At 49.8% G+C, this 115,406-nt stretch overlaps 1 protein-coding gene across 2 annotated transcripts; it reads right to left on the reverse strand.

Annotated features, from left to right (window-relative positions):
* Positions 1-7,362: 7,362 nt before the first annotated feature.
* Positions 7,363-97,978, reverse strand: PRPF18 (pre-mRNA processing factor 18). Of its 2 annotated transcripts, XM_029615575.1 has the most exons (11): positions 97,792-97,978; positions 94,999-95,076; positions 94,837-94,863; positions 76,804-76,905; positions 68,712-68,825; positions 61,744-61,890; positions 31,678-31,746; positions 30,701-30,841; positions 30,114-30,185; positions 24,521-24,676; positions 7,363-8,141 (listed from the first exon to the last, which is right to left on the reverse strand). In XM_029615575.1, the coding sequence occupies exons 1-11, from the start codon at positions 97,855-97,857 to the stop codon at positions 8,061-8,063; spliced, it is 1,053 nt and encodes a 350-aa protein (XP_029471435.1). In that variant the 5' UTR covers positions 97,858-97,978; the 3' UTR covers positions 7,363-8,060. The 2 variants fall into 2 exon arrangements, with proteins under 2 accessions (XP_029471435.1, XP_029471436.1); XM_029615576.1 differs by lacking the exon at positions 94,837-94,863 and having other exon boundaries at positions 8,006-8,141; positions 97,792-97,975.
* Positions 97,979-115,406: the final 17,428 nt, after the last annotated feature.

Raw genomic sequence — 115,406 nt, forward strand, 5'->3', positions numbered from 1 at the left:
CTCCCCGCTCCTTCCAGAAGAGTCATAGCCCATTCCTGATGCACATTCACCCATGGCTCCCTGATAGCAACAACGGCGAGGTCCACCTCCACCAGCGGGGCTAGCGGATTGGAAATTTTACTGCCTAGACTGAGTATTTGTGCAAATAGTCCTTCAACTACTTCTTTTCTCCATAGCACCAGGCTGCATCTTATCAAACCTCCGCCCCTGCTTTATCCTCAGCCTCACATTTCTGGTTTTCCATGGGAGTTTACATTTTTCCTTAGGGGGGGGTGAGCACTTCCATTCACCCCTGCTCTCCCGTTGGTTGAAACAACCATCAATGGAGAAACTGAAGTTCCCTGTACGTACCCGGATCAGTCCAGACCACTGGGTTGTGTCTCCCTTCCAGCAGATGGAGTCAGAGAAAAAACTGAAAAGGGGGCCCATCCTTACGCCAGGTTTTCAGTCATGCACTGAAGAAAGCAACCCGCAGCTTACGCTTCCAGTGCTTGTCTTACCAGGAGTCAAAAACAGATTGTAAATACTAAAGAGGAAGTGCCGGGAGCTGGTGCGATGTTCTCTCACTCCCAGCCTGGTTTCGGGGGGGATTAGGACACTGGCCCACACCGTTCTGTTTTGCTGTTCTCTTTCAGTGCTACTTATCCAGATAGGCAAGTAGAAAGTTATCCGGCCACACAACTTAAAAACCTAGCCAGCTATAGTCAAACACAATGGGTCAGGTTTTTCAATTATCCGGCTACATGTAACCGCATAACTTTAAGCAGGAATAGTCAGCAGGCTATTTATCCCCCTGAATATATGGGACAAGTTAACCCAGGTGTCCTGGCCTGATCCTGGTACGTACAGGGAAACAGGCCTGGATAAAGAGTAGCATCTTCCAGGTACTCCTGCTCGATGGCTGGCAGCTGGAATATATCCCTTTTAGAGTGGGCAGGAATAGCTGGGCCCGCTAGTCGTCTTCTGTCACTAGGTGAGCCTTAACATGATATCGTTGGCATTTGAGGTGCTTGGAAACTAAGATGGCTCCATTTCATTCTTGTATAAATTGTAATTCTTTGCTTAGTCAAGACCTCAGAAAATAGGGGTAGATTTTATAAATTTACACACGCGCAAACAAAAGTACGCTGGATTTTATAAGATACGCGCGTAGCTTATAAAATCCGGGGTCTGCATGCGCAAGGGGGATGCACATTTGTGCAACCGGCACACGCCGAGCCCAGCGCGCGCTGCCTGTTCCCTCGAGGCCGCTCCGAAATCGGAGCGGCCTCGAGGGAACTTTCCTTCCACTTCCCCTCACCTTCCCCTCCCTAACCGACCCCACCCCACCTTTGTTGGCAGATTTACGCCTGCCAAAAGCAGGCGTAAATCTGCATGCACCAGCGGGCTGCTGGCGCGCCATCACGCAACCCAGGGGCTGGTCCGGAGGCTTTTATTTGATCACAATGGCTTCCAGGGGTATTGTCTGCAGCCCAGAAAGCTCAATTGCAATTATTTCTCATTAAATTACAGTGGCACAGTCTATGCCTCAATTAAATATACGAGTACCGTGCAAGAGGATGAAACATTTAAAGAAAAATATTTGGGCAACGTGCCCAAGTGAAAAGGAAATGAAGAATGCATTGGGTAGGCAACTTGCCCTAAGCATGAACAGCAGTTGATTGGGTCATGCCCCATCTCTTGGCGACGGTATGGAAGGGACGCACACTTTCCCACGTTACCTTATTAGTGAAAGATAGAAAGGTAATGCAGTATTTACGTGGAAAATGGGGGCAGATAAGGACGCCCTTGGCCCACCCTGTCTATCCCTTTCTGCCTGCTTACTGAACTGTCGCAGCTCTTACGGTTCGGTCTTCTCTCTCCCTTCACATGTCCGTCCCATGCATGCATGACATCTGCCCCAGTCTGGGCTCCTACATCTCCCCTGCAAGCCTGCTGCAGGTGTCCTTTCTTTCATTGAACTTACAGGGCGCACGAGAAGGAGGGATTAGGTGCAAATCCTCACTCTGCCATTGCCTCTACGAGCAAGTTAACCCTTAATTATCTTTTTTTTAAGCCCCCATTTTCACCCAACAATTTACCCCGTTGACACAGGATCCCTTGCAGGACAAGGACTGGAAAGCCATCTCCAAGAAAGACCCTTAGTTCCACTCCTCCACCAGCAGGGGTCACTGCAACAGCAATAACTGCCTGGAGCTTGTGACCCCTGCGGTGCTCGGAGCTCTTTTGGCTCCATCAAACAGGCAACTGTCGTAAACTTTATTTTCCTGCACCACACAGCACAGTACAGTCAAGCCCAGGGTCAATCCAGAAAATATATTCAAAGGATCAAAGTTTATATTTAGGAGAACTAATGTTAAAAAAAACACACATGCACATCAATAACCCTGTAACTTTAGCACCGTAAAATAAAAATAATTTGTAAGGTTGAGTAGACTTCTTCAGTCTGTCATTGGTGCTATGTCCACATCCTCACTGTTTTAATGGCAGTTGCAGTCTCTGGGAGGGAGGGCGTCCCAGTCTCTGCTCAACAGTGATATCTACTGGTCAGGCTGGGGGTCTGCATCACCACAGTCTGGAAGAAGCCTCAGGCTCATGGGCGAAGGGAGTTCCACCCCTCAGGGACTTCTGAATGAAAGTCCACGGCCCCGTAGCTCAAGAGAGGTCGGCTCTAATGGAGGTGGAAGCCCACGGAAGCAGAAAGAAACTATTAGACTGAAAACGGACCTCCACAGACTATAAAAGTCAACATCAACCCATTATTCAGCAACTGTAACTGTGAGAGGCCTTCATCTGTGATAAAAACCAGAGCGACACTCCAGGGACCCAGGCTGGCTCTCCCACCAGCTGCAAACTCTTACAGAACGAGGCCGTGAGAAAGTATTTTCTGCTTCTTCTGTTTCCGTGCAGTGCTTTTCCATGCATGCTGATGGAACGGAGCGGTTTTGACATGCGATACAGAGGACAAGATGGACTTTAGCTGTGATGGCAGGGTGGAAGGGGAGACACTCCCAGAATCAAGTCTTTACACGCAATCACTGGCCGTCCCGGTGTATTTACACTAGAATACTGCTCCCACATCTACCAGTCATAGCAAGATGCCTGTCAGAGTTTTACCTCAAGCCCTCACGTTTGCTCGCATTGCTGTTTAAAGAGCAACTTCAGCTGGAGGTCCGCACACATCCACCTTTAGGTGAGACACAACTATGTACAGAGGTGCCTATCAGGCCCTGTATCCTGTTTCCAACACTGGCCAAGCCAGGTCACAAGTACCCGACAGGATCCCAAGGCATAGAGAGATTCCAAGCTGCTCATCCCATGACTAAGCAGTGAATTGCTGCAGCTCCACCTTAATAATGGTTAATGGACTTTTCCTCCAGGAACTTGTCTAAACCTTTTTTTTTTTTTTTTAACACGGCTACACAGGAAAATTGGTTCTTTCCTGCTAATTTTCGCTCCTGTAGTACCATGGAGCAGTCCAGACTGGGTTATGCCTCCCTTCCAGCAGATGGAGACAGAGAAAAACTTGAATGGCACCCCCCTCCCCCCATCTCAAAACAAGAATGATAACGGATCAAGCAAGGACAAAACAAAACTTTGAACTACAACTGGTATAAAGAACATATGCCAAAACCATAAAGAGAAGAAACCTGTAGCCTTCTGCAATAACATTGAATATCAAAGCGGACACTCATGAAAATCTCCTTAAAACCCCCACAAAGTGCGGGCATCTGGACTGATCCGTGGTACTTCAGAAACGAAAACTAGCAGGTAAGAACCAATTTTCCTTTCCCTGTACGTACCCGGGATGTAGCAAAGCTTCCCTATACAGGGTGGGATGTTGAGAGTCCCGCTCCAATGACCCCACTCCCAAAATTGCTAACATCCAGAGCCTATACGTCCAAGCGGTAGTGGCGAGCCATATGTAACATCTCCCAGGTTGCCGCCCTACAAATTTCTTGTGGCGATACCAGCTGGCACGCCGCCCAAGAAGCCACCCGGAAGCGAATAGAGTGGGCTTTCAAGCCCTCGGGAACCAGCTGGTCCCTACAAATGTAAGCCAACAAAATAGCTTCTTTTAACCATTGCGCAACTGTTGCCTTAGACGCTTTATGGCCCTTCTTCTTACCGCTCCACAAGACAAACAAATTATTTGAAATCCGGAATGGATTGGTGACCTCCAAATAGCACAAAAGAACTCTTCTAACATCCAGGCGCCTCAGCTCCCTCACATGTGGAACATCTAGAGAGATATGTGAAAAAGCCGGGAGCTCCACTGATTGACTTAAATGAAAGGCTGAGACCACCTTTGGCAAAAAGGAAGGAACAATTCTAAGAGAAACTCCCGAATCCGTAATGCGCAAGAAAGGCTCCCTGCAAGAGAGGGCCTGTATCTCGGAGATCCTTCAAGCTGAGCAGATTGCTACCAAAAATACAGTTTTCAAAGTGAGGTCCTTTAATGTGGCACGTTTAATAGGCTCGAAAGGCAGATCACACAAGACTCTAAGCACCAAGTTAAGGCTCCATGAGGGAGACACAGGATGGATTTAGATGTTTCAACCCCCCTTGAGGAAATGCACCACATCCGGATGTGAAGCTAGCGGCCCACCCTGAACCTTGCCTACGAGAGAGGCCCGCCCTGAACCTTGCCTACGAGAGAGAATTTTATAACATGCGCGCGCAGCCGCGCGCATGTTATAAAATTGCAAGGGGGTGCACCTTGCGCGCGCCGAGCCCTCAGGGAGACAAGCTGGCTTTCCCCATCCCCTCCTCCTACCTTCCCCTCCCTGTCCCGCTCCCCAGCCCGAAAAAAAAAACAAACCCTCGTACCTTTATCTCTCAAGTTATGCCTGCCGGCCAACTGCTAGCACGGGGTCACCAACCCCAGCTCCTCAAACCTGCTAACCAGGAGGGATGGTCCTAGCAGGACCTGCCTACCCCCTGGGAGGTTATACTTTGTCCTGCTTTTGTTTTTTTGTTTGTTTGCTTGTTTTAAAGAAGAGACTGCTTAAACCCCAAGATCAGGGCAAGACTGCAGAGCTTGCACCACCTCCATCTGCTGGAGACAGATAAATACTGGAGAGATGCAGGAGGCACACCAGGTTAAGAGGGGGTGCCCTTCAAGCTTTTCTCTGACTCCATCTGCTGGAAGGGAGGCATAACCCACAGTCTGGACTGATCCAGGTACATACAGGGAATAAGAGCTTTCCCCATATCCCCTGGCAATGAATTCCAGAGCTTATGTGTTCAGCGGGTGGGGCTCCGGCGCTGCGGCGCTGGAGGAGGACAGCGGGCGGGGCTGCGGCGCTGGAGGGCAGCGGGCGGGGCTGCGGCACTGGAGGAGGGTAGCGGGCGGGGCTGCGGCACTGGAGGAGGACAGCGGGCGGGGCTGCGGCACTGGAGGAGGACAGCGGGCGGGGCTGCGGCACTGGAGGAGGACAGCGGGCGGGGCTGCGGCGCTGGAGGAGGACAGCGGGCGGGGCTGCGGCGCTGGAGGATCGCTAGTTACAGCGGAGGAAGTTCCTGGCCCCATCTGCATTTCTCGTGGAGGCCTTTTGGTCAGGAGAGGAAACAGCACGCATTGGTTTAGCCAGAAAAAGCAGGTGCCAATCTTTTGGAAAATGAGTACAGAAGCCGAGGGTAGGAACTTTGTTCGCTCCTCCGCTTTTCTAATTACACCCTTCAAGTCAATCCATGAACATCCTCGGGTGGGCAGGGGGTGCTTGCATTTACAAAAGGTGTCATGGATGCACGGCCTAGATAACATTCCCAACGTCCATCGGCCATGAGAAGGAGTCTAGAGACTTCCGAACAGCATCCACACTCTTGCCTCCTTAAATCCATGGCGCAGCAATATTCATGCATCTCTTACGGGTTCTCTCCTCCCACAAGACCCAAATCAGGGAACTCCTTATAAATCATTCTTCATGGCTGCCGCACTTCTCTCAAAGAGCAGAAACCTTTAAATAAAAGACAGTAGTACCCACCAAATCCGGCAGTCTTCAAAGTACTGAGCTCCTGCTAGTCAGCACCTTCCAGGGGGCGTAGACCTGCTTCAGAATCACCAAGTTTCCAATTCTGCCCTTCTCCTGCTTCCCTCTCTCAGCTCAACTCAGGATCCAGTTCTCTAAAGGATTTCTCCACATTCTGCCTCTAAATTTCATCTGCTTTTCCTATTCCTCAGCCTGAAGGATAATTCAGGATCAGAGATCCACAGTGGCTCTCTAGGAAGTCCTGTGGATGATTTAAAAAGTTCTGCAATTTTTCAAGCAATCCAAACAGTTGTAAAAGAAGGAATACGGGAGTCAGTTTTGAGATCCCAAGAACTGACAACTGATCCAGGTTCACAAAATTAAGAGGAAGGGGGAAGGGTTTGGTTTAGTACCGTGACCACATAGATCCTCTCTCAGACCTGTAAAAGTCAATCCTAGAGTCCATCAACAAGGAAGACTGAAAAACCCAAAGAACCAAGAACAGGTTAATCATCCCAGCAGCGCTGATAGTATTTGCTCCTTTTGCTTTGCATCAAGGTCTTTCGGAGACAAATTGCTGCAGGATACTGCAGCTGGACTTCCGGTGCATTCTTTCACCGAATGCCAATAGAAATGAGATTCAGATTTAAGGTTTTCATGTGCTTACAAAGGCATTTTCAGAGACTCTTCAGCAGTTCTGGACCTTAGCCAGTCGCAAGCTTTGCTGGTGTTGCCATTTCCGGAAGCGATCAGGCTGACATCTTCATGATGGCTGTCATTTAGTTATTACGGCAAAGCCACAAGACGGTTAAGTCGTGGTAGATAGGGAGATAGCAACCTTGATGTTTAAGGCATTACAAGGGGTGGGAGCCAAATAGTTACAGGAAAGCATTCGAAGCTATGCTCCTGCCCACAACCTCCGCACCATGAATAAAGCTTTCTGCCAGGTTCCATCGAGGCAAGAGATACACAAAATGGTACTGAGGAGAAAGGAGGGCTGCAGTCATAGGTCCAGAACGCTCGAATGCAGCACCCCGGGAAGTGAGATTGGAAAGACATTATTTAGCTTTTAGAGAAAAAAAAAGCAAAGGTCTGGTTATTTTTTATTCTAGTTTGGTGGCAACTGATGGGTTCCTGACCATTATCGTAGTCCTGATACTTTGTATTGTTTTATTTATTGCATTTTTTTTTTTATATTATCCTATGTTTTTATCTTTGCATTTCAATGACTTACACTGCGGACCAGATCTGCTTTCTAAATTAGCAGTTTAAAAAAAACTGAGATAAATACTGATAAGGTAATACGTTTGGAAAGCAGATACCAGAATAAGGAACTGAATGTTGAAATGGAGAGGGCAGCGAGGTTATCAAAGAGGTAAAAGTGGCAGACTTATTCTTTAGGAAATGTTTTATTTTTTTAAATTTGAACATTATAAAATGTCTGACAAAGTTTTACAATAAATCGTGGTAGTATTGCAATAGGGTGGGATATGAATAAACAGGCCCAGACCAGGGGCCTGGCAGCACATGACCCCTTGTAGTACAATTACAGACACAGAGTTAGAAGTTCTTTATATTTACATCACTCAAACCTATTTACCCTTCGCAGCACAAGAATTCACAAAAGATGCATTAAAAGGAAAAAGGCGCATACTTGGAAAACCTGGGAGCTGAGAACGGCAATAAAGAGTTCCAAACTGCATGAGAATGGAAAACTCAGATAAAGTCAAAATTATAAATATAAAATTATAAACTATTTATATAGTTCTAGACTGACATCAGATATTCCAGACTGCAAGTTCAAAAGCTCTACCCAATTTTGCTATAATCCTTATGTTAAAAAAATATTGCCAGCTTCTAAATCTTTCTTCCCCATCTGTCCAAGAGGAACGAGGACGTTCTTTCCATGAATGACTGAGAGCGGGCATTCCTCCAGGCAGCAGTCAACGCCAGGTTTCTTTAAGCCAGCGGGACAGAGAGCTGGGGTTTGGCAGGGGCACCGCACTCCCGGCCCCACTTCCAGTGCTAGTGACGGTGCGGCCTGGGTCGTCTCAGTTTCGGCCGCCTCCCGTTTCCCCACTGCAGACCTCACAATGCGTTGTACTCCACACACTTTGATGGATCTGTTGGAAAATGCTTCTGACATATCGTCATTAACCTCTTCAACCCCTGGGAGAGAAAAAGAAAAAAAGAAATATTGTAGAGAGTTCATAATCTGAGCAATGCTGGGCAGAAGCACAAATATGGATTCACCAAATTGTCTTTACACTAAAACTGCAGTGCCCTACACAAAGTCCAGCTGTGGGGACAAAATGGCACAAAAGCAGGGGAGCACAATAAGTGACTTCATACAAATGTGCTGCTGACTCCATGATCCAGATGGCTACTGATCACTTGATTTTAATTTTTAGACAGGAGCGATAAAAGCAGCGCCATGGGGATTATCATTCCTTTCCTTCTCTCGGAGTGGAAGATCACTCTCTCTCATTAGTGAAAAGCTGCAGCTGACACACATTTCCTCTGGAGCAGAGACCAGAAACAACAAAGTGCCAAGCATCATGGGAAATGTAGTTCAGAAGCTCATTTCTTACTATGGTACTAATGGCTCTGAACAACATGCTCCAAAAATACACATTTTCTGTTGGAGGCATGCTCACTGCATTTATTCAAAATGAATGGGTAAAAGAACACCAGCCAGCACCTAAGGACATAAGTTGCCATGCTGAGTCAGACTGAGGGTCCACCAAGCCCAGCATCCTGTTTCCAATAGTGGCCAATCCAGGTTGCAAGTTCCTGGCAATTACCCAAACATTAACATAGTCACATAGTAATGACGGCAGAAAAAGACCAAAATGGTCCATCTTGTCTGCCCAGCAAACTTCCCAAGGTAGTGACTGCCGCTCCGTGCAGGTTACCCCCACATTTCTGTTAAAGCCAATAATAGCAGTGGCTACTCCCTAAGGGGTAGATTTTTAAAGACACGCGCACGCGTTCATGTATGCGTGGGACCCAGCACGCACTCATGGACGCATGTATTTTATAACATGCGCGTATTATAAAATACGAATGGCGCATACCCATGCACGGTGGATTTTGTGATCCGCATGCGGCATGCGCAAGGGGGGTAGAGAATTGCAGTTTCTGTGCGGTGATGCATCAAGGCCTTCCTCAGTTCCCTCCCAGTCCGCTCCAATTAAGGAGCGGACTGGGAGGGATCTTCTCTACCGCCTACCCTAACCTCCCTTCCCCTCTAAACTCTTTCTCCTACCTGTCAATGTTTTTATTTTGTTGCTTACTGCAGTACCAACTAGTGCGTGCCAAATGGCCGCTGTACCGGCCGCCTCTAGCCCCCACCCCGCCCTTCCCCCCGGACCACCCCTTTAACTGGGCCCAGCACTTCGGCGCGCAACAGGGGTTACGCGCGTGGCTGGGCCCCTTTGAAGATGCGCGCAAGGCCCAGCCATGTGCGTAACCTCCGTTTTTTTGCAAGCCAAGGGATTTAAAATTTTGCTGTATGACAACTTGATTAATAGCAGTTTATGGACTTCTCCAGGAACTTATCCAATCCTTTTTTGAACCCAGCTACACTAACTGCACTAACCACATCCTCTGGCAATAAATTCCAGAGTTTAATTGTGCACTGACGGCTCGATCCAGTAAGGCCGCGGTAAAAACAGTGAGGTAGTGTCAGGCGCACCCTTCCTCCCCGCACGCACAGTTCTCTTCACTAACTCCCCAATACTCTCCTCTAATCGCATGCAAATGCATGCCGCGGCTGTGAAGCGTTAGGGAAGGGTTATGCCCGCGCAACCCATTTTACTGTATAGGCGCTGTAACAGCGCCTATACAGTAACCTGGGTGCGCTGGTACCTGTCATTTCAAATGACATTTGAAATGACAGGCACCAGGAAGTGTAAAAAAGTTTAAAAAGTGTAAAAAACAAAAAACCTGTGTGTTATATAAAAAAATAAAACAATTTTAAATACCTGTCGGAGGGCCGTGGGTCCAGGCGGCCGGTGGGCGGCGGGCAGCCATCAGCGGCATCCGGTAGTCCCTTCTCCCTTCCTCCCTCCCTCCCCTGCCTGGATGAGCGCCAAAATCGCACGGGCGGGTCGGCAGCGGGGGGGGGGGGGGCGGCAGCAGGATCCGGGAGCGGCGGGTAGGCAGCAGCGGGGTCCGGGGGGGCAGGGGCAGCGGCAGCGGGGGGGGCAGCAGCAGGGGGGCGGCAGCAGGATCCGGGAGCGGCGGGTAGGCAGCAGCGGGGTCCGGGGGTGGCAGCGAGATCCGGGGAGCCAGCAGCGGCAGCATGTTCGATCGCGCAGGCAGGTAGGTGGCAAAGTAAAGATGGCCGCCAGCACGGGAAAATCGTGCAATTGGCCGCTGAAGACGTGACGTCACACCCCGTGACGCCAAACGTCGTGACGTCACGTCTTCAGCGGCCAATTGCACGATTTTCCCGTGCAGGCGGCCATCTTTACTTTGCCACCTACCTGCCTGCGCGATCGAACATGCTGCCGCTGCTGGCTCCCCGGATCTCGCTGCCACCCCCGGACCCCGCTGCTGCCTACCCGCCGCTCCCGGATCCTGCTGCCGCCCCCCCGCTGCCGCCCCCCCCCCCCGCTGCCGCTGCCCCGGACCCCGCTGCTGCCTACCCGCCGCTCCCGGATCCTGCTGCCGCCCCCCCCCCCCCCCCCCCGCTGCCGACCCGCCCGTGCGATTTTGGCGCTCATCCAGGCAGGGGAGGAAGGGAGAAGGGACTACCGGATGCCGCTGATGGCTGCCCGCCGCCCACCGGCCGCCCACCGGCCGCCTGGACCCACGGCCCTCCGACAGGTATTTAAAATTGTTTTATTTTTTTATATAACACACAGGTTTTTTGTTTTTTACACTTTTTACACTTACCATAGCAGGCCCGAGCCTTGCTACTTTTTCGTTTGTTTTTTTTTGCCCTGGTCCCGTCCGGTCTCCTGCAGCCCCGTCCGGACCGGACGGGGCTGCAGGAGACCTGACGGGACCAGGGCGGGTAAGCAATGTTTTTACCCTACACTACACTACACTAACTCCTACTAGGGGGAGGCGGTAAACTAGCAGGTTAAGGCCGCGGCAGAACAGCGGGTTACGGAGGAGATAATATCAGCGCCCGTTACAGTATCGCAGGGGAATAGCTAATTCCTTCATTATACAGCTTTTTCGTTCATTTACATGCCGGGTGCGGAAAGGGTTATGCGTCTGTTTTCAGAAGCGATACGGACGCGTGAAACTGGACACTGTATCGCCGAACTGCCTTGCGCGCCCGAATTGTGCGCTACGAGCACGTTACAGACGGGCAATCCTCGAGCGGACGATACTGGATCGAGCTGTGAGTGAGAGAGATACTGCCTGGGCCCTATTAGAATGAGCCTTAACCTGCAGTGGTAAAGGCTTTCCTGCCTCTATGCAGGCTGCCTTGATGGTTGCCCGCAAGGCCGCTTCTCCTTGTTTCTTCCCGCTGTGAAGAAGGAACAGGCGATCCATTTTGCGCACAGGTTCCAATCTTTCCAAGTATTGCCGACTATTTAGATGGCGAAGAAGGCGCAAGTCTTCCGAGTCCCTATGTTCATCCGGAGATGGTAGGGAGATGGCCTGGTTCAAATGAAACTCGGAAACCACTTTTGGTAGGAAGGAGGGGACGGTGCACAGCTGCATGGTTCCAGGGGTGAACCTAAGGAATGGTTCCTGACAGGATAATGCCTGTAGTTCAGAGATGCAACGAGCTGAACATAATGCCACCAGGAATACCGTCTTCAATGTTAAGAGGCGTAGTGACAGATCGCGCGTTGGTCTGAAGGAAGACCCTGCTAGGAAGTCCATAGGGGCCGGTGCCCCTATGGAACCAGATTGAGGTTCCATAGGGGCACCAGCCACTTTAAGGGTGGCCACAATTGCTTAACCCCTTTTAGGAAGTGGGTCAAATCCAGATGAGCTGAAAGACGGATTCCGTTCACTTCGGCTCTGAAGCAGGAGAGGGCTGCCACTTGGATCTTGAGAGAGTTGAGCGACAACCCCTTCTTCATATCGTCCTGTAAGAACTCCAGAATCATGGGAATCTTGGCCGTTCATGGGGATACCCCGCGGTCTTCGCACCAGGCTTCGAATATTCTCCAGATCCGAATGTATGCCAGAAATGTTGAGAACTTCTGCGTGCTGAGCAGGGTGTCAATCACGGCCTTCGAGTAACCAAGCTTCTTCAGGCGAGTCCTCTCAAGGGCCAGACCGTAAGAGAGAATTCTTTGTGAAGAATCGGGCCCTGCTAGAGAAGGTCCCTGTGTGGAGGTAGGCACAGAGAGCTCCCCGCAAGGAGTCTTTGCATATCTGCGTACCATGGGCATCTTGGCCAATCCGGGGCCACTAGTAGAACTAGTCAGCTGTGGTGTTCTATCTGGCGGATGACCTTGCCCAGTAGTGGCCATGGGGAAAGGTGTAAGGTAAGTCTTCCTCTGGCCAGGTCTAGACGAGAGTGTTGATCCCTTAGGAGTGTGGCTCTCATCTGCAGCTGAAGAACCTGGGGACTTGGGCACTGAGAGAAGTGGCCAGTAGGTCCATGGCTGGGAGGCCCCAGCAATTTACTATCATTTGGAAGGCTGTGGTCGACAGCGTCCATTCCCCCGGGTCCAGGCTCTCTCTGCTGAGGAAGTCTGCTGAGACGACGTCTTTTCCTGTGATGTGGGAGGCCAAGATCCCTTGTAGGTTTATCTCCGCCCATGCCATGAGAGGATCTATCTCCAGAGACACCTGCTGGCTCCTAGTTCCTCTCTGGCAATTGATGTAGGCAACGGTTGTAGCGTTGTCCGACATTACTCGAATCGCTTTGCCTCGAAGTCTGTGGCTGAATCGCAGGCACACTAGTCTGACTGCTCAAGCTTCCAGGCGGTTTATGTTCCATCCCGCCACTTCCTTGCTCCATTATCCCTGGGCCATCAGATCCTGACAATGGACTCCCCCACCCTCGAAGGCTCGCATTAGTGGTGAGCACGATACAGTTCAGTGGGGATAGGCTTTCTCCTCTGCTTAAGTGGTCTTCCTGCAGCTACCACTGAAGCTGAGAACATAGAAACATACATAGAAACATAGAAATGACGGCAGAAGAAGACCAAACGGCCCATCAAGTCTGCCCAGCAAGCTACGCACTTTATCCATTTTTTTTCCCTTTTTCTCTCTCCCACCTGTTACTATTGGCTTCCAGTACCCTCCAGCCCTAATTCCCCTCCACCCAATTTAGAGAGCAGATCTGTATCTGCATCCAAGTGACATCCAGCTCAATTAGGGGTAGCAACCGCTGCAACAAGCAGGCCACCCCCTTGCCCCATACTCTTACCCACCCCTGTTTTTATTTTTTGTTTTGTTTTATTTATTTATTTATTTTTTTGGAAATAGCAGCCCTCCATCCTTCCGCTCCTTGAAGGTGGAACACCAACTACTGGCCACTGGCATCCCACTCCGTGAATGCCTCTGTGGCTACTGCCGCTCCATGCAGTGTTTGAATGCCTCTGTGGCTACTGCCGCTCCGTGCAGTGTTTGAATGCCTCCACTTTATTCACGCCCTCTAGACTTGATGGATCCACAGTGTTTATCCCACGCCCCTTTGAAGTCGTTCACAGTTTTAGACTTCACCACTTCCTCCGGAAGGGCATTCCAGGCATCCACCACCCTTTCCGTGAAGAAATACTTCCTGACATTGGTTCTTAGTCTTCCTCCCTGGAGCCTCAGCTCGTGACCTCTGGTTCTGCTGATTTCCTTCTGACGGAAAAGGTTTGTCATTGTCTTTGGATCATTAAAGTTTTTCAAGTATCTGAAAGTCTGAATCATATCACCCCTGCTCCTCCTTTCCTCCAGGGAGTACATATTTAGATTCTTCAATCTCTCCTCGTATGTCATCCTATGAAGACCCTCCACCTTCCTGGTCGCCCTTCTCTGTACCGCTTCCATCTTGTCCTTGTCTCTTTGTAGATACGGTCTCCAGAACTGAACACAGTACTCCAGGTGTGGCCTCACCAAGTACCTCTGCTGGTAGTTGGAGGCGAACGTACCTCTGCTGGAAGTTGGAGGCGAATTGAGTAGTCCTGGGACAGTGGGTTCCAGCATGTCAGTAAGGAGCATTGGCGTGGTCGCATGTGAGCCCTTGCCCAAGGAACGACCTCCAGGGTTGATGCGATGAGCCAGAGGACTTGAAGATAGTCCCATACCTTGGGACATGCATTGGTCATCAATCGTCGTAATTGTTCCATTAGCTTCCTTCTCCTCGGGGGAGGGAAGAAGACTATGTTCTGTTTGGTGTCGAAACAGGCCCCCAGGTACTCTAGAGACTGAGAAGGCTGCAGACTGCTCTTGATCCCGACCCAACCGAGATCCTGCAGTAGGTTCTTGACTCTGCTGGTCACCTGCCGGCTCTCTTCCAAAGACTTTGCCCTGATCAGCTAGTCGTCCAAGTAAGGGTGTACCAGGATCCCTTCCTTTCTCAGTGTTGCCGCCATGACCACCATAATTTTGGAGAAAGTTCTGGAGGCAGTTGCTAGGCCGAAGGGTAGCGCTCTAAACTGGTAATGGTGACCCAGTATCGCAAAGCGTAAAAAACGCTGGTGATCTTGATGTACTGGAATGTGAAGGTAGGCTTCGGAGAGGTCCAGGGAGGTTAAGAACTCTCCTCGTTGTACTACCATTATTATGGAGCGAAGAGTCTCCATGCGGAAGTGTAGTATCCGCAGATGACTGTTGACGTTCTTGAGATCCAAGATGGGTCAGAATTATCCCTCTTTCTTGGGAACAATAAAATAGATGGAATAGTGACCCGTATTTTGTTGGGGCGTAGGAACCAGAATTATTGCCTTCAGACTGAGTAATCTTGTCAGAATGGCTTCTACTGCCAGTCTCTTGGTGTGGAAGTGACAGGGTGACATCATAAGAACATAAGAAATTGCCATGCTGGGTCAGACCAAGGGTCCATCATGCCCAGCATCCTATTTCCAACAGAGGCCAAACCAGGCCACAAGAACCTGACAATTACCCAAACACTAAATTTGTCCCAAGGGATGCTGCGGAACTCCAGAAAGTAACCTTCTCGAATGATGTTTAGAACCCATTTGTCCGATGTGATCTCGACCCATCATTGAAAGAAGAGGGAAAGTCGACCCCTTATTTCCACTTCCTGTGGATGGGTCGTCCCATTCACATTAGGGAGTATGGCCGGAGACTGCCCCCGGGCCTGTTCCTCTTTTAGTTTGTCAGTTCCAAAATGGCTGAGACCTTCCTGAGGGATGAGGTGCTTGGAACTGCGAAGTCCTGTAGGGGCAAAATCGTTGAGAGCCTCCGCCCCTAGTTCTTCTGGGGGAGGGGTGCTGGGATCTTTTACCCCTGTCCGCCGGTAGCCGAGGCACTGAAGATTCGCCCCACTTGCTGGCTAACTTCTCCAGTTTGCATCCGAATAAGAGAAATCCTTTAGAGGGCATCCTTTTGAGATTCGCTTTAGAGGTCGCGTCAGCAGACCAATTCCACAACCATAACTGTCTTCTAGCCACCACTACTGAGGCTACTCCTCTGGCTGAGGAACGCACCAGATCTGAGCTTGCGTCCATCAGGAAGGCTGCTGCAGGTTCAATCGTTTCACTGGTATATGTTCCTGCATTGTTTGCCTCTCTCGAGGGGAGCAAACAGGAACGTGCCATCAGTGCGCAGCAGGACGCAATCTGGAGTGTCATTGCTGTTGTGTCGAAGGCCTGCTTAAGGATGGATTCTAATAGTCTATCCTGAGTATCCTTCAATGCAGCCCCTCCCTCAACGGGAATGGTTGTTCACTTTGAGACGGCACAGACTATGGTGTCCACTTTCGGAAAACGCAGGCGTTCCTTGGTTGCTGGTCCAGAGGGTACAAGGCTTCCAAGGCCTGACCTCCTTTAAAGCTGGCCTCTGGGGCATCCCACTCCAGGTCAATCAGTTCCTGGATGGCTTCCATCATTGGGAAGTAGCATGAGGCTTTAAGAAGGGACACCAAGATGGGGTTCTTCTTTGGTTCTGCCAGATCCTTCCCCAGAGTCTTCAGAGTCTGGGAAACAAGTGTTCGTAATTCATCCCTGTGGAAGAAGCGAAGCATGGTTTCTTTATGGTTCCAGGCTTGGAGGGATTTCTCCTTTTTCCAGAGAGCCACCATCATCATCTGAGGTATCCGGGTCCCCGTCCGGGAAATTCTTGGTTAGGCGAGACATATCTCGAGGCATCCGAACAGGGCCGGGAGGATCTTGTGCTTCCGGCAGGGGTTGAACCCGAGTCACAGCCGGGGCTGATTGTGCCTGAACGAAGGCTTGCAGGCCCTGGAAAAATTCTAGCCAGGAGAAGGTCCCTGGGTCCATGTTAACCCCAGGGGGAGTCGGAGTAGCGGCCCCTGAGGTGCCCTCTTGTGGAGATGCCATTTCGGAGCTGATTAGATCCGGGGTGCTATCGTATGTAGTAGTTCCGGACCCATTCTCAGACAGTGAGGGACCAGGCTTTGGTCCCTCCTGGGCTTCTTCGCAATGATGACACAGGCAAGATTCCAGTTCAGGCTGTGCAAAGAGAGTGCCTTCTGGGCTTCTTGGATACTGGTGCCATTGTCTCTATATCTAGGCACACAGGTAATGTGCTTCAATGTGAGCGTAGTTATGCGCGAGAACACAATGCGCATGTGCAGCTGTAAGCGTGGCTGCACCCGGTTGTGTGCGCACATCTATATTGGATACGCCCAAGTTGGGCGCATCGGCCGTCCAGCCTGCCCTGCGCGTACCACCAGTTGAGAAGGAAAAATGGCGCAGACACCCACCACGCTTAAGATGGCGCCCGAGGGTCTCCACGTGTGTGGACCCCTGCACCGGTTTGGGGCCTAGCCCAGTCAGGGCTGCTCAACCCGATCTGTGCTCCCTTTTTACCTCGCCGGAAGAAAAAATGGAATCAGTACGGCAATCCAAGCCCCGGAGACCGGATTCCTGAATTTAAAGATTTCTGCTTACCTGGTCTCGGCGTTTACCGATCGAGTGCCAGGACGGTCTGCACCTGCAGGGAGAGAGGGCTTTACCTTCACCGCTGCCTTTCAGCCACTCTGGGGGCTAGGTGAGATACTGAAGAGCTGAGCTCACTGCAGGGCTATATCTAGGGTGACGTCAGCTTTGAAATCTGACTCCGTCTCCCATCTGCTAGCAGAGGAACACATAACCCACTGGTCCTGAGTCCATCTGGCTACACGCTAGGAAACTTTGCTTTCTCCATGGACAAGTAGCACCAGAATCCACCACACAAACAGAGACTCCCAAGCTTAGGGCTGCATGGACATTTGTTTATATGAGGAAATGTGTTATGTTATCTGAGGACCATGCAACCCATACTTATGCCAGAGTAAATTTTAAGAAATTTGTTAAATAGACTTTTTAAAATTGCTTGGTCAAAGTTACTCTTGACTTGAAGCATTTTCTAGGCAGTAATGAGCAATAGAAGTAGACCAAGTGACCGCGCTGCATTTGTCCTCTAATGATGCAAAGAAGTACTAAGGGAGCTGCCATAGCTCTGACATGATGGGCTTGCAGTAAGAGATGCAATCAGATATCCAAGCTGAAAGAGTTCTCTTTGCAACCGAGAAACCCTGCCTGACTTTCATTCCTAAAACAGAATAAAAGTATGAAGAGCCTTTTCGCCTTTGTCAACATGCAATCTTGCTAAAAAATATTGGCAAGACAATGGATTGATTGAAATAAAACCGAGAGAGCAGTTTTGGAAGAAAATTTAGTACGAGTTTTCAAAATTGCTATATTGTGGAAAATGTGAGTACAGGGAGAGAATGATACCAAGGCCTGTAGCACGGTTACAATTCAGGCAGACATAACAGCTATTAAAAATAACATTTTCCAAGAAAGCAACTGAGGCTCTGCCTTCACCAAAGGTTCAAATAGCGGTTTCATGAGCTGAGGCACAGCTGCACCGGGAGGAGGTTAGAGCAAGGGACTGAGAATCAGGGAAGCCAGATGTCAAATCCTGCTTCTTGCACAAGTCGCTTTATCTTCCATTCTTAGATGATAAGCTCTTTAGGGCAGGGACTTATTATACCTGAATACTTATCACCATTATACAGCGCTGCATGTGTCCAGTACTGCTACAAAAATAAGCAGCTAAGCATTACATTTACATCCCAGGATATAGAAGATTTTATTTTATTTTTTAATCAGAGATTTAAGATGATTTAGTCCTTTCATTAATCTGACAACTATAGGCTGATGAGAAATATGAGGAACCTTGAAATGTCCATGGTATATACGAAACCTGTCTCAGAAAGACAGGACACATAATGGGATCTTGGTGCAGGGTTGCGCACCAATTCAACTTATATCTTCCTGCTGAGCATTTTCTAGATCGGAGGTAAGCAACCTGCGGCACAGGAGAGGATTTTCAGCTGCACAGCAGTGGGAGTGCGACGCTGAATGCTACGGAGCACAAGGTGTGTGCTGCTGCCGCCAACATCTTCCAGTCTTTGGCCTCCTCTCTGTCCGTCTCCTGATCCAGACCCCATCAAACTTCTAACTATGGGAGTAGCTCTGCAGGGCCAGAGAGAGAGAGAGTCAGAGAGAAAGAGAGAGAGTCAGAGAGAGAGAGAGAGAGAGAGTGTGTCAGAGAGTGTCAGAGAGTGAGAGTCAGAGAGTGAGAGTGAGTGAGAGTGTGAGTATTTCCAAATTGGAATCTTCGTATCTATTTGTATCTTTTGACAAAGAGAGAGAGAGAGAGATTCCTTCATGTATACGATGTAATACATTTAAATCACATCATATTAGATACACAAACATTTTTGTAAAAGTGTGTGATGAGTGAGGTTTGTGATTATAATGTATTTATTTTAGACTAATAATTGACTTGAAAAGACTGGTTGTTTGCACAACATGGCAGCGTTGGGAAAGGACTGAATGGACAGTCATTTTTCAATAACATAGGTCAGAAAGGAGGTATTTTGGGGGCGCTGACGTCACGCGCCAAGATGGCAGCTTAATTCCTGAGCTCCCGCTGATTCCCATTAAATCCACCTGCATCTAACCTCATCTAGCCCTTCAACCACCGCTGGACATCTCGAAGCAGCAGCGCAAACACTGGACATGGCGGCTAAAAAGAAAATTCTGACCTACATTATGACCTACAATCCCCCTTTACAAATATAAGCCAAAACTATTGCCTCCTTCAATCACTGAGTAATCGTACTCTTAGTCACTTTGCAACCTCTCTTTGGTCCAGTAAATAACACAAAAAGATGGTCCAAGCACCAAAATCCATTAGTCATCTTGAGATATCTTAGGAGAACCCGATGCACATCGAAAAGATGAAGCTCCCTTGCATGGGGAGAATCAGACTTCAGGTGTGAAAACCCTGGCAACTCCACTATCTGGCTAACGAGACACCATCATTGGAAATTCTCAAAAGGCTCTCTGCATGATAAGGCTTGGAGCTCAGTAACTCGTCTCGCCAAGCAAGTCGCCACCAGGAACACAGTCTTCAGGGTAAGGTCCTTCAAAGAAGCCCTTCTTAAAGGCTCAAAAGGAGGACCACACATCACTCAAAGAACCAAATTAAGATTCCAGGATGGACAAATCCTATGGCCTGAAGGACTCAAATGCTTCGCTCCCTTAAGAAAACGTACTACTTTTGGGTGAGACCCTAAAGGTCGTCCCTGCAACCTTCCCGTGAAGCAATCCAAGGCTGCCACCTGAACCCGGAGCAAATTATAAGATAAACCCTTAGACAAGCCCTCTTGCAAAATAGCCAAGACTTGAGCAACTCTCGCCAGTAAGGGATCTTCACCATGCACCCACACCAGGACTCACTCTCTAAACTCTGATATATGCCAAAGAAGTGGAGGATCTTCTAGCCTGAAGAGTAGAAATCACTGGCTCGAAATACCCCTTCAAGCGGAAACATCACCTCTCAAAAGCCAAGCTGCTAGACAGAAGCAATCCTCCTGTTCCAACAAGATGGGTCCTCAACATAGTACTCCCCCCTTAGGTAGCTTAACCAAACGGGCCCATCTACCGCTACCTGAACAGATCCACAAACCACGGATGGTGCGGCCACTCTGGCGCTACCAGGATCACTCATCCTTGATGCTGCTTGATGCGTCACAACACCCGACCTACAAGCGGCCACAGGGGAAAGACTTAGCAGGAGCCTCTCTGGCCACATCTGAACTACGGTGTTGATCCCTATGGAGCCGAACTCCCTCTGGCGGATGAAGAACTTGGCCACCTTGGCCATGAGATCGAACTGGCCAAACAAGCGCAAAGGCCTCCGCTAACAGCTCCAATTCTCCCGAGTCTAGCTGTTGTCTGCTGAGATAATCCACCTGCACATCGTCCACATCTGCCACGTGAGAGGCTGCAAGAGTTTCTAGATGAAGTTCCGCCCAGTAAAAGAGTTTGTGAAACTCCTGAGCCACCAATCAACTCTTCATTCCGCCCTGCTGATTGATATAAGCCACCAAAGCATTGTCCGAGAACATGTACCACCCGTCCTGAGTCTGAGGAAGAAAGAATAACAGTGCCCTCTTAACTGCCCTTGTTTCCAGATGGTTGATTGATCAGGATGCTTCCATTGGAGACCACTCCCCTTGGGTTGCAGATCCTTGACCGCTGAGACTGGCATCCTTGGTTACTACTACCCAATCCAGAACCTCCAGATCCACTCCCTTTTCTAAACTGGACCTGGATTCCTCCTGGAGTGGCAACGGCAGCTGAAAGTTCTCCAATGACAGATTCCAAAGGGACAGGAGTGCTCGCCTGGATTCCTACTGGAGTGGCAGCAAACGGCAGCTGAAATTCCTCAGACAACAGATTCCAACAGGACAGGAGTGCGCAAAAGCCCATGGCACCAAATTCAGTATGGATGTCATGGACCCTAGCACCTGCAGGTAATCACAGACCTTGGGGACCAGCAGGTCCTCAGTCAAACCACTTGCAACTGCAACTTGAGCACCCTTTCTGGAATAAGGAAACACCCTGCCGAACTGGGATGGCTCCAGAAGGCTCTTTGCCCAGTTTATCACCCAGCCCAGGGACTCCGGACGCTCTGTTACTCGTTGAATGGAACAGTGACACTCCACCTCTGACGTCACCCGAATGAGCCAATCGCCCAGGTATGGATGCGCCAGTATCCCTTCTCTTCTAAGGGTCGCCAACACTACCTCATCACCTTCGTGAACATTCTTGGAGCAGTAGCCAGCCCAAAGGGAAGAGCTTGAAACTGAAAATGCTCTCCTAGCACCATGAAGCTAAGAAACCTTTAATGGTCTGATCTGATGGGAATATGGAGATATGCCTCCATAAGATCCAAGGAGGCCAGAAACTCTCCCTTGCGCACCACTGCAATCACCATCCGAAACGTTTCCATCCAAAAGTGTGGCACTCGCAAGGCCACATTGACCCTCTGCAGAGCCAGAATGGGCCAAAATGAGTCCTCCTTCTTGGGAACCACGAAGTACTTGGAATACCTTCCCCGACCGTGCTCCTCTTGCGGCACCAGGATGATGGTCTCCAATTGCTGCAGTGGCAGAAGAGTGTCCCATGCCACCACCTGCTTGACGAGCGAAGCACAATGGGACACCACAAAGGCCTCTTGGAGGGATCGAGAAAATTCTAAAACGCAGCCATCCCTTATTACTTCCAGCACCCACTGGTCTGAAGTGATTCTGGTCCACTCCTCGTAAAACTGGGACAACTTCCTCAGACAGCCACCAGGGAGGAGTTGACCAGCCTGCCTTCACTGGACGGGCTTCGCATCTCTGGAACCCTGTCCGGAACACTCTGGCCGGCCTACGGGTGCCTCGAAAGGACTGTTGACTTCCTGAACCCTGCTTCTGCGTAGAACCGGAAGAACATTTGGAGCGAAATCTCATCTCACGGAAGCGAGTGCAAGGCGGGAAGGTCTTCTTATTTCCCTTATCCTAGGGCAGTCTATTCCCTTTAGAATCTGCCAAATGCTTCATCAGCTTCTCCAGGTCCTCCCCAAACAACTTTCCTTTGAAGGGGAGATTACAAAGTTGTGCCTGTGACCAAATATCTACCGACCAATTATGTAACCTCAGGAGCCTTTGTGTGGCTACCGCGGACCCCATATTCCTAGCCGAAGTGTGAAGCATATTAGAGAGCATCTGCCACATAGGCCACCCCCACTTCCAACCGAGCATCCTGGCCAGAATCTGTAGAGGTCCCCTTGGCCTTCTCCTGCGCCTTTTGCACCTAGCACAAACAAGCCCTCTGCATTAGACTAGTGCAGATCACAACTAAGGCTCAGAGCCAAGACCTCAAACAGTCTCTAACAGGAACTCCAGCTCCCGGTCCTGGACATCCTTCAAGGCTGCCGACCCTGCTGCGGAAAATCTGTCACGGTTTCCCTGCTCCGTGGGTGCCGGGTCCTCCCCTGTGTCCGCTGACATGTCTCCCCCTTCTTCAGACTCTTGGTGCACAGGAAAAAGCGAGGGAGGGGAGATCCTACCTTCCCCATCCATGGCAGGACTCCTGCCACGTGGAGCTAAGATGGCCGCCATCTCTCCCCCCCGCCCCCCCCCCCCGGGGCCTCCTGCACAGGGCCTGCAGCATGGGTGTAGCTGCCCCCTGATCCCTGTGCTGAGGGCTCCCTTGCCTCCAGAGGCACAGCCAGGGCAGAGAAGGGCCACAATGAGGCGAAAGCACCTCCCCTCACAGGCCAGACAGGCTTTCCCGCACTCAGCGGGAGACGGCATCACAATCAAAAGCAGCCGGTGGCTAAAAATAAACCTGAGCAGAAGAGAAGAAACACCGCCACCACTGCCCCAGCTCCAGGGGCTGAACACAGCTCGAGCCATGCAGTTCCTTACTCACCCCCTCACCGAGCCGGCAAATTACCCCCGATCAGCAACAGAGAACAGGCCTGAAAATTACTTTACACAAAATGCACCTCTTAAAGAGACATCCTCCTAAGCAAGCCAGAACCACCAAAAGAAAGGTATACTTTCCTGATTCTGTATGCTCCTGGAAGCTGCAACCGGCTGGCCTGGGTGAGAGGGCCTCAGGGGGAGTGAGGGAACCAGGACCCCTGGAATCAAGGGTAGAGTCTGGCCAGGGATTTCCAACCCAGACAGATGGACCTTGAAGGAACCTAACACCTCTGGGAGCACCGTCTTCAACTCTTCTGTCTTCTTACTAACACTAAGCTAAATCTTTTTTAACCATCAGACTGCAGGTCTGCACCTCTACCATCTGCTGGAGACAGAGAAATACTGAGGGACTGCAGGTGGCATTCTCAGCTATGCAGCAGTGCCTCAAAGTTTGTTTTCTGCCTCCATCTGCTGTTAGGGATGAATAAACCCACTCGTCTGGACTGATCTGGGGTATGAACAGATGTACAGGGCCAGGTACCCAAGGAGTTTCAAAGCCAACTTACAAGCAACATTCGCTTTGAAAACACTTGTACACGCACGCAGGCTGTTTGAAAATATCCCCCAGGTAAACTGGGTAACCCTCACGCTGCTGCTAATCCAAATGTTCCTCTTCAGTAAGGTGCTCCCCTCAAACTATCCAAGTCCCAAGAGCAACCACACGTTAGATACGAGTCCCTAGGAAGCCTCACGTGCACACTGCACACACCAATCCAATTCCACCGTGTGCAATACAACCTGACTTTCTGAGAAGGTGGAGCACCTTCAAACTTCTCCTAAACCTCCACCATGAAAGCAACCCTAGAGTGCTTGCTGCTTCTTACAATATTACATTGTGGGTGGTTATCTTTTACGTGCATTCATAAGGAAAAGGAGTTTCTCAATGCCTCCGACAGCTTCAGCTCTAACCACAGCAGTTAAGTTTAAATAGTGAGGTTGAGTGAAGCAATTCCCATTCTACCTGACAGATGCCGATCCTAGCCTTGGCTCTGGTCACTTATCTGACCAGATACATTATTACTCAGACAAAAAAAAGCTTGCTCAAGTTTCACTACATTTTGCTGGTCCCTACCAGAGAAAATAATGCGCCAAAATTGTGTGGAAACTCTCTGGTCCATCAGTGTTGATGCCGATGGACAGATTTTCCAGTTCATAAGATCCAAGACAGACCAGTATCTTTAAGGGGTCATCTGTGTATGCTTGCAACAAGCCCGGACATCATGCAATGCTCCCAAGCAGAAGACAATAGCATGAGGATCAGTGATAGGCACGGTGTGCAATGCCACCAAGGGCTCCATCGCCTGGAGGAAAGACCACAAAATGAAACAGACAAAATGCCAAAAACCCTTAACTATGAGGGAACCCCACGACATACAGCCAAAACAAGAGGGAAAAAAAAAAGCACAACACTCCGGAAAAAAAAAAAAGAGGTAGAAAGGCTCAGATCACGACCTACGGGCTCCGCGCAGAGACAGTGAAGAAACCCCATGTGGACGCATGGTATAACGCAAGTCAACGTTCTGAAAACTCTGACACAAGATTTCCGTGCCGGGCTCCATCGGATGGGGACTGCCATCCCGCCACACCACACCAGGAACGGGCCACTTACCTGAATATACTTCCGCTGGGTTTCGTCATTCAGAACGTGAGCCACGTGCTTGGAGAAAATCTTTTCACGACCAGTACGGGCGTGAATACCGACCATAGTGACGCCAATGGGCCAGGGGGCATTGCCAATGGCCATCTGGAGATAGGCGTCATTAGCCTGCAGAAAGAAAGAACCAATCCTAAGATGTGCATAACAGCAAACAAGGGAAGGAGACACTAAAGCAATGAATACAGTGGGAGGAGTTCCAACTGAAACAGGGACCCCCATCGCACACCCCTTTGGCTTGTCCTGGTCTCCCACAGAAGCACGTTCAAGTCAGTTTATTTATAGGTTTTTCTATTCAGACGTTCGCAGAGCATCACATCGGTTTACATGTAACATGTGAGGAAACAGTATATCAAAGTCGTGACTATGCAGTACATAAAACGAAGGAAAAAACAAACAAACAATAAATATACCATAAAACAATAAAAATAACACAATATAGTATATGAGATAACATAAAACAGTATAACATTATGGGGCTAGGAGGAGGTATTAAAGCATGAAGACGTTATAACATATAACATATGATATAGTATATAATGTAACAAAGCAAAATAACATTGTAAGAACTGGAGAAGGGGGGATTAGGGCATAAAAGCATTATAATATAAAACTTATAATATAATATATAATATAAAGTATTAAAGCATAAATACGTTGTAACATCGTGCGACTGGAATTGGAACCGGGAGGAAGGAAGATAGGGGTTTTATGAGAAGTTCATGGAACATCCAAAAATATGACAAGAAAGGATGCTGTAAATAAAAGCCAGGGAGTGCTACCAGAGCTCTCTGCGCTGCAAAAGGACTTTAGGAAGGGAGATTGGGAGTGGTTTTTAGCAGCTGGCAAATAATCAAAGCCAAAACAAACGTTTCCATTGTTCAAAGCTGCAACAGACTGAAATGAAAGCCTGCGAGGGGCTCAGCTTTTGTGCCAGCAGCTGGATTTCCCCAGGGTTGCAAAACCACCAAGCACCAAGGAGTCAGGATGTGGTTCCAAAACTCCAGCAGCATAACACACAGTCAGGAGTTAAAAAGAAAAGTTGTGTGTGTGTGTGTGGCAGTGTGCGCACATGCAGCAGAGCCACTTCGGGGTCTACTCTCATATACACAATAGGTTTGACTCAGTTTCCGACAGTCATCGGTGACGAGAGAGATTAGGAGCCTAGGCCAAATGATTCAGGATGTGCTGATTCACAGCCCAAACATGCCAAGATTGTTCCGTCCAGAGGGGAGAACACCTGCGCACACACAGCAGGAGGTAAGTGACTACCCACACATCTGCCCTCAGAAATGGGGGGTGCTATCTCCTGCCAGCTGACACCATTTGGAACGGAAATCCCTATCCCCCACGTGTACTTTCATGATGCAGGTTTAACTTGGAGACTCAGACTGTCAGCTAGATGGGAAAATGATTCTCACAGACCCACTTTGTTGTATGAATTTGGATCCTCCTGCATCCTCGAGGTTTGCTGTTCTGGAGATTACTTCAGGTTATTCTGGTAGGCGCACTCATACACTCTTGGGAGAAATACAGGGGTTTATAAAAACGGAAGGTATCTTCCCTGACAGAAGATGAGGAGAAGTTGTGGGCACTGGTGCACAGGAATAGCCCCCTATCCGGACCACAGCAAGAGCAGGCGAGGAAGATCCAGCTCCTTGCACCCCAAGGTGTGATTCCAGTCTGAGGTAGCGTGGACTGATCTGTGGTACTACAGGATCGAAAATCAGCGGGAGACAGAGAAAGGTTCACTGACGCTGTACATAACCCAGTGTGCCACCTGCAGTCCCTCAGTACTAAACTGTACCCAAGCCAAGATGACAGCAACAATCAAATTTCTAAGCAAACTCGCTCCCTTCCAACGAGCCAGAAGAAGGTGAAGTTGCCCAAAAAGACAATGGAAAACTTGTTTCCCAAATTTAGCATAAGCGATCAGCACTGAAAACCTCCAACAATGCCGCACTATACACAAAGCAACAGTACGAGCGGCGGACTTTCCTCCCCAGTAAATGGGTGGGTCTCTGGACTGATCTGGAATACTACAGAGAAAGGAAAATTGGTTCTTACCTGCTAACATTTGTTCGTTTAGTACAACAGATCATTCCAAACTTCCGGGATGTACCTAAGCTCCCCTTAACTCGGGTGGGATGTGGAGAGTTCCACTCATAGAACACTCTCACTAAAGCAATTGGAAGCCGGAGCCCCGACATCCAGGCGATATTGCCTAGCAAAACTGGGCAATGACTTCCCAGTATCCACTCAGCAAATTTCGTGGAGACACCTGATGTGTTTCAGCACAGGAAGTCCTCTGAGAACGAGTCAAGTGTGCCCCTAAACCCCCCTGGCAGCAGGCACCCTTTAGAAATGCAAGTAGAATCGATCGCTTCCTTCAGCCACCGCACAATTATAGCCTTAGACTTATTTCCCTTCTCATGACCACTCCACAATACAAAGAGGAGATGCGATCTATGGAAATCATAAGTGACCTTTAGATATCTCAATAAAGCAAGCCTCCAATCTAAGAGCCTAAACTCCTCTGCATGAGGCAAAGAAGAATCAAAATCCATAAAAGTAGGAAGCTGTACTGTCTAACTAAAATGGAACGCCAAGACTACCTCAGCAGATAAGAAGGCATCATGCATAAAGATACCCCTGAATCAGAGATCTGTAGCAAGGGATCTCATCACAACAGCACCTGGAGCCCCGAAATTCTCCTGGCTGAACTAATAGCAACTGAGAAAACCACTTTAAGAATCTAGTCTTTAACCGTAGCTCTCTTTAGTGGTTCAAACAGAGCCTCACACAATCCTCTAAAGACTAGATTCAGATTCCCAGATGGACAAATGTTCCACATCTGAGGACACACGTTCTTAGCTCCCTGAAGGAACCAAACAACACCTTACCCTGGAGACAACCCAATGTCGCTACCTGGACACTCACAGAATTAAAGGCCAGTCCCTTGACCAGAACCTTTCTGTAGGAAAGCCAAAATATGCGATAGCGTAGCCTGAACAGACTGAGGCTGCCCTCCATCAGCAGCAGACCAGGATTCGAAGATCCTCCAAATTCACACATACGTCAAGGATATAGTTGGAAATAACCGCTTTGGAATAACCCCTCCATTTCAGTTGACTCCTCTCACAAGTGAAGTCGCGAGACAGAAGTGAGCCACCTGACCCAAAAATATTGGGCCCTAGTGGAAAATAATCAACCAATGTCGAACCTCAGGGGCCCATCTATGACCAAGTTGATCAGATCTGGGAAGCATGGTCAATGTGGTCACTTTGGAGCTACCAGAATCACGTTGACTGGATGTTTCTCTATCCGCCATAATGCTTGTCCATCAGAGGCCACGGGAGGGAAGACAAAGAAGAATTCCTTGGGTTCTCGGCAGCACCAGAGCTCAGATTCCTTTGTATAGTGGGGATTTACTACTCTTCAGTTTGTCAATAAGGCCTACCACATCTTCTAGGTTCACCGTGATTTGGTTCAGTCCATCTGAACCATTACCCATGAAAACCTTCTCCAATACAGGTACCTCCCCAACATCCTCTTCAGTAAACACCGAAGCAAAGAAATCATTTAATCTTTCTGTGATGGTCATATCTTCTCTATGTGCCCCTTTAACCCCTCGATCATCTAACGGTCCAACTGACTCCCTCACAGGCTTTCTGCTTCGGATATATTTAAAGAAATTTTTACTGTGAGTTTTTGCCTCTACAGCCAACTTCTTTTCAAATTCTCTCTTCGCCTGTCTTATCAATGTCTTACATTTAACTTACAACCCAAGAAAGAGATCTAGGTGTCATAGTGGATAACACATTGAAATCGTCGGTACAGTGTGCTGCGGCAGTCAAAAAAGCAAACAGAATGTTGGGAATTATTAAAAAGGGAATGGTGAATAAAACGGAAAATGTCATAATGCCTCTGTATCGCTCCATGGTGAGACCGCACCTTGAATACTGTGTACAATTCTGGTCACCGCATCTCAAAAAAGATATAATTGCGAGGGAGAAGGTACAGAGAAGGGCGACCAAAATGATAAGGGGAATGGAACAGCTCCCCTATGAGGAAAGACTAAAGAGGTTAGGACTTTTCAGCTTGGAGAAGAGACAGCTGAGGGGGGATATGATAGAGGTGTCATCGGGGGGGCGTGTCGGGGAGGGCGTGATGCAGCCGGCGCGTCATCCGGGGGCGTGGCCGAGGCCTCCGGACCAGCCCCGGGACCGGAACATGGCGCGCGGCAGCCGGCCAGGCGCGCGCAAAGTTACGCCTGCTCAAGCAGGCGTAACTTGTTCAACAAAGGTGGGGGGGGTGTAGATAGGGCCTGGGGGGTGGGTTAGGTAGGGGAAGGTGGGGGGGGGAGGTCGAAGGAACGTTCCTCCGAGGCCGCTGCGATTTCGGAGTGGCCTCGGAGGGAACGGAGGCAGGCTGCGCAGCTCGGTGTGTGCAGGCTGCCGATTTTGGGCAGCCTTGCGCGCGCCGACCCCGGATTTTAATGGATATGTGCGGCTATGCGTATCTATTGAAATCCCGCGTGCTCTTGTTCGCGCCTGGTGCGCGAACAAGAGTACGAGTGTGCGCAAATTTATAAAATCTACCCCCAAATGACTACACAGAATCGCTCTGTACTGCAGACAAAGAGCCTAACTTACCAACAGTTTTCTCCCAGTCTGTGTGAGAAAAGTCAGTCCATACCCACAAAAATATATTACAGACATAAGCGGGGGGGGGGGGGGGGGGAACGACTGTGTGTCTGGGTTGGGGGATTTGCTGCACCGGTAGTGCGATGTTACTTATCACTGCTGGCAGGCCGGAGATCGCTTTCCAAAACACCAGTATATCTAGGGGGTGCTTTCAGTTTTCTCTCTGACTCCATCTGCTGGAGGGGAGGCATAACCCAGCGGTCTGGACTGATCCTGGTACGTACAGGGAAATAAAATATTGTGCAAAAGCGCAACGACGCTGAAAAAATGTTCCGGCCTTGTTAAAGAATTGTCCTCCTTAACAAGGGGGGGGGGGATGGGCTGGACGATACTTGCACAGAAAGGAACACAAAAACCTCTTTCCTCCTCCTTTTTCTGACTTCCCACAGGACTGCATTCTCCCAGCCCTGGCATCCTGCTTGCACGTGGGATTCACCGCAGCTCAAGCCCTCTCTTCGTGGCAGCCACACCCCGTGGTCTCCCCCGTCCGCCCTGTCCTGAAGCCGGTCAGACACACAGCTGCTGAATATTAGCTCTGAGATTTCGGCTCACAGCTCCCGTTACCAAGAGAGGCCCCTGCTGGCAAGGGGATGGCTAATGAGCAAACTCCGCTGCCAGCTCCCTCCCAGGATGGCCAAAGACGCTGCTCAGAATATCGGGCTTTCCTTCCATCCACATCCCTCTATCTGCTGCCAAATCTAACCCTCTTCTTCCCTGTGTTTGCGTTTAACACTATTTTTCTATAACTCCTACTAGTCTCCCCTTGGGAACCCGAAGGCCGCACATGCCGCTCTCAGCACATGCGCTTCCAGCCCAACGTGGACTTTCATTCGTGCACGTACCTTCACGTATTCCCTCTGCAACATGAATTTAATGATATCAGTTATGGATTCTTTAATGTCCGCTGGCAGGGTCTGCAAACAAGAATGAGGTTTAGAGGAGGGCGTCTGTGTGCACACTCCCATTCCCCCCCCCCCCCCCGTGCTGTGGTCTGTCCTCAACGATGCCCCTCCCCCGTGTGCATACAACTCAACCTGCCCACCAGTGCAGTAATCCATGTACGCGGATGCCCACCTGCCCTGCCCACCCCAGGTCAGGCAGATAAATCAATCCCTCTGACATATAAACGGAGAGGTGCAAAATCACATTACATAGGCTTAGCATAACTAGGATTTTTTTCCTGCTTTGATTCTGAAACTCTAGTGCTCTTAACTCTGGCCTTTTGTGCACCAACTTTTTGATATTAAAAGAAAAAAAAAAAAAAAAGCTTACTTTAAAAGCCCCGTTTCTACCTTTTGTTAAGAATGAAAAACCCCGAGCCGGACACCCCTGCACTCATGAACTAACAGCATTTGGAAAAGGGACTTCCGAGAACATGTTTAACACAAACGGCTCACGAGACAAACCAAAAGCCGCCCGAGGCACTCACCCTTTTGCGCAGTTTTCTAAAGAGAGTCCGCAGGTAGGATTCAGTCTGTTTCTGGGTGGCGCTGGCTAACTTCCCTTGCACACTACGCTTCACGTAATCTTCTCTCCCATTCAAGTCTTTGGCCCAGACGCCCAGCAGGAACTGTGAAAGGGAGGAAGAACGTTACAGCCCAGCACCATCTGGTGGCCCCTTAGGAGAAAGCCGACTCGAGGAAAGCCAGAAAATAAAAAGCTGCTAACGTGTCTTTTCATGCAGGTCCCCAATATATCCCCGAAAAGTAAACAAGCAGAGTGGGCTGATTTTTCTGCATTCAAAGGAGAAAAACATATCAGATTGCGTGTGTTTTCAAGATGATTCAAAGGCAATGTGCCGTTCATTGGGTTTACAATGCAGGGGTGGACTGGACTGTCGGGAGGGCGCAGGCTTTGGCAGCAATGGGAGAGCCTTAGCTGGTTCAAGCCCAGCTCGTTAGCCTTATAAACTACAAGCCAAGGGCAAGCCAAGCCAGCCACTTCCCCTTCCACAGCTCCACCCAACCAAGAGGAGGATGAGTGCCTGTGGCCTGGCAGAGTCCATGCCCGCAGGCCACAGAGAAAAGGAGAAAGGTCTTCAGGCTGTGGATGGGATGGGATCTGCCCTCCAAAACGAGAGAGGGAGAAGCAGCCTTGGGTGAGGGGAAGAAAAGAACAGTGCTGTGTAAATGAGGACAGGGACAACGTGGAAGATGGCAGCAGACAAAACAAGGGGTCAGGAAAGTAAAGAACAAAGCAGCTGTGAGTGAGTGCAGCCGCTGCTGGAGGAAAGCTTTCTTGGTGCATGCTGTGGGGTGCGGCACAGAAAACAGAGGGAAGGGAACTAGGGAGCGAATGAAAGGAGAGAAGAACAGGAGAGGGAACCCGTGGGGTCGTTTTACATCCTCATGAAACAGCCGCTGGACTCTGCCACGCAGCCGGGCGGCCAGCTCCAGCCTTCCTCACCTTCAGCACTTTGGTGATGATGTCCATGTCTTCATCATCAGCACCTTGTCCCAAGGATTCGCCCAGAGCCTGAAAGAAAAGCCCAAAAAGCATCTTACGCACTTAACAGTAACCCGGAAAAATATAACTGCCTACGGGAGCAGGAGTTACCAGAGGGGGAATAACTGGTGCTATACAGATCTTATACCAGGACGCCGCGTAATAGACTGGGAGTGCTGTGCCCAAGAGCTGCTTTTTTAACCTCACACACAGTACGAGGAAGAGCCTGAAGCAGCAGATCCCACCAGCCTCTTCACATAACCGTCTCCCTTTTTTCCCCGCTGAAACGTTTCTCATGTTTTTACCCTGATTTTGTTTTTTTGGACTGCCCTGCCAGTTCTCTGCAGCCTCCATTGGAGTACGGCACCCTGAGCCTTCCTTTACTGCGGCTCAGGGATTTCTCCCCTCCCACCTCACTTAGAGTAGCCACTGCCATGACAGAACCTCGGCCTAGGGGCCATGCACCCGAGCTCCTTCCAAAACCCTGCAATCACAAGCCCTATGGCCACAGGGCATCGCCACTGGGTGATAAAAGAAAACTGGTTCTTACTTGCTAATTTTTGTTCCTGTACTACCACAGTTCAGTCCAGACTCCTTGGTTTTGCCTTCCTGCCAGCAGATGGAGACAGAGAAAGTTTCACTGACGCTGTATATAACCCATGGTGCCACCTGCAGTCTCTCCGTATTGACCTGTACCCAAGCCATGATAACAACCACCTTAAATTTCGAAGCAAACTTCTAAGCAAACTCACTCCCTTCCAATGAGCCAGAAGAAGGTGAAGTTGACCAAAAAGACAATGGAAAACTCGTCTCCCAAATATAATGTAAGCAATCAGCATTAAAAAAAAAACTCCAGTAACTCATACTATTTATAAAGCAACGATATGAGTGATGGACTCTCCCCCCCCCAGAAAACGGGTGGGTCTCTGGACTGATCTGTGGTACTACAGGAATGAAAATTAGCAGGTAAGAACCAGTTTTCCTTTCACTGTACGTACCCATTTCAGTCCAGACTCCTGGGATGTGCCTAAGCTCCCCTTAACTCAGGTGGGACGCAGAGAGTTCTGCTCATAGAACATTCTCACCAAAGCACATGGAAGCCGGAGCCCCAACATCCAAACGATAATGCCTCGCAAAAATGTGCAACGACTTCCCAGTAGCCACCCAGCAAATTTCATGTGGAGACACCGGTTGTGACTCAGTCTAGGAAGTTGCCTAAGTACACATCAAGTGTGTCTCTAAACCCCCCAGCAGTTGGCACCCTTTAGAAATGTAAGTAGACTCGATTGCTTCCTTCAGTCACCACACAATTGTAGTCTTAGACGACTTATTCCCTTCTTTGGACCACTCCACAGTACAAAGAGGTGATCCGATCTACAAAGAGGTGATGCAATCTATGGAAATAAGTGACCTTTAGATATCTCAATAATGCATGCCTCCAATCTAAGAGCCTAAGCTCCCCTGCATGAGGCATAAAGGAATCCAAATCTACTGTCTAAGATGGAACACCGAGACTACTTCAGCCAGAAAAGAAGGCACCATGCATAACAATATCCCCAAATCAGACATCTGTAGGAGGGGATCTTGACACGACAGCACCTGGAGCTCCAAAATTCTCCTGGCTGAACAAATAGCCACCAAGAAAACCACTTTAAGAGTCAAGTCCTTAACGGTAGCTCTCTTTAGTGGTTCAAACCAAGACTCATACAATTCTCTAAGGACTAGATTCAGATTCCAAGATGATCAAAATGTTCTGCACCTGAGAACACAAGATCTTAGCTCCCTGAAGGAACCGTATAACATCTGGATGTGCTGACAGAGGATACCATTCACCTTACCCCAGAGACAACCCAGTGTCACTACCTGGATTCTCAGAGAGGTAAAGGCCGGTCCCTTGACCAAAACCTGTCTGTAGAAAAGCCAAATATGTGACACCATAGCCTGAAAGGATTGAAGCTGCACTCCGTCAACAGCAGACCAGGACTCGAAGATCCTCCAAAGTCACACATATGTCAAAGATGTAGGTGGTCGCCTAGCCTGCAATAAAATGGAAATAACTGCTACAGAATATCCTCTCCATCTCAGTCGTCTCCTCTCAGAAGTGAATCCACAAGACAGAAGTGAGCTGCCGAACCCCAAAATATTGGGCCCTGGTGAAAACAGTCAACCGAACCTCAGGGGCTAGTCTATGGCCATGTTGCTCAGATCTGGGAAGCATGGTCGATGTGGCCACTCTGGAGCTACCAGCATCACGTTGCCCAGATGTTTCTCTATCCACCATAATCCCTTGACCACCAGAGGCCACGGAAGTTAAGGCAAAGAAGAATCTCTAGAGTCCACGGCAGCACCAGGGCTCCGATTCCTTTGTACCGTATTCTGCTCAGAGGCTGTAAAACCACAATGCCTTGGTGTTCTCTTTGGTCAAGATACACTCATCTTCCTTGAATGAGACTCATTGCTGCCTCCAACAGCTCCAATTCCCTGGTATCTAACTTTCTCTGACTGATAAAATTTGCCTGAATGTTGTTCACTCCGGTGTTGTGAGATACTGCCAGGCACTCCAAGTATCAACTCCCGGGCCTCTTGAGCCACTGCCTGATTCTTGGTTCTGCCTTGACAGTTGATGTAGTCCACAGTCGTCATGTTGTCTGATAGGATCCATGGAAGGCCACGTAACCTTGGCAGACAGGTAAGCAATGCAAAATGCACTGCTCTCATGTCTAATCGACTGATAGGCCATGAGGCCTCCTGTTTCAATCGCTGGCCCTGTACTGACTGATCTTGCCACACCGCCCTCCATCCGGAGAGGCTTGCATCGGTGGTGACTATTATCCAATTCAGAATCTCCAATTCCACACCATGCTCGAGATTGGTGCGAGTAAGCCACCACAAAAAGCTTCCCCCTATAATGAAGAGGAAGATGACACTCTTCCAATAACAGATTCCAGCTGGAGAGAAGAGACCCCTGCAGAGGCCATATATATGTGAATGCCCAATGCATTAATTCCAATGTCGATGTGGTAGAACCCAGGACCTATATATAGTCCCAGACCCTGGGCATTGAAAGCTCTCTAGCAGATCCCTAATCTGACTCTGCAATTTCACCACTCTCTCTCTGGGAGAAACATTCTCTCCGCCAGTGGTCAAACTGAGTTTCCAGATACTCTAGAGTTTGTAAGAGGACTAAATGGCTCGTTGCTAAGTTCACCACCCATCCTAGTGACTTCGAGCGCATCAGTACCTTTTGTACTGATTGTTGACAGAGGTCATCTGATTTCGCCTGAATGAGCCAGTCATCCAAATACAGATATACCAACACACCCTCCTTTTGCAATGCAGCTGCCCCCACCACCATCACCTTGGTGAAGGTACATGGAGCCGTCGCCAGCCGAAGGGAAGGGCTCGAAACTGAAAATATTCCCTTAGGACCATGAATCTCCAGAATCTGTGGTGCTATGACCTGATATGCCTCTATCAAGCGAGAGATGCCAAGAAGTCTCCATTCTGTACTGCTGCTATGATGGAGTTCAAAGTTGGACCTCAGAGTTTCCATGCGGAAACGGGGAACTTTGAAAGCCGCATTTACTTTCTTTAACGCCAATATCTCTTGAATTGGATACGTGAGGAAAAGACACAGGATATTTAACTTAAAATTGACCTCCAGCCACACTAAGCATGTTCAGGGTCTGAGCCAACAAACTCAGCAAGACATCTCTGTGAAAAACAAAATCTGAGCGGAGTCCGAAGCAGCTCTCAGTCATATGCAATTTCTCCCTCTTCTAGAGGTGAGAAAGTTAATTCCCCATTAGAATCCTCCAATGTCTCATGATCTACACCCCCTTGAACATTACCAGGACAGCCTCCCTGCAGCTTTTGCCCACTGTAACTGACAAAAATGAGGCCTGATCACTTGATCCCTACATAATAAGTTGCTTCGCCATTGCTAGGCACCCCTGCAGAAAGGTCTGCAGGCCCTGGAAACATTTCATCCAGGAGGATGATAAATCTATAACCAGAGCCCATAGGTCCAAACTTGCTCTCCCCAACCTCTCTCTCTCAGGAAAGCTTCTGCCCTTGGAATCAAGGGAGGAGGAGAACTGACCATTGCCTAACTTTACACTCCACTCCCCTCCAGAGACATCATAGGCAGAAGGGTTGTTCCAACATGGGCAAAGCCGTAGTAGTCAAATCACTTGAGCTTCTTAACAGCTCTGATATAAATGGAGAGAGAGTGAGGACTGAATTGCTAGTAAATGGCAAGCCTCACAGATAGCAAGGCGCTTGAGCCTGTTCGACTCTGGCACCTAGCTCTCCTGAATTTCAGCTCTAGGTGGCCTCGTGTGCACACACCAATGCCATCCAGGCATACATGCACACCCCTCTAGGATGTGTGCAAATACACGCTCAAGTCTAGGTCACAGCCTTATGCACACAGGTCTCTGCGCATGCAACCGCCACGCGACGAGAATGTGCACACGCCTATGCACGAGGGAAAAGAACCGCTACTGCGGCCTACTTCACAGCTAAGCAAAGCCTGCCTGCAACTTCAGTGCATTTAGGCATCCGTTAACATCTGGCATTGAAAATCATTGGCCTGAAGAGCTTCTCAACAGCTTAGGCCTCTTGACCGGATGAGAATCCATAGAGACTGGGGCCAAGAGCCAGCATCCCACTAAACACGCTTTGAATATAAGCAAATTAAAACCGGCAGAAGACCTCTACGAGAACAGGTCTCCTCCTCAGTGCCTCTCTGCGGGACAGGGCACTACCAGCGACAGTTGAGGAGGGGATTCCCTTTCCTCTCCCGCAGATGCTGCTAGGGAATAAAAAATGGCCACCGTTTCCGCGCTGACAGGGAAGGCCTCAGCGCTAGACCCCATCACCCGCAAGGCTTGCTCTACCAGTGCAGTCATGCTCTATGCAGACCCCCAAACGCCATGCCGCTTTGGCTGCATGCATATACTGTTTCTCCCCGCACCTGCAGCAGCACCTCAACTGCAAGCAGGGGAACAGTCCCTCAGCGCCCCAGAGCCAACCCCCGGTATCCTCTGCAGGCAGAGAAGATGCTGAAAAACCTCATCGCTGAGCTCCCTGAGCTGCTGAGGTAGTTTCCCCCACCCTGGTACCTCGCTGCTGCACAGATTCCTCTAACTCGTTCCTTGTTCTCTCTTTTTTTTTTTTACTCTCTGAGAACAAATAAAGATCCATAGAAACCAATACTTTCCCTTTGGTGCAGAGGTTACGGTTCCAGGAGTGCAGGCTGCATGACAGATCAGAAAAGAGCCAAACCACTGGCAATATCAGTCTCCTTTCACCGAACTTTAGCGACCCAGCCCAGGACAAACAGTATAAAAGGAAGACTTTCCTGCTCCACTGGGCTTGCAGTGCAGAACTGCCAGCAGGTTCCACCGCTGTCTCATGGGGGATGAGGGATCTGGACCACCAGATTGTCCACCCCACGGACCTCCGGACCAAGCTATCAGAAGGGTCACCAACCCCCTTGCTTGTCCGCCTCAAACCAGGGGGAATGGCCCCACCAGGACCTCACAATCCCCTGGGAGGATCCAGAAATTTTGTCTTTTAATCTTTTTTTCTCTCTCTCTCCAGACTGCAGGTTTTGCACCATCTGCTGGAGACCGAGAAATACTGAGGGACTGCAGGTGGCACACTGGGTTATGTACAGTGACAGTGAGACTCTCTGTCTCCATCTGCTGGCAGGGAGGCAAAACCCAGGAATCTGGACTGATCTGGGTACGTACAGGGAACTGGGACTCCCCCCACCCCCAAGGCTGTTAACACAAAAGGTCAGATTTTGGGGTGGGCAAGCTGGGTGGTTGCCCGGGATGGCATGAGTTTGGGGACGTGCTGCGCACTGGCAGCATCACCCACCTCATGGTGGCATGGCCGTAGCAGATCCCATCCCACCACAGCCGAAGAGAGGCCGGGGTGGGAGGGGGCACTTTTCACCTAGGGCACCATTTGCCCAAACTCCGGTCCTGTGAATGCAGCCTTGGCAGCATCTCTAGCCCTCACTGACCCAGGAAACAGACACTTTTTAAGAATAGAAAAGCATGCTCTCAATTTTATCCCAATTTTCCCCACACCCTCTCTGTGTGGTTTCAGCTATACTCATGTTTTAAGGGTATCACTAGCAACTGCTTCCTCCCCGCTGGGCAGTGTAGACCGTGGCCTCCATGGTGACCCCAGGCCAGGGTAGCCAGCTGGAATTACACAGCCGTGCTTACTGCCGGTCCCCGAAAGACCTATGCATATTAAATAAATGCGATTATGTTAGTTACTTTAGACCCAATATTCGCTAATACCAGTAATTGCCTAATCAATACTTCACACACGATATTGCCCTGGTCTGATCACCAATTAATAAAAGCGGAAATAGCCATCACCAACCAACTAAATCCATAATAGTATAGATAATAAGCATGCATTTTTATTATCTTCAGAAGAAAGAAAGAAGGAAGTACTTGCTGAAGCAAACGAAAATAAGCTCCAAGAACTAAATCAAACCAACTCCACATCAGCATTTGGTTTGTGGGATAAGATGGTCAATGACATAGCTGAAAACCTGAGTCCTGCCCAGACAAAAACTATTAACAAAGAAAAGAATAACCCCAAACATAAGTAGTCCTGGTACAATGAGGAATTAAAAAGCACTAAACGGAGCCTTAGAAAATTAGAGAAACAATGGTGGAAATGCCCATCTGCTGAATCCCTAGGAAAATTAAAATCTTTCCTTACAAAATATCATACACTAACCAAAAAAAGCAAAAAAAGATGACGCTAAACAGATTCCCAGGATTATATTCAATTCTAAACCGCTCTTTGAGGTTGTTAAACATTTAATTAAAGACCCAACTTCTTCCATCTTGAGAAACTACAACTTCACAAAGGCCTCTTGCAATGAATAAGTCACCTCATTCTTCGACAGAAATAAATAAGTTGAAAGCACAATTCCCTATCTGTTCTCAACAAAAGCACCTGAAGACCCAAAGGGCATGGTTAAGTGGTCAACATTTGATAGAGAATCGAAGCTAGAAATTAGTCAAATCATTACTAAAATTAATCCTGCCATTCACCCACATGACCCAATTCCAGCCCATTCCTTGAAACAAGTACACGGAGTTATCATGCCGACAATCACAACCTTATTCATTCACTATCAGAAGGAATTATTCCACATGGATTAAAACAAATGGTGATAAAGCCGATGCTAAAAAATAAGAATGGTAGAACTGATGATTGGGACAACTATTGCCCAATATCCAATTTGGTTTTTCTAGCAAAAGTTCTTGAGAAAGCAGCATTATCCCAACTTGCAAATTTATTTAAAGTCTTTTATATACCGAAGTATAGCTAGCTGCCTTCACTCCGGTTTACAGGTAAAACAACATGTTACAGCTTAGAACAGTTAACAGTAATAACACCATGTAGCTTTTGAATAACAGATACAATATAAACTTTGACCTTTAAAGAACAAGATAATATGATATGTTAAACACACATTTGCGTAAATGTAACAACGAGTCTATTATGGGACGTTGAGGGAGGATGGTACATCTGAAATGGTTGTAGTATGACATTGCTGTCTGCCAGTTTTGTGACCGTCTGAGTGTCATCTTTGAGCAAATCACCTCGAAGATTAAAATATTCTCCCCCCAAATCAATTTGATTTAGGAAACATCATTCAACAGAGACATTACTCCTCATTAATGGACTTGATGCAGATGAATCTTACTGTCTTGTGCTAATTGACTTAACGGCCGCCTTTGACACTGTGGACCATAACTTGTTATACAATCAAATGAGAAACATTGGGATTGACGGCAGGGTTTCTCAGATGGTTCGCTTCATTTCTATCTAACAGAACAGTCCAAGTCAAACGGAGCACCCATGTATCTGATAGTTTCCAGTGTGACACAGGTGTCCCTCAAGGCTCAACCCTCTCAGAAACACTATTCAACATTTACACAGATGTGTAAATTACTGAGGAATCTAGGAATAACGACATACAGTTTCACATTGCATTCACCAGATCATTTGAAAATACAGCTTTGATACTCTCTACCTTCAACACTAAACCCTAAAAAGACTGAAATCATATGGCTGAGTAGAAACTCATCAATAGTGAAACCACCTGCCCTAAACCCAGGTAACTTTCAAATGAATCCCTCAAATCAAGTAGGGGAATTCAGGAGAACAGATAGATGAGAACCTCACAGTGAAAATGCACATCAGTAAATTAAGACAGGTTACGCCAAGTTGTATATAGTACATCGATTGAAACCATTCACTTTTCAGGACTTCCGTACTGTATTGCAAACTCTAATCTTCTCAAATCTTGACTACTGTAACTCCTTACTACTAGGTCTTCCAGCAAATCACCTAAAACCACTGCAACAATTACAAAATGCTGAAGCAAGACTATTAATAGGATCTAGGAAGTATGATCTCATTACTCCCTCGCTGATGTCACTGCATTTGTTACCAGTACAATCCAGAATGTATTATAAAGTACTAATGATAATATTTATCATCATTCATTCCAATAACACCAGCTTATTAGGGGGAGACACTACAACCATACAACTCTCAGCGAACACTAAGATCTCAAAATAAATTGACTATTCCCACAATATGGAGCACACATCTGAAGCAAATAAGAGATCGCGTGTTTTTCATATCGGGTCCAAAGCTCTGGAATTCTTTGCGAGACGTTACGGATTTTACCAGGATAGAAAGATTTAAATGCGAATTATAAACATAGCTATTCAAAAATGCATATAATTTAACTTAAAAACATCAGACTATATAGAGCCACAAAGTCAAGCACAAAGGATAATAATTGAATCATGAAGAATAAATCAAATGAGAGAATGAAAGATTCTCAAAACAACCCACTGACTAAGATGTGAAAACTATCATTTCGATTTAATTACACTTGGCCTTATGTACTAGAAAAATTTCACTTGACAGATACTGCCTGCCTATGAATACCACCTCAAAAACCAATCTTTGTCTGTTGCGTTATAATTATGAATGTGATCTATTCATGGAATGACGGTATATAAAATGTCTAAAGAAATAAATATGTACTGGTATTGCAGCTTTACTTTTCTGTAGTCCTGAATCCAGTCCTCAGCAGGACCAGGACTCACATGAAACCTGAAGGAACCCAGAGACCTGCTGGCCAGACACGAGGCTCACGATCACAGGGTCCTAGGAGTCCTGGCGTGTGACGCATGGTGCGCAGCACCCAGAAGAGAACCTTCGATGCAGGGACTGGGATAGAGATTAGGAGAAAAATCCCCAGGTGGTTGCGAATCAAGGCTCATGGCGGCAGACAGCAGCCCTGGTCATGACTGAGCTGGAAGCACAAAGGAGCAGGAAGATACTGTCGGGCCCAAAAAATGTAAAATACTCTTTGTACTCAGCATTCTCTGACCGGTACTACGGAGTTCAACCAACCGAAAGCAAGTACAGAACCCGCACGCAGCGCCTGCAAATGCGTATCACCTGCAACCCAGTGCTCCACCCAGGTAATGCTGGGCCCTACACGAGCAATAGCAGGCTCGCTCCTTTCCTGGCCAGATGTTTCCTTAGAATAAAACCAGCACTGCCCAAAAAAGCAGGTGGTCTGCGGGCCCTTTCCAACAGAGGAGGTGCGACTCAGAACGCAAGGCTTCCATACTCTTCCACACTCATACGCTGCAATCTCAAAATGCTCTTAATTTGAGGATACAAACCAATTATCCTTCAGGATCTGACTAGGAAATTGATAGAGCTCTCTCCATAGCGGGGCCAAAACTCTGGAACGCCCTACCATGCTACCTCACCACTATCATCGAACACAAATCATTCAAAAAAGAACTGAAAACCTGGATCTTCAGCCAGACTTTCATTGATAATTTAAGCAATCCACAATTGTGATGCCTTAAGCCTCCCATCCTTCTCCCCTCTTCTCTTCTCCATACCTACCCCTTCCTCCTTCCATTGCCTACCCCATCCCCCCCTTTTTTCCTTCTTTTCCCATTCATACTTTCTTGTATTCAGAGCACGAGTTTGTATATACCTTCCTCGTTTTTCGTTTCTATTTTCATTTTCGTTATTTGACTTAAGTTATTTTTAGTTATTTCCTGTTACAACCTACTCCATATGCTATTTGCATATACTTTTGTTTCTCAAATTGTTCTATGTATCATTGTTTCGTTTCAATGTAAACCGGGGTGAAGGCATGTGCTAAACCTCGGTATATAAAAGCTTCAAATAAATAAATAAATAAATAAATAAATAAATAAATAGTGCAATTTAAGCTTTGCCCTGCCACATTCATAAACCAGAGAGGAAGGAAATTTTCTGCTCCAGTGCCAAATTACCAGTCTGCTGGCTGCTGGCCAAGGGTGGAGAAACCCCCAGAGTCAATAATTACAGAAGATAACAAAAAAAAAAAAAAAAAAGGCCATGAACATGTTAAAGCAACCGTGGGTTCAAAACTCTCATTCCCTGTACGTACCAGGATCAGTCCAGGACACCTGTGTTGTGACTCCGCACCAGTAGATGGAGACAGACTAAAACTTGTGGGCGGAGCCATATATGCCCCTGTGTCAGTCACAGCCCCTCAGTCTTTGTCTCCAGTAGATGGTGCAGGTCCGGTCACAGCCTCTGCCTGCACTGATTCTGGTAGTTAGTGAGGTTTTCTGGAATTTTTCCTTCTTTATTTTGGTTCTTGGCAATTTTTTTCTTCTAAGTAAAGAAGAATTTAGTTTTGGCCTTTGTTCATCTGAAGAAAGAAGACTCCCTCGTCCTGAGAGCCTCCCAGGGGGGTTGGGAGGTTCTGAGGGGACCATCCCCCCCTGGTAGAGGCCACTGCTGAGGGTCGAGGACCCGGCCCTTGCTGGCAGCAGCGTCGGGGGTGACACCGGGGAGCCCGGTTCACTCACCCCCGCTGGAGCAGGCAGGTCAGGACCAGGGACAGCGTCCAAGCGGCAATCGCAAGTAGTAAAAAAAAAAAAAAAAAAAAAAAAAAGGTCTGTTTTGTTTTGCGGCTTCCTCGCCTCGCCGGCTCTCCGTCCTTCGCGGCTTCGTTCCGGGGGGGGTTGACTTTAGTGGAGATCCCTTCTGGGCTCCTGCCGGTCGCGTAGGGGATGCCGGCTCTCCGTCCTTCGCGGCTTCGTTCCGTGGGGGGGGGGGTTGATTTTAGCGGAGATCCCTGGGCACTTGCCGGTCGCGTGGGGGATGCCACGTGGAGCCTCCTGCCGCGCACGCCTGTATAGGGGCGGTCAGAGTCAGGTCGGGGTACCTTGTTTTCGGCCAGCGTCGGGGCCACCCTGCAACGAGCAGGCAGGGATAGCGCTGCTGTTCCGTTCGCGCTGTGCGCGGGAACGGCGGCCATTTTAGCTGCAGTTTTGTCCAGACCACGAGACAGGTCTTAGCAAATGGAGGTCTCCCTCCGGCGTTTTTCCCGCAGCAGCGAGCCCCCGGGGTGGAGGGGCTGCTTCTCTGGTTGAGGTCAGTGCGGAGGGGGCCTCCTCTGTTTCGGAGGCCTTCTTTCTTCGGTTTTCGCGTTCCTTTTACGGACGGTCCTGAAGGGCAAAAGATCTAGGCAGCAGAGGGGGAAAGCTGGAAAAGGATCTGGGAAGCCCGCCAATCCTCCAAAGCAGTAATGTCCGGTGCGGGGCAGACCGCAGGAGACGGACTCAGGAGCCCTCCGACCCTCCAAAGCAGAAGTGCCCGGTGCGGGGCAGACCGCAGGAGACGGACTCAGGAGCCCTCCGACCCTCCAAAGCAGAAGTGCCCGGTGCGGAGCAGACCGCAGGAGAAGGACTCCGGGTCCTCCTGTTCGGAGGACACAGCCCCGGACGCAGCCCCGGCTGGGGGGGCGCTGATGAGCCGGAGGTAGAGGGGTCAGGCCTGCCAGGTACCAGCACTGGTACAGCAGTGGATGGAGATGACCCCAGACTAGTCCCACAGGTGGAGTCTAGACCGGGAGCCAGGCTGGATCCGGTCTTTTCCAGCTCTCCGGCCCAGCGGTGGCCTTCCCGTTCCTCTGTTCAGCTGCGGATATATTTTCCGGGAAGGGGATTCCCCGGAGCTGGACCTGAAAGTGAGTAAAGCCATGGACAAGTTGTGGACAAGTTGTATCCATTGCCAGAAGATACCCTGGAGCTTCTTCGGGTTCCCAGGGTGGATGCAGCGGTGTCGGCGGTACCTGAAAGGTCAACGGTCCCGGTTACAGGAGCGACCGCTCTCACGGATATCCAGGATAGGAGGAGGGAACTCCAGCTGGAGCAAGTGTTTTCAGGTGTCTGCCTTGATTTGTAGTCGCGTGCGCTGCGTGTTGGGTTCCGGGGGGCTCGGGTGTTCCAGGCCATCGCGGATCGGTCGGAGGAGAAGGCGCGGCAGGCGGATCGCCGCAGATGCTTTGTATGACTTGCTCCGGGCGGCCGCCAGAGCTATGATCTCGCCAGGGTCAGCGAGGCGCCTCCGACAATCGTATAGGTCTTCCTCCGTCTGTACCCCGCAGTGGCAGCGGCAGTTCCTTTCGGGGGAAGCGTTTCGGAAGACAAGGGGAAGCCTGGGCGATCACAGGGGCCAAGTCTTTGCAATGAAAGCTGGTCGGCCCACCTCCCACCGCGGCCTCAGCTCGCCGTCCCCAACGTCGGGGCGCGGTTGCTGTCATTTTTACTGGAGATGGGCCGGTGTAACGACGGACCGGTGGGTCCTCAATGTGATAAGACACGGCTACGCGTTAGATTTGGCTCGCACCCCAGTGGACAAGTTCCTTGTCTCACCCTGCAAGGCCCCAAAAAGAAGGCGGCGGTGCTAGACACCATCCAACGCTTGGAAAGCTTGGGAGCTATTTCCCCCGGCCCGGTCAGCCAACACGGCAAGGGGCGTTACTCCATTTACTTCATCGTCCCAAAGAAAGACGGCACGTCCGGACCAATTCTGGATCTCTAAGGGGTAAACCGCTGTTTTCGCGTTCCTCACTTTGAACTGGAGACGATTCGTTCAGTCATCGCCGCGGTATGGCCCGGCGAGGTCCTAGCCTCCCTGGACCTCTCGGAGGCATATCTTCACATAGGCATTCTGCCGTCGTTCCAACGCTTTCTCCGGTTCTGCATTCTAGGACGGCATTATCATTTTCCAGCGCTCCCGTTTGGGCTCGCGACGGCCCCCGTACATTCCCGAAGGTAATGGTCGTGGTGGCGGCGCAGCTGCGCCGGGAAGGTCTCCTGGTCCATCCGTACCTGGACGACTGGTTGGTTCGGGCGCAGTCCGAGGATCAGTGTCGGGTGGCAGTGGCCAGGGTCCTACTTCTTCTGCAGTCCCTAGGATGGGTGGTCAACTTCAGCAAGAGTCATCTGACACCCACGCAGACCTTGGAATATCTGGGAGCTGTTTTCGACACGAAGCAGGGCACGGTGTTCCTGTCGCACGACCGGGTGTGCAAACTGCAAGCCCAAGTACGGCGCTTATTGTCTCTCCGCCAACCGCGGGTCTGCGACTACCTTACGGTCCTAGGGCCTATGGCTTCAACACTGGCGCTGCTTCCCTGGGCGTTCGCTCATCTGCGACCTTTACAGTCATCCTTACTATCCCGCTGGAAGCCGGTCTCGGAGGGATTCCATCTACCGCTTCCTCTAGCGGGCCACGCGAGGTCCAGCCTGCTCTGGTGGCTGGATCCCAGTTGTCTGTCCTCTGGAGTCTCTCTTCGGGTGCCCAATTGGACAGTGGTGACCACGGATGCCAGCCTCTCCGGTTGGGGAGCGGTCTGCCTGGGGAGCTCGGTCCAAGGCCTATGGTCAGCGTCGCAAGCCCAGTGGTCTATCAATCGCCTAGAGACCAGAGCGGTCCATCTGGCCCTGCAAGCCTTCCTACCGTTGCTGCGGGGAAAGGCAGTCCGAGTGCTATCGGACAATGCGACCACCGTGGCATACATCAACCGCCAGGGCGGGACCAGGAGCCCCCAGGTGGCGGAGGAGGCTCAGCGCTTGATGGCCTGGTGGGAGCTACATCTCAGCAACGTAGCAGCATCTCACATGGCGGGAGTCGACAACGTTCAGGCGGATTTCTCAGCCGTCATCACCTGGATCCCGGAGAGTGGGAGCTGGGGGACGAAGCGTTTCTTCTCATTTGCGAAACGTGGAGTGTGCCCCACATGGATCTGATGGCCACGTGGCACAACGCGAAGGCCCCGCGGTTTTACATTCGACGGCGAGAACGGGGGGCGGAAGGCGTCGATGCGTTGGTGTTTCCCTGGCCGACGGATATGCTGCTCTACGTGTTTCCCCCGTGGCCGATGATCGGCAAGGTTCTACGGCGCATAGAGTTGCACCCGGCCACCGTAATCTTGTTAGCACCGGAGTGGCCGCGCCGGCCGTGGTTCGCAGGCCTCGTCCAACTGGCTGTAGCGGCACCCCTTCGGCTCCAAGGAATGGCGGGCTTGCTCCATCGGGGCCCCGTCTGTTTGGAGGATGCGGATCACTCCGGTCTCGCAGCATGGCTTTTGAGAGGAATCGGCTGAAGAGAACAGGTTACTCAGATGCGTTGGTAGCCACGCTGCTGCGTTCCAGGAAGCAGTCGACGTCTCTGGCTTATGTCCGTGTCTGGGTGGTCTTTGAGGACTGGTGTGTGCAGCGTGGGGTGGTTCCCACTTCGGCTTCTGTCTCCGACGTTCTGGCGTTCCTCCAGGCAGGTCTGGCCAAATGTCTGGCGTGCAGTTCTCTACGGGTCCAAGTGGCGGCGCTTGGTTGTTTGTGCGGTGAGGTCCGTGGTACGTCCCTGGCTCTTCACCCGGATATTTCTCGTTTCCTTCGGGGTGCTAAGCACCTTCGCCCCCATTACGTCTCCCTTGTCCGTCTTGGAACCTCAATGGGGTTCTTTCCACTCTATGCGCAGCGCCGTTTGAGCCCTTGAAACGCGCAACTTTTAAGGATCTCGCTTTAAAAAAAAAAAAAAAAAACGGCGTTCTTGGTGGCGATTGCCTCGGCACGGCGGGTTTCCGAGTTACAGGCCCTGTCCTGTAGGGTACTTTCTTGCGTATTTCCGATTCCGGAGTGTCTTTGTGGACGGTTCCTTCCTTTCTAACGAAAGGGGTGTCGTTTTTTCACATGAATCACTCGGTAGAGCTGCCCGCTCCTCTGTTCCAGAAGCGAGGGAATTACGGAAGCTTGACGTGCGGAGATTCCTCCTTCGATACCTGGAGGTTACTAATCCGTTTCGGGTTACGGATCATCTGTTGGTTCTGTTCTCTGGTCCAAAGAAAGGAGCCGCAGCGTCACGCACGACGATCGCCCGTTGGCTCCAGGAGGCCATTGGTTCGGCGTCCTTGGTGCGGGGAAAACCGCTTCCTGTGGGGCTGCGGGCTCACTCGCCTCGATCTCAAGCGGCGTCTTGGGCGGAAGCTTCTCCGGTGTCGCCTCAAGAGATTTGCAGGGCGGCTACCTGGAGGTCGTTGCATACTTTTATCCGGCATTACCGGTTGGATGTCCGGGCTACCGATTCCAGGGGTTTTGGAGAGAGGGGTCTCAGAGCGGGACTCTCTGCTTCCCACCCTCAGTAGGTTTGCTCTGGTACATCCCAGGTGTCCTGGACTGATCCTGGTACGTACAGGGAAAGGAAAATTAGTTTCTTACCTGATAATTTTCGTTCCTGTAGTACCAAGGATCAGTCCAGGATCCCGCCCGCAGTGCTGCGCTGAAGTAATGGAGAGTCCGCTCTTTGTTCTGAATTACTCTGTTCCGCTTGTTTGGCTCTCTCGATTGGAGAGTCCGTTTCCAGGAGGGGTATTTCTTTCCCCGTTCTATTAGCGGTTTATAGCTAGTTTAGTTCTCTGGTTGTGTTCTACTTTGACATTCCGTATGACTGAGGGGCTGTGACTGACACAGGGGCATATAAGTTTTAGTCTGTCTCCATCTACTGGTGCGGAGTCACAACCCAGGTGTCCTGGACTGATCCTTGGTACTACAGGAACGAAAATTATCAGGTAAGAAACTAATTTTCCTTTAAAGCTACTTTTCTGTGAAAAGGTCTTCTGAAGGTCAAGATGCACAGGGGCTCGCTATTGGAGGATGTGGAGAATACAAATGCAGCAAAGGACAAAGCTGGCAGACGTTCCTGTGAATACGACACCCAAAACTCATGCAATGCTTTAAATACTCGCCCGGTTAAAGACAGAGCTGAATTCATTTCTGTGCAGAGAGGAAAATTAGGACTTACCTGATAATTTTCATTCCTGTAGTACCAAGGATCAGTCCAGACTGCTGGGTTATGCCTCCCGTCCAGCAGATGGAGTCAGAGAGAAACTGAAAAGGCACCACTGATATACCCTGGTGCGCCCCCTGCGATCCTCCAGTATAATCCATAACAAAGCAGTATGAAATTAGAAAACAATGGCAAATTCTGTGACTAGCTCAATATAAAGATGAAACGTATATGAACATGTGGAAAAAACGAGGAAACCATGAAACCAAGCAAGTGCCCGTAAAAAACAGAACCCGAAAAACACGAAAAAACAACAGTTGCGGGACTCTACACTCTTCACTGAAATGGGCGGGCGTCTGGACTGATCCTTGGTACTACAGGAATGAAAATTATCAGGTAAGTCCTAATTTTCCTTTCCCTGTACGTACCAGGATCAGTCCAGACTGCTGGGAAGTACCCAAGCTGCCCTAAACGGGGTGGGACCCTGACAGTCCCGCACGAAGCACACCACTGCCGAATGAGTCCACCGTCAGAGCGCGCACGTCCAAACGGTAATATCTCGCAAAGGTGTGCTATGTCTTCCAAGTAGCCGCTCGGCAAATTTCCTGCGAGGAAATAAACCCACTCTCTGCCCACGACGCCGCCTGGGAGCGCAGAGAATGAGCCTTAAGACCCTCCGGAATGGCGCGACCTTGGGAAATGTAAGTAGACACAATCGCCTCTTTCAACCAGCGTGCAATCGTAGTTTTTGAAGCTTTATTTCCCTTCTTTGGACCACCCCACAAGACAAACAGATGATCAGACAACCGAAAGGGGTTGGTAACGTCCAGGTACCGCAAGAGCGTCCTTCGAACATCCAACTTGCGAAGTTCCGGTTGCCGCGACGCCTCAGCCCCGTCCACCGCAAATGCCAGTAGGTCCACCGTCTGGTTGACGTGAAAGGCGGAAACTACCTTAGGCAAAAACGAAGGAACGGTACGTAGAGAAACCCCCGAATTAGAAATACGGAGAAAAGGTTCCCTACAAGACAACGCCTGAAGTTCCGAGATTCGGCGAGCTGAACAAATAGCGACGAGAAAAACAGTTTTGAGAGTGAGATCCTTGAGAGTAGCCCTTCGTAGAGGCTCAAACGGAGAAGTACAAAGACCCCGGAGAACCAAATTTAAACTCCAAGAAGGACAGATAGGTCGCACCGGGGGTCGCAAATGTTTAACTCCCTTTAAAAATCGTGCAACGTCCGGATGCATGGCAATGGAAACTCCGTCAAGTTTACCGCGGTAACAGCCTAAGGCCGCTACCTGCACACGCAGAGAATTATAGGATAAACCCTTCTTTAGACCCTCTTGCAAAAAAGTCAGAATATGAGACACCGTAGCCTTCCGCGACGGCACTTCCAGACCCTGACACCAGGAGTCAAAAACCTTCCATACCCTGACATAAGCAACCGAGGTAGAGGGCTTACGAGCCTGCAGAAGAGTAGTAATGACCGACTCGGAATATCCTTTCCTTCTCAATTGCCGCCTCTCATAAGCCAAGCCGCTAGACAAAAGCGATCGGCCTGGTCGAAAAATACTGGACCCTGCCGAAGGAGTCGAGGCAGATGACCGAGCCGCAAGGGGCCGTCCACCGCTAGATTGATGAGGTCGGCGAACCACGGCCTCCTCGGCCACTCCGGAGCTACGAGAATGACGGGTCCCGTGTGGGATTCTATGCGACGCAATATTTTCCCCACCAACGGCCACGGTGGAAACACATACAGAAGAACGTGCGCAGGCCAGGGAAGAGCTAGCGCGTCTACGCCCTCCGACCCGTGTTCCCTTCTGCGACTGAAGAAGCGAGCTGCCTTGGCATTCAAACGAGTTGCCATGAGGTCCAACCGGGGAGTTCCCCACCGGCGACAGATGAGTCTGAGTGCCTCGGGAGATAGTTCCCACTCTCCCGGGTCTAGTCGTTGCCGGCTGAGATAGTCTGCTTGAACGTTGTCGACGCCTGCGATGTGGGACGCCGCAATCCGAGACAGGTGCTGCTCTGCCCACACCATCAACTGGCTGGCTTCGGTTGCTACCGGTAGACTCCGTGTACTGCCTTGCCGATTTATATACGCTACCGTGGTTGCGTTGTCGGACAGAACCCGAACTGCTCTGTCCCGAATCAAAGGCAGAAAGTGCTGTAATGCTAGGCGAACCGCCCTTGTTTCCAAACGATTGATCGACCACTTGGTCTGAGGAGGCGTCCAACGTCCCTGAGCGGACTGAGACTGACAGACTGCTCCCCAGCCCGTCAGACTGGCATCGGTCGTGACAATGATCCATTGAGGCGGATCCAAATCGGTGCCTTGGAGCAAGTGGACCGGATCCAACCACCATTGTAGACTGGTCCTCGCTGGGGGTAAGAGTGGCAAAGGTATCTGAAACTCTTCCGATTTGGGGTCCCAACGAGACAGAAGCGCCCTCTGTAGCGGCCGCATATGCGCAAATGACCACGGAACCAAATCCAGTGTGGATGCCATATATCCAAGAACCTGTAAGTAATCCCATACCACAGGCAGGGGAAGAGCGAGGAGACGGCGAACGTGCGCCATCAGACGCTCCATCCTTGCCTGTGGGAGAGAAACCTTTCCCACTTTCGTATCGAACGAGGCGCCCAGAAATTCCAAATTCTGGGAGGGGATCAGATGGCTCTTGGTGTAATTGACCACCCACCCCAAGGAGTGGAGCCGGTGAAGGACTGCCTGAATCGCATCTTCGCAGAGACGTCGCGATTTTGCTCGGATGAGCCAATCGTCCAAATACGGGTGTACCAACACTCCGTCTCTCCGAAGACTCGCCGCCACCACCACCATTACCTTGGTGAACACCCTCGGAGCTGTCGCCAGACCGAACGGAAGAGCACAAAACTGGAAGTGAGATCCCAGGACCATAAAGCGCAGAAATCTTTGATGGAACTCTTGTATCCCTATGTGCAAGTAAGCCTCCGTGAGATCTAAGGAAGCCAAATACTCGCCTTTGTGTACTGCCGCTATGACCGAGCGCAGGGTCTCCATCCGAAACCGCGGTATGCGCAACGCCCTGTTGACTCGCTTGAGATCCAGAATTGGCCGAAATGTGCCCTCCTTCTTGGGAACGATGAAATAGATGGAATAACGGCCCGTGCGTTTGCACCCAGCGCCTGCAATCGCTCCAGGGTCTGAGCAATTCGCTGTTGCTTTACCTGAGAACCACTGGGAGAGATAAGGAACAAATCGCGCAGGGGCCTTGCAAAATCTAGGGCGTAGCCGTGAGATATAATGTCGAGGACCCATTGGTCTGAGGTAATTGTGGCCCATTCCTCCCGAAAGTAAGAGAGTCGTCCTCCTACCTCCGGGACGGAGGAATGGACCGGCGTCCCTTCATTGAGCCGCCTTAGAGGTGGCGAAGGTATGAGACGCCCCTGCGCGTGCCGGCCTTCTACCACGAAAGGAAGGAGTCCATGACTGGGAACGCGGAGACGGCTGTCGGGTAGCAAAAGAGGACCCCCTTCCCGAGCGAAAACGGCGTTGCCCGCGAAACCGTCCGCGGAAGGTACCCGAAGGGCGAAAAAATCTAGGCTTGTCCTCTGGCAACTTAAACACTTTATTCTCCCCCAAAGATCGGATAAGGTCTTCTAACTCGGTGCCAAATAACAACTTGCCCCGAAAGGGAAAGGAACCGAGTTGGGCCTTGGAGGAAGAGTCCGCCGCCCAATGACGCAGCCAGAGTAACCTCCGTGCCGACACAGCCGAAGACATAGACCGGGCCGAAGTGCGGAGGAGGTCATAAAAGGCATCCGCGGCGTAAGCCACCGCGGATTCTATACGGTTTGCTTGCTCTGCTTCATCCGGAGGCAGATCTTGAGATGTCAACATCTGTTGTACCCAACGAAGGGTAGCCCTTTGTACCATGCAGCTGCAAACGGCCGCCCGTACTCCCAAAGCCGAAACCTCAAAGATGCGCTTAAGCAACGTCTCCAGCTTCCGATCCTGAAGATCCTTAAGGGCCGTACCCCCTGTTACGGGAATGGTGGTATGTTTAGCCATGGCAGTGACCGCCGAATCCACCCTTGGCACCCTAAGGAGCTCCAAGGAATCCGCAGGGAGAGGGTAAAGCTTATCCATAGCGCGGCCGACCCTAAGAGTTGCCTCCGGATTATCCCATTCCCGGGATACAAGCTGAAACAGTTTATTATGAAAAGGAAAGGCATGCGCAGGCGTGCGGAGCCCGTCTAATTCAAAATCCCCTGGCTGGGAATTGGAGTCAACCTGGGGTACTGGAATCTTTAGTTCCCGAAGAACATGGGCAATCAAGGGATCCAGTTCTTCCTTATGAAATAAGCGGAGTATCTGAGGATCATCCCCCTCAACCGGGTCCGTACCCCCTACATCCATATCAGGATCCGGCGTGGACAGATCCTGTGAAAGGGGGGCCGGAGCTACATGCTGAGGAGGTTTTGGAGGGGGAGCCGAAGGAGCTGGAGCAGCCTGCTGCGGAGGTTGAGGAGGAGCCGGGGCTGCATCCCCCAAGTCAAAGAGACCAGTAGAAAGTCTCCCCCGTTTATCTGGGGCAGGAGTACCCTGCTCCCATTCCGCTTCGGCCTCCATATAAGCCTTGTGGAGCAAAAGTACAAATTGTGAGGAAAAGGGATGAGGCCTCTTCAAAGAACCTCCTTTTGCTCCCACAGGTGGCAAATTAACAGGCCCTGGTAACCCGTGGGGGCTAAGATCCAGTGGGGACAGGGGGGGGGGAGTCATCCCCTTCTTCTGACGAAACCGCATCGCGATCCGAGTCATTTAAAATGGCCGCCGAATTTTCTAAAATGGCCGCCGCCCCCGGTATCGGCAGCGTGGACTGCCGAGATTTGGCCGACGCTGGCCGTGCCCCACGCCGCGGGGAAGGGGAGCTCCCGGCCGCGGCTGACCCCCGCGAGGAACCCTCACCCCCGGGAAGGCACCGGGAGCAAAGGCCCTCGCGGGAGAGCCGACGGCCCGGCTCCCCACATGCCGTACAAACAGTGCCTCGGGGCATGGTTTTTTTTTGTTTTTTTTTTAACACCAAAAAACGGCGCGAGTAAGGGCTGGGTGACAAGCCACCCCTTCCGGAGACCACAGTGAGGAACGCAGGCAGTGGACACAATTACCTCGTTTTTAAATTTTATTTATTTATTTTTTTTTTTAATAGCACTGCCACCGGCAGCTAAAGTACCTCACAGACAAGTGGCTGGTGGAGCCTGCAGGGGGTGTAGCACACCCGACTGAACTTTCTTCTCCGAGGAATGAAACTTCTCAGGAGGCGGATAGGGAGAGTGACCGGCCCACCGATTAATCCTCCCCTCCTCTCACTGGGTAAGACTGAAAAAAACCCCGGGAAAAGGCTGTAGGGCAGTGCCCTGCCTGGCCTGCTATGGCTCCACTTATTATTACCAAATTAGGTACAAATCACTAACTGATCTAGTCACAGGATTTCTCCTCTATATTAAGTCAAACCTGATAGGGAAATCCCTTCACAATTCAATTTACAGGAGATCAGGACCGCAAGGTTATGCTCTCTCATCTGCTGGAGTCAGAGATATACTGGAGGATCGCAGGGGGCGCACCAGGGTATATCAGTGGTGCCTTTTCAGTTTCTCTCTGACTCCATCTGCTGGACGGGAGGCATAACCCAGCAGTCTGGACTGATCCTGGTACGTACAGGGAATGGGTAATGACACAAGTGACATGGCTTTACCCTTTCATGCAATATGCTGGCCTGGCTGTTTTGTCTGGCCACTCCTTGTGACCCTGGCCAAGTCACTTCACCCTCCATTGCCTCAGGTACAAGCTCACAGGCCGATTCAGTAAGAAGAGTGGGAGAATGCGCGCTCCAAGCTCTCCCGACACGCGCCCAGCCACCTCTCCTGGGCGCGAGATCAGATATTTAAACGAGGGGGGGGGGGGGTCGCACTAAAAGGAGGCGCCAGGGATGATTACGCGCCCTTAGCGCCTCCTTGGCCCAGGAGAGTTGGCTCTGTCAGCGGGTTCAGGAAACTGACGCTCAATTTTACGAGCGTCTGTTTTCCCAACCCGCTGACAACCTCCGGATAGGAAAACAGACGCAGGTAAAATTGAGCGTCTGCTCTCCTAACCGGACCAGTGGGCAGATTTTTTTTTAAATTTTGTGTTTTCCATTTTTGGTTCCTCCGACTTAATATCGCTAGGATATTAAGTCGGAGGGTGTACAGAAAAGCAGAAAATACTGCTTTTCTGTGCACTTCCCTGGGTTGCTCCTAAATTAACGCCTGCCCTTTAAGAGCGTAAAATGTGCGGATTGGCCGCACATTTTCCTTTCACTATCCCGGGTGATTAACTAATAATAGTCTCATCAACAAGCATTTGCATGTGATCAGCGCTATTAGTTTTCAGGGAGCTTGGCCACGTGTTTGAGGCACTAAACCCCGTACAGTACAAGGGGTAACAGACGCCCCTCAAACACGTGGCCAAGCCAGTGATAAAAAGTGCGCACTTTACAGAACCGGCTTGTCAGGTTGTGAGCCCTCTGGGTACAGGGAAATACAGTACCAGAATGTAATCCGCTTTGAGGTGCCTAAAAGACTGAAAATAAATCAAATTAAAAAAAAAATAACTATGACAAGATACCTTGAATTATCTTGGATTAGGGTGAGGTAGGGTCTTGTGAAGATGATTTAAGATAATATTTAAGGCAGAGAGGGGAAGGAAGGACAAGGAGGGTATAACAGACCGCTGAATATAAATAAACGTGAATCGTTTTATGCATTAACTATTGCTGGATTTAATTAACTGGAGAAATTACTTACCTGACAATTTCGTTTTCCTTAGTGTAGACAGATGGACTCAGGACCAATGGGTTATGCTCCCCTGCCAGCAGAGGAAGACGGAGTCAGGTTTCAAAGCTGACGTCACCCTAGATACCCCCTGCAGTGACCTCAGCCATTCAGTATTCTCTTCAAAAGCCAATGAGGACATACTATTGAAAAAACTTGATTAAAAATGGATAACCATAACGATCCTCAACCAAACACCGAATCCCAGTAAGAATATAGATGCCCTGATCTAGGGACTGGATGATGGATTACCCCTAACCTCTTGGAATAGATATCCACTACATGGGCGAATCCTTGGCACCATTCTTCAGCAGCCATGGGCGGGATGTTGAGTCCATCTGTCTACACTAAGTAAAACGAAATTATCAGGTAAGTAATTTCTCCAACTCCTAGCGTGCAGACAGATGGACGCAGGACCAATGGGATGTACAAAAGCTACTCCCGATCAGGGCGGAAGGCTACCTGCAATCCTTGCAAAGGCTATGTCCTCCCGGGCCTGAACAACTAGGCGATAGAAACTGGAGAAGGTGTGTAAGGAGGAGCACGTCGCCGCTCGGCAGATATCGACGGGACACAGCAGTCTCGCTTCCGCCCATGAGACTGCCTGAGTCCTAGTGAATGCTTTAACCTGAGAAGGTCATGGCTTTCCTGCCTCCACATAGGCTCCCGTGACCACTTCCTTAATCCAGTGAGCATTGGTAGCCGCTAAACTGGTTCGCCCTGCTTCCTTCCACCGTGAAGGACAAACAAACAGGCAGTCCATCTTTCGGACCAATTCTGAAGCTTCCAGATATTGCACCAAAAGCCTACTGACATTCAAATAACGGAGGAGGCAGAATTCTTCCGCATCTTTCTGCTTATCTAGGGATGGCAACGAAAAGGATTGATTCAAATGGAACTCAGATTACTTTGGGCAAGAAGGATGGAACGGTACAAAGCTGTAACGCTCCAGGAGTCATCCGGAACGGTTCCCGACACAATGCCTGCAGTTCAGAGATGCAACGTGCCGAGCATATAGCCACCAGGAACACCGTTTTCAAGGTTAATAAATGCAAGGAAAGACTGCACAGCCCTGCCAAAAACTCCAATACTAGATTAAGATTCCACAGGGGTGGTTGGAGGTTCTTCACCCCTTTCAGAAAACAGGCCATGTCTGGATGAGCTGACAGGTAGATTCCGCTCACCTCGTCCCTGAAACAGGAGCGCCGCTACCTGGACTTTCAAGGAGTTAAGGGTCAAACCTTTATTCAAGCCGTCCTGCAAAAATTCCAGAAATAGTGGGATTTTGACCGTCTGAGGAGAAACACCGCATTCCTCGCACCAGGCCTCATCCAGACCCACAAATACACTAGGGTATGTAGAGAACTTCCGCGCGCGGAGTAACGTGGCAATTACTGCCGCTGAAAATCCTCGCTTCATCAGTTGAGCCCTCTCAAGGGCCAGCCCGTAAGACAGATCGTAAGACAGAATAGAGTCAGATCCTCATGAAGGACCGATCCGTGCTGTAGCAGGTCCCTGTGCGGTGGGAGGCACAGGGGTGGGGTCTCCACCAGGAGTCTCTGCATGTCCACATACCACGGATGTCTGGGCCAATCTGGAGCTACCAGTAGGACTAATCCCCTGTGGTGCTCAATTCTGTGACTGACCCTGCCCAGCAGGGGAAGGTGTATTGCAACCTTTCTTCCAGCGTCGATCCCTGGGGACCAATGATCTCTTCTGAGACTGAAGAATTGGGGAACCTTTGCATTTTGGGATGTGGCTAGCAGGTTGATGGATGGGAAAGCCCAGGGATTTACTATCAGCTGAAAGACTTTGGCCGACAACCCCCACTCTCCTGGATCCAGACTCTCCCTGCTTAGAAAGTCTGCATGGACATTGTCTTTTCCTGTGATGTGGGAGGCTGAGATCATCTGTAGATGTATTTCTACACACTCCATAAAGAGATTTATCTCCTTTGACACTTGCTGGCTATTGGTGCCATCTTGGCGGTTGATGTGGGCTACAGTCATTGCATTGTCTGACATTACGCAGACCGCTTGACCCTGGAGTCTGAGGCTGAATTGTAGACACGCCAATCTGACTGCTCGGGCTTCCAGGCGGTTGATGTTTCAGAGGGCCTCTTCCTCGGTCCAACGTCTCTGGGCCATCAGTTCCTGACAGTTTATTTATTTATTTTCTTTTATTTAAACAGTTTTATATACCGACAACCGTTTGCACATCGTGTCGGTTTACAAGTAACTTACTAACCAATGTATATATAGGCATTGCCTTTACAAAGAACAGAGAACAATAAGACGCAGTAACAAAGCAAAGGCTAGATAAATTAGTAGGAGGGATTCAACTGGGAGTAACATAGGTTGGGAGCGGGGAGAGAGTAAAAAACAATAACAAACAGGAGAAGGTTAGATACAGAGTTCCATGATGCTTTTGTAGGTATTGCAGGTTCTTGTTTGGGGGAAAGAAGACGGGAAAAGGGCTAGAGAGGGTAGATGTTAGAAGTAGGTCAAAGAGGGGGAGGGTCAGTAGGCGAGGATGAAAGGGGGTAGGCTTGGAGGAAGAGCCAGGTTTTGAGTTTCTTTTTGAAAATGGGTGTGGAGGTTTCAGTGCGTAGGTCTAGAGGCATGGCGTTCCAAAGGGTGGGGCCGGCGAGAGAAAGGGCTCTGTTGGTTGTGGAGATAAGTCTAGTAGGTTTTATAGAGGGGGAAACTAGAGTTCCACGTAGGGAGGAACGGGTTGGCTTGTGGAGGTGAGAGGTAGGAACGGTGGGTTTATCCAGTTGCAATGTTCGTTGGTGATGCTTTTGTGAATGAGGGTAAGAGTTTTGTATATGATGCGTGATTGAATGGGAAGCCAGTGGAGATCAACAAGAGTGGGAGTGATGTGGTCTTTCTTTTTGGCATTTGTGAGGATGCGTGCGGTGGCGTTCTGAAGGAGTTGTAAAGGTTTGATGTAGGTGGCAGGAAGGCCAAGGAGGATAGAGTTGCAGTAATCAATTTTCGAAAAAATAATAGATTGGAGTACAGTACGGAAATCAGAGAAATATAGAAAGGGTTAGAGTTTTTTAAGGGTTTGAAGTTTGAAATAGCAGTTACTGAGGATAGATTTGATGTAAGGTTTGAAGTTGAGTTTGTTATCAAGTATAACACCCAGGTTTCGTGTATTGGATGGGAAAGTGGTAGAGGAGAGGGTAGAGGGTATGGGTGTTGATGAATGTTTGGAAGAAGTGAGAAGGAGTTCAGTTTTTTGGGGGTTGAGGGATAAGTGCATGTCAGTGAGGAGCTGGTTAATGGAGGCAAGAATGGTGAGCTCTCTAGCCCTGGAGGCTCTCTAGCCCCAGTGAGCTCTCTAGCCGTGGAGGCTCACATCTGTTGCAAAGACCAGCCAGTTCAGGGAGGACAGGGGTACACCCCTGCTCAGATGAGCTTCCTGCAGCCACCACTGGAGCCGAGAGCATACTCCCATCGGTAAGTGGAGGCAAATCAAATAGTCTTGAGACTGCGGGTTCCAGCATGACAGTAGTGAGTGCTCTAGTGGTCGCATGAGTGCCCTCACAGATGGCACTACTTCCAGGGTTGCTGCCATCAAACAGAGGACTTGGAGATAGCTCCACACCGTCGTTTGTATCGTGCTCATCAAATGACGTATGTGGGACATCAACTTCCTTATCTGCATGGTTGGAAGACCTTGCCCTGCTTGGAGTCGATCCAGTCTCCCAGATATTCCAAGGACTGGGAAGGCTTAAGACTGCTCTTGCCCAGGTTTATGACCCAGCCACTTTCCTGAAGCAAAGTGGTCACCTTGCTGGTTACCAGGAGACGCTGTTCTATGGACTTGGCCCAGATTAACCCGTCGTCCAAATACGGGTGCGTCAGTATTCCCTCTTTTTTCAATGCTGCCGCTACGACCACCAGAATCCTGGTAAACATTCTGGGGGTGGTGGCTAGGCCAAAGGGCAGTGCCTGGAACTGATACTGTCGACCCAGTACCACAAAGCGTAGGAAACTGTGTTCTTGATGGATTGGAATATTTAGGTAGGCCTCAGATAGGTCCAGGGAGGTTAAGAACTCTCTCAATTGTATGGCCATTATCATGGAGCATATGGTTTCCATGCAGAAATCATTCATTCACTTGTAGATGTCTGTTGACACTCTTGAGGTCTAGAATGGGGCGAAAGGAACCTTCCTTCTTGGTTACGATGAAATAGATGGAATAAAGCCCCGTATTTTCCTGAGACACAGGTACTTGGATTATAGCCCTCACCCTGAGGAGCCTTAAAGAGTAGGCTCCACTGCCTGCTTCTTGTGCTGGGAGTGGCAAGGAGACATCATGAATATGTCCCGAGGAGTGCTGAGAAATTCCAGCGCATATCCTTCTCCTATGACCGCCAGTACCAATTTGTCCGAATTGATCTCAACCCACCACTGGTAGAAGAGGGACAGTCAACCCCCTCTCTCCCCTCGTTCTGAGGGTGGGTCAGCAAAATTTTATTGAGGGATTCAGGATGAAACTGAACCCGAGCCTGCTCCTCTCTTGGACTGTCGACTACGAAAGGATTGAGACCTCTCAAAGGGCAGAGACCTCTGAAATGTCAAGTTTCTATAGGGGCGAAAGCGTTGGGAGCCCCTGGATCGACCCCTAGGCGAGTGGTGCTATAACTGCTTTCTCTTATCTTCTAGTAGCTGAGGAACTGGAGATTCGACCCATTTACTGGCCAGCTTTTCCAATTTGCTTCTGAAAAGGAGTGATCCTTTAAAGGGCATCTTTGTAAAATTTGCCTTGCCGGTTGCGTCTGCTGACCAATTCTGCAGCCATAGTTGTCTTCTGGCCACCACCATTGAGGCCACTCCTCTGGCCAAAGTACGCGCTAGATCTGAGCACGCGTCAGCTAAAGAGCTGGCGGTAGGTTCCAAAACAGCTCTGGAATTAACTCCTGAGAAAGTAGGCACAAACGAGCTACCAGGGCACAACAAGAAGCAGTCTGTAAGGTCATTGCTACTGCGTCAAAGGCCTGTTTAAGGATGGACTCCATCCGTCTATCATGCACATCTTTAAGGCCTCTCCTCCCTCCACTGGGATAGTTGTTCACTTAGAGATGGCACAGACCAGTGCATCCACTTTAGGGAAATGCAAATGCTCTCTCACTGCCGGATCCAGTGGGTATAGAGCTTCTAACGCTCATTCCCATTTAAAAGTTGCTTCTGGGCATCTCATTCAGGTCAACCAACTCCTGAACGGCTTCCAGTACTGGAAAGTAGCAAGAGGCTTTCCGTAGGGAAATCAGAATTGGGTTCTTCTTTGGTTCCATCATAGAGTCCGCCCCAGGAATACCCAGCATCTTCAGGGTCTGAGAAACCAGAGCCGGCAATTCGTCTCTATGGAAAAAACCGTAACATGGTCCGATATGGTTCTAAGCCTTCTTCCAAGGAATCCATATCCTCCTCTTCATCGGTGCTGTCCAGGTCCCTGCCAGGGACACCCTTGATGAGGCAGGGCATGCCTTGAGGACTGCCGATAGGACTGGGAGAGTGAGGGCTTACCAGCTGAGGTTCCGTCCAGATGGGGCAAGTGAAGTAGCAGACTGCACATGTACAAAGGCTTGAAGACCCTGGAAAACTTCTACCCAAGAGAAGGTAGACGGGTCCATGTCTAATCCAAGAGGTACTGCTGGTGCCGCTGAATTTCCCTCTCCCATGGATAACAGTCACGGATGTACTCAGATCCGGAGTACTTCCAGTTAAAGCTGTGCCTAACCCATTCTCTGAATGGGAGGAGCCGGGCTTAGCAAAGTCCGGGGAGGCCAATTCTCCCTGAGCTTCCTCACAGTACTGACATAAGTTGGAATCCAGGAGCGCAGAGAGAAAGGCACTTATGTTTCTTGGCTGCTGGAACCATTGGCGGCGATAACTGTGTGTTCTGTTGGCTCATGCTTAAAAACTTTATGTGCACTGATTTTGGGCGCCTAGGCGAGACACAGCGAGAAGCACACACAACCCGTGCACCCGGCATTACCTGTTTTCTGCGCTTAGTAGGTTGTACGTGTATTTACGCGCACAAAGTTGTGTGTGCAGTGCATGCGCAGAGCCGATGCACTGTGCGTACCAATGTCCTATGGGAGGGCTATACAACATGCCCAAAGACGTGCGCAAAATGGTGCCGCCATGGCCTATCATGAAGTGTGTCGACCAAGCCTAGCCCAACCTGGGGGGGGGGGCACTCAACCCGCTCAGAAGCCCACTTCCCCTTAATCCAATGGGATTGGGAACAACGTTGGTATGGCCTGCCAAGCAAGGAGACCTGAGGAAGTCTTACCGAAAACCCCTCCAAATATCTCTGAATCGGGAGGTAAATCCCTTTTTTTTTTTTTTTTTTTTTTTTTTACTTACCTGGGCTCAGCACTTACTGGCTGAGTACAGAAACTGTCTCCGGCTGTGGGGGGAGAGGGCTTTGGCAGTCACCAGATCGCTCAGCTTCCTGCAAGTCCATTCCGGGAACTGGCTACCGGACCAAGGCACACTTCTGAGGGATCTCGGAAATCGCCTCAGGAATTCTCAACTGGGGGAGGGACCTTTAGGTATCACTGTAGGAGAGTGGTGTTCAATTTTTTTTCTCCAATTTAAGTGTAGAATTTTTTCTTCCACAAAGTACAGCAATCCCCATAGGGAAAGCACATCCACCATCTGCTGGAGACAGAAATACTGGAGGGCTGAGGTCACTGCAGGGGTGTATCTAGGGTGACGTCAGCTTTGAAACCTGACTCCGTTTCCATCTGCTGGCAGGTGAGCATAACCCATTGGGCCTGAGTCCAACTGGGTACACACTAGGGAAATATTAAGTTGAAAAAGCAATGTAACATGAAATGGTGGCTGTTATAATAAAAATATTAGACCAGGAACCCAGGCACGGCCCTTTTCTAGTGAAATGTTTCTGTCCTAGACATTCTGTGCCACTCTGTACCTCCAGTTCTTCAATGGTTGTGTTTTCTTCATGAACTTTCAGATCATTCTGGGTGTCCTCCTCGCCTGATTCCTGACCAGCCACCAGTTCATTCAAATACTGTTGATCAATCTTATCCAGGGCCGCCTTCAGGTCATTCCTCAAACCCTAAGTACAGAATGAGGAAAAAAAGGCAATGATATGGGCTGGATCAGCTCTGCACCTCCTGACACACTGGTCACATCAGAACCAAAAAGGGCACAGGTCTCTAACCATCCAAGCCGTGGCTTTTAAAAAAGCACTTCAGATGAGTACAGGCCAATAAACAATAGTGGGGGTAGGCAGCTCCGGTCCTGGAGTGCCACAAATGGGCCTGCCTGGTTGTCAGGATATCCACAATGAATGTGTGTGCGAGGTATATCTGCATGCCCTGCCTTCACTGTATGCAGACATACCTCATGCATATTCATTATGGATATCCTGAAAACCCTCATGTAACAGCTAAGAAGGAGTTACCCTCTCTGAATCTGTGGAGCTAGCGCTGGCTCCTGAACTCTCTGTCCCCTCCTTTCAGCTCTTACTGAAGGCTAAGAGAGCTGCTCCTGGAGCACAGGCTCTGCAATGCAGCCCGGCAGGAGGAAAGCAGCTCTAACCCAAGTATTACAGCTCCAGAGGGTCTGCGGCGCTGTATTACAGCAATCGTTTCTTGCCACACATCCAGTGGCAAAAGTAAAAGTGTGTTTTTAATATTTAAAACAGATGTTAGAGCACCCCTACGGATGAGCTCCCTTACATTTCTAAAAGTGGTCAGAATCCTGTAACTATTTGTGCGTTCACTGCAATGTTACTCTCCCCAAAGGTTCTGGTTGCAGATAAAATTCTCTATATTAAATGCTAGATTTTACCCAGGCACATGCCCTGAACATAGGAACAAGAAAAATGAGGCGGCAGTGGCAGCTCCAGCTGGAGGCCCCAGGCTCTGATGTTACTCTGCTCACACACATACTGGGGCTGAGAAGAGAACTTCTGTCCATTCAAACTGCTATTCGGTTTATTGATTTTGATTGATCGCATTTCTTACAATTGCAAATCAAAGTGATGTACAAATTAAAAAACATTTAAAAACCAGCAAAATTTATAAAAACAAATAAGAGACAAAGGAAAATGAGAACACAAAATATTATAATCAGAAAATATTAATATTTAAAAATCATAAAAACAATCTTTAAAAACGAATATAAGAAATAAATTCAATGAATGTCATAACATTTGATAGAACAAAAGCAAAACCTATTCTGGGAAACCTTGTGTGAAAAGGTAAGTTTTTAGGAATATAAACCAACCACACGGGGAAGCATAATAATAGCTCCCTAACTCCGGTGTCTGGCATTGTAACTGTGGGGGTAACCGTTCTATAGATTATGACTCAAACTACATAGCAATACCGGTTTTGCTCTGAATAATGTTTTTCTATTTTTCTATTCTTGCAATTAAAATCTCCATAAGAACATAAGAAATTGCCATGCTGGATCAGACCAAGGGTCCATCAAGCTTAGCATCCTGTTTCCAACAGAGACCAAACCAGGCCACAAGAACCTGGCAATTATTTTTCAAAACCCATAACTCCCCCAACGTGAGCTCATGCTATTCAGAGTGAACACGGTATTGATATGTAGTTTGAGTCATAACTTATGGAACGGTTATCACCCACAATTACAATGCCGATGGGGAATGAGAAGACCGGCTAGGTATGAGGGAGTGCCCCACCGATAAGCTTTGAAGGTTAAGCAGCAATCTTGAAATGAAACTGCAAGCCAGTGGCGTTCCCTAAGCAGTAAGTAACAGGATTGTATTTTTTTCTTACAATAAACTATTTTTGCAGCTGTATTCTCACCTGTCTGAAGTGTGCGAATGAGGTAAGAAGTCAGACCGTGGAGGATGGCATTACAGTGATCTAACCTAAGTATGAGAGTGGTCAAAATGGTCCAAGACGTCTAATGAAATGTAGGAACACTGAACGAGAGTGGAAACATGATGGGGGAAAATGTCATGAAGAATCGAGATGGACGCCTGAAGAAATGGGTGCGCCAACCACGACCGGAGATGGCAAATGAGAAATTAACCAGATAGCCTTAGACCTTTCTGGATGAGTGAAGCCAACGGCTATCGCAGAAAGACACAGAACAAAAGCTGAAAATCATCAATGTAGATGCAACTGCTGAAGCCCAAGCTTTGTATTAGAGTGACTAGGGGAGAAACATACAAATTAGAGAGGGTGGGAGAGAGACCCAAACCCTGAAGGTAACCAATGACGCTGAGAAGTTCTCATGGACTTGCAAGCCCTCTATTCCAGAAAAGATGTAAACATCTTGGATCCCAATTTCAAATAAAATGATAAGGAAGGAGCTGGTGGTCACTCTCGGGCTACAAGGCTGAGGAGGCTGAAACCAGGGACTTCTATGTTACTTTGTTCCTGTGATTCCTAGCACCTGAAGAGCGGACCAAGTGCAGTGAGACGTTACAGGTTGCTGGGTACAAGTGCAGGGTATGAAATAGAAGCCAAGGCTAGCAGCAGCGTGGGCATCGCACGGTGCGACTCTTTCGCACGGTGCAATTCTTTATTCCCGCTGGGCACAAATAGAAGCCACGGCTAGCATCAGCGTGGGCATCGCACGGTGCGATTCTTTATTCCCGCTGGGCACAAATAGAAGCCACGGCTAGCAGCAGCGTGGGCAGGCATCGCACGGTGCGATTCTTTATTCCCGCTGGGCACAAATAGAAGCCAAGGCTAGCAGCAGCGTGGGCAGGCATCGCACGGTGCGACTCTTTATTCCCGCTGGGTACAAATAGAAGCCACGGCTAGCAGCAGTGTGGGCAGGCATCACACGGTGCGATTCTTTATTCCCGCTGGGCACAAATAGAAGCCAAGGCTAGCAGCAGCGTGGGCAGGCATCGCACGGTGCGACTCTTTATTCCCGCTGGGCACAAATAGAAGCCACGGCTAGCAGCAGCGTGGGCAGGCATCGCACGGTGCGATTCTTTATTCCCGCTGGGCACAAATAGAAGCCACGGCTAGCAGCAGCGTGGGCGGGCATCGCACGGTGCGATTCTTTATTCCCGCTGGGTACAAATAGAAGCCTCGGCTAGCAGCAGCGTGGGCATCGCACGGTGCGACTCTTTATTCCCGCTGGGCACAAATAGAAGCCACGGCTAGCAGCAGCGTGGGCGGGCATTGCACGGTGCGATTCTTTATTCCCGCTGGGTACAAATAGAAGCCACGGCTAGCAGCAGCGTGGGCAGGCATCGCACGGTGCGACTCTTTATTCCCGCTGGGCACAAATAGAAGCCACGGCTAGCAGCAGCGTGGGCATCGCACGGTGCGACTCTTTTTCCCGCTGGGCACAAATAGAAGCCAAGGCTAGCAGCAGCGTGGGCAGGCATCGCACGGTGCGATTCTTTATTCCCGCTGGGCATAAATAGAAGCCAAGGCTAGCAGCAGCGTGGGCAGGCATCGCATGGTGCGATTCTTTATTCCCGCTGGGTACAAATAGAAGCCACGGCTAGCAGCAGCGTGGGCGGGCATCGCACGGTGCGATTCTTTATTCCCGCTGGGCACAAATAGAAGCCAAGGCTAGCAGCAGCGTAGGCAGGCATCGCATGGTGCGATTCTTTATTCCCGCTGGGTACAAATAGAAGCCACGGCTAGCAGCAGCGTGGGCGGGCATCGCACGGTGCGATTCTTTATTCCCGCTGGGCACAAATAGAAGCCACGGCTAGCAGCAGCGTGGGCAGGCATCGCACGGTGCGATTCTTTATTCCCGCTGGGCACAAATAGAAGCCACGGCTAGCAGCAGCGTGGGCATCGCACGGTGCGATTCTTTATTCCCGCTGGGCACAAATAGAAGCCACGGCTAGCAGCAGCGTGGGCAGGCATCGCATGGTGCGATTCTTTATTCCCGCTGGGTACAAATAGAAGCCACGGCTAGCAGCAGCGTGGGCGGGCATCGCACGGTGCGATTCTTTATTCCCGCTGGGCACAAATAGAAGCCACGGCTAGCAGCAGCGTGGGCAGGCATCAGACGGTGCACGTGGCTCAGCTCAGCCTTTAAGAAGGGTGGTGGAAATCCGTTCTGCGCACCGGCGTGGAGGAACACAGGGTCCCTCCTGCGTGCGGCCTCTCTGGCACCGTACAGCAGGGCAGACACTGCCTAATGACATCCGGCAGGGCTGGGAAACGGAAAACTCGGGCACAAAGGAAAGGTGTTTTGTTTTTTTTATGTGGCTCAGGTTATTTTCTGGTTTTGATCTTGGTTAGTTTGGCATTTTTTTGTGCTTCTTTTCTTTGCTTTCCCCTTCCATCGCCAGTTATTGCCCTCTCTCCTGCTTCTTCCCTCCCAATCACGGGCTGCAGCCGCCACATCTCACTCTGGCCCAGGCCTTTTGTCCGGTACCAAGCGTCCCGTTTCAGGCACCCGGAATCTTTCAGGTGTGGAGGAAACGCTGGGGCCACTGTCACTGTGCTGATGCCAACTCCTACTTAGGGAGCCTGGAAGTAACAGAGCCGCAGGCTCTACAAACGTCCAACTGGGAAGAAAGAATCCGTAGCTTGAGCACGAACGCCAGACAACGGCTCAGATCTGGAAGCGGACACCCTGACGCCATAGGAAGAAGATCAGAGGAAAGGTTCAAGCTAAGCTGCTACGAAGGGGCACAGAATCTCTAACTCGGGCCACTTCTAGGGAACAAAATGATACTGGACAGTAAATCAGCTTTTTCTGATTGGTTATTTAACGCCACGTGTTTGCTAAAATCAGACGCACTCCCCATATTTTTAATTAGCATCTATGCCTATAACTTCATCATCCTTTCTCCTCAAAGATCGCTAAACCCTCTCCCACCCTACCTTTCCAGTTTGGCAGTGCCACAAACCCACTCTGAATGTTTACAATCATTTGGGCTCCTCAGACAAGATTCAACCAGCAACCACCCCCAAGTGGAGAAGCAAAACCGTGTGCTACCAGCACTCCTGGACCATAAGAACATAAGAAATTGCCATGCTGGGTCAGACCGAGGGTCCATCAAGCCCAGCATCCTGTTTCCAACAGAGGCCAAACCAGGCCACAAGAACCTGGCAAGTACCCAAACACTAAGAAGATCCCATGCTACTGATGCAATTAATAGCAGTGGCTATTCCCTAAGTAAACTTGATTAATAGCCGTTAATGGACTTCTCCTCCAAGAACTTATCCAAACCTTTTTTGAACCCAGCTACACTAACTGCACTAACCACATCCTCTGGCAACAAATTCCAGAGATTTATTGTGCGTTGAATGAAAAAGAATTCTCTCAGATTAGCACAATAAAGCTCTGGAATTTGTTGCCAGAGGATGTGGTTAGTGCAGTTAGTGTAGCTGGGTTCAAAAAAGGTTTGGATAAGTTCTTGGAGGAGAAGTCCATTAATGGCTATTAATCAATTATACTTAGGGAATAGCCACTGCTATTAATTGCATCAGGAGCATGGGATCTTCTTGGTGTTTGGGTAATTGCCAGGTTCTTGTGGCCTGGTTTTGGCCTCTGTTGGAAACAGGATGCTGGGCTTGATGGACCAGGGGCTATTTAACCTTCTACTGCATCTCCTGCCACCTCCCTTACCATGGCAGGGGAGAGACAGACTCCCTGTGCCCACAGGCAACCATTCCCCATGTTATTCTCAGCCCACACTACCTTCTCACAGAGGCAGCAGGGGGTTTTGCCATCTCATTTCTAGGGGGCTCTCAGCCCTTAACCCTCTATCCTGCGGAGTAGCAGGCAGCAATGCCTTTGGACTACTGGGTCAACCCTGCAGAAGTCCTGGCCAGCATTTGCCATCTTGCTGCCTTATTCTGCAAGCCTTGATAGTTTGTGGCGAATGAGTAGAGACAGGGCTTGAAAAATGGCTTGGAGACTGAAATGTACTATACCTGCAGCAGTCCCCCCCCCCCCCACCAACAGGTGGCAGGAGACCAGTGCAAGTGCATTTCTTCCCTGGACAGTGCACCCCCTCAACCGACCCCCCCCCCCCCCCACACACACACACACAGCCCTCGTCTTTCCTCCTTCATGCAGATGCACTCCCAACCCCTGCCCCTCTCCCCCTTCTTCCTCCTCCTCTCCCCTACCCCCAAGCCCTCTCATTCTCCTCCGTTCCTACCCCCCTCTCCCCAAAACCTGCTACAGCCCACTTTCTCCCCCCAGGCTCCCACTGGGACCAAAAGATTCCACCTCCTCCTCCTGGACAGCACCACCCGCTTGCCCCGGGCAAGTGGATTTTGCAAAGCCCACGTACAGAAGGAAAATGAGAAAACCTCTAGCTGCTATAACTGAAAAGGCAAGCAATGGCTTCTTTGGATAAGTAATAATTCAGTTTACATAGTAATAAATACATTTTTTATTATAAGGGTAAGATGTAAAAAATAAACTCTGAAAAAGAACAGCTCTGACACTGAAAGTCACAGGAAGATATCGGAGGCTGCAGCTTATGGCCGCTACATTACACGGTTTGGACTCGTTCAACAAAAGCGCAGCGAGTCTTCAGTCAGTTGCTGCCGTCAGCCCCCAAGAAAAATTCAGTCTGAGGTGGCCTAAGAGTGGCTGAAGAGCTGAGGTCATTAACAATAACCACAGTATTTACATTCCTAGCTCCTAGGCTGTTCTGAGTGCTGCACTTCTGCACGGTCCTACGAGGGCACTGCTATGACGTGAAGGCCCCAGAGTCAAAGGTCATCTGGGACTAGGAAGGGAGCTGCATCTGCTATTCCCCCAGATACCTCCTGACTGTGTGCAGCATCACAACCACCTTACATTTCACCCTCCCAACAAAGACAGGAGGCGGCAGGACAGGCAAGACAGGGAAATATCAAATACGATATTCTGAAATATTGTAGTCACGATCTAGGTTTACAGGGAAGAAAAAACACAAGCAGATTACAGTTAATAATCACCGTTGCATACCTTGTTGACTTCGGGTGCTAAAATTTCGATCTTCCTCAAACGTTGAAATGCATCGTAATCCGTTTCACCGAACAATCTGACGGGCTCACCTCTCTCTCTCAGCCTCCAAATCACCTGCAAAAAACAGGTAACACCATTCATTCTCCTCCAAGGCCAAATCAGCACTGCTTAAAAAGAAGTGGAATCAATATTTACCTAGCAGGAGTGTACACAGCACTGTACAGGATAATGCACCTAGTCACAATGTCCCAAGCTGCCCCAAGGACCTTGGAGTATGGGGAGAATTTAAGAGATGTCTACTGTTTCTCTCTTTTTTTCAATAAGGCAACTTTAATAATGCTGCGTAAGCCTGGTGTATCTGTGGCATGAGCTCAGGGGAAGAAAGCCAGAAGGGATAGGGGGGAAGGATAACAGGCAGACCCCAGAGAAAGCACGGCTGCTTACCTGTAACAGGTGTTCTCCTAGGAAAACTGGATGGTAGTCGATGGAGCCTGGCATGGAAAACGTTTGTCAAAGTTTCTAGAAGCTTTGACCAGCAGACTGAGCACCCCCAGCCTGCTGCTATCCGTGCGTCACTCGAGGTCCCCCTTCAGTCTCGAAACAGAGAAAAATACAAGCAAAAAATAAAACAAACCGAAAGAGAATCCACCCTGTGGGGAGGATTCCTGAGGACTAACATCCTGCTGTCCTAGGAGAACACCTGTTACAGGTAAGCAACTGCGCTTTCTCCTAGGACAAGCAGGATGGTAGTCCTCGCATATGGGTGACTGTCCCCATGAGCTGGAGATACAAGCAGCAACCGAACAAGGTGCCAACAGGCACAACTGAGGCGCTGTAGGCCAGCAGGCAACTGTCTGGTTCCCACAGAAGCACGAAGAGGGGGGTTCAGGACTGGAACAGGTTGCACAGATTGGACTGACCGAAGGCGCTGCCCTAGCATCCATCTTTGTCCGGGCAGTAGTGGGATGCAAACATGTAAAGAGAGCTCCAGGTGGTGCCCGGTGAATCTCAACGACGAGGACTGCACGTAAGTGCGCCACCGACGTCGCCATAGCCCGCACAGAGCGAGCCTTCACTCTGCTGGCTAGCAGGAGACTTGCCTGCGCATAGCAAAAGGCAATACAATCCGCCAGCCAGTTTGACAAGGTCTGCTTACCCACCGCCACTCCCAGCCTGTTGGGATCAAAGGACACCAAGAGCTGGGTAGACGGTCTATGGCCTGCAATGCGATCCAGCTAGAAGGCCAAGGCCCTTTTACAGTCCAAGTTATGAAGAGCTCGCTCCCCTAGGTGGGAATGAGGTCTCGGAAAAAAGGTGGGTAAGACGATGGACTGATTGGGATGGAAATCAGTCATGACCTTAGGCAGAAACTTAGGATGCATTCATAGGACCACACGATCGTAGAAGAACTTCGTGCATGGAGTGTACGGGACCAGCGGCTGAAGCTTGCGGACCCTATGAGCCGAAGTGATTGTCGCCAGGAATATAATTTTCCAGGTGAGGAACTTCAGGTCGCAGGACTACGGCGGTTCAAAAGGAGGGCGCATGAGCTGCGCCAGAGCCATGCAACCGGAGGCCGCAGCAGGGGTTTTAGCTGGAGGTGGCCCCGCAAGAAGCAGCCCACTAAAGGCTGGACCGAAACGGGCGTGCCAGCAACACCGATGGTACATGCTCGTCTGAAGTCCAGATTGATATATGCCGGAGACAGTCCAACAGCCGGGGAAGGGGGCATGAGAAAGAATCCAAAGCATGACCCAAACACCAAATGGAGAATCTTTTCCACTTCAAACTGTTGGACGTCCTAGTGGAAGGCTTTTGAGACGCCACCAGGATCTTGGAGACGCAGGCCGAGAGCCCCAAGTGCTGGAGGGCTAGGCGCTCAACGTCCAAGCCGTGAGGGCCAGAGCCCGGAGATTGGGATGGCGCAGGGTGCCCTGATTCTGTGAGATGAGAACGGGCGCCGTCCCTAGCCGGATGGGTGCTCGCACCGACAGGTCCCACAGGAGTGGATATCAAACCTGTCGGGGCCACGAGTATCATGGTTCCCCTGTCCTGCTGAAGCTTCAGCAGAGTCCTCGAGAGGAGCGGTAGAGGGGGGGTACGCAAACAGCAGGTCCTTCTCCCAGTGGAGGGAGAAGACATTGCAGGCTGAAAGACCGTCCCCTGGCGCCAGGAAGCAGAACTCGCTCACCTTGTGGTTGAGTGGGGAGGCGAAGAGATATATATCCTGCGTACCCCCATCAGCAAAAGAGTGCGGCCACGACCTCCGGGTTGGGGGACCACTCATGTGTTTGGAAGGAATAGCTCAGGCAGTCCACTAGCACATTGAGATGGTCCAGTAGGTAAGCCGCTTGGAGCAACATGCCCTGTGAGAGAGCCCAGGGCCACACCTGCACCACCTTGTGGCAGAGAAGGGACGAGCCCATGCCCCCTGTTTGTTGATATACCACACTGCAACTTGGAATCAAGACTTCCTTGGATGACAACCGGTCTCTGAACGCCCACAGGGTGTATCACATTGCCCAAAGCTCCAGAAAGTTGATCTGGCAGTGGGCTTTGAAGGCAGTCCAGAGACCCTACATGTGGCTATCGTTCACATGAGCTCCCCCAGCTGTGAGGGGAGTCACCTGTGGTGAGAATCACCTGAGGCAGAGGGGGGCTTGAAGGGAAGCCCCCTTTCCAGGTTGGATAGATCTTCCCACCAGGAAAGAGACACTCTTAGAGGGCGAGTGACCAAGACAGGAGCCTCAAGATCCTGGAAAGCCTGCCGCTATTGGGACAGTAGGGTCCACTGGGTATTCCTCATGTTGAAGCAAGCCAAACAACCCAAAGCCGCTACCTGCACCCGGAGGGAGCTGGACGCCAAACCTTTCTTTAAACCGTCCTGCAAGAGGGCAAGAATGTGGACATTAGTGGTCTGCCGCGGGGACACACCAAACCTACTGCACCAAGAATCAAAGACCTTCCACACCCGAACGTAGGTAAGAGAGACGTAGAAGTTTTTCGAGCGCGGAGAAGAGTGGAAATAACCGCCTCCGGGTAGCCCCTTCTTTCTTAACTGTCTCCTCTCATAAGCCAAGCCGCTAGACAGAAGCGATTGGCCTGATGGAAAAATACTGGGCCCTGCTGGAGGAGGTTCGGCAGATGACCAAGGCGCAAGGGACCGTCCACCGCCAGGTTGATCAGGTCTGCGAACCATGGTCGTCGCGGCCACTCCGGAGCCACAAGAACCGGTCCTCTGTGGAATTCTATTCGCCGTAGAACTTTTCCCACCAGCGGCCATGGGGGGATGGGGGGGGGGGGGGGAAACACGTAGAGAAGAATGCCGGGAGGTCATGGAAGGACCAGGGCATCCACCATTTCTGATCCGTGTTCCCTTCTGCGACTGAAGAAGCGAGCCGCCTTCACATTCAAGTGAGTCGCCATCAAATCCACCCAGGGAACTCCCCACCGGTGGATCACAAGGTCCATCGCATCCGTGAACATCTCCCATTCGCCAGGATCTAAATGCTGTCGGCGGAGAAAATCCGCTTGGACCTTGTCCACCCCGGCTATATGAGATGCCGCCAGAAGTGCCAGCTTGCGCTCTGCCCATGCCATCAATCTGTCTGGCTCGGAGGCAACTGGTTGACTCTTTGTACCTCCTTGACGATTTATGTAAGCCACGGTGGTCACATTGTCGGATAGAATCTTTACCGCCCTGTGTCTGACCAGGGGAAGAAAATGGCGTAGAGCTAGGCGAACTGCCCTGGTTTCCAATCGATTGATGGACCACCACTTGGCTTCCTGAGTTGTACACTGACCTTGTGCCGATCGGGACTGACAAACTGCTCCCCACCCGGAGAGGCTGGCATCTGTCGTCACGACTGTCCACTGAGGATTCTCCAAGTCCATGCCCTGAAGCAAGTGATCCGGAATTAACCGCCAATCGAGACTGGCCCTGGCTGGTTCCAGGAGGGGTAAGGGTAAGTGGAACTCCTCTGACTTAGGATCCCAACGAGAGAGCAATGCTCTCTGGAAAGGTCTCATATGAGCAAAGGCCCAAGGAACCAGCTCCATGGTAGATGCCATAGAACCAAGAAGTTGTAAATAGTCCCACACTGTGGGTAAAGGCAGGGCCAACAGACGCCTGACCTGGGACATCAACTTCTCCATCCTGAGGCTGGGTAGGAAAACCTTGCCCAGCGATGTTTTGAAACGGGCTCCCAGAAATTCCAACTCCTGAGACGGCACCAGTTGGCTCTTGTTATAATTGACGATCCAGCCCAGGGATTGTAAGCGTTGTACAACAGACTGGACTGCCAGTCTGCAGTGTCTCCGACTTTGCTCAGATGGGCCAGTCATCCAGGTATGGATGAATTAAAATCCCTTCCCTCCGAAGGCACGCCGCCACAACCACCATCAACCTTGGTGAAAACTTGCGGAGCCATTGCTAGAGCAAAGGGAAGGGCGCGAAACTGATAATGTTCTCCTAAGACCTGGAACCTCAGAAACCTCTGATGGTGGGCGCGGATTCCTATGTGCAGATAAGCTTCCATCAGATCCAAAGAAGCCAAATATTCGTCCTTGTGGACAGCCGCAATCACGGATCTCAGTAAACCAAAACCCCTCCAGGTTGTTTGATATATTAATGGGATGGTTTAATAATGATGATGTTTGACTTAGAGTATAGTGTTAAGTGTATACATATTCTTAACCTACCATGTTGTTCTGTATACAAATAATATGGTTATTTTATTATTTGGAAAGTGATAAAGAATTAAAAAAAAAAATCACGGATCTCAAAGTCTCCATCCGAAACAGAGGTATTCGCAATGCTTTGTTGACTTCCTTTAAGTTCAAAATCGGCCAGAAAGAGCCCTCCTTTTTGGGGACCACGAAGTAAATGGAGTAACGACCGGTCCGACTCTCGGCCTGTGGCACCGAAACAATCGCCCCCAGGGCCAGTAATCGAGAGAGTTTGAAGAACTACTTGCCTTTTTTGCTGAGACCCACAAGGGGACACCAAGAAAAGATCCTGAAGAGGGCGAGCAAATTCCAAAGCGTAACCATGACTTATAATATCGAGGACCCACTGATCAGACATGATCTTGTCCCACTCCTCGCGAAACAGGGAGAGGAGTCCCCCGATCTCCAGTACGGAGGAATGGGTCGGCGCAACTTAATTGGGAAGACTTGGAGGCGAAGCCATGAGATGTGCCGTTGCGCTGGGGCCGCCTACCATGAAAGGAATGAGCCCAGGACCGAGACCTGGCCAATGTCTGTCGAAGAGCAACAGAGGATCCCCTGCCTGTACGTAAACGGCGCTGACCCCGAAAACTACCTTGGAACGTGCTGAAAGGACGAGACTGTCTGGGCTTATCCTCAGGCAGCTTGTAGACTTTGTTTTCTCCCAAGTTCTTTTTCGGATGAAAAGGAAAGGTTAGAGGAGGAGACCATAAACCGGATAACACTGGATTGCCTGAGGAAGAATCCATCACTGGCTCAGGAGCCGGAATATCTAGTTCTTGCAGTACATGTGGAATTAGAGGGTCCAGTTCCTCCTTGCGGAATAAGCAAAGTATCTGTGGATCACCCCCCTCCACCGGAGCGGCGCTATCCACGTCATCGCTCAAATCCACTGTGGAGGGATCCGGAGGAGTGGCAGGAGCTGGTAGCTCCTTGGTAGGAACTGGACGGCGAAGCCGCAAACCAACAGGTCCCTGGTCCCCCGCCGGCCTGGAATTCTTTGCAGAAGGAGGCTGTGCTTCCCAATCAGCCTCAGCCTCCATATATGCCTTGTGGAGCAGCAAGACAAACTGGGAGGAAAATGGGTGCTGCTGCTTTAAGGGCCCCCCCGCAGGAGAAGCCAGATCCGAAGGCAAGGCTGGAGGTGGAGTTAAGGCAGGCTGTGTAAAACATGGCCTTTGTGGGCTCAAAGCAGGCCGGGAAAGCGGAGGGAGATCTCAGAGTCCTGAAAATCAGGACCTGAAGCAGGCAAGATGGTCGCTGTTCCTGCGTCAAGCGGGGGCGTCCTCTGTCTTTGAATGGGCTGACCTGCTCCCGCACTGCGGGAGCGCTGCAGGGCCGACTTTGGGCGCGAAATTGGCCGCTATGAGGGCCCCTCACCCCCGGGAATACATCGGGAGCAGAGGTCCTCGCAGGAGAGCCGCAACGCCGGCTCACCACAGGCCTCACACTGGGACCCGCGCGGCATGGCAAACGCGCGAAAAAACAAGCGCAGGAGAGTGAATAATTCTGCCCCGTCCGGAGGCCCGGGAGAATAGCGGCAGGCTAGGGCTGACGAAACTAGGTAAACACTACCTCGTGAGGGAGAAAACTCTCTCGTTAGATGTCTATTTATTTATTTTTTTGTTTGTGTCAGTCAGCCAGTAAGCATGGGAATCAGCTTCCCTGCAACTACAGCACCCACCAGAGGAATGAAAACGTCTCTGGGTCTGTCTAAGAGGGGGGAGAGGGACCGGCCCACCGGTAAATCTGCCCCCTAGTCACTGGGCAAGGGCAAACTTTCTCCGGGTACAGAGGCCTAGCCTTGCCTGCCTGTATTCAAAACAATGACAAGTTTTTTTTTGTTTTTTTTTTAATAACTTACAGTAAAAGTTGATCTAGCCAGAGAAATAAGGGTAGAAACTTATTTGTGCCTAATAACTATTCAAGAATCATTAAATACTAATAAGGATCAGGACCGCAGGTTATGCCATCCTCTCATCTGCTGGAGCCAGAGAATACTGAGGGATCGCAGGTGGCACACCGGGTTACCTAGGGAGTGCTTTTCAGCTTTTCTCTGACTCCATCTGCTGCAAGGGAGGCATAACCCAGCAGTCTGGACTGATCCTGGTACGTACAAGGGAACAGGAAAATACCTCCAGTACCTGAATGTAATCCACTTTGGAATAAAAAAAATGTAAATTCATTTCAGCTGACACATCCAGGGCATCAAGGGCAGGACTATGCCTCAAGCTGGCTCCAGCTTTTCATCAACAAAGCCTGACTTATCAGTGAATCGTTATGTGAACCCCTGGCTTCTTTCATCCCCAGCTCACTGCTGGAAACAGCCTCCTCATAGCCTTTCCCTTCCAGGCCCGGCTCTCACATCCAGACACCAGCTGAAGGCTTCACGTGAATACGAGAGGCAATGCTGCGTCTGTACTGAAGTCACTGGCCTGCTCCGACGCGGCTTCACCCGTGAATAATGCACCCGGACACAAGCAGGCTGAGAGAAAGGGAGATTCAAGAAAGTAAGCAGAGAGAACAGAAGAGGAAAGAAAAGAGTACAGGAATGATGAGCAACGATGGACGTCCAAAATAAATAATGGAAGACGTGCGGACCGGAGCTTCCCTGCAGCACAGGATCACATGACGGGGCAGCTTCTTTCCAAAACTTTAGTTTTCCAGCTCTGGCGAAGCAGGAATCTGGTCCCAGAAGCCTTCATTTGCAATCATCCAGGCATTCCCCCTATTTTATATCCCCTCCCTTCCCCAGCACTTCTGTGCCACTGATTACACTCACACCATTGCTTTGGTTGCATCAGATGGCTCGGCCTCTCTCTGCCCTAACTTACTTCACCGACAGTCCCGGCCCGGAAGCCCTGCATACGGGCTCTTTCTGGGCCCTCCGTGCAAACACTAGGCATCGCCGTTTCATGACGGAGGGACTCCGAACGCTGCCCCCGAGCAGAAAGTGGAAGGCTTCAGCCAGGAATGGATCGCAGCATAGCCGCCAGGATGGCTCCACGCGAATCAGAGAATGTAAATTACCATCAGTTCATGCGGGGAAACAGAGTCAAAGAAAGTCTGAGAGATGATCAAAAACAGAACAGCAAAACGAGGGAATGCCAGGGAAATCTACAGCTTCATTTCAGATGCCAAAACAGCAAGAGAGCCCGGGTAATACTCCAGCCTTCTCCCTTCATCCGTTACCTTTAAGCAACTTTTACATGGTCTAAAGACTTTCTAAATATAAACTTCCTTAATGGGGAAACCCAAGACAAGCTGGCAAGAGAAGAAAGGACACCAAAGCCTTTCCCATGTTGGGTTTCAGGCCTGTGGTTTATAAGCACAACTGTCAAGATGAAGACGATGAACCTCTTACCTCTTGTCTGGAGAGAGTCATGGGCAACTTCTCCTCTGCCAGTTCCAGCTCCAGAACTGGATTACAAGACGATGGCGGCTTAGCTTCTTCATCTGACGATGCCTGCAGAGAAAGAGCTGCTCTTATTAACAACGCTCTGGACGGGACACACAATCAAGGGAGGTAGAGCTTCACCCTACCACTACTTGTTAATTCTTTCCTAATTACCACTCTCTCTCCTCTGCCTCTCATCACAGACCTTGGCTTTGGCCTCCATTACTTTCCTCGGTTCTCCCAAATACCAGCCTTGCATTTCCTCTGCTTGTTATTGTACTAACTGAGATTGTTCAAAGAACAGGAGAAGGTCTAGCAAATACTGCATCAATAAAACATGGGTAAGTGCAATAGAGAGAAAAAGGATATTTTTGCTCTCTGCGCTACATGAATTCAGCTACCCTCAGGGTACTTTCATTTTCAGAGTAATTAATAGCTTTGAGAAAAAGCAATCACTAATTCTGCCAGTTAGCTTCAGACGAGCAAGTAGTTTGCATCAGTGGGGTTTTTTTTTACAAGCCAGTAGAGCATCTACATACAGTTCATGCTTCAAAGGCAATCTGGGCATAGCAAAAATAACTTCAGACCAAGCCAGCACCATCAGCATTCAGAAAGTGTGGGCTTCTACTGAACTTTTCAATTACTTTCAAACATTTTGGTGCTGCACTTGCCAAGTCTTGTTACGCTAAAGGAGAAGAAACAGACATAGGAATCCGGTAAGCTTCAGATAATGGGCCACAGCTTCTAAGGGCCGAGGCCGGGAATCAGGTGAGGGGGAAAGACGGTCACACAGGACGAGATGCACGACACCTTCTGAAGGCACCAGCATTGTCAGCCAAAGCGTGAAACCAACCACACCATGTGCCAAGCCGACAGCCAACTCCAGAACCTAAGAGCAAGCATAGCTCGGACATCAGACAAATATCCTGCCCCCACCCCCGACCTCTCTTCCTGCCACAGCAGCTGATGGAAGTTGAGCTCCCTGGAAATTAAAACAGCACTGAATTTAGTTTGGCCGCCGTGAGCTCTCTTACTAATACTTTAGCAGAAGGATGAGAAACTTCAGCCTCATATGAACCTGCATCAAAATCCCTTGCCATGCACTTACGTAGCCAGGAGTTATGACTTAGTGGCAGGCAGGCCTGCTGCCTTTACATCGTAGCACACTGTCACCAACAAGTCAAGTGCAGATATTTTATCTGCCGGCTTTCAGAATATGCACTAAAGTGCCCGTCCCATGCAAGAGGAGGCTGCATCAGATGCAAACCTGCACACGATTCTTCATCAGAAAGTAGGAAGCATCAGATCCTGGAAGGGACTAGAGAACACCCCCTGAACTATACTGAAACGGTGACTTTTATTTGTTGCTTTACCAAATCAGCTGAGGAGATGTGTTTGACCTCATCCCTTAATACGCATGCTAGAGCTTCTCTGGATAAACAGGGAGAAAAACTGTGAATCAGAGACCTAGAACGCCGGAGAATGTACCCAGACGTATGGCAGAGGATTCTGTCCACAATGCACAGGCTCAAAAGCAAAAAAGTCCACCCAGACCCAGCTTTGGAGACTAACACGTGCACTGTCACCACTTCTCATCCTACCCTGCAGGCTCCCAGGGGATGTAGATGGAGTAAGGCACCAGGAGCAAAACTGGCCCCCACAGGAGGCAAACAGCAGCACTGGGACTGAAAGAGAGAAAACAGCAGCCGTACAGGGCACCTCGTTCTGCTACACCACTGACTAACGATACGGTAGTTCTCATACAAAGGGATGGCTGCTGCTTTGGAAAATCAGAAGACTTCAGAGCCACTCAAAGTGGCAAATCTGACCAAACCACGTTATACATCAGCTGTATGGCTTCCTCTTGATCCTAGGTCTCCTTTCCTTTTCATATCAATATATTTCTTGTAGCTTTAAAACGTTTGTTTAAAAGAGGCTGTACATCAATGTGATGCCTGTAAGGGGCTCTGATGAAGATCTGCCCTTCAGCTGTCTGTGCTGTATTCATGCTTTATGTGTATCAGTGTGACCCCTGCAAGGGGTTCTGATGAAGATCTGCCCTTCAGCTGTCTGTGCTGTATTCATGCTTTATGTGTATCAGTGTGATGCCTGTAAGGGGCTCTGATGAAGATCTGCCCTTCAGCTGTCTGTGCTGTATTCATGCTTTATGTGTATCAGTGTGATGCCTGCATGAGGCTCTGATGAAGATCTGCCCTTCAACTGTCCATGCTGTATTCATGCTTTATGTGTATCAGTGTGATGCCTGCATGAGACTCTGATGAAGATCTGCCCTTCAGCTGTCTGTGCTGTATTCATGTTTTACAAGTATCAGTGTGATACTGCATGGGGCTCTGATGAAGATCTGCTCTTCAGCTCTGTGTGCTGTATTCATATATCTAAATAAAGGCCTACATTTTGGGAGAAGGGCTATGAGGGAAACCTTCTCTTTAGTTGTTTGTGCTTTATATAAAAACAGCATGGAGCTCTTAGGAAAATCCAGTATTCAGCTGTCTGTGCTGTAATCATGCTTTACACACAGTGACATCTGCTTGCTTTCCATGCTGTATTCAAGCTTCACATGTATCAGTGAGATACCTGCACGGGGCTCTGATGAAGATCCACAGCTGTCTGTGCTGTAATCATGCTTTACACAGTGACACATCTGCTTGCTGTCCATGCTGTATTCAAGCTTCACATGTATCAGTGAGATACCTGCACGGGGCTCTGATGAAGATCCACAGCTGTCTGTGCTGTAATCATGCTTTACACAGTGACACATCTGCTTGCTGTCCATGCTGTATTCAAGCTTCACCTGTATCAGTGAGATACCGGCACGGGGCTCTGATGAAGATCCACAGCTGTCTGTGCTGTAATCATGCTTTACACACAGTGACACATCTGCTTGCTGTCCATGCTGTATTCAAGCTTCACCTGTATCAGTGAGATACCTGCACGGGGCTCTGATGAAGATCCACAGCTGTCTGTGCTGTAATCATGCTTTACACACAGTGACACATCTGCTTGCTGTCCATGCTGTATTCAAGCTTCACCTGTATCAGTGAGATACCTGCACGGGGCTCTGATGAAGATCCACAGCTGTCTGTGCTGTAATCATGCTTTACACACAGTGACTGTATTCAAGCTTCACCTGTATCAGTGAGATACCTGCACGGGGCTCTGATGAAGATCCACAGCTGTCTGTGCTGTAATCATGCTTTACACACAGTGACTGTATTCAAGCTTCACCTGTATCAGTGAGATACCTGCACGGGGCTCTGATGAAGATCCACAGCTGTCTGTGCTGTAATCATGCTTTACACAGTGACACATCTGCTTGCTGTCCATGCTGTATTCAAGCTTCACCTGTATCAGTGAGATACCTGCACGGGGCTCTGATGAAGATCCACAGCTGTCTGTGCTGTAAATGAAAATTAGTTCTTACCTGATAATTTTCGTTCCTGTAGTACCACGGATCAGTCCAGACACCTGGGTTGTGACTCCGCACCAGCAGATGGAGACAGAGCAAAACTTGACGGGCTCCCTACATATAGTAAGGTGCCACCCACAGCCCCTCAGTCGAACGAACTGTCAAAGCCAACCAGTGCCCGACTAACTAACTAGAACAATTTTAACCAATTCAAACACCCCCTGGCTGGAAACCGAAAACTTCAGACCAGAGGCACGCGGCATTATGCCAAGAACTGGAACAATTGCAGTACGAATAACCAAACGAGCGGACTCTCTCTCTCTTCATCGTACCAAACAGACGGGCGGGAGCCTGGACTGATCCGTGGTACTACAGGAACGAAAATTATCAGGTAAGAACTAATTTTCCTTTCCCTGTACGTACCCGGATCAGTCCAGACACCTGGGATGTACCAGAGCAAACTACCGAGGGTGGGAAGCAGAGAGTCCCGCTCGGAGGACACTCGCTCCAAACCCCGGCGCTTCAGACGCCTGGACATCCAGCCTGTAATGCCTAGTGAAAGTATGTAAGGACTTCCACGTCGCAGCTCTACAGATCTCCTGCGTGGACACCTGAGAGACCTCGGCCCAGGACGTGGCTTGCGCCCGAGTGGAATGAGCACGAAGCCCCCTAGGTGCCACCTTGCCGTGAAGGAGATATGCGGAGCTAATAGCCTCTTTGAGCCAACGCGCAATCGTGGCCCGCGACGCCGCAGACCCCCGGCGAGGCCCGGACCAGAGAACGAACAGATGGTCGGAAACCCGGAAAGGATTCGTAACCTCCAGATACCGAAGCAGAATCCTGCGAACGTCGAGCTTCCTTAACTCTTTCATCCCCTTGTCCATCTGATCCCCGACCTCAAAACCTGGAAGGTCCACTGACTGATTTAAGTGAAACGAGGACACCACCTTAGGCAAAAAGGACGGCACCGTCCGCAGGGAAACTCCGCCCTGCGAGAATCGCAAGAACGGTTCCCGACAGGATAAGGCCTGCAGCTCTGAGACCCGACGAGCCGACGTGATGGCTACTAGAAACACGGTCTTCAAAGTAAGATCTTTCAGCGTCGCCCGCTTAAGAGGCTCAAACGGTGCTCCCCCAAGCGCCGAGAGCACGCAATTCAAATTCCAAGACGGACAAGGATTCCGTACCGGAGGGCGTAAATGCTTCGCCCCGCGAAGAAAACGCACCACATCCGGATGACACGCCAAGGACACTCCGCGAACCTTACCGCGCAGACAACCAAGCGCAGCTATCTGGACCTTCAGGGTACTCCAGGCCAGCCCCTTCGCGAGGCCCTCTTGCAGAAAGGCGAGGACCCCCGGCACCGGGGGACGTACAGGATCCACCTCATGAGTACTACACCAGTCCTCAAAAACCGTCCACACCCTCATATAGGCTAAGGACGTAGACTGTTTTCGAACCCTCAACAAGGTCGCAATCACAGCCTCAGAGTACCCCTTAGTCCTTAAGCGCGCCCTTTCAAAAGCCATGCCGCGAGACAAAAGTGATCCGCATCCTCCAAACAGACGGGTCCTTGTCGCAGAAGAGATGCGGCCCCGTGAAACCGAAGCGGAGGCTCCGCCGCCAGCTGAATGAGGTCCGCGAACCACGGGCGCCTTGGCCACTCCGGCGCCACCAGGATCACGTCCGCCGGATGTAATTCGATTCGGCGAAGAACCTTGCCTATCAGCGGCCACGGGGGAAACACATATATCAACACGTCCGTGGGCCAGGGAAGTACTAGAGCATTGACTCCTTCTGCGCCCCGTTCCCTCCGACGGCTGAAGAACCGTGGGGCCTTTGCGTTGTGAGCGGTGGCCATCAGGTCCAGGCGTGGCGTTCCCCACCTGGCACAGATGAGGCGATACGCCATGTCTGGTAGTTCCCACTCGCCTGGATCCAGCCGATGCCGGCTGAGGAAATCCGCCTGAACGTTGTCCACACCTGCAATGTGAGACGCCGCCAAGCCGCTGAGGTGTTGTTCCGCCCAGATCATGAGCAACCTTGCCTCTTCCGCCACTTGCTGGCTCCTCGTGCCCCCTTGACGATTGATATACGCTACCGTGGTTGCGTTGTCCGAGAGCACCCGAACCGCCTGGCCCCGTATCCACGGGGCGAACGCTTGCAGGGCCAACGACACCGCCCTTGTCTCCAAGCGGTTGATGGACCACCTTGACTGCTGGCTCGACCACTGCCCCTGGACCGAGCGGCCTCCGCAGACCGCCCCCCAGCCAAGTAGACTGGCATCCGTCGTCACTACCGTCCAGGTGGGCATGACCAGAGACACCCCGCAGGACAGATGATCCCGGGAGAGCCACCAGTGCAGACTGGCCCTGGCACAGGGCGTGAGGGGCAACGGAAGATGGAACTCCTCCGAAACCGGCTTCCAGCGGGAAAGTAACGCTGATTGTAACGGTCGCAGATGAGCGAATGCCCAAGGGACCAGAGCGAGGGTCGACGCCATGGAACCCAAGACCCTCAGGTAATCGCAAACCAGCGGGCACCGCATGGACAAAATGTGGCGCACCTGTCGCTGGAGCTTGACCACTCTTTCCTGAGTCAGCGACACCATGGCCCTCTTGGTGTCGAACAGGGCCCCCAGATACTCCAACCGCTGCGTAGGCTGCAGATGACTCTTGGACAAGTTGACCACCCAACCGAGGGACCGCAAGAGGTGTAAGACCCTGGCAATCGCCTGCCGACACTCGGCCTCCGATTTGGCTCTGATGAGCCAATCGTCTAAGTAAGGATGCACCAGCAGTCCTTCTCTCCGGAGCTGGGCAGCCACCACCACCATCACCTTGGTGAAAGTGCGTGGAGCCGTGGCGAGGCCGAAGGGAAGAGCCCTGAACTGGTAATGGCTGCCCAGGATGCAGAATCTCAGGTACCGGTGATACGCTGGCTGAATCCCGATGTGAAGATACGCCTCCGTAAGGTCCAGAGAAGCGAGGAACTCGCCCGGACGAACCGCGGCAATTACCGAGCGGATCGTCTCCATCTTGAACCGCGGCACCCGCAGGCACCGGTTGACGCCCTTTAGATCGAGAATGGGCCGAAAAGCTCCATCCTTCTTTGGGACCACGAAGTAAATGGAGTACCTTCCCGTGCCCTGCTGATCCTGCGGCACAGGAGTAATTGCGCCCAGGTCCTCTAGACGCCGGAGGGTGGTCCGGACAGCGGCGCGCTTGACGAGAGCCTTGCAGGGTGAGACGAGGAACTTGTCCACCGGGAGTCGAACAAAATCTAACGCGTAACCGCCTCTTATCACAGCGAGGACCCACTGGTCGGAAGTAATTCTGGTCCATGCCTCGTAAAACAAGGTGAGCCGCGCGCCCACGTAAGGCACGAGGGTGGGCGGCAACGAGGAATGGACCCGTCTCGTTTCATTGGGCCGACTTGGACCCTGAGCCGGACGAGGGTCCACCAGTCCTGTTGAACTTCTTTCCTCGAAAGGACTGCGACCAGGAGGATGATCTAGCCGATCCTGACCGATAGGACTGACCTGACCCCGTCGCCCTCTGTGGCCGCTGCCGGCGGTTAGACCGGAACCTGTTTCTTGCCAAGAAGGACGACCGAGGCCTGGGTCTATCTTCCGGCAACTTAAAAGCCTTATTCTCGCTCAGGAACTGCATCAGATCGTCCAGCTGTTTTCCAAACAGGAGCTTTCCCTTAAAGGGTAGAGAACCCAGATGAGCCTTGGAAGCCCCATCCGCAGCCCAGTTGCGAAGCCAGAGGAGACGACGCGCCGAGACCGCCGATACCATAGCTCTGGCCGATGTTCTGAGCAAATCGTGCATCGTATCAGCGCTGTAGGCAATCACCGCTTCCAAGTTATCCGCCTGAGTAGCCTCCCCTGAGGAGAGGTCGGCGTTCGCTTGCAGGACTTGGGCCCACCGGAGCCCCGCTCGCAGTGCAAAGGTACTACACATGGCTGCCCGCACTCCCAGTGCGGACACTTCGAAGATCTTCTTCAACTGCACCTCCAGCTTCCTATCTTGGATATCCCGGAGGGCCGTAGCACCCGTAACGGGGATGGTGGACCTCTTCGTCACTGCTGACACCGCCGCGTCCACCCGTGGAAGGCGCAGCAGGTCCAGAGCATCCTCTGGAAGGGGATAAAGCTTGTCCATAGCCTTACTCACCTTCAGCCCCAGTTCCGGGGTATCCCATTCCCGGAACAAGATATCTGAGACCGAGAAGTGCCAAGGGAAGGCAAGCACAGGGCCCGCCAGGCCCAGCAGCAGCGGATCCATCTTGACCCCTTGCTGGGACTCCACAGGTGGAGGATCCACTCCGATCTCATCCAGGATAGCCGGGATAAGGGGAGAAAGTTCTTCCCTACGAAACAGGCGGACGACCTTGGGGTCGTCACCCTCCGCCGCCTGCGGCCCCTTGCCGGCTCCCGGCTGGGCCTGCCCCTCGTCCTCATGGCCTTCCTGGCCTTCAGGGGCTCCCGACAACGCTTCATCGTCCGAGGAGGCGGTGGACGCCGACTCCGATTCCTGTGGGTCGCCACGCGGCTGTCTCTTTTCTCGTGGCCCACCCCGGGCGTCCCGGGTCCGCACGGCTCTCTTCCGGGGCCGGGAGAACGCTTCCTTCCCCCCGGAAGCTTTCCCAGGTTTTAGACGCGATTTTTTTATACTTGGCGAGTTTCTGGAGCAACAGCGAGAAATCTTCTGAAAATGAGGCCTCCGATCCGGAGGAGCCCTCCACTGCACTCGGGCTCCCCGACCCACGGGGTCCCGGAGGCTCTCCCCCCGAAATCCTGGGCTGCGGCGACAGCGAGGGAGGCTGGGCGCCATCTTGGAGTGCCCTCCTCGTGGCTTCCCTCACGCTGGACAAAATGGCTTCCGTTCCCGCGCTAAGCGGGAACGGGTCCGAGGACGCGGGCTCCGAGCCTCCGGCCCGCGACGGCGAACGGGCACCCCGCGATCGACCCCCCCCGGGCGACCGCCGACGAGCCCTCGCCGCCGGAGACGCAGCTGGAACAGACACCGTCCCTGGACAGACGCGCGCGGCACGCTGACCCTCTCGGCATCGCAGCGACGAACGGGCTCCCCACCCCGCGCCCCCCTTCCACTAGGCGATCGCACTCGAACGGCGGAACGACGGCGAAGAGGGAGAGAGAGCCAGCGCCGCAAGGTAAAACCAAAGAAACCGCTAAGTTTTTGTTTTTTTTTTTTTACTTAGGCGCTAGCCGAGGTCCTGCAGTCTTCAGCTCCGGCGGGGGTGAGTGAACCGGGCTCCCCGGTGTCACCCCCGACGCTGCTGCCAGCACAGGCCGGGTCCTCGACCCTCAGCAGCGGCCTCGACCTGGAGGGGATGGTTCTCTCAGGACCTTCCACTCTCCTGGGAGGCTCCACCGACGGGAGACTTCTATCTTCTTTATGTCTTCTTTCTTCTTTTTTTTTTTTTTTTTGAAGACACACTGCCCTAACTACTTAGGATTAAATACAAAAAGACCCCTGACTGACTACCCCGAGCCAAAACAAAATCAAGGATCCCCGAGACTGTGGGTGGACCTGCCCCATCTGCTGGAGACAGAGAAAGACTGAGGGGCTGTGGGTGGCACCTTACTATATGTAGGGAGCCCGTCAAGTTTTGCTCTGTCTCCATCTGCTGGTGCGGAGTCACAACCCAGGTGTCTGGACTGATCCGGGTACGTACAGGGAATCATGCTTTACACACAGTGACACATCTGCTTGCTGTCCATGCTGTATTCAAGCTTCACATGTATCAGTGAGATTCCTGCACGGGGCTCTGATGAAAATCCACAGCTGTCTGTGCTGTAATCATGCTTTACATACAGTGACACATCTGCTTGCTGTCCATGCAGTATTCAAGCTTCACCTGTATCAGTGAGATACCTGCACGGGGCTCTGATGAAGATCCACAGCTGTCTGTGCTGTAATCATGCTTTACACACAGTGACACATCTGCTTGCTGTCCATGCTGTATTCAAGCTTCACATGTATCAGTGAGATACCTGCACGGGGCTCTGATGAAGATCCACAGCTGTCTGTGCTGTAATCATGCTTTACATACAGTGACTGTATTCAAGCTTCACCTGTATCAGTGAGATACCTGCTCGTGGCTCTGATGAAGATCCACAGCTGTCTGTGCTGTAATCATGCTGGGTGTGTATTAGGGGGACTCCTGCATGGAGTTCTTCTGAAGATGCACTCCCATTACCTGTGTTTTATTGGTGTTTGGGGGGGGGGGGGGAGAGATTTATGGCTTAATGTCCTGATAAGGATTCAGGACAGTTGCAGGGCTGTTTTTAGCTTGTGATCTTAATTTACTGTTAATGTTTGTGTAGATGTCATGGCCTATATTACTTGTATTTAGATTATGTGAATCTATACTGATCCGCCAGAGACAATTTAACATTTTTTTTTAATTATTGGAATATTTAATGTTCAGTCTCTCTTACACACTCACAGGGCCCTCCCCTTCCTTCGTCGCGCTGCAGCACGATGGACGCTGCGGTGGCTCTGTCAGCCTTGCTTTTATCTTCTGCCATGCCCCCGCAGCCTTCTGGTGCGCATCTTGGGGGGAGGGGGGGGGCATGGATCAGAATGACGGGGCGGGCAGGAAGGACTCAGGGAGCTGCAGCACGGGAAGGGGAACAGGACTGTGAAAACAGAGGCCCTAAGAATAGGATAGGGAGAAAGGAGCGAGGAGGATCTGAGACAAGGAGAACCTGGATGAGTGGAGAGAAGAAGAAGAGCAAGGACAACCTGAGGGAGGTGAAAGAGGAGGGAGGCCATAGGTGGGGGGGAGAGGAGCAAAGAGAACCTCAGCAGGAGGAGGGCAGAGACGTGAGAAGGTGAGAAACAGGGAGGATATATTTAAAGAGAGGAAGGAGGAAGAGATACAGGAATAGACAAAGGTGATGAGAGCGGTCAGAAAGGGGTAGAGATGGAAAAACATGGAAGGAGAGAGGGCAAAGTCTCGGTTTGGCAAGGGATGAAGAGTTGAAACGTGTGAATGAGGAGAGGAAAATGTGGAATGAAATAATTCAATAAGGGGAACTGGATGTGCCGGGACCTACAGCTCGGCCCATACTCTGCCCCCCATGCCTGATGCCCTGGGAGGGTCTGCCCTGGGGGGAGCCGGTCACGGTAAGGGCTCTTTCAAAAGCAGCCTGACCAGTTTCCTCTCCCATCACTCCAGTGCCTCCCAGCACTTCCTGGGCTAAACATGGCATCTAGGTTCCTGCCAGGGCTCCCCCCCCACCGCAGTACTTACAAAAGGAGCCAGCGAGGCTGCGCTGGCAGCAATCCCCACACTGGACACATTTTGCTCCTCTCCAATATGCTTGAGCGCTGGAGAGTGGGGGGGGGGGGGGAGCAATTCTGAGTCACTGCCTTGGGGCTCAAAGCATCGCACCCCAAGAAGACTGGGCTTTTCCTTTTCTTCTTTTCAAAGCTCTCCCAATGCTGCACAGCAATGAAGCCAGTCAGTACCAGTCCCTGAAGAGAGCTGGATTTTGCCAGGGAAAGGAACAGCAAACAGACCCGACTGTCTTCCACGGAGTTCCCCAACTCCGTCCTGGCTCGGCCCAGGGAGACCAGCGGGTCAGCACCTTGCAAGCCTGCCTTGAGCTTTTCACAACACCAATCCAGACACCATCATCTGCCGGAGGCAGAGAACTGCCGACAGCTCCTCCTGCTACTCTGCAGCGAGATGGGGTCAGAGTGAAAAGGAGCTCTCTGTCTCCATCTGCTGCTGGGAGATGGTGTCTGCACTGCTTTTGGCAGAAGATGCTGTGTTTGGAAGAGGCGAAGAGTTTTTAATATTGGAAAGGGGCAATGTCTAGATTTAATTGGGCTGTGGTGATGTAGAATGGGAGGGTTATGACTGGTTTGCTTGGCTTCAATTATTTTCTCTCTTTTAATCTATTTTACATTTTGGGTATTTATATTTTGCTTGTGTTAACAATCAAACATAATAAAAATGTAGGATGTATTTCTAAATAATAGCTGAACAGTCATAAAACTTGATAGCCGGACCTGACTCTGGAACTCGCTTCTGTCTGTAATGCGCAGTATCAACCACGCCAAAACCTTTAAAAAGGCTCTAAAGCCCGTCTTTTTAAGTTAGCATTTGACCTGCAGTCTCCCCAGGCCTAAATCTTTTCCACGCTTGCAGGACAGCCTCCTCTAAGCATTGATTTGCTTTCTATCCCGGGCTGTGCCTTTGGTTTGTTTCTCTGACTTGTATTTAAAGTATAATGAATGCAATAATACAAGATAAACCGCACTGGGTGACCCAATGTGGGCCGAGACTGCAGGATAGAAATCAAAAATTAAAATAAATATTTCAAAGCTATCAATAAAAACTCTACAAAATTTCCCAAATGCCAATAATGTTTCAAAAGAGTAGACACAAACACTCAATATTAAAACAAAGAAGGATAAAAAAAAAAATCCTCTCCATTGCATACCCGATTTCAAATCACCCTGCAACTGTTGTGGATTAGTGGGGGAGAGGGGTACACAAACTTTCTCCTCTAACACTCACGCCCTTGTTCATGCACTCACACTGGGTCTCTCCTTCTTCAGCTGCTGGTGGGATGGGCTCTACGCTGCCGATTATGATGTCCCCAAGCTTTGGGGTCCTACACCACCACCTAATAGACGCAACAACCCTACCTGCACAGGTCTCCAATGAAAACCCACTCTTCAGATAGCCACGTTGTATTCACGCTTAACGTGGATCAGTGCGACGCGCCCGCACGAGGCTCTGATGAAGGTCCGCTCTTCCGATATCCACGTTGTATTCACGCTTAACGTGGATCAATGCGATGCCCGCACGAGGTGCTGATGAAGGTCCGCTCTTCAGATAGCCATGTTGTATTCACGCTTAACGTGGATCAATGCGATGCCCGCACGAGGCTCTGATGAAGGTCCGCTCTTCAGATATCCACGTTGTATTCATGCTTAACTTGGATCAGTGCAATGCCCGCACGAGGTGCTGATGAAGGTCCGCTCTTCAGATATCCACGTTGTATTCACGCTTAACGTGGATCAATGCGATGCCCGCACGAGGCTCTGATGAAGGTCCGCTCTTCAGATATCCACGTTGTATTCACGCTTAACGTGGATCAATGCGATGCCCGCACGAGGCTCCGATGAAGGTCCGCTCTTCAGATATCCACGTTGTATTCACGCTTAACGTGGATCAGTGCGATGCCCGCACGAGGTGCTGATGAAGGTCCGCTCTTCCGATATCCACGTTGTATTCACGCTTAACGTGGATCAGTGCGATGCCCGCACGAGGTGCTGATGAAGGTCCGCTCTTCAGATATCCACGTTGTATTCATGCTTAACTTGGATCAGTGCAATGCCCGCACGAGGTGCTGATGAAGGTCCGCTCTTCAGATAGCCATGTTGTATTCATGCTTAACGTGGATCAGTGCGACGCGCCCGCACGAGGCTCTGATGAAGGTCCGCTCTTCAGATAGCCATGTTGTATTCATGCTTAACTTGGATCAGTGCAATGCCCGCACGAGGCTCTGATGAAGGTCCGCTCTTCAGATATCCACGTTGTATTCATGCTTAACTTGGATCAGTGCAATGCCCGCACGAGGTGCTGATGAAGGTCCGCTCTTCAGATAGCCATGTTGTATTCACGCTTAACGTGGATCAATGCGATGCCCGCACGAGGCTCTGATGAAGGTCCGCTCTTCAGATAGCCATGTTGTATTCATGCTTAACTTGGATCAGTGCAATGCCCGCACGAGGTGCTGATGAAGGTCCGCTCTTCAGATAGCCATGTTGTATTCACGCTTAACGTGGATCAATGCGATGCCCGCACGAGGCTCTGATGAAGGTCCGCTCTTCAGATAGCCATGTTGTATTCATGCTTAACTTGGATCAGTGCAATGCCCGCACGAGGTGCTGATGAAGGTCCGCTCTTCAGATAGCCATGTTGTATTCACGCTTAACGTGGATCAATGCGATGCCCGCACGAGGCTCTGATGAAGGTCCGCTCTTCAGATAGCCATGTTGTATTCATGCTTAACTTGGATCAGTGCAATGCCCGCACGAGGTGCTGATGAAGGTCCGCTCTTCCAATATCCACGTTGTATTCATGCTTAACTTGGATCAGTGCAATGCCCGCACGAGGTGCTGATGAAGGTCCGCTCTTCAGATAGCCATGTTGTATTCATGCTTAACTTGGATCAGTGCAATGCCCGCACGAGGTGCTGATGAAGGTCTGCTCTTCAGATATCCATGTTGTATTCATGCTTAACGTGGATCAGTGCGATGCCCGCACGAGGTGCTGATGAAGGTCCGCTCTTCCGATATCCACGTTGTATTCACGCTTAACGTGGATCAGTGCGATGCCCGCACGAGGCGCTGATGAAGGTCCGCTCTTCAGATATCCACGTTGTATTCACGCTTAACGTGGATCAATGCGATGCCCGCACGAGGCTCTGATGAAGGTCCGCTCTTCAGATATCCACGTTGTATTCATGCTTAACTTGGATCAGTGCAATGCCCGCACGAGGTGCTGATGAAGGTCCGCTCTTCAGATATCCACGTTGTATTCATGCTTAACGTGGATCAGTGCAATGCCCGCACGAGGTGCTGATGAAGGTCCGCTCTTCCGATATCCACGTTGTATTCACGCTTAACGTGGATCAGTGGGATGCCCGCACGAGGTGCTGATGAAGGTCCGCTCTTCAGATATCCACGTTGTATTCATGCTTAACTTGGATCAGTGCAATGCCCGCACGAGGTGCTGATGAAGGTCCGCTCTTCCGATATCCACGTTGTATTCACGCTTAACGTGGATCAGTGCGATGCCCGCACGAGGTGCTGATGAAGGTCCGCTCTTCAGATATCCACGTTGTATTCATGCTTAACGTGGATCAGTGCGATGCCCGCACGAGGTGCTGATGAAGGTCCGCTCTTCAGATATCCACGTTGTATTCATGCTTAACGTGGATCAGTGCGATGCCCGCACGAGGTGCTGATGAAGGTCCGCTCTTCAGATATCCACGTTGTATTCATGCTTAACGTGGATCAGTGCGATGGAGAAGGTACAGAGAAGGGCAACCAAAATGATAAAGGGGATGGAACAGCTTCCCTATGAGGAAAGGCTGAAGAGGTTAGGGCTGTTCAGCTTGGAGAAGAGACAGCTGAGGGGGGATATGATAGAGGTCATTAAGATCATGAGAGGTCTTGAACGAGTAGATGTGACTCAGTTATTTACACTTTCGAATAATAGAAGGACTAGGGGGCATTCCATGAAGTTAGCAAGTAGCACATTTAAGACTAATCAGAGAAAATTCTTTTTCACTCAACGCACAATAAAGCTCTGGAATTTGTTGCCAGAGGAGGTGGTTAGTGCAGTTAGTGTAGCTGGGTTCAAAAAAGGTTTGGATTAGTTCTTGGAGGAGAAGTCCATTAATGGCTATTAATCAATTTTACTTAGGGAATAGCCACTGCTATTAATTGCATCAGTTCATGCAAAAGCTTAGCAGTGGGTCGGAAAAGCAGCAGGGGAGAAGGGATTTTAAGAAAAAAAGCACGAAAGAGCACCTAAAAAATATTTTTGACCTTAATAAAAAGAATAATAGACGGAGGTAAAAGAAAGGATAACTGCAAATCGGTTATCCTCATCAAATACCTCCGTACAAGATTACCACCGCACAAGGATTCCCTTGTACGCTCGAGTTGGTGAATTGTTGAAAAGGGAAAGAGGTTGGTTAGTGATTAATTGCATCAGTAGCATGGGATCTTCTTAGTGTTTGGGTATTTGCCAGGTTCTTGTGGCCTGGTTTTGGCCTCTGTTGGAAACAGGATGCTGGGCTTGATGGACCCCTGGTCTGACCCAGCATAGCAAGTTCTTATGTTCTTAAGGTCCGCTCTTCCGATACCCATGTTGTATTCATGCTTCACGTGGATCAAGGAGTAGCATTCACGGGCCTCTTATGAAGATCTGCTCTTCAGATATCCATGTTGTATTCATGCTTAACATGGATCAGTGCGACGCGCCCGCACGAGGCTCTGCTGAAGGTCCGTTCTTCAGCTGGCGGTGCTGAATTCATGCAGCATGGGCAGAGGACAGAATGGCATTGCAGCACCTCTCCCACAATCGGAAGCATTTTATTTTAAGCAGAGTCAGACCTATGCTTCCAGCCTCACTTCAGCAATCCTGAGGCAGGATGAGAATTTCCAGCTTAGTTGTCTCTTTTTAAAGCAAGGCAACAACTGCAGGAATTTATTTTAAAAAGGAATGTTATTTCAAATACAGAAAATGGCAAAAGCAGTATTTGCAAGGTTACATGTAGTTCGACAGTTAAAGCCTTTTTTGTCTAACGGATCTGAGTAATAAGTTAGATAGATGATTGCAATGCCCTGTATGTAGGGTTACCACAGAAGTTACTAAGGGTGCTGCATTTAGTCAGGAATGGAGCAGCTAGAATGATTATGAGATCCCGACCACATAAGCATATAACACCAACCTTACATTATTTGCATTGGCTGCCAGTTAAAGAAAGAAACGCTTCAAGATATTGGTATTGTTGTTTAAAAGTTTTGCATTTTGAAGGCTATTCCTCACCTAGATTAGTTCAACCTTATGACAACAGTTGAACCTTACGTTCTTTAGAACAAAATCTTTTAATGGAACCAAGTTTTAGGGATTATGAGTACCAGGAAATGCGAAACAAAGCTTTTTCTATAGGAGGACCAAAGATGTGGAACACTATTTCTAATGAATTGAGAAAAATGAAGGAGCTGAAGTTTCTTAGAAAAATTTTAAAGACATATGTTTTTAAAGAAGCTTACTGTATCTTAATTTTTAACATTTGTATGTTTTGATGCTGATTTGTGATATGACAACGATTATGTATGTTTTTTAAGCTGCAAGTCACACAGATCAACAGCATTTGAATGTAGCAGATTATAAATGCAACATAAATAAATAAATAGAAGCTAGGATTTCCCAGCAGCAAAAGCTCACCATACCTCTGGCCTTATTTTTAGATTTAAAAAAAACTCTTCAAAAACAACATTTAAAGAATGTTCTACATTGGCTTAAATGGAATTCTAATGTGTATTCAGCACAGCCCTCCCTTCAGCTATGCAACGTTCATTATTTATTTATTTTATTTATTTAAATTCTTTTAATATACCGATGCTCAAGACCAGGTCCTATCGTACCGGTTTACATAAAACTAGGGGGAACCAATTAACAGAGCAAACAAAAACAAAAGTTACATTATAACAGGGAATGTGGAACTAGGCTGTTAGAGAAAAGATAGTTTAAACAAATTCTAACTGGAGAGAAGGGCAAAAGCAGGAGAGGGTGCTTACAGTATAAGAATAATGTACAAATTTACATAGTGTGTATGAATTAAGCAAGTCATACTCCAGATATCTAACTTTTCCTTGAGGTTAGCTTTGCTCCTGATAGATTATAAAGTAAAATGCAAATAAATGCATCCTAAAATCAAATATTCAAAAATGCACAATGAATACATATTTTGTACATCCTTATGCCAGGAGAGAGGAAGCTGTGGGCACAGGAGATGAGAACAGAGTTATTCCAAGTAGCTGTACCCAGAGGCTGCAGTTCATTTAGCTACAAAGATCCCCAACAATGGATGAAAGCGTCTTTCCACTGTAACACAGTAAATGACAGCAGAAAGAGACCAATATAGCCCATCCAGTCTGCTGGAAACGTTGCTGTGGAAGAGTGGGATGACTAGGCAGCTGCTAGGCCACCCACTCACTCATTCCTACCATTTCAATAAGTGCTCCAAGAAAACAAATGGCACGGACTAACTGGCATGACAGCAGGCCTACTGCATGCTTGCCTCATGGCCAGGGACAGCAAGAGCTGAACTGAAGACTTTCAGAGCACAAAAGAAACTTCAGGGGATACAAACACTAAAAATGAAATACTACAAAAGGCCTGGGACTCATCACGGAAGCAGAGCACCACGCTTTGAAAGCGACTCAGCTATGCCGCGTCTTTACGCAGGGCTTACCAATGGATTTCTGCATTTTCAAGGAGTTTGAACAACAAATTTCTCTCATGCAAGGAGGGGAAAACTAAGGCCTTCCAGCTGCTTCATTTGTTTCTCACTGTTCAACAAGCTAAGCATTGATTCTCTTCGGTGGCAGATAATCTAAAAGCAGCAAAATACTGCAGTGCATCAGCTCTTTAGCACTGGATCATTAAAGAAGAGGACCAATTGAGTTTACTAAATCACAAGCTTCAATCGCCCACAGAGGAGATCAGGGCACAGAACACCCAAACAGTATCAAAGATAATTGAAGAAATGCCTTAATTAGTTTAATGATTTTAATGGATGGGATCAGATCCAGTGTTAATACCTAAGGAGTGCACAAGGAAAAAAAAAAAAAAAAATATATATATATATACAAAGCTTTGCTCCTAAGCCATTTCCATGCTAGTCACAAACTAAAAAGCCAAACCATTAGGCACAAAATTAATAGCTGTGGGTCATGCACACTTCTTCCTGAAGTCAAATTGTTTGAAACTCATACCTCTCCTGTTGGCTTCTCACTTACAGGCTAATGTGCAGGACATTGACAAATCAAACAAGAGAACAACAGTTTGTTATCACGTTGACAAAACATTTCATATCCAGGTGCAAACTTAGAAACATTTTGATATCTACAGAGGAAATAAAAATGTGTAATCTGTACCTTGAAGCCACATTTCTCCAGATATGCCTCCTCCTCTTTCTTGGTGAGATCGCTGCGTTTGAAATATTTTTTACTTTCCTGGATAAAATAAAAAGTCAGAGTGTATTTGAAGGCACGTTAACAAAGATCTAAGCATGCACACCCTGGAGGAAAGGGGAGACATGATACTGGCTACCCACCAGTGCTGATCACCTTGTAACAGCTAACATCTAAGGTACAAAGACAAAAAAATTGAAAAAAACTGCCTTTGAAACTGAGAAGAGATTTCTGTGGGGAAAGTCATGATTCTGAGACCCGCCCCCTCCCCTGACATCATCGCAAACAGAGCCGGGCAGTTTGAAAGGCGCCAAGCCAGCAGGCGCCGCGCACAGAAGGGGTGTGACAAAGGGGCACTCCCCTTCGTGCAACCCTTTGTGTTATTTCTTTAATATGCTCCTTGTTATACCTTTTGCTTAATTGTTAAGAATTTTGATGGTTTTATTTTTGTAATCTCTTAGCCTCAGGTACAAAAATTTTAGATTGTAAGCCCTTTTAGGGGATAGTGAATTACCTATTGTACCTTATTGTAAACCGATGTGATATCTCTTTTGGAAATGAACATCGGTATATAAAAATCGTAAATAAATAAAATAAATAAATTTTAATACCTCCAGGGATTAAATGTCACAGGAGACAGGTCTCTTTCTATGGAAAAGAGATTGAGGGTGAAAGGGTGCAAAATCAGGAGTAATCTAAGGAAATATGTCTGGGAGGGGGTGGAGATGGGAAGTGTCAGAATCCAAGAAAGCTTGGAAAAGCACAGAGGAAGGGACTGTAAAGCTAAAGTAATAGGTGTGGATGGGTTGTAGAGTCTGTCATCATGTTCTATATTTCTACCACTTGTTCTACAGACACTTCAGTCATTTTCTATTCAACAATTCACCAACCAGCTCTGGTTTACAACACAAGAACATCTGCTTAGCCAACTTCAGAAAAGAAATAATTTGATGGCTGAGAGACTGCTGATCATTTTCTCTTCCTGCAGCAATACCACAGATCCTCAGGCTTCCCCCTTCACCCCCACCCCCACCCAAGGTTCCTCCATGATCATCTCAGGTTTTCTTGAATTCTTATATTGTTTTTTATTCCATCTCCACTATGAGTCTATTCTATGTATCCACCATCCCTTCCATGAAAAAATGCTTCCTCCATTAGGCCTAAGTCTACCCACTGCTAACTTCATAGCACGAGGGGGGGGGGGGGGGGGTTAAGAAGAAGAAGACAGGGAAAGTTCTCTCTGAGCTTCTTTCACTTCTCTGTGGAGAGCTACTCCTAATCCTTCTCTGCCTCCTCACTCCTGAAAAGGCATACATCAGACGTGGACTACTATAAAATACACTCAACTTGCTCCAACTTCCTTAAACCAACCTTTAAAAATTGCAAGAAAACTCAACTCACATGGCAACCCCTACACCCCTGGATGGGCAATCAACAGAGGAGTGCAAGGCACTGCATTCCAGAGCAGACCCACTACTGTAAACTGGTATATGCTCACAGTCCTGTGATAACCCTGCTGCCTTTTCCCACAGGGTTCCTAGGGGTGGGATTATAAACACATTTGGCTCACAGTCCTGCACTCGCTGCAATGCTAGTAGCAGTTTTTCTCCTGAGAGCAGTACCTAGGCACCTCTGCCAACCACGGATTAGTTATGTACATAGTTGAACAGGCTGCTGTCACAATTCGTGATCACTCACATTCTGTGGCTGATCCTCGACAAGCCACCCAGTAAAATCACCTAAGTGGCACAGGCCACTTAGTTTGTCTATATACTGCCCTTCAGGGAATGCCTCAGGAAAGGGCTACATTGCTCACCATTCCTCTAGGGCAGTTATCCAGCACATCTTTGGACTATTAAAAATTACATTAGGATGTCCAGATCACAGTGGAAATGTCTTACTCCTCTCACCTGGAAAAGTGCAAGAAATGTTTATAGTGTGCTGCACAATCTCACAAGCGGCATTGTTTGTCTTTGCCCACTTACTCAAGCACGGAAGACAAGAGCTCAGGCCTTGAGGCAGCCAAGGAGGAGGAAGATGTATCAGGTGGTGAGGCTGTATCCAACAGACTGTGCATCATGATTCAATAGTTCTGCTGAATTGCTGAGAGATGTGAAGGGATGATCTCAGAAAGCATGGTCTTATGTGAGAATGAATGTGTACACACGTTTTACAACGGTACAGTTTTGAATGTGGTTATGTATTTCAGGGCTTGTTGTATGCGAGGCTGAAGTTACCTGTAGTTTCCTTGAAAGGTGATCAGCTCCTTCCCTGCCATGATACTCTATTATTGGTATTCTTCTGTACAGGTGTCAGTGCCAGTGATTAGGGACTGCATTCAATGCTGAATGATACGTTGGGTCGGTAATTTTGTATAAGTACCACGTATGCCTAATGTAACAACGTTTGCAAGCCTGCGCCTCTCGTTGAGCACATCAGAACATTGTTACATGTAAGTACTGATCAATTAAAAGCTGGAGATAAATAACCACTCCCAACCCCAAACTAGGATCATGACCACAATGTCTTCTATCACGCAGAGTTTTCTTCCAGGCAACATGATCAAGAACGCTGCCTAAGTTACCCTATCCTTAGGGATCTTAGCATAACAACTTTTTTTTTTGGCCACGTATAAAGCGGATACTCTGCCATGTTCACTGGCACGAATCTGAGAGGAGAGAAGCAAAAGCGCCAGCTGGGCCGGGAAGGAGGGCGATGAACCCCTGGGCCGTGAGGCCTGTGCCCCCTGCCCCTTACCACCAGCAGCTGCTTCTCTTCCAGGAGTTTCCTCTTCCGGGCGATCTCAGCCTTCAGGATCTCCATGGTCTCTCCGGGGCGCCCCCGCGGCCACCGCCATACAGCGACCGCTGCCGGCTTCCGGTTCACAGTTAACGGAACCGGAAGGAACGCGGCTGTACCTGTGGAAGCACCAGCGATTTCCGGGTCTGACCTTGCAGCGCATGCGCAGACTAATGGACGGCCTACGGGGGTGGTGACGCAGCCGGGCGAGGTTTTGCGGGTCCCGGCACTGGGTCCTGTCATGGCGGCCCGCCCGCGGGATTCACTAGGGAGAGAGGGAGCGGCGACGATGGTTCCGTCCACCCTGAGCTGCAGGGAAGTTTATCGAACCCTTTCCGTCCTCCGTGGGCAGCAGAAGCAGAACAACTAGACCGGGAAGCCAAGGGGAGGCGCTGGTTAATTCTTACAGGACCAGTGCTCTGCCACCGCTTTCTTATGAAGGGGATCTGTTCCACCAAATTATATAACAACATTTAAATTGGACGTGGCACATAACAATCCTGGGCAGATAATAAATCAAATAAACCTTTTATTGCATCAGCATATAAATTACCCATGCTTTCTACACGGAAGCACGCAGAAACTCTAGCGGGTAGCACTGTTTCCCATCCTTCTCAAGCACATGGCACACCTACATTAAAAAATGTGTAGCCCACCCACCACACTGCTGACCTGGAGAGGATTCATGTAGCCAAAAGAAGAGTTAGGAAAGCACCGAAAACCCCATCAGTCTCGCTTCCAAATTGTAAAACAAAGGAGAGAAGAGACAAAGACATACAGGAAGCTATCACAATGGACCAACTCCATTTACACAGGGATGTGCATTCGTCTAGGACGTTGAAATTGTCTTAACTCGTCCTGTTTCGGCCACCCCACAAAACGAAGGAAATTTTGTTTTGGGGGGGGGTTAGTGCACAATAACCCGAAATTCGGGGTAGCCAGGAAAAAAAAATACCCGAACCGCGGTAAACCGAAATTTCTTGTGGTGGGCCTCTAATGAAGGCCGCACCGAAAGAGATCTGCTTTGGCTGAACCTATTATGTACAAGTGCAGGAGACCAGATCAGTTAATGACTTTGGCTGCCTCTTGAAGCTGCCAGAGTTCCTTCACTGCTGATACTTCCAAAACGCAGAATGTCACATCCCACTTAAGTGAATGCTCTCCCTGCCTCCCTCAGCCTGGGAATCGGACAGAGGGTGCAAAGACTTAAAAGATAGAGAATATAAGGACCTGTTGTTTTGTGTAATGTGTGTGCTGCACAAAACGGCTCAGCTGTGAGTGCCCTGCAGACTGTCCGTTAATTACCACACATTCAGGCTCATAATGTAGCTAGAAAGCTCCTGCATGTTTAAGAATTACCACTCGTTGCTGAAGACAACTCAGGTGCTGACCTGGATCTGAGCATCAGACAGTGGTGACTTTTCCGTGGCACACCTGATCAGGTCTGCAGACACACTGGCATATAGAATCCCCTTGCACAAAAACACCAAGTTCAGTCCCATAGATTTACAGTAGCCCTACCTCTGATACAGAGTTACATTTCCAGCGATAAGAAATCATGAGTACATTGATTAATATAAGATTTGAATGGTGGAGTCCTAATTTCTGAGCACAGTTTTAGTTGCACTTGTATGCTAAATCAGAAGTAAAGCTGTACACACAAAAATGTGCTCAAAGTCAGGCACATTGTATTACTTTGGGGGTCAGGGGTCAGAGGTACACAGTCCAGTCACTAAACTGAAGCAAAAATGCCTTCCTGTTCATACTCCAGATCAGTCCAGACAAGTGGGTTTATGCATCCCTACCAGCAGATGGTGGCAGAGAACAAAACTTTGAGGCACTGCTGCAGGAGGAGCCACCTGCAGTCCCTCAGTATTTCTGTCTCCTGCAGATGGTGGAGGTGCAAACCTGCAGTCTGGAGTTAAAAAAAAATAAAAAAATTATAAGGAGATTTTGGCTCCCTGAGGTGTTAGGTTCCTTCATGGGCCATTGCTCAGGTAGAGCAGGGCAAGCGGGGGATTGGCTCAGCCCTAATCATCGAGGGGGAGGGGAGTGAAAGCCAGGGGGTCCTGGTTCCCTCACTCCCTCAGCGCTTAGTCTCCTTCTGAAGCAGGGAAGTATTTGAGTTTTCTTCCCTGGCCCCATGTGTATGCGTGTCTTTAAGTTTAAAATTAAAAAAAAAAAAAAAAAAGCTGAACACAGGAAGAAGAGCATCGAGAGCAGGGCTGAGGCAGTTTGAGCGGCTGAATTTGTTCTCTGTCGGGAGACAGATAAGGGGGGTGTGGGGGGGGGATTCTTTCCTTGGTTGGGCCCAAGGGCTGTTTCAGCACCAGATAGTGCCGTTTTCTCCTCGCGTCAGCAGGGGCTATTTTTAGGCTCAATCGTGCCAGCATGCCCCCTCCCGCACAGCGTGGCAAAGTTTGTCGCAGCTGCAGTTCAAGACGGGCTCACCTCGATTCAACTGTGTTTTGCTAGGAATACATCTCAGGAGAGGCTGGGACCTCTGCGGGGCGGCAGAAGCTCGAGCTCAGCTGGGCCAGTTCTGAAGGCCCCGGGGGGGGAGGGTCAAAGGAGCCGGCAGTCATTTTGTGTGCATGTGCTGGAAGTCAGGCTGCTGTTGCAGAGCCCCTCCCACGCTGTTTCCCACGGAACACGGCCCTGCTGGTGGCAGGGGAAGGGAAGAGGCGCAGGGGGACGTGGACTCATACCCTTCTTTGTAGGATCCGGAACCTTTTCAGCAGATTTTGTCCTTGTGCTCCATAAGGCCTGTTTGGCCAGGAAGGGAGCAGGGACCAAGAGGCCTTTGCCCAGGAAGTCCAGGACGGCTAAGAAGCCTAGGGATCGGAGGCATGCAGAGTCCAGAGGGATCCTGTGCTCCTTGGGTCTCAATCGGTCCGCGTTGGAAGAAAGCACATCAGATGAGATGGATGATCCAGATCAGATGCAGGGAGGGCCAGTGGATCTGGACATGGACCCTGTTAGCACCTTGGTAAATCCGATGCAGGATCCATACCAGGATCCTGTTAGTGCAGTGCAGGATCTGGGCCCAGATCCTCGGGAGGTCCACCTGTTCCGTAGGGATGAGCTGGGCCTGCTAATTCACCAGGTGCTGGATGAGCTAGGGATTAATGTCGCTCAGGAAGATTCAGATAATGAAGGGGTAAACTCAGTCCTGGAGGGATTATGGGGGCCCCCTAAGGCCTTTCCATTTCCTAAGAAGGTGAAGAGGTTGGTGGATCTGGAGAGGGAATCTTCTGAAGCAGGCTAGAAGGTGGCCAGGGCTATGGCTAAGTTATATCTCTTGCCGGAACAAATGTTGGGAGTCGTGGAAGATTCCCAAGGTGGATGTGGCAGTTTCTGCAGTTACCAAGAAGACAACCAACCCGGTGACAGGTTCGGCTGCTCTGAAGGATATCCAGGATCAGAAACTGGAAACTCTACTTAAGAGGCTGTTTGAGGTTTCAGCTTTGAGCTTTTGTGCAGCGGTTGTCGGAAGCTTGATGCAGAGAGCCTGCTTGTGCTGGGTACAGAAGGCACACAATAAGCGGTTGGGAAGGGCAGCTGAGGTGGCTCAAGCTACCCACTTGGGAGCGAGAGTGGCCTATGTGGCGGATGCCCTGTATGACATGATCTGGACTTCTGCCAGTGTGAGAAATGCAGCTTAAATGTTGCTATTACATAGAAAATAACAGATATAAGTTGTTCTAAGTTGCTTTATGTGTTTGATTTTGAAAAGGCCTACTCTATGACTGCTATAAAGTCAGAATGCTGCTAAGAATAGGGTAGGAAGAACTGACTCTAGAAGTGTCTTTATAGCTTTGCTAAACAAATATCAATGTCAAAATAAGAGAGATCCCTATTTCCCTGTACGTACCCGGATCAGTCCAGGCACCTGGGTTGTGACTCCGCACCAGCAGGTGGAGACAGAGAAAAACTTGTCGGTAGAAACAGAAAAAGAAGCCTTCACAGGTGGCAAGAATAAGGTAAGAAAAATGCCAGGATATGCTAACCGCAAAGCTAAAAAACCAAAGCTTAGAAAAGTATAAGAAGCCAGTGTCTGTCCAAAGAGAGTGTGCTTGCTCGCTTACATCTGCTGGCAGCCAGCACCCGTTTGCAAATGTTACAATAAAAGATTTCTTTCAATGAAGCTTTTCTGTTCACAGTCTTATCTTTCCCGAGAGGGAATAGAGTTATTATTTCTCACACCAGGAGTATGGCCTCTGCGGTTGCAGCACAGAGACTTCTATGGCTACAAAATTGGTCGGCAGATGTGCAGTCTAAAGCACAGCTGTCTAACCTCCCCTTCATGGGCAAGCTGCTATTTGGGGAGGATCTGGAGCAGCTCATGAAGCAGTTGGGGGGAGTTGAAGGGTAATAAGTTGCCTGAGGGCAGGAAAACCCCCCAAAAGTCTTTTCCTCCACGAACTCGATTTCGAGAGGCAAGGAGGTTTCACATTGGCAGGAGCCCAGGGCTGGCGGTGCAGAAACAGAATTCTGGCAGGCAGTAGTCCTTTCAAGCCCAACACAGACCTCCGAGGGACGGTGGACCCCAGGGAGGAGGCGGAAGTATGATGGGTCAATGAAGGCAGGCTGGTCCGCTCCTCTCCGGCGGCTATCAGAGGGAGGCTGTCTCTCTTTTATGAGGAGTTGACCAGGATCACATCAGGAAGTGGTAAGAGACGGCCATGCCTTAGAATTTTCTCATCTGCTCAATCTCCCACTGCGTCTCCTGGTACAAGCGAGAGGCGGTGCAGGATACTTTGCAACAGCCACAGCTCCTGCGTGCCTTTGTTCAAGTGCCCCCCCTCAGAAGAGGGGACAGGGTCGGTACTCAGTGTACTTCGTGGCGCCCAAAGAGGAGAGGACTTTTCAGCCCATTCTTGATCTGCAGAAGGTCAATGCTGCCCTCCGGATGCTGCAGTTTCGTATGGAGACGTTGCGCATGGTGATAGCGGCAGTGCGCAAAGGGGAGTTTCTGGTGTTGTTGGACTTAAGAACATAAGAACATAAGACTTGACAGAAGCCTATCTCCATATCCCTATTCGGGCCAAGCACCGGAGGTTCATGATCCTGGGGGAGCATTTCCAATTTCGGGCCCTTCCCTTTGTGTTGGAGACAGCACAGCACACGTTCACAGAGGCGATGGTGGTAGTGGTGGCGGCAGCACTCAGGAAGCCCTACTTGGACAATTGGCTAGTATGGACAAAGTCGGAAGTGGGGTGTTGTCGCTCAGTCCAGCGGGTCCTGCAGCTCCTGGAGTCGTCAGGCTGGGTGAAGGATCTGAAAAAGAGTCATCTGAAGTCAGCCCAGTCATTGGGATATCTGGGGCATGCTTCGATATCCAGATAGGGAAGGTGTTTCTGACTATGGAGAGGGTAGTCAAGTTGCAGAGTCAGACACTTCGGTTTCTGCGTCTGTCGGTTCCCAGAGTCTGGGGCTATTTGCAAGTACCGGGTCCCATGGCTTCTACGCTGGAATTAGTTTCATGGGCCTTTGCTCACATGCGCCCGCTGCAGAGAGCGCAGTTATCCCATTGGAATCTGCTTTCAGAGGAATTTCAGCTTCCTTTGCCGTTGCAGGAGGATGCCAGGTCCAGTTTCTCATGGTGGCTGTCTCAGCACATTCTGGAGAAAAGGATAGATCTGGAAGTGTCCAACTGGGTGGTGGTGACCACGGATGCCATTCTTTCTGGCTGGGGGGCGATTTGTCAAGGCAAATTGGCCCAGGGTCAGTGTTGCAACCGTCGCTGCCCGACGTCTCCACTATGCCCATCTTACCTCTTTGGCGACTCCCTCTTTGCCTGTTGGAAGTTTGGCTGCCGCGGCGTCATCGTGCCGTTCTCCTCCGTCATCCCAGGACCGGCTAGACGCTGCAATCCGCCATGTTTCCCAGCAGCCTAAAGGTGCGCGCGCGGCCCCGACTCATCTACCAGCAATGGCGCAAACCTCAGGGGCGTCCCCCTGAGGTGACATCATCTTCACCGGATATTTAAGGTCTCTGAAATCGCTAACGAATGGAGTTAGCAAGGACGGGATTGGACGGGGATTTCTCTCCTAGCTACTCTGCCTCCTCGGACTTACCAGGGGTACCCGCTCCTCGGGGGCCTCGCTTTCTCTTTGCTTTTCAGATCGCAGTCTGGAACCGGTACTCGCTCCTCGAGGGCCCTCGTTCCCTGACTTGTTCCTGAATACTACTTCTGCCAGGAAGTCATCGCTGCCTACAACACCAGTGAGTTACCATCTCTCTCTCAGAGCTTTCCCTGGAACCAGGTACTCGCTCCTCGAGGGCCTACTTCATTCCAGCTCCTGGGCTGCTTCTAAGAGACTATTGTGTGAGTGTTTCCATCAAGGTTCTGTTCCTGAACTCTGCATACCCTGCCTACTCACTATCTTCAGTTTCTCTACAGCTCAGTTATCCAGGCAGCTCGCTATTGCCACCTCTGGTGGTTCATTATACTGTTTAATAAAAGAATTAGTGTGTGTCTGACTCCATACTCTGAGCCTAACCGGTGGTCCCTCTTGGGATCTTCCCCCCGGAGGCGTGCTCATCTGCCACCGGCCCAAGGATCCACCTACAACTACCATGAACGCCAACAGATTGCTAAACTCGCACTACAGATTGCTAACGTCCACCTCAGTCAGTGATCATCAAAGGAGGAGACCTGGTCCATCAATAGGCTGGAGACCAGGACAGTGCGCAGAGTCTTACTGGCGTTTCTTCCACTCATTCAAGACAAGGCGGTGTGAGTGTTCTCGGACAATGCGACGACACTGGCGTACATCAACCAGAAGGGCGGAATGAAGAGATGTCTAGTAGTGCTGGAAGGGCAAGAACTATTTGTTTGGGCTGAGAAACGTCTAATAAAAATAGCTGCTTCCCAAGTAGCCAGAGTGGACAGCTTGCAGGCGGATTTCTTCAGCAGACTGTACAGGCAGCATCCCGCCCTGGTTTTAGCCCTCCAGCTTTTTAAATTTTATATTCTGCCTTTTGTGGCACTTCAAAGTACTGTAGGGATTCCCCTATTCCCAGAGGCCTTACAATCCAAGTTTGTACTGGAGGTAATGGAGGGTGAAGTCAGTTGCCCAAGATTACAAGGAGCAGCAGCAGGATTTAAACCCAGGCTTCCCTGTGTCACAGCCTGCTGCTCAAATCACTGGGTTACCATAAAATACAATTTGTGCTTTGATAGTTAATTTATAGTCAATGTATTTATTTTATTTTATTTATTTAAAAACTTTTCTATACCGTCGTTTAGTGATATACCATCACAACGGTTTACAAATAGGCACATGAATAAATTTGAAATAGATTTTACTTTAAACAGAGGGTGCCGAAGTTGTTCAGATACATGATTCAAAATATTATAAGCTATGGGGTAGATTTTCAGACGAGCGCGAACAGCCTACTTTTGTTTGCGCTCCAGGCGCAAACAAAAGTACGCTGGATTTTAGTAGATACGCGCGTAGTCGCGCGTATCGGCTAAAATCCTGGATCGGCGCGCGCAAGGCTATCGATTTCGTATAGCCTGCGCGCGCCGAGCCGCGCAGCCTACCCCCGTTCCCTCCTAGGCCGCTCCGAAATCGGAGCGGCCTAGAAGGGAACTTTCCTTTGCCCTCCCCTCACCTTCCCCTCCCTTCCCCTACCTAACCCACCCGCCCGGCCCTGTCTAAACCCCCATCCTACCTTTGTTGGGGGATTTACGCCTCCCAGAGGGAGGCGTAAATCCCCGCGCGCCAGCAGGCCTCCTGCGCGCCGGGCCGCGACCTGGGGGCGGGTACGGAGGGCGCGGCCACGCCCCTGGGCCGTAGCCACGCCCCCGTACCCGCCCCCAAAACGCTGCCGACACGCCCCCGCAACGCCGCGCGCTCCGGCCCCGCCCCCGACACGCCTCCGGACACGCCCACTCCGAAAACCCCGGGACTTACGCGAGTCCCGGGGTTCTTCGCGCGCCGGTGAGCCTATGTAAAATAGGCTCACCGGCGCGCAGGGCCCTGCTCGCGAAAATACGCCCGGTTTTGGGCGGATTTACGCGAGCAGGGCTCTGAAAATCCGCCCCTATATGTAGTGTGTATTGAAATTCCCTTTATGGGCTAACCATATATGTGATATACTGTAATTTTATTTATTTTATTTTATTTATTTATAGCTTTTATATACCGGCATTCGTAAAACACATCATGTCGGTTTACAGGTAACTGAGAAAGGAAATTACAATGAACACTGAAAGAGGGATAGCTAGATAAAAGATGTAGGAAGCTTTTTTTTTTTTTTTATACTGCTAACGAGCATCGTAGAAATTGGTTAGAAAATCAACATGAACTAATAAAATTGGTTAAATAATCAACATTAACTAAAAAACAATATTAAGTTGATATATGAAATTTTGTACAATGGAAGGTAAGGCAGAAGAATTTTGGGGGGGGGGAGTGGGGAGGGGAAAGAAGCGGAGGGAAGGGGGGAAATGGTAGGGATGGGTGTGATGCGAGGGAAACTGTGGCCTTTTAGAGGAGGAGTATTAAGGAGAGAAACAATGTTCAGGGGATAGGGCTGGGTGGGAAGGGCAGAGGGAGCTTTAACTTAAAACTTAAGTGTGATAAAAATAAAGGTAAAGAACGCATATATGTTATCTGGTGACTTTTGCCTGTGTGTATAAGTCCTTTTCTAGTTTCTTAGTACTACCTATTCCCCATTCTCATTTTGAAAAGCTTTTTTGAAAAGCCATGTTTTTAGGCTTTTTTTGAAGAGTTTATGGTCTCTCATTAATCTTATTATATATTGGATATATTGGATATATTTAAATAGACTTATATAGACTTCAGTCACAATCCAGGCCTAAAATTACAAAACAGTAGTTTGACCTCCATACTGATAAAATAAAACGAGAAATTACTACTTACCTGATAATTTCCTTTTCTTTAGTATAGACAGGTAGATCCAGAACAAGTGGGTTATGAACCTCTACCAGCAGATGGAGGTGGAGCAAAGCTGACATCATGGTATATATACCGCTGCAGTGACATCAGCCTGTCAGTATTCTCTGCAAAAGCCAACTGTCGACAAACTAACAAAAAAATTATTAACAGATAACCATTCTGGCATTCAGCCAACAGGAAATCACTGAGCTCAGACAAAAAATGTATAAACACTAGTCTAAGGACTGGATTAACACTTACCAGTAACCCCTGGAACACAGCCTCACAGGAGGACAATAGCACAACCTGCCGGCAGCCAAGGGCGGGAAGGTGGATCCACCTGTCTATACTAAAGAAAAGGAAATTATCAGGTAAGTAGTAATTTCTTACTTCTTAGCATTTAGACAGGTGAATCGAGAACAAGTGGGATGTACTTAAGCTACTCCCGAACAGGGCGGGATGCTGCCCGTGGTCCAGCCAGAACTGCACGTGCAAAGGCTGCATCCTCCAGGGCCTGCACATCCAGACGATAATACCTGGAAAAGGTGTGCAAGGAGGAGCATATCGCAGTTTGGCAAATGTCGACGGGAGACAACAATGTAACCTCCCTCCGCCCATGACACTGCCTGAGCTCGAGTGGAATGAGCCCTAACCTGATTAGGCAACGGCTGCTCATGACTACCTCCTTAATCCAGTGGGCTATTGTAGCCTGTGACGCTGGCTCACCCAGCTTATTTCCACTGTGGAGAACAAACAGGTGATCTGTCTTCCTGAGAGATTTAGAAACCTCCAAATAACTCTTGATATCCCTCTTGACATTCAAGGGCCGTAACAGGCGAAATTCCTCCACATCACTTTCTCTGTCCCAAGACGGCAGGGAAATGGACTGATTCACGTGAAAATCCAAAACCACTTTTGGCAAACAGGAAGGAGCATTACGCAGCTGTATTACCCCTGAAGTCACTCGAAGGAACAGCAAGACAAAGCATGCAGTTCGTATACACTACGCGCTGCACAAATTGCCACAACAAACACTGTTTTCAAGGTCAGAAATTACAAGGAGAGGGCACGCATTGGTCGAAAAGTAGGGCCCGCTAAAAAATCCAAAACCAGATTAAGACTCCACAAGGGCACCTGTAATTGCAAGGGAGGATGAAGATGTTTCACTCCTTTCAAGAAACAGGCCACATCTGGATGAGCCAACAAAGGTCCACCATTCACCTGACCCCTGAAACAGGCAAAAGCCACCACCTGTACCTTCAAGGAATTAAGGGCCAACCCTTTACTCACATCATCATGCAAAAATTCCAAAATGAGTGGGATCTTAACCGAACAAGGAAGAGCCCCTCGATCTTCACACCAAGTCTATAACACTCGCCAAACTCGCACATAGGTGTTATGATTCCTGCCCGCGGAGCTATTCCCCGCGAGCAGGCCTCTCACCTCTTGTGCTGCCCCTCCCATCGCGGCCGGAGCCGCCAACGTTCTTCGCGGCAGGAGCCGCAATCAGCTTGCCTCCTTCACCGCGGCAAGAGCCGTGGACTTCGGGGTGCCTCGCTGGCACAGCAGGCCTGCCACCATGTCTCTACGTGGTTGGGGCCACTGCCGACGTCTGCTTCATCTTCGCGGCCAGAGGCCACAGTCCCCGGTCTCTCCCTTGCAGCCGGAGCCGCCTTTGATCCTTCCTGCAGCAGCAGGCGCCACTGCTGACGTCGAGGCCTGCTCCTCTGCCCAGCCCTGCTCTCCTGTCGTCGGCGTCTGTGCAGGGCTGCTGGCCATGGTCCTGCATAGCTTCCTGTTTCCTGCTTCTAGGCGCCGGCACGTGCCTCTTCTCAAGATTTAAAGGGCCCGCGGCCAGATATGCCCCAGGCTCCACCTGATGACTGTTTCCTGGTTCAGCCCTATAAGAGGGCTTCTCCTGCACTCCTGTGTTGGCTTGCATTGGAGTTTCCTGTCTCTGGAAGTTGTCTTCCAGCGCTCCGTCCGATCTTCATTCTTCGTTGGAGCTCCATGTCTCGTCTTGCTTCCTGAGTCTTTGTTGCTTCCTGTGGCTTCCTGATGTTCCATGTCTTCATGTTCCGAGGTTCCTAGTCCAGGCTTCCTGATGTTCCGAGGTTTCGCTCCTCCTTCGCTTGTTTCGAGTCCTCCGGACCCTCCTGCTCCTGTAATTCTCCATATGACACCTAGGCTCGTCATTGGAGTTTCGTCCCAGCTGGATTCCTTTATTGTGCTTCTGAGTCCTCTTGACCCTCCAGCTCCTGTGGTTCTCCAGATGACACCTAGCCTCGTCATTGGAGTTTTGTCTCAGCTGGATTCCCTTCCTGCACGTGTCCCGCTCTCTGCGTGGTCTGTGACCAGCCTCTTCAGGTTGTGTAGGGCGTGCAGTGGGACAGAGTGGTCTGCGACCAGCCCATTGGGTCCGCCCGTGTAGGTTGGCTGTGTAGGGTGCCCTGAAAGACAGTGCCTATGTTCGAACCTTCCAAGCTTCTCGTCTCATCCAGACTCTTCCAAGTTCCTCGTCTCGTCTAGAGTCTTCCAAGTTCCTGGTGCATATCCAGAGTCTTCTCGTCTCATATTGAGTCTTCTGTGTCATAAGGCCTCCGTCTGCCCTCATCCTCAGTCCGGCCTGCTGCTTCTTGCTGATACCTAGCGGCAAGTCCAAAAGGGCTGGGAATGGTCGGAGGACTGTTGTTGGCTTCCAGAAGCATGCAGGTCCAGCAGAGGGTCAGACTTTGTCTTCGCCCATGCTGGGACACGCTTCGCCAACCCTTATTGCTGTCTTGGATTCGTCTGGGGTCGTGCCGAGGCCCAAGGGCACACAATCCCTTCAAGATGAGACCGCTCTCCTAGCGTTCCCTTCTATAACAATAGGCTAAGGAAGTGGAGAACTTTCTTGCTCGTAGCAAGTTGCAATCACCACAGTAGAATATCCACACTTCAGCAACTGAGCCCTGTCAAGGGCCATACCGTAAAACAAAATTGAGTCAGATCTTCATGAAGAACTGGTTCCTGCCACAGCAGATCCCTGTGTGCTGGAAACCAGAGGGAGGAGTCCACCAGGAGCCTTCACAGATCTGCATACCATAGTCTCCTTGGCCAATCTGGTGCCGCCAAAACTACCATGTCCCTGTGACTCTCGATCTTCCGAATCATCTTGCTTAACATGGGCCATGGGGGGAAGGGATACAGCAACTTGCCCTCCGGCCACTCCTGCAAAAGGGCATCAATGCCCAGGGACTTTGGATCTCTCTTGCAGCTGAATAAACAAACCTTTGCAGTGCGAGAAGTCGCCAGCAGGCCAGAAACAGAAGGCCCAGCAATCCACTATCAGCCAGGAAAAATAGTGGAAAGTGTTCTAAAGTTCAAAATCACAGAACATATAGAAAGACATGGTTTAATGGAACAAAGTCAGCATGGCTTTACCCAAGGCAAGTCTTGCCTCACAAATGTGCTTCACTTTTTTGAAGGAGTTAATAAACATATGGATAAAGGTGAACCGGTAGATGTAGTGTACTTGGATTTTCAGAAGGCATTTGACAAAGTTCCACATGAGAGGCTTCTAGGAAAAGTAAAAAGTCATGGGATAGGTGGCGATATCCTTTCGTGGATTACAAACTGGCTGAAAGATAGGAAACAAAAAGTAGGATTAAATGGACAATTTTCTCAGTGGAAGGGAGTGGGCAGTGGAGTGCCTCAGGGATCTGTATTGGGACCCTTACTTTTCAATATATTTATAAATGATCTGGAAAGAAATACAACGAGTGAGATAATCAAATTGGCAGATGATACAAAATTGTTCAGAGTAGTTAAATCACAAGCAGATTGTGATAAATTGCAGGAAGACCTTGTGAGGCTGGAAAATTGGGCATCCAAATGGCAGATTAAATTTAATGTGGATAAGTGCAAGGTAATGCATATAGGGAAAAATAACCCATGCTATAATTACACAATGTTAGGTTCCATATTAGGTGCTATAACCCAAGAAAGAGATCTAGGCGTCATAGCGGATAACACATTGAAATCATCGGTTCAGTGTGCTGCGGCAGTCAAAAAAGCAAACAGAATGTTGGGAATTATTAGAAAGGGAATGGTGAATAAAACAGAAAATGTCATAATCATACAAATCAATGTCATAATCATACAAATACAAATCAAATCAACCGAGTTGATTTGATTTGTATCAAGAAAGTCGGTATATAAATGCCTTAAATAAATAAATAAATAATGCCTCTGTATCGCTCCATGGTGAGACCGCACCTTGAATACTGTGTACAATTCTGGTCGCTGAATCTCAAAAAAGATATAATTGCGATGGAGAAGGTACAGAGAAGGGCTACCAAAATGATAAGGGGAATGGAACAGCTCCCCTATGAGGAAAGACTAAAGAGGTTAGGGCTTTTCAGCTTGGAGAAGAGATGGCTGAGGGGGGATATGATAGAGGTGTTTAAAATCATGAGAGGTCTAGAACGGGTAGATGTGAATCGGTTATTTACTCTTTCGGATAGTAGAAAGACTAGGGGGCACTCCATGAAGTTAGCGTGTGGCACATTTAAAACTAATCGGAGAGAACCCGGGGAAATCGGAAGCCATACCATTTCCTTTGTCTCTTAGGGCAAGTTGGGGGTCTGATTTTCCGATGACATGGGCCACCTCTCAGATCCGTTATCTGGGTATTTTTCTTCCCACTCAATTACCCTCCTTATACAAAAGTAATGTCCCCCCGCTCTTGAAGAAAACGAGGGAGCGTTTAGAGGCGTGGCGGGCTTTGCCATTATCTCTTTTGGGTCGGCTTAATCTCTTTAAGATGATTATTTTGCCCCAATGGCTCTTTTTATTTCAAAATTTACCTTTTATTTTACATGGATCCGATATCAGACAATTGGAGAAAATTCTGCGGGGTTTTTTGTGGCAGGGGCGGCGGGCGCGTATACCCCTTTGATGCTTGCAAACGAGGTGGGGCTCTGGTGGCTTGGGGGTGCCCAATCTCCGTCTCTACAATTTAGCGGGCAATCTCCACCTTATTAGGGATTGGCTCCTGCGTAAATCGGCCTATCTGAATTTACCAGCAGAACAGGCTATGGTGGCCCCGGTGGACTTGGGGTTTATACTGCAGGGGGGTCATGGTGGGTTTGCCTATCCTCCCCCTGTGGAGGCTCTATTTGCTCCCTTTAGGGTAACGTGGAGGGTCACAATGAAAATCCTGCAACTTCCCCGTGTATGTGCTTATTTATTGCCCCTCCGGGGGAATCCTGACTTTTCCCCGGGCTCCCAAAACGCTAGTTTCAAAGTATGGATAGATAGGGGCATTCAATATTTGGGCCATTTGTTGGACGAAGAGGGCAGGTTGTCATCTCTTTCCTTGTTAACACAGCAATATGGCTTGCCCTCGACGCAGGTATTCTCCTATATGCAAGTGCGTCATTATATCTATTCCCTACCCCCTGCCAGCAGGGAGCCGAGCCATTTCGGTTCGTTGGACACTTTTTTTGCTTTATCTGCCTCAAAGTCCCCCACATTATCTCAGTTCTATAAAAAACTAATGGGGAAACAAAAGAATGACATAGCCACGGTGTTAGAAACTCGGTGGCACAGGGAGGGTCGGACTGAGGTAACGGCAGCTATGATAAGGAGCAGCTTTCGTCATTTATCTACTGTCTCCTCTAATGCATATTACCGGGAAATGCAATTTAAATTCTTGTGGAGGGCCTATATCCCACCTGTTAGGGCGGTATACTATCAGCTAGTGTCCACTGGAATATGTGGGAAGTGTCAGAAGGCTGAGGGCACACTGCTTCATATGTTTTGGGAGTGTCCCCTGGTGCGGAAGTTCTGGTCGCGAATGCTTATATACCTTTCCAGGCTCCTGGATGTTGAGCTTCCTTGTTCTCTTTGTATGATTTTGTTTGGACAGATCCCAATGGACCTTCTTCGGGGACAGGGCCCACACCTGCTCCTGCGGAAGGGTTTTACGGTGGGGAAAAAAACTATCCTTTGCAACTGGAAGGCCGTTGTTCCCCCCTTGCATTGGCAATGGAGGAATCAATTTCATCAGTTGATGTTGATGGACAAGCAATGGGCGACTACATCCTTTCAACGGGATCGTTGTTTTCTACGTACTTGGGACGCATATATTCAATCGCTACCACATAGGCTTCGCAGCCACATTTTGAATGCTTGAGACGCCAGCACTATTGGAGACTGATTATGGGCATGGGGACCCCTGGACTGTTGGCAGAGACTATAGGGCTGACTATGGGGTGGGGGTAGGGGGGGGGTTTGCTACTTTGGTAAATGCCTGCTCTATATTTGACAATGTATTGTGTATGTTGAAAACTAATAAAAACCGTTTTCTAAAAAAAAAAACAACTAATCGGAGAAAGTTCTTTTTTACTCAACGCACAATTAAACTCTGGAATTTGTTGCCAGAGGATGTGGTTAGTGCAGTTAGTATAGCTGTGTTTAAAAAAGGATTAGATAAGTTCTTGGAGGAGAAGTCCATTACCTGCTATTAAGTTCACTTGGAGAATAGCCACTGCTATTAGCAATGGTAACATGGAATAGACTTAGTTTTTGGGTACTTGCCAGGTTCTTATGGCCTGGATTGGCCACTGTTGGAAACAGGATGCTGGGCTTGATGGACCCTTGGTCTGACCCAGTATGGCATGTTCTTATGAAATGCCTCATCTGACAATTCTTATTCTCCTGGGTCCAGACGCTGCTGAGATTGTCTTTTCCTGCAATGTGTGAGGCTGAGATCTCCTGAAGATGTACTTCCACCCATTCCATAAACTGGGATATTTCCTGCGAAATTTGCTGGCTCTTGGTTCCTTTCTGCCAACTAGTGTAAGCCACTGTCATTGCATTGTCTGACATTATTCAGACCGCTCAACCCTGCAATCAGTCGCCAAACAACAAGCATGCCAACTGGTCCACATGGGCTTCCAGCTGATTGATACTCCAGAGAGACTCTTCTGCACTCCATCACCCTTGCATTGTCAGCTCCTGACAGTGAATCCCCCAACCCTGGAGGCTCGCAACTGTTGTGAGTACCAGCCAGTCCGGTGAGCTTAAGGAAGCCCCCTTTCTCAGATGATCCGCTTTTTACCACCACTGCATGTGAGTGTAGACCTCCATTGGCAGGTGAAGCTGAATCGAATAGTCCTGAGACTGTGGGTTCCAACGAGACAGCAGGGAGTGCTGAAGAGGACGCATATGCACCCTCGCCCATGGTACCACTTCCAGAGTAGCTGCCATCAATCCGAACACCTGTAGATAGCACCACACTGTCGGGCGTATTGTGTTCATCAAGAGATGCACCTAGGCCATCAACTTCTGAATACGACCCTCTGGCAGGAATACCCTGCCTTGCTTAGTGTTGAATTGAACCCCAAGATAGTCTAACGAATGAGATGGCTGAAGACTGCTCTTGGCCAGGTTCTCCACCCAACTGAGCTCCTGCAACAAGGAGATTACCTTGTGCTACATCAGGAGGCTCTCTTCCAAAGTCTTGGCCTGAATCAGTCAGTCGTCTGAGTATGGGTGGACTAGAATCCCATCCTTTCTCAACTCTGCTGCCGCCGCCACCACCACCATAACCAAAATCGTAATTTGCAGAAAATGTTGATATTCTAGTCAGATGGGAATATGCAGATATGCCTTGGACAGAACCAGAAACATCAGGAACTCCCCCGACTGTACTGCCATTATCACTACTAAGCACAAAGTTTCCATGCAAAATTAAGTCACCCTCAACTGACGGTTGACCCATTTGAGATCCAGGATGGGACAAAAAGAGCCCTCCATTTTGGGCACAAAGAAATAAATGGAATATTGGCCCATATTTTCTTGAGACGTGGGCACTGGAACCACAGCCCTCAGAATGAGAAGCCTTGACAATGAACCCTCCACCGCCTACCTCTTCTGTGGGAAGTGGCAGGGAGACATCATGAAAACGTCCAGAGGAACACTGCAAAACTCCAGCACATATCCATCTCGTATCACCTCCAGGACACACTGGTCTGACGTGATTTCAACCTGCCTCTGATAAAAGAGAGAGCGGTGACTCCCATCTCCTATTCCCGGGGATGGGTCAGCACACCTTCATTGGGAGGCTCGGGGGTTCCACTACCTAAGCCTGAGCCCCACCTGGGCTGTCTGTGATGAAAGGACTGGGACCTACCCAAAGGTTGAGTCTTCTGAAAGGCCGCTCCTCTGTAGGGTCAAAAACATTTGGATTCCCTCACACGACCTCTCATACTAAAGAAGCTGCTTCTTATCATCCAGCAACTGGGGAACCTGGGGCTCGCCCCACTTATTGGCCATTTTCTCCAACTCACTCCCAAACAAGAGCAAGTCTTTAAAGGGTAACTTCATAAGGCTAGACTTGGCGGTTGCATCAGCAAACCAATTTCTCAGCCACACCTGATGCCTGGCTGTATTAATGAAGGCACCCTCTGGCTGAGGTATGGAGCAAAATGCACCCCGCATCTGCCAAAAAGATGGCTCCATCACTGCCCTGGAATTCATCCCAGATTAATCGACCTCCTGAGAGAAAAGTAAACAGGAGTGAGCCACCAGGGAATAAGAAGAAGCTACCTGCAAGATCATTGCCACTGCTTCAAATGCTTGTTTAAGGATGGCCTCAATCCTCCTATTGTGCGC

Source organism: Rhinatrema bivittatum, chromosome 9 (assembly GCF_901001135.1).
Source record: "Rhinatrema bivittatum chromosome 9, aRhiBiv1.1, whole genome shotgun sequence".
NCBI classification, from domain to species: Eukaryota; Metazoa; Chordata; class Amphibia; order Gymnophiona; family Rhinatrematidae; genus Rhinatrema; species Rhinatrema bivittatum.

What these genes read in the sequence shown, in the direction of transcription:
- PRPF18 (XM_029615575.1), bottom strand. Translation starts at nt 97,857, where the DNA reads ATGGAGATCCTGAAGGCTGAGATCGCCCGGAAGAGGAAACTCCTGGAA. An exon ending in TCATCACCAAAGTGCTGAAG is followed by an intron (nt 30,842 to 31,677) that starts GTGAGGAAGGCT and finishes TCCCTTTCACAG; the next exon opens with TTCCTGCTGGGCGTCTGGGC. An exon ending in TTAGAAAACTGCGCAAAAGG is followed by an intron (nt 30,186 to 30,700) that starts GTGAGTGCCTCG and finishes TCTTGTTTGCAG; the next exon opens with ACCCTGCCAGCGGACATTAA.